The sequence below is a fragment of the Salvelinus fontinalis genome, chromosome 27, assembly GCF_029448725.1.
Source record: "Salvelinus fontinalis isolate EN_2023a chromosome 27, ASM2944872v1, whole genome shotgun sequence".
NCBI classification, from domain to species: domain Eukaryota; kingdom Metazoa; phylum Chordata; class Actinopteri; order Salmoniformes; family Salmonidae; genus Salvelinus; species Salvelinus fontinalis.
In genome coordinates this window covers 14,557,151-14,701,329 of record NC_074691.1, presented here as the reverse complement: position 1 = coordinate 14,701,329, position 144,179 = coordinate 14,557,151, and the positions used below count along the sequence as shown (strand labels likewise).

The 144,179-nt window shown below is 42.1% G+C and overlaps 6 protein-coding genes across 10 annotated transcripts; 3 read left to right on the top strand and 3 right to left on the bottom strand.

Annotated features, from left to right (window-relative positions):
* The first annotated feature begins 39,065 nt into the window (after positions 1 to 39,065).
* On the top strand, positions 39,066 to 41,878 carry LOC129825118 (cbp/p300-interacting transactivator 2-like). Its single transcript, XM_055884908.1, has 2 exons — positions 39,066 to 39,255; positions 39,599 to 41,878. The coding sequence occupies exon 2, from the start codon at positions 39,607 to 39,609 to the stop codon at positions 40,309 to 40,311; it is 705 nt and encodes a 234-aa protein (XP_055740883.1). The 5' UTR covers positions 39,066 to 39,255; positions 39,599 to 39,606; the 3' UTR covers positions 40,312 to 41,878.
* A 3,010-nt stretch (positions 41,879 to 44,888) lies between these two features.
* LOC129825117 (beta-taxilin-like) lies at positions 44,889 to 66,885 on the top strand. Of its 2 annotated transcripts, none has more exons than XM_055884907.1 (10): positions 44,889 to 45,039; positions 46,243 to 46,584; positions 47,357 to 47,448; positions 48,104 to 48,274; positions 59,930 to 60,124; positions 62,419 to 62,538; positions 62,847 to 62,921; positions 64,939 to 65,031; positions 65,249 to 65,344; positions 65,558 to 66,885. In XM_055884907.1, the coding sequence occupies exons 1-10, from the start codon at positions 44,904 to 44,906 to the stop codon at positions 66,524 to 66,526; spliced, it is 2,289 nt and encodes a 762-aa protein (XP_055740882.1). In that variant the 5' UTR covers positions 44,889 to 44,903; the 3' UTR covers positions 66,527 to 66,885. The 2 variants fall into 2 exon arrangements, with proteins under 2 accessions (XP_055740882.1, XP_055740880.1); XM_055884905.1 differs by lacking the exon at positions 62,847 to 62,921 and adding an exon at positions 62,734 to 62,808.
* A 6,275-nt stretch (positions 66,886 to 73,160) lies between these two features.
* Positions 73,161 to 78,095, bottom strand: heca (hdc homolog, cell cycle regulator). Its single transcript, XM_055884903.1, has 4 exons — positions 77,636 to 78,095; positions 75,241 to 76,335; positions 74,006 to 74,160; positions 73,161 to 73,736 (listed from the first exon to the last, which is right to left on the bottom strand). The coding sequence occupies exons 1-4, from the start codon at positions 77,796 to 77,798 to the stop codon at positions 73,572 to 73,574; spliced, it is 1,578 nt and encodes a 525-aa protein (XP_055740878.1). The 5' UTR covers positions 77,799 to 78,095; the 3' UTR covers positions 73,161 to 73,571.
* Positions 78,096 to 78,437: 342 nt separating this feature from the next.
* abracl (ABRA C-terminal like) lies at positions 78,438 to 84,975 on the bottom strand. The gene is made up of 3 exons (XM_055884904.1): positions 84,854 to 84,975; positions 83,796 to 83,861; positions 78,438 to 79,793 (listed from the first exon to the last, which is right to left on the bottom strand). Exons 2-3 carry the CDS (start codon positions 83,854 to 83,856, stop codon positions 79,609 to 79,611), a joined length of 246 nt encoding a protein of 81 aa, XP_055740879.1. The 5' UTR covers positions 83,857 to 83,861; positions 84,854 to 84,975; the 3' UTR covers positions 78,438 to 79,608.
* Positions 84,976 to 92,918: 7,943 nt separating this feature from the next.
* Positions 92,919 to 121,211, top strand: LOC129825113 (ralBP1-associated Eps domain-containing protein 1-like). Of its 3 annotated transcripts, none has more exons than XM_055884899.1 (19): positions 92,919 to 93,608; positions 95,240 to 95,363; positions 104,054 to 104,247; positions 104,424 to 104,580; positions 104,908 to 105,041; positions 106,749 to 106,914; positions 108,440 to 108,503; positions 108,755 to 108,909; positions 109,051 to 109,172; positions 109,594 to 109,674; positions 111,418 to 111,505; positions 111,687 to 111,785; positions 111,943 to 112,015; positions 112,113 to 112,311; positions 115,565 to 115,738; positions 115,851 to 115,937; positions 119,230 to 119,369; positions 119,496 to 119,601; positions 119,771 to 121,211. In XM_055884899.1, exons 1-19 carry the CDS (start codon positions 93,456 to 93,458, stop codon positions 119,837 to 119,839), a joined length of 2,385 nt encoding a protein of 794 aa, XP_055740874.1. In that variant the 5' UTR covers positions 92,919 to 93,455; the 3' UTR covers positions 119,840 to 121,211. The 3 variants fall into 3 exon arrangements, with proteins under 3 accessions (XP_055740874.1, XP_055740875.1, XP_055740873.1); XM_055884900.1 differs by having other exon boundaries at positions 92,920 to 93,608; positions 104,418 to 104,580; positions 104,908 to 104,972; XM_055884898.1 differs by having other exon boundaries at positions 92,920 to 93,608; positions 104,418 to 104,580.
* A 193-nt stretch (positions 121,212 to 121,404) lies between these two features.
* LOC129825114 (clusterin-like) lies at positions 121,405 to 143,879 on the bottom strand. 2 transcript variants are annotated; one of them, XM_055884901.1, is made up of 9 exons: positions 143,696 to 143,869; positions 135,679 to 135,809; positions 135,415 to 135,563; positions 135,086 to 135,256; positions 134,443 to 134,890; positions 134,220 to 134,351; positions 122,142 to 122,365; positions 121,879 to 122,054; positions 121,405 to 121,742 (listed from the first exon to the last, which is right to left on the bottom strand). In XM_055884901.1, the coding sequence occupies exons 2-9, from the start codon at positions 135,764 to 135,766 to the stop codon at positions 121,730 to 121,732; spliced, it is 1,401 nt and encodes a 466-aa protein (XP_055740876.1). In that variant the 5' UTR covers positions 135,767 to 135,809; positions 143,696 to 143,869; the 3' UTR covers positions 121,405 to 121,729. The 2 variants fall into 2 exon arrangements, with proteins under 2 accessions (XP_055740876.1, XP_055740877.1); XM_055884902.1 differs by lacking the exons at positions 121,405 to 121,742; positions 121,879 to 122,054; positions 122,142 to 122,365 and adding an exon at positions 124,501 to 124,733 and having other exon boundaries at positions 143,696 to 143,879.
* Positions 143,880 to 144,179: the final 300 nt, after the last annotated feature.

The following is a 144,179-nucleotide window of genomic DNA, read 5'->3' as shown; positions in this document are numbered from 1 at the left end:
ACCTGTCAGATGGATGGATTATCTTGGCAAAGGAGAAATGCTCACTAACAGGGATGTAAACAAATCTGTGCACAAAATTTAAGAGAAATAAACTTTTTGTGCGTATTGAATTTTTGGTGTCTTATATTTCTGCTTATGAAACATGGGGCCAACACTTTACATGTTGCGTTTATACTTTTGTTCAATGCATTTTTTTATCTATGGACTTCAGAAAACACGAAGAGAGCTTCAAAAGGGCCATATGTGAATTGTTTCAGGAAACTAGACATATGTCGCACATCCCTACTTCACAGGAGCCCCATTTGAACATAAACATTAATTTTTTATTAAAATACCTTTTTGGCCAGAAATTCCTTCTGGAACATGTAAACTTTCATGTGCCTTAATAACAAACTTGTTTTCCAACCATAAATATGAAAATAATTGTTAAATTACGAGCCTTGTTGGTTTAGCCACGAAAAAAATACAGGAACCTTCCCGCTAGCCATGATTGGGTGAGATAATGGATGGGCTGGACATGCCGGGAGATGAGTATGGATTGGTCTGCCATATAGCAGGCTTCTGTCCATTATGTGAGCTGTTCAGTATGTGTTGACAGTCCTTTCTATTGCGCTGTTTTTGAAACATATAACGTTAGCCATCGAGAACTACAAAGGTTTTGCTACTTTTCTCAAAAACATTGATGCCCTGAATTTAGCAGGTGCTATCGACTGAATAGTTGGAAAAAGTGCACACTTTCTGCACACGCCACGGTCAGTGTGAACCAGAGTGACTTGACACAACGTTAGCCAAACAAGATGTAGCTACAAAAAAAACAGAGTGTAACCATGGCACGGTAGCCTAGTGGTTAGAGCGTTGGACTAGTAACCGAAAGGTTGCAAGTTCAAATCCCCGAGCTGACAAGGTACAAATCTGTCGTTCTGCCCCTGAACAGGCAGTTAACCCACTGTTCCTAGGCCGTCATTGAAAATAAGAATTTGTTCTTAACTGACTTGCCTAGTAAAATAAATAAAAATTTAAGTCTGCCTTGAAGCATTCATCCATGTATACGGGTCTAGCTACATTTTCAGGTATAAGTTTCACATTTTGTCAAAGTCATTTTTATTGTAAGTTAAAGAGTACTAAGGATCGGCGTTCCGTCAACGGGACAATTGTAAATCATGCAGTGTGTTATGTCAAGATCGCAGATTTTAGAGAAACAAAAAATGTCGGTACATATAAGTGTGTTATATCGGCTAAAAGCGTAAATTCTTGTTAATATAACTGTACTGTCCAATTTACAGTAGCTATTACTGCAAAAACAATGCCATGCTATTGTTTGAGGAGAGCTCCTAACAACAAAACACTTTTTTCTTCATGATTGGTTTGATAAATTCACCTCTGAAGTTGAAATGTGTTCTTACATTCTGAAATCTTGCTCTGATTTATCATCCAAAGGGTCCCAGAGATAACATGAAGAGTTGTTTTGTTAGATAAAATCCTTTTTCATATCCTAGAAAGATCCATATTGCATGCACGATCGATTTTGTATTTCCACTCGTTCAATTTGCAAAGAAAGGAATCTGTGAAAATCTCACCCTAAACACTGTTTCAACGAGTCTAATCACATTTGTATCTATTCCTCAGAGATCCTAGAAGGTAACAAGACTTCACTATTTCATTAGGGGTGTAGTATATCCTATAGGACACCATATTTGTCAGAGAGCTTCATGGCACGCTGATGACGAGGGCGGCCATCCCTTGAACGACTGTATCTTTGTCAAATAAACACCTATCAGGGTCAAACAAAGCTAGCTGCCTTGTATGATAGCATGCCTTTTCATTTTGGACAAAAATTATAAGGATATTCAGAGTTATGATGTTATGAAAACTGGTTGTTTTGCAAATGTTGAACTTAAAATATGGCTACTAATACTTGTAAAGCTAAATCAAAGTCCAAGTACCCAGATTTGACGATATTCTTGCAGAAAAATGGAATATGAATGCGAATGTCTCCTTCACGATTTGCCCAAATGTAACTGGGGACTTCACACTAAAAATCTTGTTGTTCACACATTCTTCAAGTTATCCATCTGAAACTTTACACATATACTGCTGTCATCTTGTGGACACTATTGGAATTACAACCAGAGTGATGGCTATAACTATGACCTTTCTCTTGCATTTCAAAGATGGTGGTAGGAAAAGGCTGGTTGTTTTTTTCTTTGTATTTTCTTCTACCAAATCTATTGTGTTATATTCTCCTACATTCAATTCACATTTCCACAAACTTCAAAGTCTTTCCTTTCAAATGGCACCAATAATATGCAAATCCTTGCATCAGGGCCTGAGCTACAGGCAGTTAGATTTGGGTATGTCATTTAGGCGAAAATTGAAAAAAAGAGGGCTATCCCTATTAGCTACGTTAACTTGCTGGCTCACTAGCTGACATTACGTGTATGATCTGTGTAGTAATATTTTTCAAATCAGAAAACCATTTGCATTGCTAGTTATAGCCTAATGTTAGCTAGCTAACATTACACCTATTTTGTTAGCTTTAGCTACCTGCGGATTCATTCTACAGCTATGACAATGTTTGTATTGGTAGTACTATGAGTTGGTATTATGCCGGTTCATTGTTTAGCTAGCTACATGTCTAAACAAAAGCCTCCACTTTGGACGGATTATTACATGACCCATCAAATTAGCCAGATGTGTCTGGGGGTGATTACGACCATCTATTGTATTTCATGAACATGTGTACATGTCTAGACAATAGTGACCCATAGTGACTTAGCTAGATGTGGCTGGGGGGTGGTTATAGCATTTCCTTCACATGAACCATCAATTTAGTGTCGAGTAAGCGGCACCTAATAATGCTAAAATATTTATACCATATTTTTATCTGGACACTTTCTGTTTATTATCTATGTGTCACGCCCTGATCTGTTTCACTTGTTCCTGTGATTGTCTCCTCCCCCTTCAGGTGTCGCTTATTTTCCCCAGTGTATTTATCCCTGTATTTCCTGTCTCTCTGTGCCAGTTCGTCTTGTATGTTTAGTCAAGTCAACCAGCGTGTTTTTCCCGTACTTCTTTTGTTATTCTCCTTTTTCTAGTCCTCCCGGTTTTGATGCTTGCCTGTTTCTGGACTCTGTACCCGCCTGCCTGACCATTCTGCCTGTCTTGACCACGAGCCTGCCACTCTGTACCTCCTGGACTCTGATCTGGTTTTGACCTTTTTGCCTGTCCATTACCATTTTCTTGCCTACCCCTTTGGATTATTAAACATTGTAAGATTCAAACCATCTGCCTCCTGTGTCTGCATCTGGGTCTCGCCTTGTGCTTGATACTATGCATAGCCACTTTACCCCTACTTACATGTACAAATTACCTTGACTAAATGGTACCCCCTGTATATAGCCTCGTTATTGTTATATACTTTTATTGTGTTACTTTTTATTCTATTTAGTAAATATTTTATTAACTATTTATTGAACTGCGTTGTTGGTTAAAGGATTGTAAGAAAGAGATTGGTGGGCTAAGGCTTAGAGGGTGTGAACGATGCTGAATGGGTGTGGACAAAAAAAGAGCTCTCCAGTAGGTGTACCAAAAGCATTCAAGGGCCATTTTCTCAATAGTGGTTTATCAACTTTCAAAGCAGAATTACTTTCCCATTCTTCTTCAACTGCAGTGTATGATATACCATTTTCTAGCTCTGAGTCTCTACTTTTACCCAATGTAAAAAACACAATTTCAAATTTTGCTAAATGACCGAATCGAGGCAGTTGGTCACATACAGTGCATTCGGAAAGTATTAAGACCGCTTGATTTTTTACACATTTTGTTACGTTACAGCCTTATACTAAAAGGGATTAAATCGTTTTTTCCATCAATCTTCACACCATACCCCATAATGACAAAGCAAAAACAGGTTATTTGAATTTTTTGCAAATGTATTAAAAATAGAAAATCTGAAATATCACATTTACATAAGTATTCAGACCCCAGTACTCAGTACTTTGTTGAAGCACCTTTGGCTGCGATTACAACCTTGAGTCTTCTTGGATATGACACTACAAGCTTGGCACACCTGTATTTGGGGAGTTTCTCCCAGTCTTCCCTGCAGATCCTCTCAAGCTCTGTCAGGTTGGATGGGGAGCGTCGCAGCACAGCTATTTTCAGATCTCTCCAGAGATGTTAGATTGGGTTTAAGCCCAAGCTCTGGCTGAGCCACTCAAGGACATTCAAAGACTTGTCCTGAAGCCAATTCTGCGTTGTCTTGTGTACTTAGGGTCGCTGTCCTATTGGAAGGTATACTTTCACCCGAGTTTGAGGTCCTGAGTGCTTTGGAGCAGGTTTCCATCAATGATCTCTCTGTACTTTGCTCTGTTCATCTTTCCCTCGATCTTGACTAATCTCCCAGTCCCTGCCTTCTGGAAGCTTCTTCCATCTCCACAGAGGAACTCTGGAGCTCTGTCAGAGTGACCATCGGGCACTTGGTCACCTCCCTGACCAAAGCCGTTCTCACCTGAATGCTCAGATTGGCCGGGCGGCCAGCTCTAGGAAGAGTCTTGGTGGTTCCAAACTCCTTCCATTTAAGAATGATGGAGGCCACTATGTTCTTCGGGATCTTCAATAATGCAGACATTTTTTGGGAACCTTCCCCAGATCTCTGCCTTGACACAAAGTCCTGTCTCGGAGCTCTACGGACAATTCCTTTAACCTCTTGGCTTGGTTTTTGGTCTGACATGCACTGTCAACTGTGTGTGCCTTTCCAAATCATGTTCAATCAATTTAATTGACCACATGTGGACTCCAATCAAGTTGAAGACACATCTCAAGGATAATCAATGGAAACAGGATGCACCTGAGCTCAAATTCGAGTCTTACAGCAAACGGTCTGAATACTTATGTAAATAAAGTATTTCTGTGTGCAAACATTTCTAAAACCCTGTTTTTATCTTTTGTCATTATGGGGAATTGTGTGTAGATTGATGAGGATATTTATTTAATCAATTTTAGAATAAGGCTATACCGTAACAAAATGTGGAGAAAGGGAAGGGGCCTGAATACTATCTGAATGTACTGTATATCCTTGATGGATTTTCAGGGAGGTAAGAAATTGCTGGCTCTAAGCATTACTCACTTGCTATGGCTTTACATCACCTGTCATCACATGGTTGGAGAGTTATTTATCCAATAGAACCCAGACAGTGTTCTTCAATGGAAGCTTCTCTTACATCAGGTATGTACAGTGTGATGTCCCTCAAGGCAGTTGCCTTGGGCCGTTACTCTTCTCTATTTTTACAAATGATTTGCCACTGGTTTTACACAACACTAGGTTGACTTCGTATGTGGATGATTCCCTACTCTAAATGTCAGTACCCAAAGCAAATGAGCTCACTGACATTCTAAACAAGGAGTTACAGTTGGTTTCAGAATGGGTGATTAATAATAAACTGGTCTTAAATACATCTAAAACTAAACACATTGTATTTAGTTCAAAACATTCTCTAAGACCTAAACCTCAACTGGAGTTGTGTGTAAAGGGTGTGACCATTGAGAAAGTTGACAAAGTTAAACTCCTAGGTATAACATTGGAAGGTCAACTATCATGGTCAAGTCATATTGACAAAGTTGTTGTGAAGATGGGGAGGGGTATGTCTGTTATATATATATATATATTTTAAACAATGTTTTTTACACAAGAATTAACTGTACTAGTTGATCAGGCGCTGGTCTCATCTTGATTACTGTCAGGTAGTATGGTCAAGTGCAGCAAAGAATGACATAGCAAAGCTGCAGCTGGCTCAAAACAGAGCAGCACACCTTGCCCTTAACTGCACATACAGAACTAACATCAACAACGTGCATGCCAGTCTTTCCTGGTTGAGAGTTGACAAGAAGCATTACTGTAATGAAAATTACAGATTGTCTGCATAATCAAAAAACATTCAGCTCAGACACCCATACACACCCCACTCTTCACAGTCCCCAAGTCCAAACGAATTCACGCCATGCACAGTATTATACAGACCATGATCACATGGAACTCCCTTCCATCTCCTATTACTCAAGCAAACAGCAAAACTACGTTTAAAAAAAAGATAAAACATCTCATGGAATGGCGGTGACTGTGAGGGGACTCACACAAACACACGCACACACAGACACACACATACTTTTTTGTTGTTGTATTGTTTGTATTGTATTGTTTTGTTACTTGTCATGTTCTGTGTTTTTTTGTGTACCCCAGGAATAATAGCTGCTGCCTCTGCAAATGCTAGTGGGGATCCAAATAAACAAACAAATACTGACCACGCGTAGCGGGTGATGTTAGTTCATATATGAAACTACAGGTGTCATACAGCCCAATACAGCCCATTGACATTCAACTGAGGGGACTGTAGGAATTACAGTGATCTTTCCTAAGTTCTCTCTCTCTATATCTGCCTATGATTAATCATCAGGCAAATTCCATGACTGTTCATGACAAGCCTCATCAGTTACACTGACATGGAAGCTCATATTTGCAATGCTGTAAATCCTTCCTAATGTAGATTATCATAGATTGTGTGCATGAAATTACATATCCCACACACAAACAAACACATACTAAAAATAGCCTACATTTTTTAAACAGACCACTTGCTGTGGTTCATATCATTCACAGATCCTGTGGCCTTTACACTGATGACATGTAGACACTGCTACCCTGAATGTACTTTCTTTTATCCTGCATTTTGAGTGCATCGTTGGACATATTTCAGGGGTCTTTGTGGATCTGAGAACCCGTACAAATAAGAAGTGTTGACCACAGAGGATGTGAGTGTGTGCTGTGTAACAACTTTGCATATAGCTTATAATCCAGTCCCCACTGATTCATTCCTACCTTGCCCCCTCTTTTCACTGCTGCCTCTTGCCCTCAGGAAACAGGATATTTTACCACATATTCACTTTTGAGAATGAATACCATCTGGTTGTGGTTTTTAGGGGTCATAGGAAGGTTCGTCAAAGCTTAGTGTTCCAGTGCATTCCGTCTGCATTCTGTCTCACTCCACATTCTATTTACTAACAATACACTCTGCCTGCTCGTATTCACCTGTCACAGTCAATAGCACGCTGGATGCATTGTGCACCCCTGACATTTAATCGAGAGGTATCTTTTAGAAAACCCAAAGGTCGATTTTGTGTCAAGAATGAAAGGGAGGCCAATGCCAACAAAGACTAAAGCACTAATAAAAAAACAGAACAAAAACAATGTGGGAAAATGTGAATAGTTTAAATATGATGAATTCACCATCCACGAGTAAAATGCATTACATTAGCTCCCTGCTGTTTATACAAGTCTGGAGATACGTGTGTGTTGCAATATCATTTTCTTTAATACATTTCCATTTCTGCTCGGGTGAGTTTCTTCAAAATTCCAATGTTGTTGGCTCCTCTGACCTTCAAGCCACGATTTATTGACTCTCTGTTCCAAGCACAAGTAGGTTCTATTGATACAGCCCCCTCCTGCCCTTGTTAACTCCAGCGCCTCATTTTTGGCATGTTATTTGGGACCAGGTGTCACTGGGAACCTTGAGTGTGTCCTCACTTCAGATTAAGTCAACATTACGAGGAGCTCTTCAATATGCAAAGAGGTTTAATGAAGCTCAATAAAGTAGATTTGACTTTTGCCCAGATTATACAGAATACATTACTGTTCTTTATGTGAGTGAGTGAGTGAGTGAGTGAGTGAGTGAGTGAGTGAGTGAGTGAGTGAGTGAGTGAGTGAGTGAGTGAGAAAACAAATTGCCTTATAGCCTTTTTGTTTTATCACCCCTTCTGATATGATGAGCAGTCTGCTAACAGAACAACAAAGCAACAAACTGCTGTGCTATATCCAACCGGTTTGAACTCTCCACATCCTTTTGGTTGCTGAATAATACATAAAGGTGCAAAATCCACACAGTCTACCTATTGAAACTGCTGTATACGTCTACAGATAACTTGCCTGAAAATATTTAGAAATGTGTGTCCATACAAAGCCATTCACAAAATCACATATTTAGATGGCTGTGATTTATATACTGTTTACACAACACTGGCGTGAATTGCATTAGCTCTGTGACAGCTCTTGTCTTGTCAAAAGATGGACACAATATAAACAGTGTGTACAAAATATTTGGAACACCTGCTCTTTCCATGACAGACTGACCAGGTGGGGGCCTCCCGAGTGGGGCAGCAGTCTAAGTCACTGCATCGCAGTGCTAGAGGCATCACTACATATCTGGGTTCGATCCCGGGCTGTGTTGCAGCCGTCCGCGACCGGGAGACCCATGAGGCGGCGCACAATTGGCCCAGCGTCGTTTGGGTTAGGGGAGGGGATGTCCTTGTCCCATCGTGCTCTAGCGACTCCTTGTGGCGGCCGGACGCATGCACGCTGACTTCAGTCGCCAGCTGTGTCAAGCAGTGCGGCTTGGCGGGGTCGGGTTTCGGAGGACGCTTGGCGCTCGACCTTTGCCTCTCCCGAGTCCGTAGTGGAGTTGCAGTGATGGGACAAGACTGTAACTACCAATTGGATATCATGAAAATGTGGAGAAAAAGGGGCAAAAAGTACACAAAAAATTTACCGATCAGATGAATCCAGGTGAAATATTCACTATATTCACTTATTGATGTCACTTGTTAAATCCACTTCAATCAGTGTAGATGAAGGGGAGGAGACAGGGTGAAGAAGGATTTTTAAGCCTTGAGAAAAGTGACACATGGATTGTGTCTGTGTGCCATTCAGAGGGTGAATGAGCAAGAAAATTATTTACGTGCCTTTGAACGGTTACGGTAGTAGGTGCAAGGGCGCACCGGTTTGAATGTGTCAAGAACTACAACGCTGCTGGGGTTTTCATGCTCAATAGTTTCCTGTGTGTATCAAGAATGATCCACCACCCAAAGGACATCCAGCCAACTTGACAGAACTGTGGGAAGCATTGGAGTCAACATGTGCCAGCATCCCTGTGGAACGCTTTCGACACCTTGTAGAGTCCATACCCTGACGGATTGAGTCTGTTCTGAGGGCAAAAGGGGAGGTGCATCTCAATATTAGGTGCTCTTAATGTTTTGTACACTCGGTGTATATCCACAAGTGTCTGGGGCCATTGAGGGGAGCTGCTCATCATGACACAGGCAGGCAGCATTTACCGGTCCAAAGGTGACAAACACGTTACATCACATACCCCTCACACATTGACTCTGTACTGGTAACTTGTGCATATTGCCAAGTTATCTTTCCTCATTGTGTATTTATTCCTTGTGTTATTATTTTTCTATTTTTCTCTCTGTATTGTTGGGAAGGGCCTGTAAGTAAGCCTTTCACTGTTAGTCCACACATGTTGTTTACGAAGCATGTGACAAATACAATTTGATTTGATTTATTTGATGTGACATAGGCTGGCTGCGAAACATGGTCTGTGTTTGTTTATACCAGAATGTTCCTCCTTAATTAGCTCCAGTGTTGGGCAGTTGGGAAGGGTGGGTGGAGGGGGGGTTGTTTCAGTGCGTGGGACCACATAGAGCTCTACAGGGAAAGAAAACAACCCCCTTTCTCTAATTGAAAGCAAGTTTGCAATGAAAACAAGATGGTGTTAATAGTGCAAGAGGATCCAACCGGTTCCACCTCAGACACTGGCATGCAATTGACACATGGACAGCGACAGGCCAGCAAAATAAAAAAATAATTGAGTAGGAAAACAGTCAGTATAGCAGCCATGGTAGTATAGTGTGTCTCTGCTCTCTCCCTTCCCCCTTCTTTCTCTACTGGCCCTGCCTGCACACGAATCAGACAGCTGGCAGAGGCTTTTTAAAGACACAGTGCCTCAACTCGACTAGGACTTCATCTGGGAGCTGAGGTGATAGTCCACACTCCCTCCCCAGCAAATAAACACACATCCAAATATGGTGTCACGCAGCATGACCACAGGGCAGTGAAAAAATGAGAAAATGGCTCCTTTTGAGGACTATGTTTCAAGATGGAGAGAATGTCAGAGAATCATGCTGTGATGTCAGAAAGGCTGAGCTGTGAAATGAATAAAGAGTGCTCCCTGCGTGGTGCCAGGGGAAACACTAGCTCTGAGGGAAGCCTGATTAGGAGGTGTTTTTCTTCACTGACCTTGGTGCTTACAAGGTCTTGATCCCCGGGCCAACTCTGTGGCTCATTAAGCGCTAGGCCTCTCTCGTGATCTGCTAAACCAGACAACTTTGTATTCCACTTACACGGTCATAAATCAAATCAGTAGTTCACATTAGTTGAAGTTACTACAAGGACAGCTGATGGGATCTGATTGGGTTCCAAAAGGTACATGGACTTTTTCTTATAATTGACAGAACTTTTAGTCTATTATTCAATACCATGGGTGAAATATTCCTCATACAAAACAGCACTGAACTGTGCAAACAACAACAGGTTTACTTAACAGTATGAAAATGTGTTGCACGCAATGCAATTGTTACAAGTATTCAGAACTCATCTTGGATGACATGTCTTCCGCATCTATTCAAAATGTTGTTATTTTTCTCACTCTGTTTCTTTTTTCCCTGTGAGGAACCTCATTCATAACAACAACGGAAACAGTATTTCTGAAGTGTTAGAGAAAAGCCTCCCAGCTGAGAAACTGTGGTCTAACAGTGAGTTGAACTTTGACTTTCAATAAATACCGAGCTTAACATGAAATTGACTCACATTGGAGTTAGCCACGATGCTTCAAAGGAAGTCCTGACATGACCATGTATATTCCGTCTTATGCAACAGCATGCCTGAGGTCACAATGGAAGTTAGATACAGGACATGGACTCTCAAGGTTTTAACAGGGAGCCTTAGGAATCCTCTCTCTAACTTGTAGTAAGTCCATTTTATTCCAATATTAAAAGTTACTGCCCTGATCATGACAACCTCATAAAATGAAATACTACAGAACAATTCATTTAGTATACTGGATATATTGTTCATGGCTGCACTACAACCAATACAGTGCCTTCTAACCAATAAAGCAGACAATGATTTAGAAATATTCTGGAGTCTGTGGTATCACATGTGAATGTTATTTGTTATTTATTATATATATATATTTTAAGACACTCAAATAAATCTGTGCTTTTCACAATAACAAGAGCCTCTCAGCTTTGACCGACAAAATACAAATGAAAAATGTTTACAAGTAAAAAGCCCAATTGTCTCCAAACAATACCTTTCACCTGCTATTTGATGAGTAAAAGAGAAGTGAGTCATCCTGCAAGTTTTGTTGCAGTAAACATTTGACATGATGTTCTGCTGCAGTTGCCTGGCAACGTTTGAGAGAGAAAGAGAGGAGAGGCGACAGGCAGGCAGCGAGGGCTAAGTATGGGAAAGCAGCCCACACTGCTCCAATCAAGCTGCTGAGATGAAGCTAATTATTACTCTGGTAAAATTAAGGACAAAAAACTCCTTAATCTCATTAACTCAAACTGGGCCTCAAGCTGAGTTACAATGCCACTCTGGAATCTTCCAAGGCGAATCAAACAACCATTTAACAATAGCATTTTCTGTCTGCTTGGTATTAGATAGGAAGAAGTTTGTGAAATGTCAAATGTCTTATGTTAAACAGGGAACGCAATAAGCTATGCAGTCAGTTTGTCATTGTGTACATTATCTTTTCCTATACAACTCTCTGTTGTCCAATAGCTTCTTAAAGGGGGATTGGGTAAGCAGAACAAACTCACGGGGGTTGTTACATTTGATTTCTGTCACTTTCTGACTACACCCCTTTTGATTTGAATGAAACCTTCCATACAATGTTTGCCCATGGTTGAAGTGGTCAGAAATTCAGGAGATAGAGGTGCTTAAAGTTGACCTATTTTGCATACCCCACCCATTCATGTCGTCATCACTGACAAGATAAACGGTTGAGGTTAATATCATTGGAAAGCTTGCAAACAGTGTTGTCAAACTGTTTTATCATTTAGAACAAATAAACAAAACATACTTTTAACTTGAATTATTTAAAAAATTTGTTAACTCAGATTTTTGTCATATTCAGGTAACAAAATAAAGGAAACACCAACCAAAAGTACCTTAATAGGGCTTCAATGCACCTTGGCATAGATTCTACAAATGTCTGGAACGAAACCATTCTTCCACGAGAAATTCCATCTGATGGTGGTGGAAAACGCTGTCTCAGGGGGCATCAGAATCGCTCATGAGACACACACACACACAAACCCCCTTTAAACCCCCTATGCTCCTTTGAGACCCTTCTTTTAAAGTCACTGAGATATCTTCTTCTAGACATTGTAGTCAAAATAATGGGCAACTGGGCATTTTTATACATGACCCTAAGTATGATGGGATCTTAATTGCTTAATTAACTCAGGAACCACACCTGTGTGGAAGCACCTGCATTCATTATACTTTGTATCCCTCATTTACTCAAGTGTTTCCTTTCTTTTGGCAGTTACCTGTATGTTTTAGCTTACACCCTATTTTACACCATCGGAGGTTTTTGTGTTGTTTTGAGACACTACATACTCTAAAATACAGTGTGTGTGTCATGTTTTGGCTGATAAATGTACTACAATGTGAATACAAATTAAATTTCAACTTTCAAATGGTACCACAGACATGGTTGGAGGTCCACACATCAGAGAATGTTGACTTGTGTGGTAATATCCATTGTTTTAAATTAAACATAGGGAACCTATTGAAGTCATATAAATACACATAATAGAATAGACATTCAAGTCAACATTTGACAGTGGGTGGACAGGCAGCCATCTTTCTGTAGTAGTTGGAAGTTAAAGTTTTAATTACATTTAAATGTCAATGCTGTACCTGCTAAATTATCTGTTTCACCTGTCTTTGTGCTTGTCTCCACCCCCCTCCAGGTGTCGCCCTTTTGACCCATTATCCCCTGTGTATTTATACCTGTGTTCTCTGTTTGTCTGTTGCCAGTTCGCCTTGTCTCGTCAACCGTACCAGCGGTTTTTCCCGTACTCCTGTTTTTGTTCTTGTCCCTGTCTTCTTGTTTTCCTGGTTTTGACCATTCTGCCTACCCATTCTGCCTACCGTTCTGTACCTTGTGACATTGCTCTGGACCTGTCATTTGCCTGCCCTCTGTTTTTGAAATAAACTTTTGTTACTTCGAACTGTCTGGGTCTTATCCTGAGGTCTGATAAACTGTGATTGTTTTCAATTAAAATTGTTTTAAAAAATTGTCACTTTATTAGCTAAATAATTTGTTCAAAACTGTTCAACTATTGTCTTTCTCTCTCCTTGAGTCAACTACTCACCACATTTTATGCACTGCAGTGCTAGCTAGCTGTAGCTTATGCTTTCAATACTAGATTCATTCTATGATCCTTTGATTAGGTGGACAACATGTCAGTTTATGCTGCAAGAGCTCTGATAGGTTGGAGGACGTCCTTCAGAAGTTGTCATAATTACTGTGTAAGTCTATGGAAGGGGGTGAGAACTATGAGCTTCCTAGATTTTGTATTACAATCCATGTACCCAAAGGAGGATGGAAACTAGCTGTCCTCCAGCTACACCATGGTGCTACCCTACAGAGTTCTGTTGAGACTACTGTAGACCTTCATTGCAAGACATTGTGCTTTACTTATTTATTTGGGGATGTGAATATTTAGTATCTAAAAAGAATAACTTATTTAATGTTTCACTATTTTTATTTTTATTAAATTCACTGAGGACAATGGCCCTTATCTCATGTGTGTATATCAATGGGTTTCTAAAGTGGTGGCTCATGACATGTTACTGCTGCATATTGACACACCATATGGCCACCAAAACACAGTCAACATCCATGTACTTTGTGTGGATTCCTAAGTGTGCTGGAGTGTTAATGGCTCTGTATTTACAGTAGCCTAAGAGGATAGTTAATCATTCTATTATTAGATGCCATAAAATGTGCATATGTGTAGGATACTGTGTGAAATGCCTGAGTGCTTGATGTCTGGGAAAGTTAAGTAATATCACCAACATTTCAGTTAGAGCCACACAGCTTAATTTAATACCTTGAAGTTGGCAATTACATTCACGATAGCTACCAGTACACTGTCAATTCCAGAGTGTCGGATAGAGTATTAATTTCCAATGGCTCTTGTTGCTTGGAGACCAGGGGAAAGTTGCTCTCACTCTCTCTTTTATCTGTGGATTACCTCAATGTTTACTTATCATGTTGCTCTCAGCCAAGTGATGGGGAAAATATTCTGTATGTACTTGGGATGAGAAAAACGCTCATGGCTTAGTGGGAGAAAAACAAAGTGGTCAGTCCTTATCTTGCTGTCTTTTGTTCGAGATGTGCGGTAGATTGTAGACAGTGAAATAAATGCAGCCAATTAGAAGTAAGTTTTGTTCTAAGCATTGTGTCTTTGTGAGATATACACTGTGTACAAAACATTAGGAACACCTTAAGGGATCATAGCCTTCATCTGCATTCACCTGGTCAGTCTATGTCATGGAAAGAGCAGGTGTTCATAATATTTTATACACTCAGTATAAGTCATACAGACTTTGCTTTACTGTTTGTCCAACGCATAACGTCAGTCCATAAATCTATATACAGTGAGGTCAGAAATTACTGCCACCCTTGATAAAGATGAACAATAATGACTGTATAAAATACATAGTTCCAATACTGAGCTAAATTGTATGCTCAAATAAATTGGGAAATTACATTTTATACTAATACAGTTGCTCAGAGAAAGAGATTTTGTTTAACAAGTAATAATTTAGACATGCTAACCTCTCACCATTACCAATAACAGGGGATGTTAGCATGTCTTGGGGTTATGATATTTGACCCTGTGTAATTTTCTCACTCGTCATTATTCACGATTCATTCAGGACAATCTGTAATCATGGGAGCATCTGCATGAATGTTGAAGTGTTTAGAAACATATTATATTCTTATTTACAATAAAAGTGTCTCCAAAATTACACAATACATAATTTAGCATTAATTTCTATTGGGCACAAAATAATCTGAAACTCAACCAAAACGAACTGCAAATGCATCCAACAAGTTTGTAGATTCACAAGCTTGATGAAGTCATTATGTGCTAGAAATATGGGACCAAATATTACACTTTTGACTACTTCATTTATAAGACTCTTTAGTGGTGTCAACAAATTTTGACCCCTACCTTTTTGAGAGAAAAAATAATACTTGTTAAACAACATCTCTTTCTATGAACAATTGTATTAGTATAAAATAATATATTTTCCCTCCAAAAATGTGAGCTTACCATATAGCTCAGGATTTGAATTATGTATTTTACACAGTCATTATTGCTCATCTTTATCAAGGCTGTCAATAATTTCGGACCCCACTGTGTATGTTAGTATAACGTATTAACCACATTCCCTAAACGAAAGCTCAGCACTTTGGAGGTGGGCGGTTTTCACAGTGTGTTCATAGGTTACACTACTGTAAACAGAAAACAGAGAAGGGAAAACAAACCAAGCTATTACTGCACTGTCATGACGACTGTGGGTTATACCAGGACACAACTTCAAATCTTCTATTCAACCTAATGTCACCTCACTCAATTCCTCCCTTTTCTTTCGGGGATCTCCTCCCATGCATGAGCTGGATTGATTGATTGATTTTATTTGTCAGTTAAAAAACACCCATATACACACGCAGTAAACACGTTTTAAAAAAGTGACAGGGTATCACAAAAAAAGTAATAAACTTATTTCCATTTTGGTTCATAAATTCCATGGTGCAAAAAACATTACCACGTTCGGTAGCACTTTATAATAACTCCACCTAATAAATCATTTAGAATGGATTATTAAATAGTTTACTCCTCATTTAGTAATTATTACTCCCACATTTGTAAATCACATTTACATTTGAGTAATTTAGCAGATGCTCTTATCCAGGTTGACTTACAGCAGCATCTTAGTAACCTAGTTATTCACACATTTATAAACAACTAATAATGTGATTTGTAACTTCAGACACACTCTATGCTGAGTAAAATAAAGCTTTTAGTCAAAAAATGCTAACATTTCTTGGCAGTGGCTTTTCTACCAAAACCGAAATAAGGGTTTGCAGTCACTCCTTAGAGCAGTCTAATCTTGTTAACCCAGAACTAAAATCTTGAATCATTTGGTCAGCTGTGTAATTAAGTCCAAACCAGCGGCAGCGGCGGCTCGCCCATTAAGGGCATTAGGGGCGGCACCCCACTTGTGATTGGTAAAACATGTATATTATATAATTCATGGATTATGTTTTAAATGCTCAAAAAAGTGTGGAAATGTGTACACTTTCCTGTTTCAAAAATATGTTGTTTAAAACAAGCTGTTCAGTTATTTACTACTCTGCCCCTCGGTGACTGGCAGCAGCGGCAGATCCGTCTGGGTGCACAGGCCATGCAAACATTGCCTGGATTGTGTTGCCAGCTATTTGCTGTGAGGGGGAATGATCACAATGAAATGGCAGGAGGATTTCATAGCTTCATTATAACAGCAGAAAGCAAATGGACCGTCCTGCTCAAATGTCCGTTCAGTCACAACTTCTGGGTCGGCTCTAGTCTCCTTTTCCCAATGAGTCGGCTTACCTCCACACCTGAGACTATAGTAGATCTGCTTTATCAGGTACTGATGTCACTAAAGCGAAAAGCTAATATTAATTATCTTGTCAATAAATAATCATAACCGTCATAGGATCCTGGGACCTGATAAACCGGACAACTACATCCAACAAGAGTCGAAGGACAGTCTTTCTAAACTCTTATCTGACTAACTCAGAAATATTACATTATTTCAGAATAAACGGTAACTGGCTAGTGCATCATGCTTTGTGACATTATGTTAACTAGCTATCCCCAGTTAGATAATGTGTTTTCACTTATTGCATCTGTATGCTTGTTGCGTTCTCCCTGGTGCACTCGTTCATTTGTGAGCTGGCTGCTTGTTCTAAATAGTATAATCTAATCTGTTCAAAACAGTGGCAACATGTGCAACAGTGGTCATTCAGTGTTTGACATGCAAAAAATAAACAGGTATATTTATGCTGTTGTTCAAATGCACAGATCGCTTTTGTATCTTCTCAAAGAAACTTCTGGTAGTTTAAGAACTTGGCATCACATTTCTGTCATACTGCTTTGTTGATAACTCCAACCATCTTGCACACTGGGTATTCAGCCAATCAGCGGCCACCGCTCATCCATATGTGTTGGAAATTGGGGGTTCCGGTCTGTGACGTCTCCACCTTGCAAAAAGAAACTCTCAGCCAAAATTTTAACATTACAACTTTCCCTCAATTCCTTGCAAAAGTTGATTCACAACAGCTTTTGTGAATATAACCTCCTGTGTTGTGTGCTTATTCTTTTACCATTGATATGTTCTAGGCTATTTAGAAACCTTAAGGAGCATCATGGACTGCTGGAATGTCTACCAATGGCATGTCCGTCTTTTTGTGAGAAATTTCACTGGTCAGGCAAAACATTTATGGGTGTGCAAATACGAGCCTTTTTGAGTCTCCAGGTTAGATTTTTAAGATAAAATGTTCATTTAGATGTTTTGCTTTTCACATCCATTAATTAGAGACAAAAATTTAGTTTTTGGATTTTATTTTCTAAAGCACTCACACCCAAACTTTTGACATTCTGCTATGTATTAAACATACAAAAGTATTTATAATAAGGAAATATTTAATACACCTGTTTAAATATGACTTGGGAAGATAATATTTTTATTATACGTCATTACCAAATAGGCTATAATAGATTTTTTTTTAAATATGTTTTAATTATGTGTATTTAGGATAAATTGTATGCTGACTGGAGTTAGCATGCTAGTATCCCTGATATTTATGACCAAATACTGTAAAAATGTCATTCCCACCACACGTCATGACCACCACATAATGAAATGTGATGGAAAGGACAGAATGTGATGGTAATGACAAAATGTATACATTTTTACATACCTTAAGACCTGAAAAGACACACGAATTACATATATGATCATGGCTAAGTGAAATGTAACACTTATTTACTAATGAAGGCCATTATGTTTTGTACTATGTTAGGATGATTGAGTGATATTGATGTCTATTTATGTGACTTACTATGGGTTTTACTGACTTAAATGATTTATTTTAGATTTTTCTATAAGATGCCCCCTAAATCAACCAAGTAGAGGACAAGCAAATACAGTATATAAACAAAAGTATGTGGACACCCCAAATTAGTGGATTATGCTATTTCAGCTACACCCATTGAAGAAAGGTGTATAAAATCAAGCACACAGTCATGCAATCTCCATAGACAAACATTGGCAGTAGAATAGCCCGTACTGAAGAGCTCAGTGATGTTCAACATGGCACCGTCATAGGATCCCACCTTTCCAACAAGTCAGTCCATCACATTTATGCCCTACTGGAGCTGCCCCGGTCAACTGTAAGTGCTGTTATTGTGAAGTGGAAACGTCAAGAAGCAACAACGGCTCAGCCGCGAAGTGGTACACCACACAGCTCACAGAACGGGACCGCTGAGTGCTGACGCGTGTTGCGTGTAAAACTTGTCTGTCCTTGGTTAAGACACTCACTACAGAGTTCCAAACTGCATCTGGAAGCAACAACAGCAAAATAACTGTTACAGCATACAATGACATTGTAGATTCTCTGCTTCCAACTTTGTGGCAAAAGTTTGGGGGAAGGTGCTTGCCCTCATACAAAAAGCGAGTTCCACACATAAATGGTTTGTTGAGAACAATGTGGAAAAACTTGACTGGTCTGCACAGAGCTCTGACCTCACCCCCATCGAACACTTTTGGGATGAATTGGAACAAATGGTCTGTCCTATATCTACAATAAAATTAAACATGTACAACTGTGACATTAAAATGTTTAATGGTATTTTTCATCAATTGTTTTATACTGTACCAGTCAAAAGTTTGGACACACCTACTCATTCAAGGGTTTTTCTTTATTTTTACTATTTTCTACATTGTAGAATAATAGCGAAGAAGTGAAAACTATGAAATAACACATATGGAATCATGTAGTAGCCAAAGAAAAGTGATAAATAAATCTAAATATATTTTAAATGTGAGATTCTTCAAAGTAGCCACCCTTTGCCTTGATGACAGCTTTGCACACTCTTGGCATTCTCTCAACCAACTTCATGAGGTAGTCACCTGGAATGCAATTCAATTAACAGCTGTGCCTTGTTAAACGTTAATTTGTGGAATTTCTTTCCTTCTCAATGCATTTTAGCCAATCAGTTGTGTTGTGACAAGGTAAGAATGGTATAAAATACCAGGTCCATATTATGGCAAGAACTGCTCAAATAAGCAATGAAAAATTACAGTCCACCACAGTCACATAAACCATCAAGTGCTATGAGGAAACTGGCTCTCATGAGGACCGCCACAGGAAAGGAAGGCCCAGAGTTACCTCTGATGTAGAGGATAAGCTCATTAGAGTTACCAGCCTCAGAAATTGTAGCCCAAATAAATGCTTCACAGAGTTCAAGCAACAGACACATCTCAACATCAACTGTTCAGAAGACACTGTGTCAATCAGGCCTTCATGGTCGAATTGCTGCAAAGAAACCACTAGTAAAGGACACCAATAAGAAGAGACTTGCTTGGGCCAAGAAACACAACCAATGGATATTAGACTGGTGGAAATCTGTCCTTTGGTCTGATAACTCCAAATTTGAGATTTTTGGTTCCAACCACAGTGTCTTTGTGAGACGCAGAGTAGGTGAACAGGTGATCTCCGCATGTGTGGTTCCCACCGTGAAGCATGGAGGAGGTGGTGTGATGGTGACACTGTATGTGATTTATTTAGAATTCAAGGCACACTTAACCAGCATGGCTACCATAGCATTCTGCAGTGATACACCATTCCATCTTGTTTGCACTTAGTGGGACTATCATTTGTTTTTAAAGAGGACAATGACCCAACACACCTTCAGGCTGTGTAAGGGCTATTTGAGGAGTGTCACTTCCTCTTGAATTTGCAGACGTGTTGCTGTGTGCGTTTTGTTGCTGTGCGTTTTGTTGCCAACCTTACTTTGCTAGCTGACAACTTTACGTTTTTTTCTTTTTACTTTTTAATTACCGTTTATACTTTTTAGTTTTTCCATCACAACTTTTTTCCCTCATTCAACTTTTTCACTCCGGACGCTTTATCTGGACATGGTTCGTCAGTACTTTCAACAGCCGAAGCTAAGTAGTAACATTAACATGATGTCTTTTAATTGCAGTCGCTGTACTCATAATATACAGGAGAACGATCGCCTTATGGCGAGGATAGCTGTGCTACAAGCCCAGCTTCAGACGCAATCGTTAGGCAAGGGTAATTTCAGTGTAGGAAAGGAAGAAACAGCGTCTGTGCCACCAGTAAGTACAGATACTAACGTTAGTATAAATCCCCCGGCACAGTCCCCGCAGCCGGACAACTTTCTCATGGCTTCTGGAGGGAAATGCTGTAGGAATGGAAAACTGGAAAACTGGTGTCGCTCATTCAGCCGACAGAAACTTTCAACCAGTTTTCCCCATTAAGTAGCGAGTCGGAGTCTGAGGCCGAGTTTTCTCTTGTCTCTACTCCTCCCGTTACGGGGTCTGAGACGCCGAAGGCTCCCACCATTAGCTCTGACAAATTGAAAACCCTAGTCATTGGCGACTCCATTACCCGCAGTATTAGACTTAAAACGAATCATCCAGCGATCATACACTGTTTACCAGGGGGCAGGGCTACCGACGTTAAGGCTAATCTGAAGATGGTGCTGAAACTAAAGCTTTGTTATCCACGTCGGCACCAACGATGTTAGGATGAAACAGTCAGAGGTCACCAAGCTTAACATAGCTTCAGCGTGTAAATCAGCTAGAAAGATGTGTCGGCATCGAGTAATTGTCTCTGGCCCCCTCCCAGTTAGGGAGAGTGACGAGCTCTACAGCAGAGTCTCACAACTCAATCGCTGGTTGAAAACTGTTTTCTGCCCCTCCCAAAAGATAGAATTTGTAGATAATTGGCCCTCTTTCTGGGACTCACCCACAAACAGGACCAAGCCTGACCTGCTGAGGAGTAACGGACTCCATCCTAGCTGGAGGGGTGCTCTCATCTTATCTACCAACATAGACAGGGCTCTAACTCCACAATGAAATAGGGTGCAGGCCAGGCAGCAGGCTGTTAGCCAACCTGCCAGCTTAGTGGAGTCTGCCACTAGCATAGTCAGTGTAGTCAGCTCAGCCATCCCCATTGAGACTGTGTCTGTGCCTCGACCTAGGTTGGGCAAAACTAAACATGGCGGTGTTCGCTTTAGCAATCTCATTAGGATAAAGACCTCCTCCATTCCTGGCATTATTGAAAGAAATCGTGATACCTCACATCTCAAAATAGGGTTACTTAATGTTAGATCCCTCACTTCAAAAGCAGTTATAGTCAATGAACTAATCACTGATCACAATCTTGATGTGATTGGCCTGACTGAAACATGGCTTAAGCCTGATGAATTTACTTTGTTAAATGAGGCCTCACCTCCTGGTTACACTAGTGACCATATCCCCCGTGCATCCCGCAAAGGCGGAGGTGTTGCTAACATTTACGATAGCAAATTTCAATTTACAAAAAAGAAAATTACGTTTTCGTCTTTTGAGCTTCTATTCATGAAATCTATGCAGCCTACTCAATCACTTTTTATAGCTACTGTTTACAGGCCTCCTGGGCCATATACAGCGTTCCTCTCTGAGTTCCCTGAATTCTGGACCTTGTAGTCATAGCAGATAATATTCTAATTTCTGGTGATTTTAATATTCATATGGAAAAGTCCACAGACCCACTCCAAAAGGCTTTCGGAACCATCATCGACCCAGTGGATTTTGTCCAACATGTCTCTGGACCTACTCACTGCCACAGTCAGTTTTGTCCCATGGAATAAATGTTGTAGATCTTAGTGTTTTTCCTCATAATCCTGGACTATCGGACCACCATTTTATTACGTTTGAAATCGCAACAAATAATCTGCTCAGACTCCAACCAAGGAGCATCAAAAGTCGTGCTATAAATCCTCAGACAACACAAATTCCTTGATGCCCTTCCAGACTCCTTCTGCCTACCCAAGGACGTCAGAGGACAAAAATCAGTTAACCACCTAACTGAGGAACTCAATTTAACCTTGCGCAATACCCTAGATGCAGTTGCACCCCTAAAAACGAAAAACAATTGTCATAAGAAACTAGCTCCCTGGTATACAGGAAATACCCGAGCTCTGAAGCAAGCTTCCAGAAAATTGGAACGGAAATGGCGCCACACCAAACTGGAAGTCTTCCGACTAGCTTGGAAAGACAGTACCGTGCAGTATCGAAGAGCCCTCACTGCTACTCGATCATCCTACTTTTCCAACTTAATTGAGGAAAATAAGAACAATCCAAAATTAATTTTTGATACTGTTGCAAAGCTAACTAAAAAGCAGCATTCCCCAAGAGAGGATGGCTTTCACTTCAGCAGTAATAAATTCATGAACTTCTTTGAGGAAAAGATCATGATCATTAGAAAGCAAATTACGGACTCCTCTTTAAATCTGCGTATTCCTCCAAGGCTTAGCTGTCCTGGATCTGCACAGCTCTGCAAGGGCCTGTCACGTTCCTGACCTGTTTTCCTTTGTTATGTATTTGTTTTAGTTGGTCAGGGCGTGAGTTGGGTGGGTTGGTCTAGGTTTCTATTTCTATGTTGGGTTTTTGTGTTCGGTCTGGTATGATTCTCAATCAGAGACAGGTGTGTATCGTTTGTCTCTGATTGGGAGTCATACTAAGGCAGCCAGGGTTTCACTTGTGTTTTGTGGGTGTTTGTTCCTGTGTCAGCGTTTGGGCCACACAGGACTGTTGCAGGTTAGTCACGTTTGTTGTTTTGTTAATTTGTAGTGTTTGTTGGTTTGCCATTAAAACATGAATACCTACTACTCCGCAGCTTGGTCCGATCCATGCCCCTCCTCGTCTGAGGAGGAGAACGACTACGACAACTGTAACAGAAACACCCACCAAAACAGGATCAAGCGGAGTGGAGAAGGAAGACAGCGACAGCAGCAGAGACAGAAGGAGGAATGGAAATGGGAAGACCCGTGGTGGTCCCGTGTGGCTCAGTTGGTAGAGCATGGCGCTTGCAACGCCAGGGTTGTGGGTTCAATTCCCACGGGGGGACCAGGGTTCAATTCCCACGGGGGGACCAGGATGAATATGTATGAACTTTCCAATTTGTAAGTCGCTCTGGATAAGAGCGTCTGCTAAATGACTTAAATGTAAATGTAAGACGTTTTGGACGGCAAGGGTTGCTACACATGGGAGGAGATCCTGGCTGGAAGGGATCGCCTCCCATGGGAGCAGCTGGAGGCAGTTAGGAGAGCAGAGGCATCCGGAGAGAGGAACCGGAGTTATGAAGGTACGCGGCTAGCACGGAAACCCGAGAGGCTCACTGTCACGTAGAGTAGGCCAGAAGGCTAAACTGGATAACCTAACCTCTATCAAAATAAAAAGATGGCGGAGCCGCAAAAGTTCTTCTGTGCAAAGGTGTTTATTTACAAGTGATTCCGGAACAAAAAAAACAACAGTACTGCTATCAACGTCTACCTGATGGGACAGCTTAAAAACAATGCTGCCCCATCCACAGCTCGATCCAAAATGCCTCTCAACATGCCTCTCAACATGCCTCTCAAAATGCCTCCCAATGAACTGAAAGAGAGGCTCCTTTTGTAGGGCTAGCCCCTCCCCTCAGAACAATTAACCCTAATTAATGAAGCAATTAACAATACAAACCTACATTTTCCATTAACTAAACATACTAAAGGATATACATTGCAACACGGTTTTAAACAATATTACAACATAACATTTACAACATTACATCACTACTGACAATATCTTTCAATATGCCCATATGCATTAATGAGCCATTTGGGACAGGCACTATAAAGCCAGCCCAATTCCCTTAGCTCGGGTCCTTTTCCAGCCTACCCAGAAGCTACAGAGATGGAGAGAGAGAGGAACAGAACAAACAAACAATGCGCTCATCCACAACATTGATAAGTATAATTTATATTGTATATCTCAAATATGAACATTGACATAAGTGTGAAATGTATGCACTAAGACAGAAGTTAATTTGTGTGTCGACCCACATTGTTAACTTATCTTATAATGGCACAGGGAGGAGTGATGAATGCGTGTGTGCGTTGAAGAACCAATTGCTGCCCGCGGCCAGTGACGGACTTCTACGTCACACTCACCCAAAAATGTATTGGGGGGAGGGGGCTAAAGGGGAGTGTGGCGAAGCCGGGTTGGATACCTGAGCCAACTCCCCGGGCTACCGTGGAGTGAGAGGGCGTCGTACTGGTCAGACACCGTGTTATGCGGTAAAGCGCACGGTGTCCCCAGTACGCGTGCTTAGCCCAGTGCGGGCTATTCCACCTTGCCGCACTGGGAGGGCTAGGTTGGGCATCGAGCCGGATGTCATGAAGCCGGCCCAACGTATCTGGCCTCCAGTACGTCTCCTCGGTACGGCGTACATGGCACCAGCCTTACAGGTGGTGTCCCCGGTTCGCCTGCATAGCCCAGTGCGGGCTATTCCACCTCGCCGCACTGGCAGGGCTACGGGGACCATTCAACCTGGTAGGGTTGGGGAGGCTCGGTGCTCAAGAGCACGTGTCCTCCTTCACGGTCCGGTATATCCGGCGCCACCTTCCCACCCCAGCTCAGTACCACCAGTGCCTACTCCACGCACCAGGCTTCCAGTGCGTTTCCAGAGCCCTGTTCCTCCTCCACGCACTCTCCCTGTGGTGCATGTCTCCAGCCCAGTGCCTCCAGTTCCGGCACCACGCACCAGGCCTACTGTGCGCCTCAGCAGGTCAGAGTCGGCCGGCTGCCCAACGCCGCCTGCGCTGCTTGCCTGCTCAGCGCTGCCCGAACTGTCTGCCTTCCCAGCGTTGTCTGAACTGCCTGCCTGCCCAGCGTGGTCTGAACTGTCTGCCTGCCCAGCGCTGCCCGTCTGTCCCGAGCCTTCAGAGCCGTCCAGCCAGGACCAGCCAGAGCCGTCCAGCCAGGACCTGCCAGAGCCGTCCAGCCAGGACCAGCCAGAGCCGTCCAGCCAGGACCTGCCAGAGCCGACCAGCCAGAGCCGTCCAGCCAGGACCAGCCAGAGCCGTCCAGCCAGGACCAGCCAGAGCCGTTCAGCCAGGATCAGTCAGAGCCGTCCAGCCAGGACCAGCCAGAGCCGTCCAGCCAGGACCTGCCAGAGCCGTCCAGCCAGGACCAGCCAGAGCCGTCCAGCTAGGATCAGCCAGAGCCGTCCAGCCAGGACCTGCCAGAGCCGTCCAGCCAGGACCAGCCAGAGTCCGTCCAGCCAGGACCTGCCAGAGTCCGTCCAGCCAGGACCTGCCAGAGTCCCTCAGCCAGGACCTGCCAGAGTCCCTCAGCCAGGACCTGCCAGAGTCCCTCAGCCAGGACCTGCCAGAGTCCCTCAGCCAGGACCTGCCAGAGTCCCTCAGCCAGGACCTGCCAGAGTCCCTCAGCCAGGACCTGCCAGAGTCCCTCAGCCAGGAGCAGCCATCCCTCAGCCCGGAGCTGCTGGCCCTTATCCCGGTGCTGCCCCTTATCCCGATGCTTCCCCTTCATTTAGGTGGGTTTAGTTGGAGGGTGGTCATTGGGAGGGGGATACGGAAGCGGGGAGTGACTATGGTGGGGTGGGGACCTCGCCCAGAGCCGCCACCGTGGACAGACGCCCACCCAGACCCTCCCCTAGACTTTGTGCTGGTGCGCCCGGAGTTTGCACCTTATTAAGGGGGGGGGGGGGGGGGGGGGTTCTGTCACGTTCCTGACCTGTTTTCCTTTGTTATGTATTTGTTTTAGTTGGTCAGGGCGTGAGTTGGGTGGGTTGGTCTAGGTTTCTATTTCTATGTTGGGTTTTTGTGTTCGGCCTGGTATGATTCTCAATCAGAGACAGGTGTGTATCGTTTGTCTCTGATTGGGAGTCATACTAAGGCAGCCAGGGTTTCACTGGTGTTTTGTGGGTGTTTGTTCCTGTGTCAGCGTTTGGGCCACACAGGACTGTTGCAGGTTAGTCACGTTTGTTGTTTTGTTAATTTGTAGTGTTTGTTGGTTTGCCATTAAAACATGAATACCTACTACTCCGCATCTTGGTCCGATCCATGCTCCTCCTCGTCTGAGGAGGAGAACGACTACGACAACCGTAACAGGGCCTGGGATCGGGAGAGACACTTAAGTGTTTTAGTACTATATCTCTTGACACAATGATGAAAATAATCATGGCCTCTAAACCTTCAAGCTGCATACTGGATCCTATTCCTACTAAACTACTGAAAGAGCTGCTTCCTGTGCTTGGCCCTCCTATGTTGAACATAATAAACGTCTCTCTATCCACCGGATGTGTACCAAACTCACTAAAAGTGGCAGTAATAAAGCCTCTGTTGAAAAAGCCAAACCTTGACCCGGATAATATAAAAAACTATCGGCCTATATCGAATCGTCCATTCCTCTCAAAAATTGTAGAAAAAGCTGTTGCGCAGCAACTCACTGCCTTCCTGAAGACAAACAATGTACACGAAATGCTTCAGTCTGGTTTTAGACCCCATCATAGCACTGAGACTGCACTTGTGAAGGTGGTAAATGACCTTTTAATGGCGTCAGACCGAGGCTCTGCATCTGACCTCGTGCTAATAGACATGAGTGCTGCCTTTGACACCATCGATCACCACATTCTTTTGGAGAGACTGGAAACCCAAATTGGTCTACACGGACAAGTTCTGGCCTGGTTTAGATCTTATCTGTCGGAAAGATATCAGTTTGTCTCTGTGAATGGTTTGTCCTCTGACAAATCAACTGTACATTTCGGTGTTCTTCAAGGTTCCGTTTTAGGACCACTATTGTTTTCACTATATATTTTACCTCTTGGGGATGTTATTCGAAAACATAATGTTAACTTTCACTGCTATGCGGATGACACACAGCTGTACATTTCAATGAAACATGGTGAAGCCCCAAAATTGCCCTCGCTAGAAGCCTGTGTTTCAGACATAAGGAAGTGGATGGCTGAAAACTTTCTACTTTTAAACTCGGACAAAACAGAGATGCTTGTTCTAGGTCCCAAGAAACAAAGAGATCTTCTGTTAAATCTGACAATTAATCTTGATGGTTGTAAAGTCGTCTCAAATAAAACTGTGAAGGACCTCGGCGTTACTCTTGACCCTGATCTCTCTTTTGACGAACATATCAAGACTGTTTCAAGGACAGCTTTTTTCCATCTACGTAACATTGCAAAAATCTGAAATTTTCTGTCCAAAAATGATGCAGAAAAATGAATCCATGCATTTGTTACTTCTAGGCTAGACTACTGCAATGCTCTACTTTCCCGGCTACCCGGATAAAGCACTAAATAAACTTCAGTTAGTGCTAATTACGGCTGCTAGAATCCTGACTAGAACCAAGAAATTTGATCATAATACTCCAGTGCTAGCTTCCCTACACTGGCTTCCTGTTACTTCTACTTGGTCACAATCCCGGGTCCGGGAGCACCCTCATCAGTAAAAAAGCTGACTAGCATAGCCTAGCATAGCGCCACAAGTAAATACTAGCATCTAAATATCATTAAATCACAAGTCCAAGACACCAGATGAAAGATACACATCTTGTGAATTCAGCCATCATTTCTGATTTTTAAAATGTTTTACAGGGAAGACACAATATGTATTTCTATTAGCTAACCACGATAGCAAAAGACACAACTTTTTTTCCACCATTTTTTCCCTGCATAGGTAGCTATCACAAATTCGACCAAATAAAGATATAAATAGTCACTAACCAAGAAACAACTTCATCAGATGACAGTCTGATAACATATTTATTGTATAGCACATGTTTTGTTAGAAAAATGTGCATATTTCAGGTATAAATCATAGTTTTACATTGCAGCCACCATCACAACTCTCACAAAAGCAACTAGAATAACTACAGAGACCAACGTGAATTACCTAAATACTCATCATAAACATTTATGAAAAATACACAGCGTACCGCAAATGAAAGACAAAGATCTTGTGAATCCAGCCAATATTTCAGATTTTTTAAGTGTTTTACAGCGAAAACACAATATAGCATTATATTAGCTTACTACAAAAGCCAACCACACAACAGCATTGATTCAAGCCAACAATAGCGATAACGAATAAACCAGCAAAAGATATAAATGTTTTCACTAACCTTCTCAAACTTCTTCAGATGACAGTCCTATAACATCATATTACACAATACATATAGAGTTTGTTCAGAAATGTGCATATTTAGCGGCACAAATCGTGGTTATGCAATGAGAATAGTAGCCAAGCTGCCAATAAAATGTCGGGAGAAATCTTGGGAGAGGCACCTAATCTAATCAGTAACTACTCATAAACTTGACTAAAAAATACAGGTTGGACAGCAAATGAAAGATACATTAGTTCTTAATGCTGTGTTCGCTGTGTTAGATTTTTAAAATTAACGTTACTACAACATACAGCGTGCGTTAAAGCGAGACCGCACCGAAATTAATGGCGGAATATTAGTTTCACATTTTTCAACAGAACAACGAATTAACATCATAAATAGTTCTTACTTTTTGATGAGCTTCCATCAGAATCTTGGGCAAGTTGTCCTTTGTCCAGAAGAATCGTTGCTCGGTTGTAGATTGTCGCCCTAAACTTTGGAATTAGCAGTAAACATTAGCCATGTGGCGAAGACGTGCCCAACTCACTATAACGCAGCACAAAGAAATATCCGAAAATCGCAATATACTGATATGAACTGATATAACTCGGTTTAAAATAACTACATTATGATGTCTTTAACACCTATATCGAATAAAATCAGAGCCGGAAATATCTAAGGCCTATAACGGGAGCTTTCCAGAACGCCATCCTGAGGTCTGTCTTGCGTCATGGCGAATGTTGAAAAGAGTGTACCCCACGTACCCAGACCCTTTATATGGCCTCAGATCTGCCTAGCAACTCTATTCCAATTCTCACTATTTGCTGACATCTAGGGGAAGGCGTATGCAGTGCATGTCGACCAATAGAAGACATGCAAATTAATAAACTGACCCTAGAACAGACTGCCTGATTTCAAATTTCTCACTTCCTCACAGGAAGTTTGCTCCAACTTGAGTTCTGTTTTACTCACAGATATAATTCAAACGGTTTTAGAAACTAGAGAGTGTTTTCTATCCAATATTAATAATAATATGCATATTGTATGAGCAAGAATTGAGTACGAGGTAGTTTAATTTGGGAACGAAACTTTTAGAGAGTGAAAACAGCACCCCCTATTGAGAAAAGGCAAGGGCTGATTTCAAGGTTTTACTGTTAACCTATAAAGCGTTACATGGGCTTGCTCTTACCTATCTTTCCGAGTTGGTCCTGCCGTACATACCTACACGTACGCTACGGTCACAAGACGCAGGCCTCCTAATTGTCCCTAGAATTTCTAAGCAAACAGCTGGAGGCAGGGCTTTCTCCTATAGATCTTCATTTTTATGGAATGGTCTGCCTACCCATGTGAGAGACGCAGACTCGGTCTCAACCTTTAAGTCTTTACTGAAGACTTATCTCTTCAGTAGGTCATATGATTGAGTGTAGTCTGGCCCAGGAGTGTGAAGGTGAACGGAAAGGCTCTGGAGCAATGAACTGCCCTTGCTGTCTCTGCCTGGCCCGTTCCCCTCCACTGGGATTCTCTACCTCTAACCCTATTACAGGGGCTGAGTCACTGGCTTATTGGTGCTTTTCATGCCGTCCCTGGAGGGGTGCGTCACTTGAGTGGGTTGAGTTACTGACGTGATCTTCCTGTCTGGGTTGGCGCCCCCCCTTGGTTTGTGCTGTGGTGGAGATCTTTGTGGGCTATACTCGGCCTTGTCTCAGGATTGTAAGTTGGTGGCTGAAGATATCCCTCTAGTGGTGCGGGGGCTGTGCTTTGGCAAAGTGGGTGGGGTTATATCCTTCCTGTTTGGCCCTGTCCGGGTGTATCATCGGATGGGGCCACAGTGTCTCCTGACCCCTCCTGTCTCAGCCTCCAGTATTTATGCTGCAGTAGTTTGTGTCGGGGGGCTAGGGCCAGTTGGTTATATCTGGAGTACTTCTCCTGTCTTATCCAGTGTCCTGTGTGAATTTAAGTATGCTCTCTCTAATTCTCTCCTTCTCTCTTTCTTTTTCTCTCTCGGAGGACCTGAGCCCTAGGACCATACGTCAGGACTACTGGGCATGATGGCTCCTTGCTGTCCCCAGTCCACCTGGCCTTGCTGCTGTTCCAGTTTCAACTGTTCTGCCTGCGGTTATGGAACCCCTACCTGTCCCAGACCTGCTGTTTTCAACTCTTAATGATCAGCTATGAAAAGCCAGCTGACATTTATTCCTGATTATTATTTGACCATGCTTGTCATTTATGAACATTTTGAACATATTGGCTCTCTCTAATTCTCTCCTTCTCTCTTTCTTTTTCTCTCTCGGAGGAACTGAGCCCTAGGACCATACGTCAGGACTACTGGGCATGATGACTCCTTGCTGTCCCCAGTCCACATGGCCTTGCTGCTGTCCCAGTTTCAACTGTTCTGCCTGCAGTTATGGAACCCCTACCTGTCCCAGACCTGCTGTTTTCAACTCTTAATTATCGGCTATGAAAAGCCAACTGACATTTATTCCTGATTATTATTTGACCATGCTTGTCATTTATGAACATTTTGAACACCTTGGCCATGTTCTGTTATAATCTCCACCCGGCACAGCCAGAAGAGGACTGGCCACCCCTCATAGCCTGGTTCCTCTCTAGGTTTCTTCCTAGGTTTTGGCCTTTCTAGGGAGTTTTTCCTAGCCACCGTGCTTCTACACCTGCATTGCTTGCTGTTTGGGGTTTTAGGCTGGGTTTCTGTACAGCACTTCGAGATATTAGCTGATGTACGAAGGGCTATATAAAATAAACTTGATTGATTGATATTTGACCAATATGGAGAGTGATGGAGTGCTGCATCAGATGACCTGGCCTCCACAATCACCCGACACCAACCCAATTGAGATGATTTGGGATGAGTTGGACCACAGAGTGAAGGAAAAGCAGCCAACAAGTGCTCAGCATATGTGGGAACTCCTTCAAGACTGTTGGAAAAGCATTCCAGGTGAATGTGGTTGGGAGAATGCCAAGAGTGTGCAGAGCTGTCATCAAGGCAAAGGGTGGCTACTTTGAAGAATATACCATTTTAACACTTTTTTGGTTACTACATGATTCCATGTGTCATTTCATAGTTTTGATGTCTTCACTATTATTCTACAATGTAGAAAATTATACAAATAAAGAAAAACCCTTGAATGAGTATGTGTGTCCAAACATTGACTGGTACTTTATGAAATATAATTTCCACCACAGTCATTATCACCACTGTGCATATTTTTGAGGCCAAGTTGTATTGAATTCCCGTGCTTTTCCCTAATATGCTTGTTCTTAAGATAATTCCTAAAATAATGCAAAATATTACGATTTTGATGTTTTTGAGTATCATCAAGGCATATATGGACATTTAGACATCACAATGACGAATACATATAATTAATATTAAAAACTTTCAAACAGTAAAAAACAAACCATGAACAAATGTGAAGTGTTATATGAAATACCTTAGGCACAATTAGCACATTTTATGACGTGGTGGTAATGACATTTCCCCCTCGGGTAATTGGGGTAACTGATCAAAATCTTTATATTCTTCAATAGTACGGTCTCAACCACTATTAAATGTTGGTTCCAGACAGAGTGAAGAAAATATTCAGGTAGATACAAAGCTGTTTCAAGAGGTTTCATTTAACATCCAAAAGTGCCCGTATTTGCAAAATCAACCTTATTAAGTATTTATAAAGTATAAATAGCCCACACTTTAGATGAGGCCACGCAAAAAGACTTAACTAATGATTAGTAAATGGTTTATAAGGACCAATATTCAACATCTTATGAACGGAGTAATGATTCATAAATTATTAATAAACGATGTACATTATAAATCCTTTATCACGTGGAGTTATCATAAAGTGCTACCCAACATTACATACATACATAGATCAAAAATAAATCTAGTGCTTGAGCTCAGTGAGTTTTCTGAAATAGCACTAGTAATGTGAGGTAACAACTGCACAATATAGGTTGTGCCACAATCTCATAGACCGGAGTGCAATTTGTCAAGCCATGTGGAATTTTGGTGTTGACCCTGCAGTTCTGTTATGCCAGTGTGAATCGAGCACAGGACTGGTCTTGCCAGTCTGTTGGAATTCCACGATCGTTTGGCTACGCTGAGTTACACAGCCATCAGACAGCATCACAGTCATGTAGTAACACGAAGACATGATCCAAACACATTTTGTTTATTTGCCACAGATTTTTTTCTTTACTTTTATAGATGCTGCAAGTGTTAATCTTACATTCATGTGAGACCAAAATGTGAGAATAACCCCAAATATATTTACATATGGTAGTCAGTAGGTTACATATTCTGTCTTGAATGCTGTATCTGAAGTGCAATAAGCTATTTCAAAATGGGGAAAGAGGGAGAAGAGGACATTGAAAAGGAACTAATGCTTCAGCACAAAGGGAGAGTGATGGCAGCATGCTGATCATTAGAGAAGTAGCTGACTACGAGTAATTGTTATAATAAGTGATCCAATCCAGGGCGGTAGGAATCATATAACGTTGTTAATCCACAATAAACTCCCAGTTTTCTATCTCCACAGGTTCTTTGTAGTTTTTCCCTGTATGGATATAAAATCACATGCAAGTATAAGAGCTCTCTCCCTCAGAGCCTCCTTTGACAGCCCAACACAGCAAGGACGAGCACAGGAGGGGAACCGCCATAATGATGCCATCAACAAACAACATAAACCCATTAATAATAAAAAGCTCTGGAGCAATCCGGAGCAGAGGTGTTGCAAAACTCCTCCTCAAGCCTTCCCTCTGCTCATCCATGATCAGAGGCCAGCTCGAACCCAAAGTGAATTGATTTATGGTAACATTGGGGGTGAATTGGCTCTAGAGTGTGTAAACATCCTGTCTTTGCATAATGAGACAAATGAAAGTCCACAGCCAGCAGCCGCATCTCACTGAGAGAGAGAGAGAGAGAGAGAGAGAGAGAGAGAGAGAGAGAGAGAGAGAGAGAGAGAGAGAGAGAGAGAGAGAGAGAGAGAGCCGAACATAGCGCAGCGTGGTGGTCACATGCACACATTCCTGGTGCGCCTGACCTCCCTGACCCCGCAGGCTGTTTTAGAGCACGGAGCTCATATCACAGGGGTGGGACTGGGACCTCATGGGAAGGAGTGCAAAGCCTTGCTGCAAAACCCCAACAGAGAAACACCTTCTGGCCTAACAGCATGCACACCGTAATGTGGAATAGCATGAAAGGACATTAATACACAGTGAACCAGTCAGCTGAGGGATACAATTAACTTAGAGACAGGACAGATAGGAACAAGTTCTGTTTGATTGATGCATGTTGACTTGAAGTATGTAAGTTTCTTTACAAATGAGGGGTGAGGGGAGCCGTATGAGGTGGAGCACCAACAAGGTTAAAAAAAAAGTGATGGCATTGATTGTACAGTATGTTTATGAGAGTAAGAAGACCATGTGTTTACTTTACGCTCCTATATGTGAATACAATCATTTGATGAATGACGGACGCAGTGATATATATATATATATATATATCTATATATATATTTTTTTTTTTTTTCCAGTAGACAACAATCAATGCTTTTAAAGTATTGTGTGGTTGTGAGCTTTATAAAAACTAAAGCCCTTTCAGCCACAGCACCAGATACAGATCCATCTAACATTCAAGCTCACTCTTTAATTAGAGCTGACAGAAAATGACTCAAAGCAGCTTCTTCTCTCTCATTATGACCATATACAAATGGGCATGTTAATCCACAACACAACTAAAGATGACTGAAAGCGTGTTGTGTTTACTTTCAAATGCTAACATTTTATATCTAGGCTAAATGACTGACTGTTTTTTCCCCGCTTCAGCCATTTCTGGTGACACACAAGGGTGAGGTAGTAAACAAAAAACACGTTGCATTGAAAGCAGTCCAAGGTTTAAAGAAATATAGGCTTCTGTAGGTTGAAGTTCTTCAACAATAATGTAAAGTCTCAGTCTTGAACAATAAATATAAGTCAAAAATCACAAGTAGAGTATACCAATACCAACAAGGTGCTGTAAATACAGTACAAGCAAATATGTCATCTGAACATGTACAATATTTCTCCACATAAAGTTTCATAAGAACTTGAGACAGCCAGCTAATAAAGAAATAAAGATAATATATAATTCATGGATGTACAATATATACCACACCCATGAGGCTCAATAAAAAATGCATAGTGTTATTTCTGTGGCCGACAGACAGTTTTCCTGATGTTGAGAGACAGAGAGAGAGAGGGAGAGAGAGAGAGAGGGAGAGACATGGTTTATCCATGTGCTGCTGTCTTGGCTCTGCCCCTTCGCCGTGGCAACTTTCACTTTCAATTTACTATTTAACCTCAGATTATGGCAGGTGCATCTGGCCGTTTATTTGTTTATGCCACTCCAGCCAGAGAATAAAACCTCTCTGCAGAGGGAGAAGTGGCCAGCCAGCCCACATAGCACAAACACAGAGCTGTCACGCCCTGGCCTTAGTATTCTTTGTTTTCTTTATTATTTTAGTTAGGTCAGGGTGTGACATGGGGAATGTTTGTGTTTTGTTGGTTTTGGGTGTTTCTATGGTAAAGGGGTTATTGGGTGTAGTATATGGGTTTGTGTTGAGTTCAGATGTCTAGCGGTGTCTATGTATGTTTAGCTGTCTAGGAGAGTCTATGGTTACCTGAATGAGTTCCCAATTAGAGACAGCTGATTTCGGTTGTCTCTGATTGGGAGCCTTATTTAGGGTAGCCATAGGCTTTCATTCTAGGTGAGTAGTTGTCTATGTGATACGTTTGTAGCCAGTGTGTGCACATCGTTGTTTAGCTTCACGATCGTTTTCTTGTTTTGTTTAGTGTTTAAGTGTTTTTGTTTCGTTTGCCTTCTTCGTTAATAAAAAGGAGATGGCTTATTTTCCTAAAGCTGCGTTTTGGTCCGTCAATCCTCCACACGATCGTGACAAGAGCAGGCTCTTTTACAGCCTGTAGCAAGTAGCAACGGTAATGTGAAATTTGAGCGAAGCCCTGCCACCCAATCGTTGAAAGCGTTGCAGCATCACAGGCCAATTGAGAGAGATTATTTTATAAAAGTTGTTTCTTCACATGTTTGCAGTCTGGTGTCCACGCACTCATATTGCTACAGCAGAGTTGCTGATCACATACTGTAGCTTGGCTAATATTTGAACTTTTTTGCTTAGTGCAAGGGAGTGAAGCTAACGGGTTGTGAACAAGAGCAAATAAGCTGGTTATGCTGCTTGTAAGCATATCATGTAAAGAGGTTAGAGAGTTGTAACTGTTTAGTGACTGTTTAATATTGTTCACTATATAATAATGAGAACCCACTGGGCACAGGCGTCAGTTCAACATTTTGTTTTCATTTACATTTGGTTGAGTTGTCAACTAATGTCAATTCAAAATGAAATAAAAAAAGAAAATGGCATTAAAAGTAGGGTGAAAAAAGGCCAACGTTTCCTTATATTAATTACTTTTTTCAAATCCAATCGGTTTTCCACGTTGATTCAATGTAGCCACATTGAATTTTTGTGTTGAATTGATGTGGAAAGAACTTTGATTCAAGCAGTTTTTGCCCAATGGGAAGTCTCCCTCGTGTACCATTATTTCAAGGGAAATAAAATAGAATGGAATTTTCTGCCAGCCTGTGATCATACGATTACAAATAAGCCCTTTAAAACGGCATCTCTTCATGATCTTTGACATTTATCATCATTTACATCCCTTGTTGAAGAGATTATCTAGTGAGAATATATTTATAACACACATTAACATGGTTTGAAAAAAAACTATCTTTTGTTCAACAAAATCATTCTAAAAGTGTTCTAATCTGTACTTAAAGACACATGCATGCACACACAGACACACGGAGAGACACAGTTTCCCCCTCTAACACACACACATTAAACCCAACCAAATCAATGATTCGGTCTACTCCTGGTTGCCTTCAGACTGATCAAGTGCCTTGGAGGGCCGTATCCTCAGGCGGGTTTAATATAGCTGGATATGGGCAGTCAGAACAGACCACAACAGTAGAGCTTAATACCTGTAAGACTGAGGTTTAACACCTGGATGTGCAGGCCTAGCTAAAACCACACAGCGCTTGGCTGTATGGAAACCGTATCCAGAGGGCTCAGCTGGATACTAGTTTACTGTGCTTAATGATGGACTTGTGCTATTGGAGACTATTGCAGCCTTCTTTCTCTGGTTTATTAAGAGGCATAAAGCAGTACTTTCTGATTCATTGACATCATAATGGCCCCAGTGGGTTTACTGGTTGGTTGGTTGCACTGCACAGCAGGAAATAAAACACAGGGGCTTCTAAAGAGATGAGTATAATGTCACACTACAGTGGATTTAGGGGGGATGGTGTGGATTTTGAGTCTAATATTTTTTTGCAATGGATGAAGAGGAAGGGAAATAAAATATGCCCAATGAATTAAACAGTGAACAGCCTATTAAAACATTAATAAAGCAGGTCGCATTTCCTTTCAAACAAAGAGAGCCATCCAGAGCACCCGAGTGATTTGCAGTGGCACAAATGTGCAGTAGGTTTCCAACATACTGTATGGTTTAGTGGGTGTAGGCTCATTAGTTCTATTCCCCAATGGGGTTGAGTGAGGCATGACGTTGGGATTAAACCACTGAGGAATGCTATTGTCCCTCCACATTCAACAGTTGGAAAGGGGAAGAAAACTGTACATTTGAAAAGGATAGACCAATTAGTAAAAGGGTAGAAGCATGGGTATACAAGACACAGGCTGGCTGGGGGAAAAGCCAGGCATTAAGAGTCTCTTTTACCATTATGTACAGAACTGCACTACAGGTATTATGTATTAGTCTACGGTGACTGAGAGGCAATAGTTCACCATTGTGGGTTCTACTTTATAACAATATCAGTCATATCACCTAAGGTGGTAAAATGCATGTGGTTTGTTTGCCAAACAGAATATGCAACATTCCTTGGAGGAATGTGGTGAGAGACTGGAAATACAACAAATGCCTTTTAAGTTGTAGCCAGAGACAATACAGTATCATAACTATTAGGGTACACTTTTAAAAGAAAAGTGGCAATGGAGACCTGGGTGCTTCTATAGAGGAAACAACATTGATTCAACCCTAAATGTGTAAACGGGTTTTCTATTTTCCCTCAGCCACTTTCCAGATCTGTGACTCAAATGGCATTTCACATAGACGCCGCCTGCCGAGGTCTCCGAATCCCCAGCTCTCACTTTTCACACGATGGTTAAAGAGTTTCCCTCCAGCTAGGAGCCATGCTTTCTAACCAAGCATGGCTAACTGCGACAGAATCCACCCATTCCACACTGTGTGCTCCACTCGCTAGCCCCTTTCATTTTCACACAGTCAGCTGAGTGCACTCACATACCGAGCTCCTCTCCCCTCACTCTCTGTCAACACTGGTTTCCAAACACACTCAATTGAAGTCAAGAGAACAGTTAGTCACTCGGTCATGACGAGGTGATAAAAATGTCCTATGGTAGATACAAAAGCATTGGAGATGGTGACTCAGAGTAACAGTTTTATATTCTAGGTATGAATTACATTTATATTACTACATTATCACCAGGCTAAAATTATGCTGCACCCAAGCAAATTCCAAGATTAATTTAAATTCACACATATCATGCCATCATCACATGCATGAGCCACCATCACTTTAGTATTTACATACTATTCTGCAAATAAAATGCTGTGTACAATCATGCATTGCTAATTTTCCTCCAGTGTGACACTGGTAATTGGCAGGCAGATCCCTGCAAGGTCACTTTAAGAGCCTTGTGTAATATGGAGTTGGCTTTGTACTCTCAGGAGAAGCCATGGTAGATGTGTTTGTGTACAGCAGTGGGCATCCTCAGTGTTGAGGTGATCAGGTTTGTTTACAGAGCATGGAGAAGTTTGGCTGTTCAAGACACTGGTGGCAACTGCTACAAGCAGAGTGCAAGTCCACAGAGGCGTTTGGATATGAGTAAAACATGGAATGTGCAAGAACTTAAGGGGCAGCGGACAGATTTCCATTGTTCAATATGGATTCATGTGTCACTTCACATGTCATTTGTAAATACTGAAAACACTAAGTCATGCAAATGAACTAGTAGACTGTTAAAGGGCTGTATGAAGTGTATCCTCAGAATAGCCAAATTTTCCAGGACAGATTATATAGGGTATTTTCATCCATAGTGAGAGATAGATGCACAATTATCATACCCCCCAAAATGCATCGTGTGCGGGGAATATGGGACCAAATACTAAACGTTTGACTACTTTAATACAAATATAAATTAATTTGTCCCAAGAATGTTGGTCCCCTAAAATGGGGGGGAATATGTCATTTCTAAACGGTTCACCTGGTATTGTATCTTTTCAGATGCAAAGTGCTGGAGTACAGAGCCAAAAACAACACATGTCACTCTCCCAATACCTTTTGAAATTCACTGCATCTAATTTGTATTTAGGTTGATCAACTGTGGATACACCTGTGCATATCCTAATTATATTGTTTCATGAGTTGATACATGTTAAGGTCTGGACCTCTGCCACAAGAGTAAATAGATTATACTCTGTCCATTAGGTAATGTTTTACCTCTATGCTCAAAAGTGAGGGACAGCTTCTATGCATGTTGATCTTTCCAAAGCTGTGAAACATGAATCCACGTTTTGCCACTCTTGCCTTGAACAGAAATAGCTGCAATGAGGTAATGTGTGCCTCGGTGTTGCTGCTGTGAACGCGGGAGACGTTTGGTGCGAAGACTCTCCTCCACCTTTTGCGCGATCCTGAATCCAGACTTTTGTCTCGTCAGAGTCAAGACTCGGTTGCTCCGCCCCTGACTGCTTGTATATCAGCACTGGATGAGAGCGGTTGAAACAGTTTTGTATTTTTTTGAGCTGAGTTTGAAAGTACACCATCTTGATTTTCAGAATGCACAGCATTTACTGAGTTGGGATTGCAAAAGTGGACTGATACAGTCACTCGCCTTGTGCTGACAGCGGAGCCACATCCAAGGGATCCCGTCAAAGAGGTAAAGAACGAGTTTTGTGTTTGGAGTAGTGGAGTGAGTTGCGGAAATTGATTCACTGAAAAAAGGAAAGTAATTACAATGTCACGGAGACATTTGATACAACCTTGCAGCTCTGTTTATTGTGATTCAGTCTGCAGTTACATTGTATACATACATAGTGTCTAAAATTAATGTTTTGCATGGGATTTGTTTCTAAGTAGTTTTTAATATAATAATTTGGAAGCTTTAACTGCAAAACTATTTACTGGGTGATAATCGTTTTCATTGTGCGTAAATTATTGGATAGCCTGTTTTTCTTATCCAGTCGATACATATTGAATGTTTGTATTTTAATTTGTGACAGCTTGGGGAATGGTAGACCGCATGATGGCAATGAACCATGGACGATTCCCTGAAGCTGTGAATGGTCTCCACCATCACCACCCAGCGCGCAGAATGGGCATGGGGCAGTTCTCGAACCCACTACACCATCAGCAACAACAGCAGCAGCATGGCTACACTACTGGTATAATGGGAGATCATTTGCACTACGGAGGGGGCAATGTAACAGCTAACCACGGAATTCGGCATTCGGTGGGGAATGTAAACGCTGGACACCCAAACGGCAATATGCCTCCCGGAGCGCGCTACAGCTCTCAATTTGTGGCACCCGCCGCTGCCGTCCCCACTCAAGGACAGCTCGCGGCAAGTATGCAGTTGCAAAAGCTCAACACGCAGTACTACAGCCACCATACTCACCCCTCTCACCATCATTATATGCATGATTTGCATCCTGCGAATCATCAAGTTAACGGGACAGGACAACAGTTCAGAGACGGCAACGCGAAACACAGCACGTCCAGTTTGCCTCCACAAGCGCATCATGTGCCTGCAGCAATACTGCCCCCCAACGTCATTGACACGGATTTTATTGATGAGGAGGTCTTGATGTCTCTGGTCATTGAGATGGGGCTGGACCGAATAAAGGAGCTACCTGAGCTGTGGTTAGGACAGAACGAGTTTGATTTCATGACAGACTTTGTATGTAAGCAACAGCCAAGCCGAGTGAGTTGTTAAATCTCACTAAGTGGACTTATACAGTCATCTACTCAAACAGACTTTTAAAGCATTCCTTGTTGTCCCCTAAACTCGAACATTGAGAGAGATCTGCAATACACCAATGGAGAACCATTGAAACATGTACTATACCAGATTATATATTCCTCAAATATTTTGGGGTAATAGACATATACTGCAGACATAATGGAAATTAGTTTGTTTGATGTAGGAATGCACTACAATCTCAATTGAATCTTTGTCAGAAAGACACATTTTTACATCCATGCTATGCATCGTTACTTCAAGCTAGAATCCTTAGTTGCTACATCCATTTTTGGACTTAGAAATTAATTATATATATATATATACCCATTGATTCTTGAAGAATATAACTTATAAATGCCTCATGAGCTTAGTTCAACTGTGATACCCCATCACCCAAAGGAAAAATATGAGCCCCTTTTTTGTAAACAATGTTAGTATAAACAAACACTGTATGGCCTCAACATGATTAACTATAATTTTGATACAATCGGTGGTCAGTCCTTGCACCAATGTCTATGTCTATGAATTTGAGAGTGGTTACATTTCTATTGGCCCATTCCTCAGCTTTTTTTTTTTACCAAAACAGAGTGGGGGTGGCCACTTTTATTGTTTCAATTAAGGATTCTAGCTTTAATTGGACAACAGAACATGTGAAATCAAGAAAACCTTTAGATGAGTAGAGTTGTCTGCTTATTTGAATAGGCCTAGTTCTGGAGGAAAATAGAGCCGTACAATAGTGTGCTTGGTATATTTATTTTCCTGCCTCATTCAAACATTTTGGATGACAGAAAATGTTGAATAATTATGAATTGCAAATGAACCATATTCAAAATGTTCGAAGTGGTTAAGAAACATGCTTGTAGACAAGTACTGTGTAATTGTTCCCTACAATACTATACTGTACAATGTTGTGGCCATATACTTACCTATCTGTGCTTTAAAATGATTTGTCTATCATGGAGGAAAACTGAAACTTGTGCTTGTTTTTTTATTTCCTCATCTGCTGCAAATGTCTTTTTACCATTGCTTGTATCACAGCCAGGATGCACTGTGAGTTAACATGGTTTTCTTTGATATTGTAAAGGTTAATGGTAGGAATGGAAATGTCTTTACAGAGATGTGAATCCTTCAATAACAGAGGGGTGATGTGTGGGTATTTTCCACATGCTCAAATGGGAACAATGTCTGTTTAGAAAGAGAGAAAAAATGAGTCTTTGGAAAAGGGATACTCCTCGCTTATATATCCGACCCCTCCCCCCTACTCTTTCATGTGTGGACAATAAACAATGTGGAATGTTGTCAAGGTAGAGAGTATCATTTCACAGGACGTCTTGTTCCTCATCAGTCCTCAGAATTGACACCACTGTGCTTATTTAGTGTATGCGATACAAGGCAATACTACTGTGTTGAAGCTTTCCAGGAAAGTTTGACAGTATTTTTGTACATTTCTTTTTTTTTTAGAAGAAGAAGAAAATTGTTAATTTATTCTATTTTAATTTGCAAACATGAATAAAGCAGCTGAAGTGCATTACTGAAGTGATCATGGTGTCATTGTGGGTGTTGGCATCTGTTCCATGTGTTTTCAATTTGTGGGGTTTGTTGTTGCACACTTTTGCCACTTGCACAGTTGCAGGCCAAAGAATGAGGGCAATTTCACTGTAACAAAATGATGCTGAGACTTTGATTTTTCACTTTTAAAATGTATGTCAAACAGAAACCAATGATAGCAAAGATAAATAAACTATACAACTATACGCACAAGGACTACTTTTAACAATTTCCACTGGCATCTTTACAAAAACACATTTTACTTGAACAGTGCAGATGCAAAGTTTGGTAACAGTATGACATAACAGTCACCAATGTACTGTTCTTCAAGTAAATGTGCATCATTCTGTTACAGTGGAATTGCCCATGACTATCCTTTTACATTCAGACAACAGTTTGGCTCACATGGATCCAAAGTTAGGGTTGTTGTGAGGAAATACTACTGGTGAGACTTATCACTGGTGATGCATAAAGCCTCAAAATACCCGACAACGTAACACTTCTAGTAGATATAGGATAGTAGTTAATACGATTTAATTTAGCCAAACTGTAATAAATATGACAAACGTAACACTTTGACATAAGAACTATGAAATTACATTTGGACTATTCCGCCCATAATACCTGTTTTTATGGATCCTTAATGGTGATATTTGCAGCCAGCTGTCTCTCTTTGAGAGGGAGAGTGAGGAACCAAACACTTAACTAAAAGGAAGTGCTCAATGAGATAATGGCGTGAACCCTGAGGTGTAACGCTGTAAGCGTCTAACCTTTACCATGCTAATGTTCAGCAGCTTCATGTGCTGAGCTCTTTCTCATCGTCTGATGAGACCTGAACCGTTTCTCAGCGACGGAAGTTATAATAGTGAAGATTCACTCCTAATTTATGTATCTGTTACAGGGAGTAAATTTGAAGCGAATTTTAAACACATCTTAAATCAAAACTTGAGATTAATGAAAAGTGTGGAAGATGAGTCCCATGTGAGATTTTCACTGAATATTAAGGTAGAGAGATTCATTTATCCCAGAGGCATACTACCCTGTATTGTCCTTGAGTTTCTTATTTTTATCTCCGATTCAGTCATCCCTTTTATATGGGAAAAGGGATTAGATTCTCAGAAAAAGAGACACTTTAAAAGAAGCTTGAATTGTTAGCAAGAAAATGTTCTGAAGACTTGAAGGGTTATCAGTAAATTACAATGAATCCTGAAATTGGTGTTGGCCAAATTGACACACCAATACAGCAGCTTAGCAATAGAGACACTTGTCTTTGGGAAGTGTGCTGTGCAAACCCTTGAAAATATTAATTTCACTCAGACAAAATGATATGCTCTCTTGGCTCCCAAATAAATAGAATATACAGTGAATGACAGAGAAGGACATTAAAAATAGTATTTCCATAAACATTAAATATTTACTTTAATATACCTCGGCTTCAGCCCGATCATAGACACAGAACTGTCTTAGGGACAGTTGGCAGGGACGTATAACAGTGACGAGGAGTATCCTTGTGCCAAAAAACATAGATGCTGCTCTGCTGGTCAGTCTGTGTGCCATTAACGCCTTGTCAAGTGTGCAAACAAACCCTGATGTGTATGTTTACAGTGTCTAGAAGAAGGAATAAAATTACCTGTCCTTAAAAAAGCTAAATGCTTTCAGTGATTAACTTAGCTAACAGGTGTGCATGGATTTTTGTTGAAGACTTGATCCTAACCATTTAAAGGCCCAATCTGTAATTTTAAAACCTGACCCTAACACTGTTTGGAAATTGACAGACGAGGCTGTGACAATGTAACCACTGTCAAATTTACAGACAAACTTATGAAGGCAAGGAGTGACACCCCAACAGTTTTTACTCAAATGTGTATACGTATGTGTGGGCATAATCTTAGTGTGTATCTATGGTGTTGTGTGTTAAAGGATCCCCAACTAAGAAAAAGTACGAGATCAGTAATGCTGCATGAATTATCTCCCATTTAGAAAGTACATGTGAATGAATGTCTAGGTTGAGTCGCTGATGCTCTCTCCTGATAGCTACGTTAGTGCAGTGGGATACTTTACAACAGACAAACCATGGCTTTCACTATCAACCCCCAATTTACAGCGGCTGAAACGGAGGCAGCACCCCATCCCCCACACCCACCTCAGTCACGTCCTGAATTACTAGATTTAGGATTATAATCCCAGTCCAGCAGTGGGATTCAACATATTCTCCTGCTCAATCCACACCAATCAGATATGTTTAGCCAGTCATTTAATGTTGACCATATAGAGGGTTTGGTGTCAGTAGCTACATACAATTAATTTTAAATAAACAGTTCAGTGTTGACCTATGAAATAGATGGGGCAGAGGAAAAGCTTCCACATGAAATCCATGAAGTTAAATAATTAACATTTATGACTTGGCAAGAAGTTGAAGTAGTACTGCAGCTGGTGGTAAATCAGGGAGCCAACGCAGTAACAAAATGCACTCTGGAGCAGTTAAATGCTCATCATAGCGAGTCATTCAATAAAGTTTTAATTAAAAAGAGGTCATTTAAATGGCCAAGTGCCATTTTGGCTGCCTCCTGTAAGTTTTGATAGCTAACATTCACATATTCCATGGAATTAAATGTGTACAGATTTTATGAGTCCTACAAACAGCTCTATAAAATACTTCAACATAACATGATGAGACATTACCGTTTTTACAGCTGTCACAACACAACATGAGCTTTAACTAGGGTCAGGGAGTTATCCTGGCCACATGACATGACCAGAAAAAAACTGGGTGCTACTTATAAGCTATCTAGGGCCCAGAGTATTTTGTAGCCAGGTGATATGGTCAGGAAAAACTCTGTGCCCTAAACAAGAGGTATAATAACCAGACAATCTAAACGTGTACTGTAGACCTACACCAAACCTTTATTTAAAAACAGCCCCTGGAGATTCCAGAAAGGACAGTCAAGGGTGGGCCTCGGCGTTGCCCTCCTGGAAAGCCTGATCAGAAATGCTATTATTGTACCCTCCACCCCTCGATGGGCCAACATCCTCTTGGTGTGAGCCGAGTTGACTTGCAGGAAGTTATTTTAAGGGGCTTGCCTGTCACAGTTGTTGTCTCAGTCACCAGAGTCCTGTTGGACCCATTTCACTTCTCTCTCCCCGCTGGACCTGGTAAGTGGCTGTCCCATACTATTTTACATACTTTTCAGGTACAGAAATGACATGTTAAGTTTGAGTTTCTTTTGGTCTTAGTGCTAAGTGTTCCTGGACTGTTTAGAGAAAAAAAAAACCTGCTTCATGATATGTGGTGACAAAGTTTCTTGGCGTTACTGTCAAGCCATAGTGACAAATGTGTTGTGCTAGTGCGACATGTGTAAAGATAAATGTTCTGTACCATGGTGGTGTATTGAGTTGGTGGGGCAGTTTTCTGCCTAGTTGATTTGGCCTGAAGTCACACTAAATTATTCAAACACTAATGACAAGTGTTTTTTGATGTGCGTTCTTAATTCAACATTATCGGAGGAGGTGATTAGCTGTTCCAAATAATCAACTGAAACACACGGTGGTCGTTTAGAAAATATGTGTAATCTCATCAGGTGTTATAACAGCTAACAAAGAATGAATGCAGACATTCAGAACAAAATGTCAACTCTGTTTTTCTCACTTCTACGTAAAAGCACCGTCATTGACATCAGTAGATACGTGTCTAGAATACGAAATAGCTTGACCATATTTAGAGGCTCCTAAAATAGAGTGAAGCCTCATAACAGGTGCCATGTGCCTGCCCGCTGGAAGCAGGGAGGGGGAGGAGGGCTGCAGAGGGGGACTAGGGATAATTTTATCCTGATAAGCAGGGGGCAATCATGTTGCAATAGAGCTGGGGGATAAACAACCTCTGGATACTTTAAGTTCATTCCATATGAAATGAAATGGAGAAGTGGGAAGGGAGTCTGCTGGGTCTGATGTCTATTTGTGACAGGGCAGATTTAAATCCTCACAGTGGTATTGTGTCCTGACTCCTGACAGGCTACTGGGTTTTGTGCTATTTTTCACCACCCCTAGTGATTTGTACCACATACATTAGACTGAAAGTTACTTTGCTAGGAAGTAATACACTAACTAGTATGAGGATGAACAGGAGCTTGAACATCAGATTAAACATTAGACATTTAAATATATGAGATTTCTTTCAAATATTTTTGACCTTTTAGTCTAACAAAAATGTATTGCAGTTTGGAAATTTTGTTATAGATGTAGGTGGCAGGTGGTACACAGGTACCATTGATTAGTATACTTTTCAGTTTGTTTGTTTTACACTGTTTCTCTGTATCTGCCACATGGGTACAAGTATCTAACATCTCTGTCTCCTCTCAGCCACATCTGTGAAAATGGAGACCAATGTCCAGTCTGCTGCAGAGGTCATTCCAGCCCAGACCAGGGTGACTCCACCACAGTCCCCAGTCACCACAGAGACCCAGGTCCCTCCACCGCAGGCCCAGGAGGCCCAGCACATGGACCCCATGGAGGAGTTTGGTCGTCAGCTGGAGGAGATCATCAACACCTATGGCTCCGCAGCCAGCCTGATAGAGAAACAGTGCATCGTCCTGGAAACGGAGGAGGTGGACGAGGAGGCCAGCAGAGAGGAAGGTGATGAAGTCACAGCCACCAAGGATGCCAGCACGGACAAGGACACAAAGAAGTTGCTGAAAGCCTTAGGTGAGTGGTTTAAGTGTCACTGTTTTGTTTTGTTTCTCTCATGCATTATTTGTATTGTGCAGTTTTGCTTTTAAAGACAACATCCACAGTGATTTATATTGAAAACATACAGTCAAGTCTTCACTTAGCCTTGCATTCAGCAGGAGAATGGCTTTGTTTTTCGACACAGCTGTGCTGTAATCTGTTGTTTGACAGCAGTTGCTGTGAGGGCAAAGACAGAGCAGTGTGCTGATGAGATAGTCCAGAGGAAATATTCTAGTCACAATTTAACAACTTTCCCTTCCAATCTAAGACAAAGTGCATGTCAGTTTACACTTAATCCCATTCATCATCACATTTTCACACAGGGAAGAGTAGACTAAATAGCAGAGTCATGCTGTTACTGTATCTTAACATGACAGCAAGGTTGTGCCCCATGGTCAGATTATGTTTTGAGGACAGGTTACACAAGTCCTGGGCAGAAGCAACACAAACATGTATTTTCTAACCAATAGCAGACAGTTGGTTTCTTTGCCACAACATGAAACCGGGCCAGCAATGGAGGATTATAAACATCTTCCTTGCACATTTTCAGCAATTTGATTTGATTTGCTTTTCCAAAGCCATAGTCGTCAAGAAGCAATGGCTTTCATGCTGAGGAAATGGCTTCAGAAGATTATTTATTTTTGAAGAAATGTATAGAATGATCCATGGTGGGCTTCTTCCATCCTTCTTTTTTTAATATCAGTCCTACTGGAAACAAACATTACATGATTTATCTCTATCCACACAGGAAAGGAGGGCACGCTACTAATGCAAAGTTTGAACAAGCTGCACACACCACAGGAGAAATTGGATGCTCTCCTCAAGAAGTATGCCGAACTGGTGAGTGTTCTCTTCTCCCCTCTATCAGCACACCAGAGAGTAGAGTCCTTCAGCACAGCAGTAACCAGCGGCAATAAAAACAGACCAGGGAAAGTTAAAAGGAAACAAATAAAAACACACAAATGAATCAACGGGGAAAACAGAGAGTGCCTGGTGAGATCTTGGAAGGGGTTCAGCCTCATACCGTGATGACCTAAATATTCTTTGACCTCCGGCAGCAAAAGCGAATCCGAACACAAGGTCATATGCCATGTGATACAGCTAGCTATAACATGGCTCTCTAATTCCTCCACAGAGATATCAACAACACTATGCATTATGAATAATATTATCAAAGACATTGGCTCTCGCAGTCAATTTCATGTTTGATAAATGGATAGTTCCTTAGGCCATCCTAATATACAGTTCATAGTATCACCAGGAAAGGAAACAGAACGTATAAATAGATGTTGGGTGTCGAGATTTAACAAATATATACTCATCCATATCCACCCACCCACCCAGCCATACCAAATCCTCTTCGGGCATTTCTTCTGCTTTTAGTCACCTAGTCGGTTGTTAGCCAAAAGCAGCTTAAAGAGCCCAAGTCTGTACAGAGGGCAGAGGCTGTGATCCAGTGTAATGTATATAGCACATCTGTCTGCATGGTCCACAGCTGGAGGAGCGTCGGGGGGAACAGAAGCAGCTGAGGTTCCTGCAGAAGAAGCAGGGCCATGTGGGGAAGGAGAGGGACCAGCTCCAGTGCGAGCACAGCAGAGCCATCCTGGCCCGCAGCAAACTGGAGGGGCTCTGCAGGGAGCTCCAGAGGCACAACAAGACCCTCAAGGTTTGTGATCACTGCTCACTGCTCAGCTCAGCTTCAATTAACACTACACTAATCTAATCAACATAATGGGCTCAAGACCCTTGAGGTGGGTTCTCACAGCCCAGTCTAACTCCACTTTACACTTATCTACTCAACATTATGGGTTCAACACCTTCGGGGTGGGTGTTCATAAGACCAACTAGGTTTTGGACCCAGGTTATCCACATGACGTAAGACTATGTTAGAACATTGAGCTAAACCCTATAGGCATTAGCTCTGAAAGAAAGCATGAATCAGGTCTCAAGCAAGATTACGTACCACAATTCAATTTAATTTAATTCAAAGTGCTTTATTCGAAAGGGAAACAGGTTTACGTTGCCAAATCAAGTGAAATAGATAATAAACAAAAGTGAAATAAACAATAAAAAATTAACAGTAAACATTACACTCACAAAAGTTTCAAAGTAATAGAGACATTTCAAAAGTCATATTATAACAAGGTAACTATGTGCAAATAGTTGTGCAAATAGTTAAAATACAAAGGGGAAAATAAATAAATATAAATATGGGTTGTGTCACATTGGAATGCGCAGGAATGCGTAATAAGGTTTTTTATTACACCCAAATTACGGCGTGCCATGTAAAGGCACGAGGACGAAGACCAAACAAACAAGTACACAAAACACAGGGTAGAAACCCAAACAAAAGAGTGAGGAGTACCTCAAATAAATAACACAAGCGCACAATGATTAACACATGGGACGAGACCCGTTATCTTCTGCGCAATCCACAATGGCACGAAAGCCAAAACACACAGCACAGGTACTCACAGCACCAACGGACATAATAACAATAATCGACAGGACACTGGTAAACCAAGGACACACTTATATAATTACTAATCACTGGGAATAGGGGCCAGGTGTGCGTAATGAAAGTTCCGGAGGGATCCATGACAGGTTGCCCTTTTCTTGTGGCAACAGGTCACAAATCTTGCTGCTGTGATGGCACACTGTTAAATGTAAAAATTTAATTGGTTTTCAAATTCTTTGTGGGTCTGTGTAATCTTAGGGAAATATGTGTCTCTAATATGGTCATATATTTGGCAGGAGGTTAGGAAGTGCAGCTCAGTTTTCACCTCATGTTGTGGACAGTGTGCACATAGCCTGTCTTCTCTTGAGAGCCATGTCTGCCTACAGCGGCCTCTCAATAGAAAGGCTATGCTCACTAAGTCTGTACATAGTCAAAGCTTTCCTTAAGTCAAAGCTTTCAGTCACTGTGGTCATGTATTCTGCCACTGTGTACTCTGCTTAGAGCCAAATAGCATTCCAGTTTGCTCAGTTTTTTGGTAAATTCTTTCCAATGTGTCAAGTAATTATCTTTCTGTTTTCTCATGATTAGGTTATGTCTAGTTGTGTTATTGTTGCTATCCTGGGGCTCTGTGAGGTCTGTTTGTGAATAGAGCCCCAGGAACAGCTTGCTTAGGGAGCTCTTCTCTAGGTTAATCTCTCTGTAGGGGATGGCTTTGTTATGAAAGGTGTAAAAATCGCTTCCTTTTAGGTGGTTGTAGAATTTAACAGCTCTTTCCTGGATTTTGATGTTGAATTTTATGTTCCTTTTGATGGCGTAGAAGGCCCTTCTTGTCTAGTCTCTCAAATCGTTCACAGCTTTGTGGAAGTTACCTGTGGTGCTGATGTTTATGGCGAGGTAGATATTGTTTATGTGCTCTTGGGCAACAGTGTCTAGATTGAATTTGTGTTCCTGGCAAGTTGACCTTTTTTGGAACACTATTATTTTTGTCTTGCTGAGATTTACTGTCAGGGCCCAGGTCTGACAGAATTTGTGCAGAAGATCTAGGTGCTCCTGTAGGTCCTCCCTGGTTGGGGACAGAAGTACCAGATCAGCAAACAGTAGACATTTGACTTCAGATTCTAGCAGGGTGAGGCCGGGTGCTGCAAACTGTTCTAGTGCCCTCGCCAATTCGTTGATATATAAGTTGAAGATGGTGGGGCTCATGCTGCATCCCTGTCTCACCCCACAGCCTTGTGGAAATTAATGTGTGTTTCTTTTGTTAATTTTAACTGCACACACCCACTCTGCTACAGCTCCACCTCAGCCAACCCAAGATTGTTGAATGTCACAGTTAACACCTTCTCACAAATAACTGTCCTGATGATGCAGAGGTTGTTAAATCTGCTCTTCAAAACTCCCTAGTGTCAACCCTTGTCACATGTGCTCCCTCTCTGGCCTCTAGGTCACCAGGCTGCTCATTACGGCACACACCTGTCACCATCGTTACGCGCACCTGCGTGTCATCAGACTCACCTGGACTCCATCACTTCCCCGATTACCTTCCCTATATATGTCACTCCCTTTGGTTCCTTCCCCATGTTAAGCGGAGCAGCACAGAGGAACCCAAGAGCAGACTCAGACCAGAAAACAGGGATGAATGAACCAATATATTTATTGTAACAGGGAGAGATGAAGTGCAGATCCAGGGAAGTTCGGATGAGTTGTGGGAAACCAGATGTGGAGGCTGAGTTTGGAGTGAGCTAGGCTGGGACAGGGTAAACAGGTCCGGAGGGGAATCCAAGGGAGTGATGGTGAGTTGAGTCCAGAACAGAGTAGCAGGGTGGTGAGATGTGGAACAGGAGACAGAATCAGGGCGGCAAAACTGCAGTGAGAGGATAAACAGCGTCAAGCAGGGAAGCAGGTACAGCAGGGTAACAGGATCTTGAATAATAATAATGGCTAGAAGCATAAACTGACTGAGCATAGATTACGATCTGGCAGAGTGGAAGTGGCAGAACTCAGTATTTGTAGAGGTCTCGATAATGGAACGAGTTGCAGCTGGTAGGGATCTGCTCTGACTCCAGCACACCTATCTCCAACCACACAAACAGAAAGGGAGGGGGGAGAGAGAGAGAGTGTACTGGGGGAATGGCTGCAGGTCAAGCAGACACCGGATGACCACTAGGGGGTGTGGCAGGAGCAGATGTGACACCCCAGGCGTCATTGTTTCTGTTTCTGTGTCATGTCTGCGTTGTTTGTGTTTTCTTGTTTTGTATGATGTTACGTTTATTTATTAAAACACTCACTCCCTGAACTTGCTTCCCGACTCTCAGCGCAGTCGTTACAGCCCTAGCTATATGGAAACACAGTTCCCAAAAAATAACACTAGAGCTCACATTAACATAATCACTGGCGACACACTGGTGCATTAATGGAAAAAGCCCATTACCCATCAAGTTTCTATTAATGTCTTGCTGGTGGTAGCTGTGAGTATTGAAACTCAAATAGACTTGATGAGGGAAATAAGACATCAAATGCAGGAGAGAGAAAATGTTACTGTCAATGCCTGTCAACTATGCTCGTTGGATAAATCCATTTGAATTCAATTACTTTTTGACAGCATCCCTTTTGATTTAAACAAAACTTTTCGGACATGTTTGCCAATGGAAGAAGAGGTCAGAAAGTGACTTTTTGGACCTGAATGGAAAAACATTCAGGAGATAAAGGTGTTCAAAGTTGACCCATTTTGCATACCCCACCATACCATGAGACATCCGTGTCTTCATCACTGGAAAAGATAAATGGTTGAGTTTGATATCACTTAAACACTTACAAACAGGGTTGTCAAACTATTTTATAATTTCTTTAAAAATAAAATTGTTCTAATCATATATGTTGTTGCTTTGACCATACTTTACGTCATCTGAGGTTTTTGTGTTGTGCCCGCCATCGGTTGAGACACAACATGCTCTTGGGTGTCATTTCATTCATAGAAATATAATTAATAGAATGGATATATCCCTTCAGACCACTGTAATTTAGCTGGTACACCATTGAAATTGAATTGAAATTGTAACTTCTAATTACAACCACAAAGATAGCCACCAGTCCACCCAACGTCCAATTTCAACTTAAATCTATATTTCTATGATTTCAATAGGTTTCCTATGTAGGATTAACAGTATAATTTTAAACAACACATATTTGCATTCAAGGCTACATTATCTGATGTGTAGACATCCACCCATCTTTGTGGTACCATTTGAAAGTTGTAATTTCGAATTTATTCCAATTTTAGTACATTTATCAGCTACCCTGTATTCAAAAGCATGTTGTGTTTCAACCGATGGCAGACACAACACAAAAACCTCAGATTATGTGAAATAGGGTCTAAGCTACAACATCTGTAAATATGAAAAATCGGAGTTTCCAATAAAAAATTACAAAAATTGACGTTAAAGGTAAAAATATGAAATGTATAGTAAAAAAAATAGTTTTTTCAATCAATCTATTTTCCAATGAGGAAGACATGGATGTCTCATTGTATGGTGGGATATGCAAAATAGGTGAACTTTGAGCAGCTTTATCTCTTGAATGGTTTGGCATGGGCAAATACGTATGGAAGGTTTCATTCAAATTATAAGGGATGCTGTCAAAAAGTGATTGAATTCAAATGTCTTTACCCCACTGTAGAAATGTGCTTAAAAAATACATTCTACTGGTATTGTCATTCGAAAAGTCGATGCTTAAAGGCGCCACTTCCAAAACGCCTTGACTCTCTACCCTGAGTCAGAGGGATCTCAATGTGAGGGGGTCATAGCTCAATTAGGCCTTACATGGGTGAGTGTCCTGTTACATCTATAAATAATAGATTGACATACGGTATGTTTAGTCATCCCATTATATGTGGCTCGTGTGTAACATTTCAAAGAAAGAGCATGACCAATGGCACTACCTAATTTTAGCAAAGGTCACAGGTTTAGCACAATGAAAGCTTTCTATTGTGAGTTGACACATTGCCACTGCTGTTCTTCCTCTCAAAAGGTGAAACCTCTTCAGCTAAACTCTAGGTATTGATCAAGTTTATGCCTTAATCAACATAATAGAAACCGCTGTTCACTTATCCTTTGATTCACAGCCAATAATTATGTACACAGTTTGGCCATTTGATTTGTTAATGAATCATAAATCACCCTATAAGTCAATGGCATAATGCTCAATGATCTGTAAACAAATAGTCCCTTTTTACTGAATCAGTGTCCTATCTATTGTGCAACCCTTACACAATCTCTGGGACGTATTGAATCTCCTGTTCTGCTCCCCTCGGGAGGTAATTGGACTCCATGTCGCTCTCCCTCTCTCGTCTCTCACCGCCACAAGGCACTGTGTGTGTGTGTGTGTGTGTGTGTGTGTGCGTGCGTGCGTGCGTGCGTGCGTGCGTGCGTGCGTGCGTGCGTGCGTGATTCCCACTCAGAGAGGAGACCCCTCAGACACAGGGCACCGGTGACGTGGCTGTCTGACAAGAGGGATGGTTTCATTGGGCTTTTGTGGCATCTGCTCTTCGACTATAAATCAAAGTCGAGAGAAAGAGGCTCTAATGCCTTGACCCATCTCTTTCTGCTCCTTCTAGCATCTTCACATTTCAAGATATAGAGGAAATCAGGGTTAGAGCAGAGTTAGGATGATCATTTGACTGTTGGGTATAATCGATTAATATGCAGATTTGTGTAAATAGCCAGCTCTTTATACATCCTAAATCAATCAAACAAACAATATACGAAAATCTGAACAAGAATCCTACATGCTAACAAAAGTAAATCAAAATGTGCTCATCTGAATTGGAATGTGACAGCTGTTGAAAGTGGAAGATCATGTCTTGTCATCTGGTAGCTCATTATGTAAGATAGAGTCTGAGGAGGCTTGGCATTAATGTGCTTTGCTCCTTTAGTTGTAAGAGCTCTGTATTTGTGCACTTATCGGTGGGTGTAATTGCGTTACAGTACATTTCCCATGTTGGAGCTTATGCCTGTGTCATTTGTAAACACAGTCAAATAAACAGCCATGTCTTAAGATAGAAACTCTGGCAATGCTTGGTTCGCTTCTCAGTAAGCTAAGTCTGGAAACTGGCATTTCACAATCCTGACCCCAGCAACTGAATGTTTTTTGTGACACATTTTTTATTTCGTTTATTTTTTATCGAGTGGGGTTTACAGGTACCAAAATACAATCAAAGAAACATCTACATATAAAACCCCAACGCATTATATTGTCCTTTACAGAGTCAAGTAAATTTGTCCAGGCCTCAATTGTTCCTTGACTAGCACCATTCATTTTCGCTGGTGATAATTCTGATGTTATAACATCTAATAGTAACTGTATCCACTGGTTAAATGGGAGAGAGTGAGTGCTGTCTGCCAGCAGTAATCTTCTTTGATTGATTGAGAAGTTAAAGGGGCTACCATCGTTAAGTAACGTAATAGAAGCAAAGCATTGAATATTTCAATTCATGCACTTCGAAATTAATTCTGTAACTTTGCCCCAGAAGCATTCAACTGCAGGGCACTCCCACATCATATGAAGGAATGTGCCTACCTGATTTAGGGGACACAGTGAAACAGATAGGGAGTTGGTGCCAATTTAATCGTAAAATGTTTCCTTGGTGTTAAATACAGTCTGTGAACAAACTTAAAATGTATAAATTGATGGTTCAGATTACGGGATGCCAAGTTCATATTTTTCCATATTCTGTTCCAGTTAAAAGGTGGTTGAGATTCAATGAGATTTGTGCACTATGGTTTTTTAATGGCTAGCTCAGAATAATAATAATACATAATAATACATATTATAGAGATCAGTCCTTTCGGGAGCCCAGATACTTTATATATAAATCCCATCATTGGATGGTAGTTGGGTTTCCAAGGGACTCCATAGTTGTAAATATAGAAAAAAAGCAGTTGCCTGGTAATGTGTGTGTCTTTCAAATCTTAGAATCATCTCAAACCATTACCGTCCATGATATCGGTAAGGTTACGGATTCCACATTTGGACCATTGGGGGGATGCAAAAGGCCACCCTCCAGATCGCAAGGCATTATTGTAACATATTAGAGAATGGGCATGCCATTTTGATTCCAGTTACATTTTTTTTCTCCAATTTTGCAGATGGGGCGAAATGCTATTACCTGGAAATACAATTTACAGTTTGGTACGGGTAGTCCTCCTACGTATTTCCCTCTTTGTAAATGTGTTAATTGTATCCGAGACCATTTACCTTCCCATATACATTTTGAAACAGCACTGTGAATTTTATCCCAATAGCCAGAAGGAGAAGCCATGGGAAGCATTGAACTACAGAAATTCAGCCTTGATATTCTGTCAGTTAAAGAAACTGGGATTCCATCTACTGAGGTTGGATTGAATTGATTTGAGCATTCTGTTAAAGTTCTGGTATTGGTTTTATCTAAGGAAGGAAATTTATATTTTCCCAAATATTTAAAATGGGAAACAATTGGTATTCCATAAGTAGAGATGGAGTCCATTGGAGTCTTGAGAGGTAGTAGGGATGATTTGGGTAGAGACATTTTATAGCTTGAGATTAAGCTGAATTTATCCATGAGTTTCAATTTGCTTTGGAACAATTGAGATACATTGGCTGGATAAAGTAAAATATTATCAGCGTATAATGAGATAAAGTGATCAGATTTTAAGGAAATTTGTGTTATTTCTGTTGATAGACAAATTGCCTGTGCCAGGGGTTCCATGGATAATAAGAATAGCAGAGGCAAAATTGGATCGCCTTGTCTGCTGCTTCTAGTGATTCTGAACGAAGCAGAACAGATATTGTCTGTTATAACTATGGATGAGGGATTGGCATATAGTATTTCAAACATATGAATGAAATTGGAGCCAATTCCCATATGTTCCAAGACAGACCAGAGATATGACCATACTAGAGTATTAAAACTTCTTCTGCATCGAGAGATAATACAGCCCAAGGAGCTGTTGTTTCTGATGAAGCATCTAAGATATAATAGACGACGAGGTTATCTGAGGATAAACACTTAACAAACTCGCTTTGAGACAATTTGGATAGGTAAGTCTCGAGATGGGACAACAACATTTTAGAAAACTGTTTAATATATGTGTTTATCAAAGAAAGGGAGCAATAGTGAGAACACTGGGTGGCATCCTGACCTTTTTTTAATAAAAGCTAAATTAGTCCTGTATACACATCTCTCCCAAATGAACCTTTGTGAATGGCTGTATAAATAATTTCTAGCAATAGTGGACCTAATTGATTACAACATTTTAAATAGACCTCAGGAGGAATACTGTGCCATCCAGGTGATTAGCCTGTATTAATGATATCCAATGCCCCTTTGAGTTCATTGAGAGAGATTTGTGGTCCCAGTTAGGTGGTTTCCTCTGATGAGAGAAGAGGAGTTCTTAATTATTTTATAAATGACTTAGTCTTCCTTGGTGTGGATTTAAAATCGGGTGTACAGTTCTTTATAGAAGCGGGAATATCTGTGATGGATTAATCTGAGTTCTGATCATAATTCCCCTGCTTTAGATGCAATAGTTGCTATATCAGCTAATTGATCATGACTGCATAGCTTGTTGGCCAGTAAACGACTGGGATGATTACCATGGAAGTAATGGTTGAGTCTTACTTGATGGATGGCAAATTCTGCTGTCTATCGTATCAATAAATTAAGTTTTGTCTTGACTTTGGAAAGCGTAATAGCTACCTGGTCTGAAAAGAGTGTTTGTTGAAAACGTTCTAACACAGTTAACAACATTTGCAAATATATTTCCTTTAATTGTGATTTATTTAACCCAGATACAAATGCGGTTGCATTCTTTTTAATAAAACCTTTGGTGGCATCCCATAGAATCCAGGGGTCATCAACTGAATTTTTATAGATCGTTATGAATTTTGTTCAATTTCAAATTGATCACAGAATGTAGGATTTTGTAGTACTGAAATGTTGAAACACCATCTTGTGGCTCTTTTAGGAGATTCAGAAATTTGGCAGTAGTAAGCGTGGTGGTCAGACAAGCGCATATGTCTAATGTCCATTTTCTTAATTAAAGAAAATACAGTTGCAGATAATAGTATGAAATCGATTTGTGAGAATGATTTATGCATGTTTGAGTAGAAAGGAAAGGAAAAAGGAAAGGACGCCTAGTCAGTCGTACAACTGAAATGTGTCATTCGCATTTAACCCAACCCCTCTGACTTGTACTCTTTTGTTTTAAAATGATGTGCTCACCAGACATCAATGAGATTCTAATCAGAGAGTATATGCTGGAGAGCCTTGGTTGCATATGGATTGTATTTGGTCTTATTAAAATTGTCCCACATGTCCAGAATGGCATTATTGTCTGTCCCAATAACCAGATGAAATTAAGTTAATTCTAACAATATGCTGTTCAGAGAATCAAAAATCATAGGATCATATGAATTTGGAGCGTACACATTAATAATTTCTATCCAGCGTACACAATTTTCTATCCATTATGGACACCTTTAAGTAAAGTGAAAATGGGTCTCTGCCTTTAACCAAGATGGTAATTTTTAGTTTCTTATGTATCATAATGATTACACCTTTAGTTATGTTTGGTGCTTATGAAAAAGAAGTCAGTTTGCACATATGGTTCTCTATTCTATGTACGTCCTTTTGGATCAAGTGTGTTTTATTGCTGTATCAACCAGATTTCTTGCTAGGATTTCAAGAAAACTGGAATGTTTAATAGGACAGTTTAGGCCTTTCAAATTCCAATATAGAATAGCTAGCGTTGCCATTGTTAAAACAAAAATAATGTTTTATTAATAATGTAATTGTTTTCTTTAATGTTAATAAGCCCATGGATGTGAAAAAAAGCGGGTTTTGGTGGCACACAACATTTTTCTGGAGGCAAGCCGAAGTTTGGAACCGAAGTCTACGCCCCTTCGTCGGTGATTGGTCAACAGTAGGGATTCCTCAATAAAGTCTTTGTTATCATTCAATGAGAGATGACTTGTTTTCATGCACATTTTTTCATTGAAAGATACTGCACCAAACGCGAAGATTAATGACATATTTCTTGAGTTATGTTAGATTAATTCAAACTATTTTCAGGAAGCATATACTGGCTATGGCGTCTCAAAATGGACAAACAGTACTATTGCCGCTTTTTTCTTATTTTTCAAGCGAGGGTTTTTTAAGGGAGTATGCAAGCACACTTGTTCGGTTTGGCTAGCCGAGTTTGGCTAGGCACCAGCCGAATTGAAGCATGCTGATGCCTTTACAGTATTGCAGCATACCTATGAAGTCTCTTAAGCAACATATTTTTTTGGTCTTAAAACTTCTTCAGGCTAGGATCTATTTTTCTCCACTTCCTGTCTGACTGACATGCCCAAAGTAAACTACCTGTTACTCAGGCCCAGAAGCCAGGATGTGCATATAATTGGTACCATTGGATAGAAAACCCTCTAAAGTTTGTAGAAATGTTAAAATAATGTATGAGACTATAACATGATATGGTAGGAGATAATCCAAAGAGAGCCCATGCTCTTTCAATGGAAAGCTATGAGTCCTATGCAATTCCAGCTCCCAGATTGCAATTCTTATGGCTTCCACTAGATGTCAACAGTCTTTGTTCAAGGTTTCAGGCTTGTTTCTTCCCAAACGAGGAAGAATTTAGAGTTTTGGTACTGGGAGTCAGAGTTGGAAATCAGTCTGGTGGCGAGCGATGAAGAGGACGGTCACTTGCTAATTTTGCTTTTTTATTGAACATACCTCTTTCCGTATGAAATATTATAGTTTAATTACATTTTAGGGTACCTGAGGATTAAATAAAAACATAGTTTGACTTGTTTGATTCCTTTCTCTGCATGATGAATGAGTGGATTACTCAAATTGATGGTGCCAACTAAACTGACTTTTTCGGATATAAAGAAGGATTAATATTGAATAGAAGTGAATATTTAATCGCTATTTGTGATTTTACGAAGCCTGTGCTGGTTGAAACATATTTTGATGTGGGACACCGTCCACAAACAATGGCATGGCATGCTTTCTCTGTAAAGCTTATTGTAAATCGGACAATGCGGTTAGATTAGCAATAATTTAAGCTTTTAACTGATATAAGACACTTGTATGTACCTAGATGTTTAATATCCATAATTTTTATGATTATTTATTTGAATTGCGCGCCCTCCAATTTCACCGGAAGCTGTCGACAGGTGTCCCGCTGACGGGACGCATAGCCCTAGAAGTTTTAAGGTATTGAGAAATAAATAAATAACCATTTACCCCCTCAGACCTTTACATTTAAGTTTGCAGACTTGATTAATTAGGGTGGCTAATGAAGAAAAAAAGGAGAGATAAGGAAAAATAGTAGGCAAAACAGAAATACAAGCCTAAACAGTCAAACAGGATGTCTGTGGGAGCAATAGCTCCTGATCCATTATCATTAGCAATATGGTCTAAGTTACCCTAAACATGACGTACCCTCAATTTGTATTAAAGGAATTCTTTGGGTGGTTTTTCTGTAAGCATGTATGTGCTCTATACTATGCGCAGTATGGGACCAAAAATTGGCCATGGCATTTCTAACACACCAGCCCATTCTTTTGCCTGAGGCACCCAAACTGGCCCATTATTTTCCTTGAGGCCGCCATTATTAGCCAGATAATTATCATTTTAAGCAAAAACAACAACAAGTTAGACAGGCCCACTGGGATAGAAATGGACCAGTCCATCTGGCATTTGCCCGAAATGCCAGATGTCTCTCTCTCTCCCTGCTTCTGAATGTCTCTCTCTCTCCCGCTCTCTCCCCCCCTCTCCCGCCTTCTCTCTCCCTTCCTTGTCCCTCTCTACCTCCCTTAATCTCTCAGGAGGAGACCCTAGCTCGTTGTCGTGAGGACGAGGAGAAGCGCAGGGAGATCACCACTCACTTCCAGAGCACACTGACAGACATCCAGGCTCAGATCGAGCAGCACAGTAACCGCAACAACAAGCTGTGTTTGGAGAATGCCAACCTGGCAGACAAACTCAAACACATCATCAGCCAGTACGAGCAGAGAGAGGAGGTACACAGGAATACATAACCTTAACCTCACTGTTATATGTCTGTATGTCTGTACACCCTCATTGGGGTGGCAGGTAGCCTAGTGGTTAGAGTGTTGGGCCAGTAACCAAAAGGTTGCTGGATCGAATCCCTGAGCACACAAGGCAGTTAACCCACTGTTCCTAGGCCGTCAATGTAAATAAGAATTTGTTCTTAACTGTCTTGCCTAGTTAAATAAAGGTTAAACAAAATCCCTGGCCTACTAAGACCATGCATGCAGGCTCTAGTCATGGAGACATTTGATAACCAAAGCTGTTATTGATCATAATTCATATGTCCCCAAAAGGAACAAAAGTCTATACAGGAAATAGACACTTGTACGTCATGTCATGCTGTGACAAAAGAATTGAGTCAGATCTTTGAATAAAGACACTCAGAGACACTTAGAGGTATTATTGCTCCCTACGCACATCAACAGTCAGAGATATAGCCAGCAAAGGGTGCTCATTGAATAACACTATAGCATGTCATATGTAATCACACAACAATACACCAGGAAAATGACAAGCCTAAAGTGACGCAGGAAAAACAGGATCTGTCATGCAGTTGGTTGCCACTGAGGCTGTTGCACCACTTCTGCTGCCCACACACAGCTGCAGCTGGTGTGGTAAAACATAACAAGATTTCAATTTCTTATTTGTTTGTTTTTTTACTTGTGGAGTTTCTAATAATTTGTCTTGAGTGCCATCTGCTGGTTGTAGTCAGTATAAACACTTCAAATCAAATTGTATTGGTTACATACACATGCTTAGCAGATGTTAATACAAGTGTAGCGAAATGCTTGTGCTTCTAGTTCCAATGGTGCAGTGATATCTAACAAGTAATCTAACAATTCCCCAACAACTACCTAATACACACAAATCTAAAGGGGTGAATGAGAATATGTACATATAGTATATAGATGAGCGATGGCCGAGTGGCAAAGTGCAATACTGCAAAAGTGCAATAGATGGTATAAAATACATGTGATATGAGTAATGTAAGATATGTAAACATTATTAAAGTGGCATTATTTAAAGTGGAATTGTTTAAAGTGACTAGTGATCCATTTATTAAAGTGTCCAGTGACTGGGTCTCAATGCAGGCAGCAGCCTCTCTGAGTTAGCGATTGCTGTTTTTCAATCTCTCAGTCCCAGCTTTGATGCACCTGTACTGACCTATCCTTCTGGATGATAGCGGTGTGAACAGGCAATGGCTCGGGTGGTTGTTGTCCTTGTTGATGTTTTTGACCTTCCTGTGACATCAGGTGCTGTAGGTGTCATGGAGGACAAATTTCTTCAGCCTTTTGAGGTTGAAGAGGCGCTCTGGCGCCATCTTCACCACACTGTCTGTGTGGGTGGACCATTTCAGTTTGTCTGTGATGTGTATGCTCAGGAACTTTCCACCTTCTCCACTGCTGTCCCTTCGATGTGGATAGGGGGCTGCTCCCTCTGCTATTTCCTGAAGTCCACGATCATCTCCTTTGTTTTGTTGACGTTGAGTGAGAGGTTGTTTTCCTGACACCACACTTAAGTGTCAGAAAGACATGATTATTTGATATCCAAATAACATCTAAAGTGTCTTATGTGATTAGATATACACATTGCAATGATGAACAAGCAATTATGACATAAAATGGATACAAGTTGACCTTTGATAGTTGGCTAAATGCTGATGGACATAAATTAACTCTGCTCTTTTCGGCAGAAAACTTGTGGATTATGCCACACTGTTTATGCATATGGCTATTTCCCATAGTAAAGAAAATAGATTAGTCTTACGCGCAAAATAAACAATATGTATAGAAACAATTATTTTCCCCAATTGAACTAATCTTGGGTCAGTATTCTCATCAGAATGTGTGCCCTGATGATAATAATAATAAAAATCCCGATAAAGACAATACTTTAAACCATTTAATGAGGCTTTTGCACCCCCCCCCCCCCCCCCTCCCCCCCCGATAAATGTGAAATAGTAATTCAGTAAGTCCCAGGTTTTAATTGGTTCTCCACCCACTATTTTGTCTGTTCTCACAGGCATCATAAAAAGTGTCTGAACTTTCCAATGAAATGCTGTAGGCAAACAACAATGGTCTTAATTACTTATCAAGGCACATGTTTATGACCATTTCTCATAGACAGACATAGGTTAGCGGTGGTGGTTTTAGCTAGATAAAAAGTGTTAAATGTATCCTAATTGATGGAGTCATAACCTGTACAGAATGTCAGAGGCCCTTCTCAAACCAAAGTGTCTAATCTCACCTTGTCTATCACTCAGAGCTTGGAGAAGATCTTCAAGCACCACGACATGCAGCAGAAACTGTCTGATGCCAAACTGGAGCAAGCCAACGCACAGCTGCAGGAGGCTGATGAGAAGCACAAGAGAGAGAAGGAATACGTGAGTTACTATACTTTAACCAACTTTTACTGACCTTACCCACAAAGTACTGTAAAGCAATGTCAATATAGTTGAGAATCATTTGCCTTACATTTTAATTCTGGTTTACTTTCAAGTATACAACCAATAAGTCTTACTGTGCATATGATGCTCACACAAATCAATATTGTAACCATTCACTGTCTCTGTTGTTAGCTGCTTAGGGAGGCAATTGACAAAACAAAGAAATGCTACACATTGAAGGAGCAAGAGTTGCAGTTGAAGAAAAAGGTACATTTGTGCTTTGCGTGTGTTTTGTTTTTAACCAGTTACTGGTACACGCAGCTGAGTGGAAACTACAAGCTAAACTTCTGAGAGAGCAGGAGACAGTCATGCAGGCTCAGGTGAATATATCCAATATGGTGTCAAGCACTCTTATTCAAACCATTTCTTTCAGGTCCAAGCCTACCAAAGGCAAGCACAGTCCCATTAATGTCCTCTGGATTGCTCAATGTGTTTTAAAGGCCCAGTGCAGACATTTTTATCTCAATATCAAATCATTTCTCGGTTACAATTAAGCACCTTACTGTAAAACTTTTCAATTAAAATTGTAAAATCTCAAGCAAGAATTTTGCTAAGACTGTTTGGGAGCGATCTGAGTGGGGCGTGGGAGGCATATGTAATCTGAAAACTAGCTGTTTTTGGCGGAGAGTTTTGGAACTCTCTTTGTTATTGGTCTATATTAACTTAAACCACGTGGTGATGTCACCAGGCAAGCCAAAACTTCACCTATGCAAAACCTGCTGATTAGAAGGTCCTGTGTAGATTGTATTTTCAACCAGCAACTATTAGGAAATAACGCTGATAACATATTTTCACACTTTTACAGTGTTAGTTTCATCAGCTGTTGTACAATATGATACAAAACACAGGGAAACAGATTTTCGACCGCACTGGGCTTTTAAAAGATAACTAATCTATTTCTGTGTATTTGTCCATTGGGATCTAAAGCCCTTCAATATCACCCCAAACATTGGCAAAGTGACCCCCTCATTTGAGAGTAATCCCAAATCGTATTTCCCCTCTCTTATAACTATATGGCTTAATGTACATAGCACTTAATATGAAAGGAAGGAACACCTGTTAGCTGAGCTACTGTACACATTTTTTTGTTGTACACGGTTAAGCCAGCAAAGAGAGCAGTCATAATTCCCATGATAGCAGCAGGCAAGACAAGAGCAACTTCCTCTCCCTGAACCAGCAGGATGACCCACTGCATCATGGGAATACAAACAAAAAAACTCTTGCTTTGCAAGTAATGTGACATGGAGTCGATAAAAGTGATGATTGCATCAATGCAATGTAGCACTGTTTTTCTGTTGGAACATTGCATGCATACTCCACTACCATTGATTATTCCATTTGAAAATTATGATAAAATTACAATTGCTATGTTTATTGGATGTGGTACAATCATTGTATGGGTGCAAGCAAATTGTACAATGAAATTAGTTGGGCTGACACACACTATGTTAAATGATAAATCATACAAAAATAATTTATGAATCCAGCGGAAAAGCATTTATCGCTGACAGTTCATATGGTTATAATTAATTGCAGAGAAACCTTACCATTATGTAAAGCCTTGGGTTTTCTCAATAGAAACCTTAGCCTGGCTCCCAACTAAATCAAATGACAAAGTAATATGAAAACATAAATTAAGTCAATATTGCATTTCAGTACCCATATGATTCATTACATATTTGTACCAAGCCATGTCACATTTCCAATCTAATTGACGGGGAATGTCAAACTTAATTTCTCTGTCCAGTAACAGACATAGATTTAGATCACACAAAGAAATGGCCGAATCAGCCTTCAGACAGAAACTGATCTGTATTAAGTGAGCTTTTCTGAAATACAAAACATATTCAATCAAAAGCCTTTCCTCTTTTATAAAGTGTGTCAAGTCATTTGTTTTGATTTTGTGCCAAACCAGTAGCTTCCAAATAAAGACAGTTGATCTCAACAGGGTGGCTAGCAGAGACATGTTTGAATATTGGAGACTGGCTGTGTCTGCAATACTGCTTTCCCCTGAGGGCCTCCAGAGATTAGCCTGTTAACGCTAGCTGGACAGACATACCAACAATATGTGGCCTTATTGGAAGTGCTTATTTGTCAGGGAAAATATACACAGAGGAAAAAAATTGTCAGCCCCCTCATGAATGACCAAATGTTTGCTGAACCCCCCTGGCTCTTTCTCTCTCTCATCTCCCTCTAAAGTTTAGAACATTTGTTTCTGGTGTGAAATAATGTTAAAATCATAGATCTGATTGTTCCCGGGGTGAATAGATGCATATTATTGCTACATGTGAAGTCAACATGCAATCTCCTGAAATCAATTTCTCTGTTTCTCTGCAGCTTGTTCTGTACTCCCAGAAGTTTGAAGAGTTCCAGACTACGTTGTCTAAGAGCAACGATGTGTATGCCAGCTTCAAAAATGAAATGGAGAAGGTATCTGGCATCCTTAAAATAAAATCATTGTTCCTTAAAATATACCGTGTATTTTTAGGGCCAAGTGCTCGGAGGAGATATAAGGTCAGCATAATCCTGAAATGAGAAAACAACTATTTTCTGGAGGGATAGAAGCTTCTATCAAACATGTTCAACATTATGAAGGTTACATTTATTTTCAGATACGTTTTAACCCAACAAACATTTTGCTTCATAGATGACAAAGAAGATGAAGAAACTAGACAAAGAGTCAAATGTTTGGAAGACCAGATTTGAGAGCACAAACAAGGCTCTCTCTGAGATGATTGAAGAGGTAACTACTTATCTGAAACACATCAAAAAGAGTCAGCCTTTATTCAAATGAGCTACAACAAGTTTATTTAATTTAATTTGTAAAAATGTATTTAACCTTTATTTAACTAGGCAAGTCAGTTAAAAACAAATTCTTATTTACAATGACGGCCACCAGTTTAACTGCATGAACAACAGTGTCCTTGACTCTCTGTTCCACTCTCTTTTCCCACAGAGGACTCTGAAGGAGAATGAATATGAGATGTTCGTTGTGAAGATTGACAAGCTGGAGAGGCTCTGCCGAGCACTCCAGGACGAGAGGAAGATCCTGTACTCCAAGATCAAAGGCATCCGTCAAACCCCTAACGTCCCCGAGGGGACACCCAAGGACGAGACACAGGAGCAGGCCACTGAACCAGCCCACAGCCTTATGGACATAGTTGAGGAGCCAGAGATGACAGAGGAGATGTCCCGTCTGAGAGCTGAGCAGAACAGGCTGGCGGAGTTCGCCGCCTCTCTACTGGCCCCGTCAACAGGAGACAATGATGACGATGACTCTGACAGCGAGGAAGAGCCAGAGTCTACAGAACCGGCTGAGGCCCAGAACATCTCTGAACCAACACAGGCCCCAGCACAAGTACAGGTAGAGGCACCAGCAAAGGCAGAGGAACCAGCACATGCAAAGGCACCAGCACAGGCTCCCTCACAGATAATAGCACCAGCACAGGCTCCATCACAGGTAGAAGAACCAGGACAGGCTCCCTCACAGGTAGAAGCACCAGCACAGGCACCCTCACAGGTAGAAGCACCAGCACAGGCTCCCTCACAGGTAGAAGCAGTAGAAGCACCAGCACAGGCTCCCTCACAGGTAGAAGCACCAGCACAGGCTCCAGCTCAAGTAGAGGCACTAGCACAGGCTCCCTCACAGGTAGAAGCACTAGCACAGGCTCTCTCACAGGTAGAAGCACCAGCACAGGTTCCCTCACAGGTAGAAGCACCAGCACAGGCTCCCTCACAGGTAGAAGAACCAGTACCTGCTCCCTCACAGGTAGAAGAACCAGTACAGGCTCCCTCACAGGTAGAAGCACCAGCACAGGTTCCAGCTCAAGTAGAAGCACCAGTCCAGCCAGAGCCCCCAAAACAGCCAGAGCCCACTGCCAAGAAGCAGACACCAAAGAAGAAGAATGCAAGGAAGACCAGCTGAACCGATAAATGTGTCATTGTGTGATCGTTAGTGCTGTAGTCCCTGTGCCTGGTGTTATGGTTGAGATATCTAATCCAGCTTGGTTTGTCTATATACTGGTGTATCTAAAGTCATGGCGTGCAGTAGAAGTATGTTTAAGTTGTATAGCAGATGACGACAGACAGAGATTTACTGTTTTCTACCATTTAGAAATACACTGGCATAACCAAAGAATGGGCAGCAAGGTTATTCAGGACATTGCAGCCTAAAAACCTTTCAATGCCAAATGTGGTTTGCAAAACAGCATCATAAAAGCCACTGTCTTTTTTTCCCATCTGAACCCTATAATGTAACTTCAATAAATATCTGATTGAAAATGATGTAAACATGTCGGTGCTCTTTGGAATGTTTTTATAGGCCCTCTGGTTTACACAATAAAAACTAATTCTCTATTATGACCAAATATTGGAAGATGCAATGTAGCTAGATAAATGCCCTACAATGCTTACATGTCCCTTTATTTGGTCTCTCTCTCTCTGTATGAATTGTTAACTGGACATCACAAACGTCTCAGAAGACACTCTTTCACAATAATTTAGGGATGGATCCTTACAGTAGTTTCCATGGCAACCCAACCAAAAAAGCCAAGCAGACAGTGCACATTTAAAAATATATATATAATCTGTATCACACAGTCTCTATCCCCAGAGTGGGTTGTTTTGGCCAGGCCGTGGTCTGTCTGTGTTCTGGGAAAATAACGAAGTTACACAAACTCTCCTCCACCAAGGACACAACATTAGAATGACAGGCACCAAGTCGCCATGGCAACTCCATCTGCTTATCCGTTGAGGAGGACATTAATGTGTGCATGATAATAATAGTGCAGAGGACGCTGGGTTTTTAATAAATACAGATCAGTGTTGAGTGCCCCAGGGAAAACAAATTAGACCTGCCACTGATCACTATGAATATCATGTTTATGTTCTGGATTCTATTACTGGTTCAGCAGATTGCACACTGCACAAAAATTGTATACAATATCTTCCGTCAGGACAAAAGCACCTAGTTGTCATTCAATAAAGAAACTGACAAAAGTAGGACAAACTCGAGTCCTATCCAATGCCCCACTTTATGATCATATCTACACCAACCTATGGAAGTCATCCTGACGCCTGAAATAGCCTCTGCAAACATACACGTGACGTAAGTAAATACAGTTTCACCAAGAGGATGACAAAGCTTCAAGGCTTTTACTTCATGGTTGTGACCACCAGATGAGGCCTTTGAAACCATTCACAATTTCACCAAAACCTCCACACTGACTTCCCTCTCATTTGTAATCCCATGCACATTACTGTGGATTTATACAGTATATCATGTAATCAGCCTTTTGAGGGCCCTAAACTAAATGTTGTTGCGGGCAAAACATTTTAGCAGTCCCCCTCTTGACAGCGGAGAGAAAACATGTACGTTTTAGAGTTAATTTAATTCTACATATTTTGACATGTGGCGTAGAGAAAATGTTTGTTTTAAAGAAAGTTTGCTGCAATTCTACTAATTTTGCCATGGGGCAGAGAGAAAAATGTGCAGTTTTGAATATGATATCTGAGTGAGATTTACGAATAAAATAGTAGTAGATGGATCATTTGTCCAGACCTGCAATAGGCTAACTAGTAATCATACCTCACAAAAAAATATTCAAATCTGCCTCAATTTTTCATATGAATCTCAAGAACAAATAGCTGATAGGCAGCAGAGAGGCCAGGTGCATCATTGCACATGAAAGAACAGTGAAGATATGAGACACACAGCTCAAAAATCTCCCTTATTGATTGTGTTTAGGGACAATACAATTATCCTACATAGACTAGCCTACAACACCACAATGCAATGAATAATTGCAATGAATAATGAGTACAAAATTCTGCAGTGAAAATGTCATTTGAATAACGGCGCAAAAGCCCTGTGATTTCAATGTTTCATTCGATTTGGATCAGTTGTGGGTCTACTCTCGACAGTTTATAAGGTCTAGAAAGGCACAGTAGCACTCCAGTCTAGCTGTATTTTTACTTCTGATACTGAATGCGCTGTCTGTTGCAGATCATCACTCTCCCAAGTCATCCTATAATAATGTGACCACATACTCCCCGCAGGCCCAGTTATTCAGGAAAGCTTAACACATGCTCTGCCTCCTCTCCAATCTGAGCGGCTATTCCTTTGACACCTAGAACCTAACGCTTCAATACAGTCAAAATATTTATCATTTAACTTTTTTAAAGGAATTACCATAATATGTGGCATAAACACAACCAGTCACACTGTTTTAATCTGATTAGGCTACTTCAGAAGTCTCCTGTAGGCATGCGCGCATTCCTCCAAAATATAATTCCAGCATCCTCAAAATTGTTTGACAATAACCAGATTTCTGCATCGCAGTGCTTGAAGCGTCACTACAGACCCAGGCTGTGTCACAACTGTCCGTAACCGGGAGTCCCATAGGGCGGCGCACAATTGGCCCAGCGTCGTCCGGGTTAGGGGAGGGTTTGGCCGGGGGGCTTTACTTGGCTCATCGCGCTCTAGCGACTCCTTGTGGCAGGCCGGGCGCCTGCAGGTTGACTTCGGTTGTCAGTTGAATGGTGTTGTGTTGGCTGGCTTCAGGGTTAAGCGGGCGGGTGTTAAGGAGCGTGGATTGTGGGGTCATGTTTAGAAGAATGCATGACCCGACCTTCGCCTCTCCTGAGCCCGTTCGGGAATTGCAGAGATGAGACAAGATCATAATTGGATATGGCAAAATTGGGGAGAAAAAGGGGATAAAATAAAATAATGTCACCCCATCATAGGAAACCATGCAGTTTATTAGGCTACAGATGAAATAAGTTATGATGAGCTTCACAGGGTGGTGAAAGTGCAGGGTGATGAACCTCATCACTGTGTACTTTCACCACCCTGTGAAAGTCATCATAACTTATTTCATCATAACTTATTTCATGCTCCTTTCAATAAATATCAAGGGATTTATTCTGGTGACATGATGATCGATGCTTGGCTGCTATTTGACAAATAAAAATAATCTTGCACTTTTGTCCATAATAATCTCATCATGTAGTAGGCTACAATATACCTGCACTGTATCTACAAGCTGTTGGCTAGAGCGCGCGTGCCAATACCAGAGTGGGCATATTCGCTATAGCTATGCAAGATTTTCTGTGACAAAACCATCAGTATGCTTAGAGTTGAAAATGCGATGGAAATGCATTTAACTTGTATTTTTTATTCAGTACATGGGAAATTAACCTCAAAAGGTATTTTTTATGTGCACTACATATTTACCACACAAACTTTTGAATTTGATTGAAACACAACTCGGATGAGAAAATGGTCCAGGGTTTACCTCAGCTGGTAATTGCAGGCATTTGGCTGATAAAAAAAATAAAAAGCCAATAAAATAAAATTGCAGCAAGCCAGATTATCCAGGAGACGCTGTTCTGACCCATTCTCTCACACCTTGTGTGCAAATGCGCCTGCTGCTGAGGAGAGAGAGCAACCAAAGAGCCTTGGCCTAGGCTACTGTTGATTGCAAAGATTGAGTCCTTTTTCATTGAAGTAAAACAAAAGTTAGATGAAAAAGAGTATGCCTATAGTGAAATTTAATATACACTACCGTTCAAAAGTTTGGGATCTTGGGGTTTGGGATCTGTTTTTGAAAGAAAAGCACATTTTTTTACCCATAAAATGTTTTATCAGAAATACAGTGTAGACATTGTTAATGTTGTAAATTACTATTGTAGCTGGAAATGGCAGATTTTTATAGAATATCTATATATTCTAGGCGTACAGAGGCCCATTATCAGCAACCATCACCCCTGTGTTCCAATGGCATGTTGTGTTAGCTAATCCAAGTTTATCATTTTAAAATGCTAATTGATCATTAGAAAACCCTATTTAGCACAGCTGTTAGCACAGCTGAATGTGTTAGCATTCAGTTAGCACAGATTCAGATTATGTTAGCACAGCTGAAAACTATTGTTCTGATTAAAGAAGCAATAAAACTGGCCTTCTTTTGACTAGTTGAGTGTCTGGAACATCAGCATTTGTGGGTTCGATTACAGGCTCAAATTGGTCAGAAACAAATAACTTTCTTCTGCTCGTCAGTCGATTCTTCTTCTGAGAAATGAAGGCTATTCCATGTGAGAAAATGCCAAGAAACTGAAGATCTCGTACAGCGCTGTGTACTACTCCCTTCACAGAACAGCGTAAACTGGCTCTAACCAGAATAGAAAGAGGACTGGGAGGCCTCGGTGCACAACTGAGCAAGAGGACAAGTACATTCGAGTGTCTAGTTTGAGAAACAGACACCTCACAGGTCCTCAACTGGCAGCTTCATTAAATAGTATCCACAAAACACCAGTCTCAACGTCAACAGTGAAGAGGCAACTCCGGGATGCTGGCCTTCTAGGCAGAGTTGCAAAGAAAAAGCCATATCTCAGACTGGCCAATAAAAATAAAAGATTAAGATGGGCAAAAGAACACAGACATTGGACAGAGGAACTCTGCCTAAAAGGCCAGCATCCCGGAGTCGGAACAGTCCTCTTGCTCAGTTGTTTAACGGGGCCTCCCACTCCTCTTTCTATTGTGGTTAGAGACAGTTTGCGCTGTTCTGTGAAGGGAGTAGTACACAGCGTTTAAAAACATTGCAATACATTCTTTACAGAATTCACAACACACTAAGTGTGTGCCCTCAGGCCCATATTCCACTACCACATATCTACAACATAAAATCCATGTGTACATGTGTGTATAGTGCGTATGTTTGTGTTATTTCACAGTCCTCGCTGTTTCATAAGGTGTATTTTTACCTGCTTTTTAAATCTGATTGTGATGTGGAATAGAGTTCCATGTAGTCATGGCTCTATGTAGTACTGTGCACGTCCCATAGTCTGTTCTGGAGTTGGGGACTGTAAAGAGACCTCTGGTGGCATGTCTTGTGGGGTATACATGGGTGCCTGAGTACCTTCAGCTTGTACCTTCAGCTTGTCAACACCTCTTACAAAAGCAAGTAATGAGAAAGTCAATCTCTCTTCCACTTTGATCCATGAGAGACAGATGCAAAACCAGTTCTTTAAACATGCAAAACCTGTTTTGTTTAACTCTTGAGATATTTTCATTGGCTAAATTAACTTTGATCTGTCTTTTTAATTGTGTGCTCTGTATTTAGTTTAAGATAGGTTATAGGTAGGTCTGTTGTAAAATAAAGATAATTAGCCTTTATCCTATTTCTGTAATTTGTTGGGTATGGTAGGCACCTGCCTTTGTTGGAAATTGCTGCAATATAGCCTGTTCAAAAGGTTTAAACCAGTTTGGAAGTGTTTTGTCTCATTCTGTTGAGCCATTTTCTCTCGCCAAATTAAATTAGCTCCTGAGTGGTGCAGCATTCAAAGGCACTGCATCTCAGTGCTAGAGGAGTCACTACAGATGCTGGTTCGATTCCAGGCTGTATCACAACTGACCGTGATTGGGATGTCCATAGGGCGGCGCACAATTAGTCCAGTGTCGTCCGGGTAAGTGTTTGGCCGGGGTAGGTCATCATTGTAAATATGAATTTGTTCTTAACTGACTTGCCTAGTTAAATGAAGGCAGTGTACACTGGCGCTCCAAACAACTCCAACAGTTGAACTTGAGATGAGCAAGAATGTTTCAGGCCTATTAGAGTTACTCATATAATCTTACACTATAACGCTCATCTTTATACAAAATATTCTGATCGAAAATGAATGAATTAGCCTCCTTCTGTACGTCTATATCTCTATAGCCATCACTCAAAGAAATGCATGTTGGTGTCCTAGCATCCTGCTGGGCATATCTCTATCTTTCTGGGGCTAGGCCTAACCTTCTCTTCCATTATATAGGCTATATTTTTTATATTAATACCATACAGTGGACACCTAAGCCTATAGGCCTATGCATGCAATGCCCTGATGCATTTAGTGCTCACATCTCCGACAGCTGAATCGTGAGGTGGACAATTATTATTTTAGGAAAGCAGCACCAAAAAAATAAAAATTAATTGGCTATAAAGTTTTGACCAATATTCCTCATTTAGACCGATGTGAATGGATATGGACGGTCAGTACATTTCTGAAATGTCTGGTCAATTAAAATCTTCCTGGTCACGTTGTCCGGCACCCTAAAAAGGTTTAAAGCATCCCACTGCTGGCCTGCTTTTAAGCTAAGCAGGGTTAGTACTGGTCAGTCCCTGGATAGGAGACCAGATGCTTCTGGAAGTGGTGTTGGAGGAGGGCCAGTAGGAGGCACCCTTTCCTCTGGTCTAAAGAAATATCCCAATGCCCCAGGGCAGTGATTGGGGACATTGCCCTGTGTAGGGTGCTGTCTATCAGATGGGATGTTATATGGGTGTCCTGACTCTCTGTGGTCACTAAAGATCCCATGGCACTCATCGTAAGAGCAGGGGTGTTAACCCTGGTGTCCTGGCTAAATTCCCTATCTGGCCTTCATATCATCATGGCCACCTAATCATCCCCAGTTTACAATTGGCTTATTTATCCCCCTTCCTTTCCCCTGTAACTATTCCCTAGGTTGTTGCTGAAAATGAGAATGTGTTCTCAGTCAACTTAACTGGTGAAATAAAAAAAAACAATGAGATTCATAGTGTAATTTATATTGACGAATTTCTGCCTACTCTTTGCTGTTTGGCAATTATGATGAACAAGAGCATGCAACATTTATTTGTCTCCTTTATTATATATTTGTCATCCTTTTGTAAAAAAGCAAATTTGGCATACAGATACATTCACTTGTTGTCACAGTATATGTGTTTCATCTTTTTAAGTGCCAGACAGTTCCGACCGTTGTAGGTCTTATGAATATAACTTTTTCTGAAATCATATAGATGCTGTCTTGGACATTTTTAATCGAGTCATATTCTTTCTATACATAAAAAATAAAACAATAACTAAAGCCCAGAAAAAAGTATTTAAGGGCCAAAAATAAAGTTGCCTAGATAAAAAACAGAAACAAGAGAAACAGCACTAGCATGCATGCACATTTGTCAATAAGCTTCCAAGACTTTGAAGGAGGAGAACGGCTTGACAAAGTGGTAGTCGAGGTTCCCACAGTGGGGGCACTGCTGCACGTTGCTGTACTCTGAGAAGTACTGCATCCCCACCCTGACATCTATGACCGGCTTGCCACAGTGCTTGCAGTTCAGACGGGCCTAAGGGTACAAATAGAGGAAATGGCTATGGATCTGCAGTAGTCGACTTTGCCATGCATAATGTCAATGAGACGATTTGATAGGAAGAGATCTAGCCCCAACACAGAACCTGATGTTTTTAACTGACTTTGGCCCATGAAGCTACCTTATGGCAGCCTGCCATATATAAATGACACCCCTGGACCATCTGGATGCTAACTCAAATGTGACTTTCAAACTCATCATGAGAAAAAAATATATATATTGATAAATACTAATAGCCTACTTACCTGACAACATGGTGTGGCGGCCAGTATATCGTAGGTGTACATCGTCCCCAACTGGTGCCAGCTCCCATCCCACCTGGACTTGCACTTGATACAGACAATTTTGTGGACTCCCTCCAGACAGTCGACACATATTGCATACAGATGCATCAGCCTCCCTTTACAAGAGACAATAGGGTTGTTTAATAGATTCCATAAATAATCCCTAAAGCGTGAAAAATAATCATGCATTACAAAGCCTGAAGATCAAAGCAACAGCATTCATCCACTGATTTAATTCTTATCCATGTGGTGAATAGCTACTAAGAACCTGTTTGTGGGAAACAGTATAGATTGACTTGATTGATATGCATGTCATGCTTGATCACATTCATGTGCCATAATAATTTTGTTTAGTTCTCAATGAAAGTAATGAATTCTATTGTGCCAGGTTTATTATGGTGTGTTCTTATCTCAAATATATGCAAGGGATAACACCCTTGCCGACCAAAATAACAATTATGAAAATTCACAACCAAACAAGTTATTCTGAAATACACTACAACATGCATATCTGGAAACAGCTGTGGTCCAAATCATTTGCTTTCAGCAACATACTGTAACTCCTGGGGCCTGATCAGCTGTCAACAGTAAGCCTGAACATTTCACTGTCCACATTTCTTCTACCACAACAGGAACCAGCATATCGGTGTCAGGTAGACTAGAGGTTAAAGAGGCGAGCTAGCAACCGGAGGGTTGTCAGTTTGAATCCCAGGTCAAAAGGGGGAAAATCTGTTGGGAAGTGAGCTGGGAACCAGAGGGTTGCTGTCAATACCAAATTCTAGATGACATTGCCTGCCGTTGCACCCTTGAGCAAGGCAACAACAACAGCTCTTGGGGGCCCAGTGTGGAAGCACCTCTACAAAACCTGTATGTATGTGTGTTTTTCTACAGGGTTGGGCTCAAATTCAAACTTCAGATAGAACATGTGCAATTTACCGATAAAGTGATCTTTTTCTTAAACTCGGGTTCAAGACAATAATTTTCAAATTTTTTATTACAGGTCAACTGAGATTGTTTGTGGGAAAATATATCCATAGAATATTAAAAAAGAATGATGTAATTTCCAGTTTGCAATATTTAAGTTTGTACCCAATACAGATGATGCATGCGTAATGGTTGCTGCAGTCTGCTGGTTTTGATAGCCTAAGTGTTTCAAATTCTGTTTCTCAGAGATGGACATTGTTCCAAAGACCTACCTTGCAGATGGCACGGCACATCGTACTCAATCTCATCGTGTCTGGAGGGGCTCAGGAACAGGGTCCCGTCCACCAGGGGGAACTGCTCAAAGACAGGCAGGGTGCGGTGGCACAGGGCACAGTTGACCATGTTCCTGTGGCTGGCGCTCAGAGCCGACAGGATGAACCTCCTCAGGTCCTCTCCCTGGCCCGCCTGGGCGTCATCCTCCATACGGACATGGTAGGTGTTCAGCTTGTGTCTGGGTATGTGGGTCAGCAGCTCTGTGAGGTCCAGCCTCCGCAAGAACTGCACTGGGTTGTCCCCTGGGGTGAGTCTGGGCAGGGGCAGGATGGTGTGATCGAGGTGGCCACCGCGACCCAGCATGCCGCTTGCCAGCATGTGCTTCCGGTGACTCTCCATGTGCACCGCATTCTTCAGGAACTCCCCCAGGTGCCGGGAGCTGCGGGGCCCTGTGAATGCAGGCGGGGAGAAGAAGGAGAAGCCTGATGGAGGGGACTGACCTGGGGAGTCACAGGGTGAGCGGGGCCCCAGGCTGCTACCACAGAATAGGCCTCCGTGACCCCTCTCCTGAGAGTTCTGCCGATCCACTGACTGTCGGCGAGGAAGCTCCTGACTGGATGCTCTGTGAGCCAGCTTACTGCCCCCAGGCAGCTTGCCCTTTTTAGGATCATCAGGGGGATCCAGCCCACCTCCACATGCACCCCCTCCAGCTGCAGCTGAGCTGCTCAACTTCCCTAGACTCTTCTCCAGAGGCACCTTCTTCTTCACCTCTGTCATGCGCTTCACCTGGTACCAGTCCGTGTCTTTCTTAAGGTGGCCCTGGCCGCAGCGGCAGGAGCAGAAGCGGAAGGCCAGGTCGTATCCCTTCTTAGTCCACATGTTCTGCCGGCACTGCTTCTCGTTCCAGCTGCGGGCCCTTCCAATGCAGTTGAATTGGACCAGGATACTACTCTCCCACTCGTAGAAGCATTGCAAGTGCATCCAGTTACCATAAGGGCAGCTATCACTGTTACACACCACACGTTGATAGTCATCCTTGTCAAGGTCAATGTCTCTGGCCAGACTGCACACAAGAGGGGTAGCACAGGGGGCCTCTGCAGCACACAAAACAAAACAGAGTTACTACATCACTCATAAACATATTATAACATCTCCATACAAAATATGACTTGAAAATAAAAACAAGCATGCTTTGAGGCACAACATTCACTTTGGACATATTACAGAGCAACAAAACAATATTAAACAGAATAGATTTTTGTTCATGCTATCAGGACTAGCTCCTTGGACTGCAATGTTGACAATATTCTATGCTGTTACTGAACGATTCAGGACTCAAACATCAATGCACAGCCTGTCTGGAATTTAACTTTAAAACGGTATGGGACTGTGTGAACATTCAATAATAAGAAGAAGGCTATGGGATCTGTGTTATCTTGCAACATAAGAGCCATCATTATTGAGTATGGATCACTGAGAAGTGGTGCCTGAATACATGTCAGACAGGGAAACCCTCAGTGTCTGTGTGTCTGTGTGTGTGTCTGTCTGTGTGTGTATGCGGGTATGGTAGATCAGTTTCCTCCTTTCATTTCCTGTACTTCGTTGTCATCTCTCAGCCCTCATGGTTTCTAGACAGTGTCTCAGAAACAATCCCATGCATGCACTGTAATGTGCCTAACTATACCTGCATCAAAACTCAGTTCAGTTAAGAAGAAAATGAAATATGAAGAACAGGACTAGTCTATGCCTCTGCAACATGATTATGAGTCACCAACTTCAGGCTGCCAGGGTGATTCAAACATAAACCTGAGGCTCTGTACAATGAATTCCATCATTGTTCAGCTATGTGCCTACCCCATCACATTTTATTAATTGGTAATATTTTGTTTATAAAAAGCTCACCGGAATATGTTTTACATGACAAAATCCATGTATTTCATGTTTCATTCAGATAGTAAGTTAGGCCTGGTATAACTTTGATGCCAACTATAATGTATATGCAGCCTATATGCACAGCCTACTAATATCGTTTTTGTGTTACTTTATCTGACTCAGGACACAGACGTTACAATACCGACAATGTATCAAATTAAGTTGAACTTGAGCAGGCAAGCGGTGAGGTGCCAGCACTACCCATGAACAAGGCCACAACTGAAACTACATGTGTGCGTCGTGATATGACAGTGCATAGAGCTCCATGTCGACGCATCATTAAATGATCAATGCATAATGCTCGTTGGCAATTACACTATAACGCGTGAGTTATGAAGCCTACAGTCGATAACAACAAAATGTGAAGCACCGTAAAGCGTACGTTGTCTCATAGGCAATAATAAAATAAAATCCATTGCAATAACTTCGGTCACGCATGTTTTGACACAATTCCACTCTTACCACTTCTATGCTCGTTGAACGGTGCAGCTGTAGCCCCTAATAATGTTGTTGTTACCCCTGATGCTCCTCCTGTTGCGGCAGCACTGGCTCCATTTTCTTGTTCATCTCCACTACTATTAGTCCTTTTATTTCTCTTCCCCTTGTTGCTTTTCTGGTTGGGCATTTTACTGATCCAGATATGAATACTTTCAACCCATCAACGGCTGGCTGACATTTCTGCGGATTCCATTTGAATCCTACTTGAGAGATGCAATGATTCTCTTCTTGATTGCAGGTGGTACTGTTTACAGCTATATTATCTCCATCCAGGTTTATGCAGTTGTGACAGCAAAGGTAACCTACGAAGAAGGCGTGTCCGTTTATTGTTTTGATTCCTGCTCTGAATGTAGATCCGTCAGGCGCTGTTCTGTTTTCCTCCTGCCGCCATGACGAAACACGGCTCCGCCCCCCGAACCTTGCTGTAAATTATTATTCGAATTAACAAGGGAGTCCCACGTAAAGGGTCCTGTGGCAACAATTGACGTCATACTCTTCTATGGCATTGTCAGCTATCTAATAATTACGTCTAAAAGTGCAGTCATCAGTGTATACTTAATAGGCTGGTAGTAGTATAGCCTACTATCCTTTTCACAACATAGACATTCACATTTTCTTCTATAATACAATATAGTTAGAATGCGATGTTTAAATAGCACAGCATAAGGTTACAAAAAAATATATATACACACACATGACCATTCAGTATGCAATACATCTGTTATATGGAGCCAATATATCTTTTTTTAATAATCAGGCTGCAAAGTGAAGGTTTGTTCTTTATTAACTGAGTATTTCATCCTCAGAACGCTTTCTTTGGAATATATTATTGTCAATATCAGTCCTTTTGGAAATTGGACTTCGGAAAGGAACTGCACTTTGATGATCATACATGCATTGTGCTCAATTTGTCATCTGCTAACTTTTTCTTGTTAAACCATTTTTTTTGAAGAGTTACTATTGCTTCCCATGTCAAGTTTCAAATGTATTTCCTACCAGGACACAATACTAAGCATTGTGTATCTTCTTTGAACATTAACACCATGCATGATAAGCCTATATTCACAGTTCATGGTGACCCACACATAATTAGATGAAAGAATCGTATTCATGATATGGGGCACATTAAGTAAGCCACAACATACATGTTGCAGATATAGAAATGTGATCACCAACTCCCTAGCCTGTAAAACAGAGAACATCTTATACATAATTTCTATCCATCTACAACATTGAGTACTTTATCAATATGTCTCTTATTAAAGAATATTCTATGCTTGCATAATATACAACACTGTATCTGGAATGAGGCAAACTTATATTCTAAATAACGAGTCTAATTTCAAAAGTCAGTTTAACACATTTGGTCCTGAGGAACATTACAAAACCTAATTTTTATTTGGCACAAATCACCCTGTAATTAAATACTAAGAATCACACAGGAAATCCATTGGCTTAATCCCCCTTGGTTATAGCAAAGGCAAAAGGTTTGTGAGTGGTCGATAGAGAAAAGACAGTCTTGCAAACATATAAAAGCTTGAATATTACATACTCAAATGCTTAACATTAGCATGAATAAAATAAAATAAATCTATATGTGCAAAAGCCTCTCTTGAAGCACTGCCATCTTAGTTGTTCTAAGGAGGTCCACAAGAGGTACCAAAATAACCATGTAAACAATAAATGAAGTTGCCATTTGGTGATTCCTGTAAGGTAATTTGTTTCCTAAAACATCTAAGTGTATTTCATCCCCTAGAATATACTCCTTATGAACAATATTCTCCTAATGTGGTATACAAAATGTTACATTCTCAGCCTGTACATTTGTAGTCCTAGAAATGTATCAAAATGTTGATTTGTGATCCCTGGTTGGTAGATGTAATAGTAACGCCTCAAAGAAACTTGACTTTTCATCTGAATAACGATAGCCATCAGCTTCATTCTTGTAGGAGTGTGATGTCAACATTGTCATGGACACCTTGCAGGAGCAGCTCCCCTTCAAATGCGATGATCTTCTTCCTCTTGGCAGCCCTCAGAGTCCCAACCAAAGCCTCAAAGATATTTGCGCACCTATCGTCATTGAACAGGACACCAAATTTTACACAAGTTTGTCCATCTGCATCTGTAAAACAAGGCAAGGTAGTATTAAAAAGAATCCTGTATTCCTTCAATATTTTTTACATAAACAATACCTGTCAAATGTTTGGACACACCTACTCCTTCAAGGGTTTCTTTATATTCTACATTGCAGAATAATATTGGCAAAAACATCAAAACTATGAAATAACATATGGGATCATGTAGTAACCCTTCCCCCCAAAAAAACTGTTAAAATCTAAATATTTTATATTTGAGATTCTTCAAAGTAGCCACCCTTTGCACACTCTCAACCAGCTTCATGAGGTAGTCACCTGGAATACATTTCACTTAAAAAGGTGGGCCTTGTTAAAAGTTAATTTGTGGAATGTATATCCTTCTTAATGCGTTTCAACCAATCAGTTGTGTTGTGACAAGGTGGGGTTGGTATACAGAAGATAGCCCTATTTGGTTAAATACCAAGTCCATATTATGGGAAGAGCAGCTCAAATAAGCAAAGAGAAACGACAGTCCTATCATTATGTGAAGACATGAAGGTCAGTCAATCCGGAAAGAGTTACCTCTGCTGCAGAGGATGAGTTAATTAGAATTAACTGCACCTCAGAAATTGAAGCCCAAATAAATGCGTCAGAGTTCAAGTAACAGACATATCAACATCAACTGTTCAGAGACCGCATGAAATCAGGCCTTCATGGTCGAATTGCTGCAAAGAAACCACAAAAGGACACCAATAAGAAGAAACTTGCTTGGACCAAGAAACACAAGCAATGGACATTAGAACAGTGGAAATCTTGTCTTTTGGTCTGATGAGTTCAAATTTGAGATTTTGTCTTTGTGAGACACATAGTAGGTGAACGGATGACCTCCGCATGTGTGGTTCCCACCGTGAAACATGGAGGAAGTGTGATGGTGTGGGGGCGCTTTGCTGGTGACTGTCTGATTTATTTAAAATTCATCTCACCAATTGAGATGGTTTGGGATGAGTTGGACCGCAGCGTGAAAGAAAAGCAGCCAACAAGTGCTCAGCATTTGTGGGAACTCCTTCAAGGCTGTTGGAAAAGCATTCCAGGTGAATCTGGTTGAGAGAATGCCAAGTGTGCAGAGCTGTCATCAAGGCAAAGGGTGGCTACTTTGAAGAATCTGAAATATATTTTGATTTAACACTTTTTTGGTTACTACATGATTCCAGGTTATTTAATAGTTTTGATGGCGTCACTATTATTCTGCAATGTAGATAAGTCAAAATAAAGAAAAACCCTTGAATGAGGTGTCCAAACTTTTGACTGGTACCATATGTTTAGTGTTTCCTCTAGCACTGCACAGTATTGGCAGGGGATGACACTGAAACTAGCCATTCCCAAATAGGCTGCGGCAGCTGAGGAGCAAATAAGGGGGATGCATGGCTCTGTAAACAAGGAATTAAAGCCAGGGGATTTTCAACAGCAGGAGAGAGCATGAGGTAGTGGAGCTAATATGGGGTGGTTATTTGGAAAAGTCTGAGATGAGTTCACAAACTGGATGCTCCACTGCCAGAGGATAAAGTTGGTGTCCAAATGAAGACAAAATAGGCTTACTTTCAGTGCACCAATTAATTATGGATCTCATTTATTGCATGATGGTGCTGGGGATCCACATGGTATGCAGACTTTGGTTCCACCCCAGTGCTAATGAACTCAACTATCCACCAAGCCCTTGAACCAGGGGAGCATTCAAAAGGACAACATTTTGGATAGAAATGTTATATAGAACAAACATGCCTCTACGCAACGTTTTAATTGATGGCTTTATAATTTCTCTTCACTTAAAGTCGTCATCTCATCTCAGGCAGCCAGACAATTCTGTTCTTCCCATACTGTAGGCTACTGTCTTTAGTCACCCCATTAAGCTAGGCAAGCCTGCCGAAGTATGCTGCTCTCTGAAGAAATCATTTGACTAGTTCTTCAAAGTAGATCAGGCATACTTTCAAGAACTCTATCCCTCTCGTCTTTGGGTTGTCTCTCTCTCATATGGTGGCGTATGGGGTCTGTGTGCATCTAAACAAACAGGCATAAAAGCAGTGGTGTAAAGTATTTAAGTAAAAATACTACTTAAGTCATTTTTGGGGTATCTATACTTTACGATTTATATTTGACAACTTTTACTTTACCACGTTCCTAAAGAAAATAATGTACTTTTTACTCCTGACACCCAAAAGTGCTCTTTACATTTTGACAGGAAAATGGTCCAACTCACACACTTATCAAAAGAACATCCCTGGTCATCCCTACTGCCTCTGATCTGGTGGACTCACTAAACATACATGCTTCATTTGTGAATTTTGTCTGAGGTTTGGCTTACAAATTTGAAATTATTTATACTTTTTCCTTTTGATACTTAAGTATATTTAAACCAAATACTTTGATACTAGTATTTTACTGAGTCATTTTCTATTAAAAAGGTATCTTTACTTTTACTCAAGTATGACAATTGGGTAGTTTATCAACAACTGCATCTGTCTCTGAGCCGGCAAAGAACAGGTGCAATGGATTATGGTCATTGCAGTTAATTACCACTTTCGGCACTAAACTATACTGAACAAAAATATAAAACGCGACATGTAAAGTGTTGGTCCCATGTTTCATGAGCTGAAATAAAATATCAGAAATTCTCCATATGCACAAGCTTATTTCTCAAATGTTGTGCACACAATTTGTTTACTACTCTGTTAATGAGCATTTCTCCTTTGCCAAGGTAATCCAGCCACCTGACAGGTGTGGTATATCAAGAAGCTGTGTTAAACAGCATAATCATTACACAGGTGCATCTTGTGCTGGGGACAAGAAAAGGCCACTAAAATGTTCAGTTGTATCACACAATGCCACAGATGTCTGAAGTGAAGGGAGCATGCAATTGGCATGCTTACTGCGGGAATATCCACCAGACCTGTTTCCAGATAATTTCATTGTTAATTTCTGTAAGCCAATAAGCCAATGTCATTTTAGAGAATTTGGCACTACATCCAAACGACCTCACAGCCACAGACCACCTGTACCCACGCCAGCCCTGGACCTCCACATCCAGATTCTTCAACTGCGAGATTGTCTGAGACAAGCCACCCAGACAGCTGATGAAACTGAGGAGTATTTGTGTCTGTAATAATGCCCATTTGTGAAAAAAAGAAAATAATTCTGATTGGCTGGGCCTGGCCTATCCCCCCCCCATACCCAACCCTGGCTCCACCCCTGCCCAGTCATCTGAAATCCATAGATTAGGGCCTCGAATTTATTTCCATTGACTGATTTCCGTATATGAACTGTAACTCAGAAATCTTTTAAATTGTTGCATTTATATTTTTGTTCAGTATAGGTTGAAATGTTGCTTAATGAAAACTACAACTCCCTTTGGACCAGCATCCCATACATTGTAATTCTTGACTTAATTTCTCATGATTTGATTTCTCTCTAGAGAAACTAAATGGAATTCAAGTAATTGAACCAACGTTGGAAATTTGTTGTTCAATAACCAAAACCCCCCTGAAAATGTGGTTAATGGCTCAGCACTAGTTAGAATTTAGCTGGGGGGAAAGAAGAAAAAAAGTCCACACACCCTATTTGGAGAGAATTGTAGAAGTTTCAGATTACAGCCCAACTCTATTACAGGAATCCCGCCACCTATCCCTGCTGATTTGATTATTATAAAACAGATTGTCTTGCAAAGTACATTGATTAAGCATTTCATCCGGTTGGTTTCATCCTTGGGATTGATATTAAGGTCTGAAAGGACGCCTGAAGATTATGATCACTTGCCTGAATTAAGTATCTATTTTCATCTTCACATATGGAACTAGAAGGACCAGACTACTGGAATTATTAGCATTTTGGTTATCTGTAAAAAAAAAAAAAAATCTGAATAATAGTCACCTGCCTAATGGAGCAACCTCAGAGCAGGCTCAACTTGTGACAACTCGGGTCACTTGCCCCGGTCAATAGGGCAACCCCTATTGCATTGGTTATAAGCAAAGTGCACTGTAATACAAGACTATACTTACTTTTACTGCCAAGCCGTTGGATCTCTCCAACAAGCAGAGATACTTCATGTTGGACGTTCATTGCCACTAGAAGTGTAACAAAATGTAAGTGTCACATGCCAATATTATATGGGCATTCCCAGAAACAACAGCAAAGGAGAGGGGGTGTCATAATGTAGACATTTGTGTCATAACATCCATTGTAATGTATTATAGGATAAAAGGGCACCTGATTAAGACAGGATACACCATCACAGTATTATAAAGATGTGCCTTTTCGCAAAAATGTAGCCTACGCAGCAGCAGAAACAAGTCAGTTTCACATTGTAACAAGCTGCAACAAAATTGCCTTCCATATAAAAAGTGGGGCGGCAAGTAGCCTAGTGGTTAGAGCACTGGGCCAAGTAAATGAAAGGTTGCTAGATCTAATCCCCAAGCTGAAAAGGTAAAAATCTATTGTTCTGCCCCTGAACAAGGCAGTTAACCCACTGTTCCTAGGCCGTCATTGTAAATAAGAATTTGTTCTTAACTGACTTGCCTAGTTAAATAAAGGTTACAAAAGGACTATCAATGCGGAAGTAGGCTAGCTGGGATCAGTAGGGTTTAACCCATTTACCACAGCCGCAAAGTCAAAATGGGCTGTATCGTAACAATTCATGAAGACAAAAAACGCCCTTTGTCTAAATGTAAGGTTAAGCAAAAATTAGCAGTGTGGCTTGGGTTAAAGTCACATTTTAAGAAGATAAATTGTAGAAATAGGCGAGGTTTATGACTTTGTTGCTGTGGTAACTAGTGACGACCGATCACTACCTAAGGGAATTTAGAATCAATCACGTTGAAATAGACGGTGTAATCCGTTTCGAGACCCATTACTTGACCCCTGTCTAACTTGATCATTTACATTTTTTAATAAAAAATCAATTGATTATAGACTACATAAACACGGCTATTGCAGACAATGGAAGGAAATGCGGGACGCTGCCGGCTAAAGTGATGAGAGTTTAAATGTAGGCTAATAACCAACAGACTATGCGCATGTTCTATTTCACATTGAATTGTTATTATGTTGCGGTATTTACCTGAGTAAGAGCGATATCCCGATATAACACGATGCCTGAGTAGAATTCAACAGGAAGAGAAAAGGTACGAAGCAAATTAAAACTGTACCATAAAAGGCAGTATTACTGACGTCATGACCCCTCCTTCTTTGGCTACAGGGAGGGGGAGTTTAAACTCATTTCAGCTTTGGTGATGATCACAGAGTTTATACAGAGCTCAGTTTGGAAGGTATAGGCTTACTTGAAAAATCGTGTTGTAATACGTTCATAAAGCAAATGTTCCGGAACCAATTTTACGCCTAGAGGAATTTTTTTTTCTGGAACATGCTTACTCCTGACATTGTCTGGAAAAAAAGCTTGGTTGATACATTACAAATATTGTATAGCAAACAAATATAAGGAAGTGCACTTTAATATTGTACATAAGATATATCCATGTAATTCTGTGTTGTCCAAATTTGTGGCTATTGATGACATCTGCGAAAAAGTGAACGTTTGACTCACTTGTTCTATGAATGTGAATCTATGATATATTTTTGGGAAAAATCTTGCAGAATACTTGTTTACCTTTTTGAACACCACCCATGTTGTTGACAAATGATATATGTGACTATTGCAATTATAACAAGACCATCTAAATGATTGTGATTTATTTTCATTCTTGTTGCTTTAAACAAGACAAATTCCAGAATTCTATACCAAAATTGCAAATATTTTTGATTGAATCATCTTTAAGACATAATCCCTAGTGAATAACAAAAATAATATCTTCCTTAAATCAGAGATTTTTCTGAGTGAATACAAATTGCACTAGAATTGTATTTTGTAAAAAAAAAATTTTTTAAAACTCAGCAATAAAAGAAAAACCTCCCTTTCAGGACCCTGTCTTTCAAAGATCATTTGTAAAAATCCAAATAACTTCACAGATCTTCATTGTAAAGAGTTTAAAACACTGTTTCCCATGCGTTTTCAATGAACCAAACAATTAATGAACGTGCACCTGTGGAACGGTCGTTATGACACTGACAGACGGTAGGCAATTAAGGTCACAGTTATAAAAACTTAGGACACTAAAAGAGGCCTTTCTACAGACTCTGAAAAACACCAAAAGAAAGATGCCCAGGGTCCCTGCTCATCTGCGTGAACATGCCTTAGGAATGCTGCAAGGAGGCATGAGGACTGCAGATGTGGCCAGGGCAATAAATTGCAATGTCCGTACTGTGAGATGACTAAGACAGCGCTACAGGGAGACAGGACGGAAAGCTAATCTTCCCCACATGTAACAACACCTGCACAGGATCGGTACATCCGAACATCACACCTGCCGGACAGGTACAGGATGGCAACAACTGCCCGAGTTACACCAGGAACGCACAATCTCCCCATCGGTGCTCAGACTGTACGCAATAGGCTGAGGGCTTGTAGGCCTGTTGTAAGGCAGGTCCTCACCAGACATCACCGGCAACAACGTCACCTATGGGCACAAACCCACCGTCACTGGACCAGACAGGACTGGCAAAAAGTGCTCTTCACAGACGTGTCGCAGTTTTGTCTCACCGGGGGTGATAGTCAGATTCGTGTTTATCATCGAAGGAATGAGCGTTACACCGAGGCCTGTACTCTGGAACGGGATCGATTTGGAGGGGGAGGGTCCGTTATGGTCTGGGGCGATGTGTCACAGCATCATCGGACTGAGCTTGCTGTCATTGCAGGCAATCTCAATGCTGTGCGTTACAGGGAAGACATCCTCCTCCCTCATGTGGTACCCTTCCTGCAGGCTCATCCTGACATGACCCTCCAGCATGACAATGCCACCAGCCATACCGCTTGTTCTGTGCGGGATTTCCTGAAAGACAGGAATGTCAGTGTTCTGCCATGGCCATCGAAGAACCCGGATCTCAATCCCATTGAGCACGTCTGGAACCTGTTGGATCGGAGGGTGAGGGCTAGGGCCATTCCCCCAGAAATGTCTGGGAACATGCAGGTGCCTTGGTGGAAGAGTGGGGTAACATCTCACAGCAAGAACTGGCAAATCTGGTTTAGTCCATGAGGAGGAGATGCACTGCAGTACTTAATGCAGCTGGTGGCCACACCAGATACTGACTGTTATTTTTGACCTCCCCTTTGTTCAGGGACACATTCAATTTCTGTTAGTTGTCTGTGGAATTTTTTCAGTTTATGTCTCAGTTGTTGAATCTTATGTTCATACAAATATTTACACATGTTAAGTTTGCCGAAAATAAACGCAATTGACAGTGAGAGGACTTTCTTTTTCTGCGTGTACACTACCAGTCAAAAGTTGGGGTCACTTAAATGGTAGTTTTTTTTAAAGAAAATTCCAAATACTTGTCCATGAAAATAACATGAAATCGATCAGAAATACAGTGTAGACATTGTTAATGTTGTAAATGACTATTGTAGCTGAAAGCAGCTTTTTTTATGGAATATCTACATATGTCCATTATCAGCAACCGTCACTCCAGTGTTCCAATGGAATGTTGTGTTAGCTAATCCAAGTTTATCATTTTAAAAGGCTAACTGATCATTAGAAAACCCTTTTGCAATTATGTTAGCACAGCTGAAAACTTGGGCTAATTTTAAAAAAACTGTCCTTCTTTAGACTAGTTGAGTATCAGCATTTGTGGGTTCAATTACAGGCTCAAAATGGCCAGAAACAAAGAACTTCATTCTGAAACATCAGTCTATTCTTGTTCTGAGAAATGAAGGCTATTCCATGCAAGAAAATGCCAAACTTACTTAAGATCTCGTAACTGGTGTTTTGCAGGTACTATTTAATGAAGCTGCCAGTTGAGGACTTGTGAGGCGTCTGTTTCTCAAACTACACACTAATGTACTTGTCTTCCAGGGCCTCCCAGTCCTCTTTCTATTCTGGTTAGGGCCAGTTTGCACTGTTCTGTAAGAGAGTAGTACACAGCGTTGTACGAGACCTTCCATTTCTTGGCATTTTCTCACATGGAATAGCCTTTCTTTTCTCAGAACAACAATAGACTAATGAGTTTCAGATGAAGGTTCTTTATCTTTGGACATTTTGATCCTGTAATTGAACGCACAAATACTGATGCTCCAGATTCAATCAGCACAACAGCTCTCACCTGTGCTAACAATTGCAAAAGGGTTTTCTAATGATCAATTAGCCTTTTAAAATTATAAACTTGGATTAGCTAACACAACGTGCCATTGGAACACAGTAGGAATGGTTGCTGACAAAGGGCCTCTGTACGCCCCTGTAGGTATTCCATTTTTTTAAAGATAAGCCTTTCCAGCTACAATAGTAATTTACACCATTTAACAAAGTCTACACTATAAAAATGCTTTCCTTTCAAAAACAAGGACATTTCTAAGTGACCCCAAACTTTTGAATGGTGGTGTATGTATTTAGTATTTCTTGTTTGTATCTGTGTTTTGTTGGACATGTTTGATGTAGGCATGTAAGTTGATGATTTGGTATTATGAAAAAAAAAAAAGAGGTTGAGCTTCGCTGTTGGACATGATTAGCATATCTACAATTTACCATTTCCACTGCACTAATATGCACTGTGGCTCTATCTTCTATGTTGATGCATGTGCTTGGTTTAGCCATTGACTACTGCAAACAAAGCCATTCATAAAAAAAAACAGAAAAAAAAGCTTTTAAAAAGGCTACTGGCATCTAGGTGTTTGAACCCATCTTTTTTTTTATTGGCAAACTCATTTTTTGGGGTCACGTTACTACCTCGAGGATAACTACAGAACAGGGTACTGGTTATGAGTCTTCCTTCCAATCATGCCAAAGGGTTTTTAAAATACTCGATACTCAGCCTGACAACCCTGAGGGCCAGAGGGCTCTGCCCAAACTGTCTCTTAAGAACAGGTGGTCATGCAGATTGACCAAAATGTTAAGATGGTCAGGTAGGTTAGGCTTATGAAATATTCTCTGACCAGTGTCCCCTGTTTCTCTTTTGGTCACTGTAGTCTACCTGACAATCACAAACCTAGCCCAGTTGGCAGAATTAGCAGAACTCAAAATTCCCACTTCCTGTCCTTGGTTAGTCTCTTGAACCAGAATCTGGCCCTGCAGGATATGTGGATAATGTGAATCTCCTTTAAGCCCAGGAAGCATCCATTCAACTTGCCATTGGCCAGCTTAAAACGTAAAATGTTAAAATACGTTTGTTACTCACCAAATATGGAGTTTTGAATAGCAACTATCGCCATTTACTACCATCAGGGCCAGTATGTACTTCCAAAAAAGGTCTAAATAAAACGTTTTTTATTTTTTTTAAATGCCTCATTGGCATCTCCAATGTATTGAGCTGTTGTAGACTTCCAGCAATGACGGCAGTAAATGACAATAGTATATCCCTTCCAGTCTCGCAGTCCCTGCTGCTGAAAAGCATCCCCAGTTGCATGATGCTGCCACCACTATGCTTCACAGTAGGGATGGTGTCAGACGGGTGATGAGCTGTGCCCGGTTCTCCAGACATAGTGCTCAGGCCAAAGAGATACATTTTTCTCATTAGACCACTGAATCTTTTGCCTTATGCTTGAAGTCTTTCATGTGTGCCTTTTTGCAAACTCCAGGCATGTGGTCATGTGCCTTTTTTTCAGGAGTGGCTTCATCTGGCCATCCTCCCATATTGGCCAGATTGGTAAAGTGCTGTAGAAACCATTGTCCTTCCAGCAGGTTCTCCCATCTTAGCCAAGGAACTCTATCGTTCTGTCAGAGTGGTCATTGGGTTCTTGGTCTCCTCCCCGACCAAGGGTCTTCTTGCCCAGTTAGGTCAGCTCGAGGCAGAGTCTGGGTAGTTCCATATTTCTTCAATTTCTCAAAAGATGGAGACCACTGTGCTATTGGAAACATTTAACACTATAAATTGTATTATACAATTATATATCTCGGAGATCTACGGACAATTCCTTGGACTTTATTGTTTCTGCTCTGACATGCACTGTTGGACCTAGGTGGTTCTTCAAGGTTTTATTGAGAGACTATATCCAAAAAGGTGTATTGCCACCACTTGGTGGGATGAAAACATTTAAAAAAAAAGGAAAAGAAATTAAAAGAAGCAAGGTTATTCGTTTATAACACTCATACTAACCGCCCTAATCATACTATGTGTGATGTAAATTGAGTATGTAGTAAGCTTAGTGGTCAGAGTATGGATATAGTTAGTGAAATGGACACCATTTCAGTGCTTTTGGGGCCCATAATGCAATTCTTCAGAAATAGGCGTGGCTTCACAACATTTTCAGATTTGAAGAAAATGGCGGAAAATATGCAGCAGAAGTCTGACGAGCGGATTCAAATGCATTGCTTTAACTAATTATGACAAATGTTAAGAAAATGTTGAGCAATGTAATAAAGTAATGACTTTTCAAATATGTTACACATTGTGTTGGCAGACAATTTGTTAGCTACGCTATCCTTACGAACCGCATAGCATTACAGCAGTATGTACCAGGTATGTTAGCTACCTACTAATACATCGAACTTACCAGTATATTTACTTCATGCAATCTACCCAACATTTATTGACTCGATTATTCACGTCATTCATAGCTTAGCTAAGTGGTATAGTGGTTCAGGTGTGTTCGTAAATTCACTGGCTATCTCGTCCGATTTCAGAGCACTCTCCTCTGACGGTGCCAGAGCTCAGAATAACTGATGAATTTACGAATGCTCACTCGTTGAATGTGGCAATTGTCAGTAAACCTTGGCAAAAAAGCCTAATGAAATTTTTGCCAGCAGCACAGTTAGTCACCAACGCTCTGTATAACATGAAAACAGCCTAACCAGCTCTGCTAGGGCGAGTAAAATAGTCACGAGTGAGGTTCTCATTTGTTTCTGGAAGTAGCTAGCAAGTTAGCTTGGGTGCTTGAATTTACCTTTATTTTAGTTGGCAAGTCAGTTAAGAACAAATTCTTATTTACAGTGCCGTTGAGAGTCAGAAAGCCTGACTCACTCGGATCAAAGCACTAAGAATTTATGAACGGACAATCTGGCAACACCATGAATTTACGAACGCCCAGAGCGCACTCTGTAAATTCAATATGGAGTGCCAAACACAAGTCTAGCTAGTAATTTGTTATGCTAACAAGAGATTGCATAGCAACAGCATCAACTTCCAGTACACAGGCAAACGCTAGTACACGCAACTGAAAAGACACCATTCATCTACAGTATACTAAAATGAACTGATTGTATACAGTATAGGTATTCGAACAGAGCGCTAGTATTCTCACAAAACAAAAATGTACTCCTTCACTTGGTCAAATGTACTCAGCTCCCACACAGGCTGTGGGGCCTGAGAGGGGGAGCATCTTCAGACAGTATTCACTGCAATGTTTCAGCTGCAAAATCCAATTATATAATGTCAGTCTGCAAATAAATATTAAAAGGTGCATGCCACCACCTACTGTGCTGGACTGTGTCATTCCCAGCTTATAACATTATCTCCGCATTTCTAAGTCCTTCTACCTAACTCAGTACATCTGAGAAAATAAAGAACCCTACTAACAGACCCTCCCCCAAATCCCTTCCAACCCCCCCCCCTACACTTAAATCTTTCCCTCTCTTCAACAATATAACATGCACCACCGTTTCAACAACCATACACATGCTTGCCAACCAGTTGTAATGACGAGTTCAATGTACAAGGTCCTAGGTACAATCAAGCAAACACCACCTCTTTATTCTGACCTTTGAATCTTGGTCCACCAACCTTTTCTTTTGAGGACATATAAATGCCAGCCCTTGGACTCAGTCCCATCTCTTCTGCCACACATCTATCAAAACGGCTCTGATGTTACATTTGGCCTCACCTCTACCCAGTGGAAAATGATCAAGTCATTTTAAAGCCTGTTTAAAAGTTGTAGAACCGATGGCTATTCCCTTCCACACCCAAATGGGCTGGGACCCAACATAATCTCACTACTACAGTACACCCAGTCCCTCAATTCACCCTAATAACATTAATGCCTCCAATAGTAAGTCACTCCTATTAGATTTGCCAGATGATAAACTATTCAATACAGACAGGGAATCTGAGCATACTATAATTCTGACAGGTTGAATGTCCCCCACCCACTGGAGCGCAACTGCTATCGCCAACAGTTCAATTGAGTATACTGACTGAAGTCCTGGAGATCCAAGAACCTTTTAATCGCTTTCTCAAGGATTTCCAGTTTCTTTGATTTTTGGTTAGTTTGTCCTGTACAATTAATTACTTACACAATAAACGAAGCAAACTCAACCTTCTTTACGATTAGTGTTCCAAGACCTCTCAACTGACTGACATTGTGGGACAGGTGGGTTTCTTTCTAAATCATGTCCTAACAATTGAATTGGCCACAGGTGGACTCTAATCAAGTTGTATCGACCTTGACTAACCTGTTCCTCCACACATTGACTCTGCACCGGTACCCCCTGTATTTAGCCTCACGTCTGTTATTTTATTGTTGCTCTTTAATTATTTGTTATTTTTCTATTTTTTTTACATTTTAATTTCAGTTTATCTTAATACTTATTTTTCTTAACTGCATTGTTGGTTAAGGGCTTGTAAGTACGCAATTCACTGTAAGGTCTACTACACCTGTTATATTCGGCACATGTTACAAATAACATTTGATTTGATCAACGTCTCAATGATGATCAAAGGAAATTGGATGTACCTGAGCTCAATTTGGAGTGTGTATTTAATTTCCAATACATTTGCAAACATTTCTAAAAATATGTTTTCACTTTGTCATTATGGGGTATTGTGTGTAGATGGATGAGAGAGAAAAAAATTTATCCATTTTGAATTCAGGCTGTAACACAATAAAATGTGGAATAAATCAAGGGGTATGAATACTTTCTGTGAAGTCCCTGTATCAATGTCTCCTGTAAGGCCAGGTTCTGGTTGTCTCCTCTCATACGCGAGGGAAACCACAGCAGTTTATAAAGGCAAAACCTTCCGCAATGAACCTCCCATGCCTGGTCAATCACAGCCATGGCATCCTACTGGTGATAGTGCATTAGATATTACAAATAAACAAATATTATACATTAACTATGGCATTTTTTTGTGATCCGGGCGCCGTTCACTCGCAACGTCTGTACGATGACATCACGGGGCATAGGACTGGTGGCTCTGACTGATGGGGAAAAGAGCCAGAAGACTCTAAAACTTTACGTCTAACATCATTTTGAATTATTCAGACTTGATTGAAACGTACGGAATAGAACCGGAAGAACTCAGTTACATTTACCTTTGAATACCGACACCCAGTCTCGGAAGTCGACTATTGCTGACTTGAGGCTGGTTTTCTACCTGGCTAGCCAGCTACGTTAGCTAGCTGCTAACATCTTGTAACGTTAGTAGCGAGGCCAGATAGTCTAACTTTATACACTGATAAATAGCAAAGTAATTATCCGAAATAGTCAATTGTTCTAAACAGTCGGCACGTAATATTGCGACTGGGCTAGTTTCTGGGGACATCCAAGACCCCTTCTTGCCATAACCAGCATTTAGCTAAGCTATTTAGCAAAGCTAACCAGCAACTTCGCACTTTTTGGGTCCAGTTCAGGCAAGTAAGGATAACGAAACAGCTAGTTCGCTAAACGGGTACTTTTTATGCCATAATGGAAAGTTTAACATTAACTGATGGAGAGCAGAAGTATTACTCTGATTTGTTCGTTTATTGCGATACGGACAACACAAAGAAAGTGGCTTCCAATGGCAGAGTTCTTGACCTTTTCCGGGCGGCCCAGCTACCCAGCGAGGTTGTCCTGCAGGTGGGCTACCTAAATTAACTAGCCAGCTAAACGTATCAATCTGTCTAATGTGATAGAGGTGTGTTTGTCACGTATGTGGCGTTCATGTTGACAGTGGTTAACGTGACGAGACACACCTTATACTTGCCAGTTAGCAAAGTAAAAAAGGTATTTCCTGCATCAGGCTAACTAGCAAAGCATGCTACCAATAATATAGTTAAGTTGCTAGCATTACATTTTATACATAGCCACATGTTCTCTCAACACCACAGCTATTTATTTTCAATGTTTTTGTAGCTGTCTTTCTGCTTGATATTCTTGCAACTTGAATCATAAACTAGCTTAATTATCCCAACTTGTTTTTGTAGCTAACCAGTTTAAGTCGACAGCCCACTTCCTCTCGTGTATTTAATACTTTGTTGCTTGCTGGACTGGATACAAAATGTACAGTATAGACACTCTTATTTGTATCGCCTTGATACTATTCGAAGGTCATAGTGCTCATTTGACTGATTAACATTAATCCAATCCAAGATGTGAAGCCAGTAGAATGTGCATTGTAGTAACGACTGTGTTACTTGAACATAGTCATGTTCAGCTATGTCTTTGTATATACGTGCTGTTATCAATTTGTGGGCTGACGCCAGCATTTCTGTTACGGTTGAAGATTTGCTGGGCTTTCTTTCAAAGTGGCATTTATTGACCTGCTCCGTCTAATTCATATGCCACTTGTCCTGGTGTAGGCTATAGAATTCATGTGAAGGAAGGGGTGTGACTCAGACTTTTGTTTCAACAGTTACTGTGCTCTTTTGTGGGACATTATGTATGCTTTTATTTCCTCCCTAATGCAAAAACACAGGACTAAAGGTTTCTGTTTTGGTTGTTCATTATACTGAATAATAGGCCTGGTCCATGATCCATAAATCTGAGATGTGAAATGTTACCTGGGTCTGTCTGTGGCCTATTTCCCATTGAAATGATGCAGACTCACTAGGCCTTGGCAGGTAGTTATATTTCTTACCAACGTTGGTCCAACCTTACAGCACCGCAATGGCAAAGTCTCAGGGAATAGTTCTTCAACTTGCCGTATACATCTAATTCAGATACATCCTTGTAGAAATGTCAGACCATTTTCTTTTATGACGACACAAGTCACATTGCTCAGTGAGCACACGAAACAACATCTGTCTTCCTGTGTTAGTTAGGAAGCAATGTCCTTGTTAGGAAGCAATGTCCTTGGAACTTTCTCTGTGAGAGACTGCAACATCCCTTCCCATGATCAACTATATGGCACATCACGCATTACTGTTAACACAATAGTGAGTTTATATCACTCTACAGATGTACAGTATGTTGATAATAAGATGAACTGCCCCTCCCTACCTTCAGGCTATGCTCAAACCCTACACCCCAACCCGAGCACTCCGTTCTGCCACCTCTGGTCTCTTGGCCCTTACGAGACGGCAGCACCTGCTCAATCCAGTCCAAGCGCTTTTCTGTCCTTGTATCCCAAGGATGGAACCAGCTTCCCCCTGAAGCTAGGACAGCAGAGTCCCTGCCCATCTTCTGAAAGCACCTGAAACCCTACCTCTTCAAAGAGTGTCTTAAATAATCCCCCTCAAAAAGACTGAAATGTAAATTTGTTGTCTCAGATCACAGAGCTCTGTGGAGCCACTCGCCTGGGCCATTTTGGAAGGAGCCAGTTTTACATTGCACTGAAACTCATCGCTGTAGCCCAGTCCGGACTGCCTCTCCGAGTAGAGAGCCTCAATTCTGGTTAGTAAACATGTCTCGAATACTCCATCTATTAGGAATTAACCACTAATGTATGAGAGAGGGTATTAGCACCTGGGGGCACACCGGACAATGTTTACATCTTTTTATGTTTGCCTTTGGTGCGGTTTCAGTTAAATTCAGTCGGCTATATTGAAGGGAGAGTAGCATAGTCATGTGTTTTTCACAATGGCACTCATTTGACTTCAAAACTGGATACAGTGCATTCGGAAAGTATTTAGACCCCTTGACTTTTTCCACATTTTGTTACGTTACAGCCGTATTCTAAAATAAATTCAATTGTGGTTTTCCCTCATCAATCTATGCACAACCATAATGACAAAGCAAAAACCGTTTTTTTAAGAATAATAAAAAAAGAACTGATTACATTTACTTATGTATTCATTTAGACCCTTTAGTCAGTACATTGTTGAAGCACCTTTGGCAGCGATTACAGCCACGGGTCTTCTTGGGTATGATGTTACAAGCTTGGCACACTTGTATTTGGGGAGTTTCTCCCATTCTTCTTTGCAGATCCTCTCAAGCTCTGTCAGGTTGGATGGGGAGTGTCGCTGCACATCTATTTAAAGGTCTTTCCAGAGATGTTCGATCGGGTTCAAGTCCAGGCTCTGGCTGGGCCAATCAAGGACATTAAGAGACTTGTCCCGAAGCCACTCCTGCGTTGTCTTGGCTGTGTGCTTAGAGTCGTTGTCCTGTTGGAAGGTGAACCTTCTCCCCAGTCTAAGGTCCTGAGCGCTCTGTAACAAGTTTTCATCAAGGACCTCTCTGTACTTTGCTCCGTTCATCTTTGCCTCGACCCTGACTAGTCTCCCAGTCCCTGCCACTGGAAAAACATCCCCACAGCATGATGGTGCCGCTACCATGCTTCACCGTAGGGATGGTGCCAGGTTTCCTCCAGACGTGAAGCTTGGAATTCAGGCCTAAGAGTTCAATCTTGGTTTCATCAGACCAGAGAATCTTGTTTCTCATGGTCTGAGAGTCCTTTAGGTGCCTTTTGGAAAACTCCTAGCGGGCTGTCATGCCTTTTACTGAGTGGCTTCCGTCTGGCCACTCTACCATAAAGGCCTGCTTGCTAGAGTCCTGCAGAGATGGTTGTCCTTCTGGAAGGTTCCCCCATCTCCACAGAGGAAGTCTAGAGATCTGTCAGAGTGACCATTGGGTTCTTGGTCACCTCCCTGACCAAGGCCCGCTCTAGGAAGAGTTAATGGTTCCAAACTTTTTCCATTTAAGAATAATAGAGGCCACAGTGTTTTTGGGGATTTTCAATGCTGCAGAAATTTGTTGGTACCCTTCCCCAGATCTGTGCCTCGACACAATTCTGTCTTGGAGCTCTACGGACAATTCCTTTAACCTCTTGGCTTGCTCTTACATGCACTGTCAACTGTGGGACCTTTTTTATATAGACAGGTGTGTGCCTTTCCAAATCATGTCCAATCAATTGAATTTACTGCGGGTGGACTCCAATCAAGATGTATAAACTTCTCAAGGATGATCATTGGAAACAGGATGCACCTGAGCTCAATTTTGAGTCACAGAGCAAAGGGTCTGAATACTTATGTCAAGGTATTTCTGTTTTTGATACATTTCCCAAAATGTCTAAAAACCTGGAAAAAGGGAAGGAGTCTGAATACTTTCCAAATGCCCTGTGTGCTCCCTAGAGATGAGCTGTTTTTAAATGCATATACTGTCAACATAGAGGATACGTCACCCAAGTTTCATATCTGAGTCCATTAATAAGTAGCAGGATGCAGAGATATGGATGGATCAGAGATGGAGTGTGATTTTGCAGGAAATGAAGACCACTATAAAGTACCAGTCAAAAGTTTTGAAACACCTACTCATTCAAGGGTGTTTTTTTATTTTTACTATTTTCTACATCGTAGAATAATAGTGAAAACACAAACTATTAAATATCACATATGGAATCATGTAGTAACCAAAAAAGTGTTAAACAAATCAAATTTAAATATATATATTTGAGATTCTTCAAAGTAGCCACACTTTGCCTTGATGACAGCTTTGCACACACTTGGCATTCTCTCAACCAGCTTCATGAGGTAGTCACCTGGAATGCTTTTCCAATGGTCTTGAAGGAGTTCCCACATATGCTGAGCACTTGTTGGCTGCTTTTCCTTCACTCTGCGATCCAACTCATCCCAAACCATCTCAATTGGGTTGAGGTCGGGTGATTGTGGAGGTCAGGTCATCTGATGCAGCCCTCCATCACTCTCCTTCTTGGTCAAATAGCCTATACACAGCCTAGAGGTGTTTTTGAGGTCATTGTCCTGTTGAAAAGGAAAATGATAGTCCTACTAAGCGCAAACCAGATGGGAAGGCGTATTGCTGCAGAATGCTGTGGTAGCCATGCTGGTTAAGTGTGCCTTGAATTCTAATTTTTTTTTTCTTAGCTAGCTAAGTTGTTTACCTGTTGCTAGGCAGTTGCTAGGGACATTCCTGGAAGAAGCTAGCTAGCTAACAAGGAGTGTCTAGCTGGCAGAAGAGAAGAAGGGACAAAGAAGGGACAAAGTGGGACAAAATAAGGACAGAAGAAAAGGGAAAGGGGGGAAAGGGGACATTAAGGTGAAGCAGTCCTCTAAAGACACAAAAGACAATAATACAAGAAACAACACTTCTATTGCCTCTCTCTCTACGATACGCACTTCCGGGTTGGAGCGAGTAGTTGCATTCCGCTTTGCTCCACAGGTAGTATTACATTTCATTTCATTACAGTACAACAGTTTGATTTGTTTGATCTTAGCTGGCTACATAGCCGTCTTTGTATCCAAGATAATTGTGTAGTCTAGAGTAATTGTCGAGGTTACCTAGCCAGTTAGAGGTTACCTAGCCAGCTACACTTTCAAACAAAGTCAACAACGCAGCCACTGCTAGCTAGCCTATTTCACCAGCCAGCAGTACTATATCATTTTAGTCAATAAGATTTTTTGCAACGTAAGCTTAACTTTCTGAACATTCGAGACGTGTAGTCCACTTGTCATTCCAATCTCCTTTGCATTAGCGTAGCCTCTTCTGTAGCCTGTCAACTATGTGTCTGTCTATCCCTGTTCTCTCCTCTCTGCACAGACCATACAAACGCTTCACACCGCGTGGCCGCTGCTACTCTAACCTGGTGGTCCCAGCGCGCACGACCCACGTGGAGTTCCAGGTCTCAGGCAGCCTCTGGAACTGCCGATCTGCGGCCAACAAGGCAGAGTTCATCTCAGCCTATGCTTCCCTCCAGTCCCTCGACTTCTTGGCACTAACGGAAACATGGATTACCACTGATAACACTGCTACTCCTACTGCTCTCTCCTCGTCTGCCCACGTGTTCTCGCACACCCCGAGAGCTTCTGGTCAGCGGGGTGGTGGCACTGGGATCCTCATCTCTCCCAAGTGGACATTCTCTCTTTCTCCCCTGACCCATCTGTCTATCGCCTCCTTTGAATTCCATGCTGTCACAGTTACCAGCCCTTTCAAGCTTAACATCCTTATCATTTATCGCCCTCCAGGTTCCCTTGGAGAGTTCATCAATGAGCTTGACGCCCTGATAAGTTCCTTTCCTGAGGATGGCTCACCTCTCACAGTTCTGGGTGACTTTAACCTCCCCACGTCTACCTTTGACTCATTCCTCTCTGCCTCCTTCTTTCCACTCCTCTCCTCTTTTGACCTCACCCTCTCACCTTCCCCCCCTACTCACAAGGCAGGCAATACGCTTGACCTCATCTTTACTAGATGCTGTTCTTCCACTAATCTCATTGCAACTCCCCTCCAAGTCTCCGACCACTACCTTGTATCCTTTTCCCTCTCGCTCTCATCCAACACTTCCCACACTGCCCCTACTCGGATGGTATCGCGCCGTCCCAACCTTCGCTCTCTCTCCCCCGCTACTCTCTCCTCTTCCATCCTATCATCTCTTCCCTCTGCTCAAACCTTCTCCAACCTATCTCCTGATTCTGCCTCCTCAACCCTCCTCTCCTCCCTTTCTGCATCCTTTGACTCTCTATGTCCCCTATCCTCCAGGCCGGCTCGGTCCTCCCCTCCTGCTCCGTGGCTCGACGACTCATTGCGAGCTCACAGAACAGGGCTCCGGGCAGCCGAGCGGAAATGGAGGAAAACTCGCCTCCCTGCGGACCTGGCATCTTTTCACTCCCTCCTCTCTACATTCTCCTCTTCTGTCTCTGCTGCTAAAGCCAATTTCTACCACTCTAAATTCCAAGCATCTGCCTCTAACCCTAGGAAGCTCTTTGCCACCTTCTCCTCCCTCCTGAATCCTCCTCCCCCTCCTCCCCCCTCCTCCCTCTCTGCTGATGACTTCGTCAACCATTTTGAAAAGAAGGTCGACGACATCCGATCCTCATTTGCTAAGTCAAACGACACCGCTGGTTCTGCTCACACTGCCCTACCCTGTGCTTTGACCTCTTTCTCCCCTCTCTCTCCAGATGAAATCTCGCGTCTTGTGACGGCCGGCCGCCCAACAACCTGCCCGCTTGACCCTATCCCCTCCTCTCTTCTCCAGACCATTTCCGGAGACCTTCTCCCTTACCTCACCTCGCTCATCAACTCATCCTTGACCGCTGGCTACGTCCCTTCCGTCTTCAAGAGAGCGAGAGTTGCACCCCTTCTGAAAAAACCTACACTCGATCCCTCCGATGTCAACAACTACAGACCAGTATCCCTTCTTTCTTTTCTCTCCAAAACTCTTGAACGTGCCGTCCTTGGCCAGCTCTCCTGCTATCTCTCTCAGAATGACCTTCTTGATCCAAATCAGTCAGGTTTCAAGACTAGTCATTCAACTGAGACTGCTCTTCTCTGTGTCACGGAGGCGCTCCGCACTGCTAAAGCTAACTCTCTCTCCTCTGCTCTCATCCTTCTAGACCTATCGGCTGCCTTTGATACTGTGAACCATCAGATCCTCCTCTCCACCCTCTCCGAGCTGGGCATCTCCGGCGCGGCCCACGCTTGGATTGCGTCCTACCTGACAGGTCGCTCCTACCAGGTGGCGTGGCGAGAATCTGTCTCCGCACCACGTGCTCTCACCACTGGTGTCCCCCAGGGCTCTGTTCTAGGCCCTCTCCTATTCTCGCTATACACCAAGTCACTTGGCTCTGTCATATCCTCACATGGTTTCTCCTATCATTGCTATGCAGACGACACACAATTAATCTTCTCCTTTCCCCCCTCTGATAACCAGGTGGTGAATCGCATCTCTGCATGTCTGGCAGACATATCAGTGTGGATGACGGATCACCACCTCAAGCTGAACCTCGGCAAGACGGAGCTGCTCTTCCTCCCGGGGAAGGACTGCCCGTTCCATGATCTCGCCATCACGGTTGACAACTCCATTGTGTCCTCCTCCCAGAGTGCTAAGAACCTTGGCGTGATCCTGGACAACACCCTGTCGTTCTCAACTAACATCAAGGCGGTGACCCGTTCCTGTAGGTTCATGCTCTACAACATTCGCAGAGTACGACCCTGCCTCACGCAGGAAGCGGCGCAGGTCCTAATCCAGGCACTTGTCATCTCCCGTCTGGATTACTGCAACTCGCTGTTGGCTGGGCTCCCTGCCTGTGCCATTAAACCCCTACAACTCATCCAGAACGCCGCAGCCCGTCTGGTGTTCAACTTTCCCAAGTTCTCTCACGTCACCCCGCTCCTCCGCTCTCTCCACTGGCTTCCAGTTGAAGCTCGCATCCGCTACAAGACCATGGTGCTTGCCTACGGAGCTGTGAGGGGAACGGCACCTCCGTACCTTCAGGCTCTGATCAGGCCCTACACCCAAACAAGGGCACTGCGTTCATCCACCTCTGGCCTGCTCGCCTCCCTACCTCTGAGGAAGTACAGTTCCCGCTCAGCCCAGTCAAAACTGTTCGCTGCTCTGGCACCCCAATGGTGGAACAAACTCCCTCACGACGCCAGGTCAGCGGAGTCAATCACCACCTTCCGGAGACACCTGAAACCCCACCTCTTTAAGGAATACCTAGGATAGGATAAAGTAATCCTTCTAACCCCCCCCCCCCCCCCCCCCTTAAAAGAGTTAGATGCACTATTGTAAAGTGGTTGTTCCACTGGATATCATAAGGTGAATGCACCAATTTGTAAGTCGCTCTGGATAAGAGCGTCTGCTAAATGACTTAAATGTAATGTAAATGTAAATAAATCACAGGCAGTGTCACCAGCAAAGCACCATCACACCACCTCGCATGCTTCACGGTGGGAACCACACATGTGGAGATCATCCGTTCACCTACTCTGCGTCTCACAAAGACACGGCAGATTTCCACCGGTCTAATGTGCATTGCTTGTGTTTCTTGGCCTAAGCAAGTTTCTTCTTCTTATTGGTGTCCTTTTAGTAGTGGTTTCTTTGCAGCATTTCAACCATGAAGGCCTGGTTGACGCAGTCTTCTCTGAACAGTTGATGTTGATGTGTCTTACTCTGGGAAGCATTTGAGGGGAAGCTGAGGCTGGTAACTCTAATGAACTTATCCTCTGCAGCAGAGGTAACTCTGGGTCTTCTTTTCCTGTGGCGGTCCTCATGAGAGCCAGTTTCATCATTGCACTTGATGGGTTTTTGCGACTCCACGTGAAGAAACCTTTCAAAGTTCTTTACCTTTTGCATATTGACTTACCCTTACCTTCATGTCTTAAAGTAATGATGGACTGTCGTTTCTCTTTGCGTATTTGAGCTGTTTTTGCCAAAATATGAAGTTAGTGCTATTTCGTAAAAGACCATCTTCTGTATACCAACCCTACCTTGTCACAACAACTGAAATTCCACAAATTAACTTTTAACAAGGCACACCTGTTAATTGAAATGCATTCCAGATGACTACCTCCATGAAGCTGGTTGAGAGAATGCCAAGAGTGCAAAGCTGTCATCAAGGCAAAGGGTGGCTACTTTGAAGAATCTCACATTTAAAATATATTTAGATTTATTTATCACTTTTCTTTGGCTACTACATGATTCCATGTGTTATTTCATAGTTTTGATGTCTTCACTGTTATTCTACAATGTAGAAAACAGTACAAATGAAGAAAAACCCTTGAATGAGTAGGTGTGTCTAGACGTTTGACTGGTACTGTATATACAAAAGCATGTGGACACCTCTTCAAATCAGTGGATTCGGCTGCTTCAGCCACACTCGTTGCTGACAGATGTATAAAATTGAGCACACAGCCATACAATTTCCGTAGACAAACATTGGTAGTAGAATGGCCATACTGAAGAGCTCAGTGACTTTCAACGTGGCACTGTCATAGGATGCTACCTTTTCAAGAAGTCTTTAAAAAAAAAAAATGTTTTTTACATTTCTGCCCTGCTAAACCTGCCCCGGTCAACTAAGTGTTATTGTGAAGTGGAAACGTCTAGGAGCAACAACGGCTCAGCCGCGAAGTGGCAGGCCACACAAGCTCTCAGAACGGGACAGCCAAGTGCTGAAGCACGCAGCGTGTAAAAAAAATTCTGTCCTTGGTTGCAACACTCATTATCGAGTTCCAAACTGCTTCTGAAAGCAACGTCCGCACAATAATTGTTAGTCGGGAGCTTCATGAAATGGGCTTCCTTGGCAGAGCAGCCGCACACCAGCCTAAGATCGCAATGTGCTATGCCAAACGCCAGCTGGAGTGGTGTAAAGCTTGCCGCCTTTGGACTCTGGAGCAGTGGAAACTGGAGTGTTGAATCACGCTTTACCATCTTGCAGTACGACGGACGGATCTGGGTTTGGCGGATTCCGGGAGAAAGCTACCTGCCCCAATGCATAATGCCAATTGGGAAGTTTGATGGAGGTGGAATAATGGAATAATGGTCTGGGGCTGTATTCATGGTTCGGGCGAGGCCCCTTAATTCCAGTGAAGGGGAAATCTTAAAGCTACAGCATACAATGACATTCTAGACAATTCTGTGCTTCCAACTTTGTGGCAACAGTTTGGGGAAGGCCCTTTCCTGTTTCAGCGTGACTGTGCCCCTGTGCAGAAGTTGAGGTCCATACATAAATGGGTTGTCGAGATCAGTGTGGAAGAACTTGACTGCCTGCACAAAGCTCTGACCTCAACCCCATCGAAAACCTTTGGAATGAATTGGACCGCTGACTGCGAATCCAAGCCTAATCGCTCAACATCGCTAATAATCTTGTGGCTGATGGAAGCAAGTCCCTGCAGCAATGTTACAACATCTAGTGGAAAGCCTTCCCAGAAGAGTGGAGGCTCTTATAGTAGCAAATGGGGGACCAACTCCATATTAATGACCATGATTTTTGAATGAGATGTTTGATGAGCAGGTGTCCACATACTTTTGGTAATGTAGTGTACAAGCGAAGAATAGAGAACAAATTCAACAGGAAATTGCACAGGAAATTGCACAGTCTAAACAGGAAGCTGGGCCAGAGATATTGGAGGGAAAGACTCAAAGTACCTCTTGAAAACCTGAACATTAGGCTTTGTAAAGCACCTTTTGATACATCACTTGAGTAAATTGGGTAACACTTAACTAGATGTGGTTAATAATGCAGCTGCAAACAAATGTTGTGGTTATCATTTTCAACACTTTTGTAGGCCATATTGTAATAGGCCATACTAGACGACAACAACTGACTAGTCAAATCCTGCTAGTTGAAACAACTAACTAGCTAGCTAGAAGGGATTTGAGGCAGTGCTGTAATCTAACAGTTTCTCATCTACAGTCAAGGACTTGCCTTTGCCTCGCTTTGTTGTGGCCAAGAATGAACAGGAGGCCAGACACACAGCCATGTACCCAGACTCTGAGAACCAGGGGTCTTACCAGGGCGTAATCCCACGACCCCCAGGCCGAGGGCAGGTCAAGAAGTTGTCTGCCCATGAGGTCATCCAGCCCTGCGTGCCCACAGTAGAACCACAGGTCATTGCCCCTCTGAGCGTTTCTCTTATTAAGAGATCTCTAGTGGAGAAGTATATTGGATAAACTATTTGAATTATCTAGTTTCTTGACAGATTGATCTGTCAGAATTACAATTCAAACTTTGATAGACATTTAGGTTTTAATCTGATGTTATTTGCCACTCTTTGAAGCTGCAGCCCGACACCACGTCCCCTGTGGTGTCTCCTCACCAGTCCCCTCCCACCTCGCCCCACTGGAGAAAGCACAAACGTCAGGCCAGCGGGGGGAACGTAGAGCGACAACCTGTGGTTGTGGCAGGTGCTGTCTGGACACCTTTCAGAGAAGCACAAGCAGGTACACACTCCACACAACAACCTGTATCCTCTGTGAATGTTAGTCTGACAAGGTTTACAGTTTCAGTTGTAGATGTGTATTAACATCTGTACTCAGTTGTCATGCATCGTTTTGGCTTTCGCCAGTCATACAACTATTACATAGCTTGCTAGATAAGTGAGGTTCAGCCAATAAACAGAACATGATTATTGATAATAGGAATATTGATGGCATAAGTGTCTCTAGTCCACTCACTCAATGCTTGAGTATGCTCACTGCATCAGCTAGAAGGAGCTCTGTGTAATCTAATTGCCTTGTCCTGAGGCTGTGTAACTACTCTCTCTGCAGGGCCTGTGGTGTCAGGTGATGGGATGTGGTCTGCCAACTCTCCTCCCCCTGTTCAGGAAAGCTGGGTCAGTTTGAAAGATGCTCATCCCCCTTCCTCCAGCACACTCCCAGCAATACATTGCTCACCGGTCCAGGTAGTGCAGCAAATGCTTCCATGGACCTGTCATATTTCTTGTAATGGCTTAAAGGCATAGAAATGGAGATGGCCTATTTCACTAGATGCACTATTTCATTGGCTAATGTTTCCCCCTCATAAAACTACATACAGTGCATTCGGGAAAGTATTCAGACCCTTTGACATTTTCTACATTTTGTTACGTTACAGCCTTATTCTAAAATGTATTAAATTGTGTTTTTCCCCCTAAATCTACACACATTACCCCATAATGACAAAACGAAAACAGGTTTTTAGACTATCACATTTACATAAGTATTCAGACCCTTTACTCGGTACATTGTTGAAGCACCTTTGGCAGCTATTACAGCCGCATCTTCTTAGGTATGACGCTAAAAGCTTGCCACACCTGTATTTGGGGAGTTTCTCCATTCTTTGCAGATCCTCTCGAGCTCTGTCAGGTTGGATGGGGAGCATCGCTGCACAGCTATTTTCAAGTCTCTCCAGAGATGTTTGATCAGGTTCAAGTCCAGGCTCTGGCTGGGCCACTCAAGGACATTCAGAGACTTGTCCCGAAGCCATTCCTGCGTTGACTTGGCTGTGTGCTTAGGGTCGTTGTCCTGTTGGAAGGTGAACCTTCTCCCCAGTCTAAGGTCCTGAGCGCTCTGTAGCAAGTTTTCATCAAGGACCTCTTTATACTTTGCTCCGTTCATCTCTCCCTCGACCCTCACTAGTCTCACAGAGACTGCTGCTGAAAAACATCCCCACAGCATGATGCTGCCACCACCATGCTTCACCGTAGGGATGGTGCCATGTTTCCTCCTGATGAGACCCTAGGCATTCAAGCCAAAGAGTTCAATCTTGGTTTCATCAGACCAGAGACTCTTGTTTCTGATGATCTGAGAGTCCTTTAGGTGCCTTTTGGAAAACTCCAAGAGGGCTGTCGTGCGTTTTACTGAGTGGCTTCCGTCTGCACACTCTACGATAAAGGCCTGATTGGTGGAGTGATGCAGAGATGGTTGTCCTTCTGGGAGGTTCTCCCATCTCCACAGAGGAACTCTGGAGCTCTTTCAGAGTGACCATCGGGTTCTTGGTCACCTCCCCAACCAAGGCCCTTCTCCACCGATTGCTCAGTATGGCTGAGCGGCCAGCTCTAGGAAGAGTTCATGGTGGTTCTGAACTTCTTCCATTTAAGAATGATGAAGGCCACTCTGTTCTTGGGGACCTTCAGTGCTGCAGAAATGTTTTGGTAACCTTCCCCAGATCTGTACCTCAACACAATCTTATCTCGTAGCTCGACAATTCCTTCAACCTAATGGCTTGGTTTTTACTCTGACATGCACTGTCAACTGTGGGACCTTATATAGACAGGTGTGTGCCTTTCCAAATCAAGTCCAATCAATAGAATTTACCACAGGTACAAACATCTCAAGGATGATCAATGCAAACATCATGCATCTGAGCTCAATTTCGTGTCTCATATCAAAGGGTCTGAATACTTTTTATTTTTAATACATTTAAAAAAATGTGTATACCTGTTTTCGCTTTGTCATTATGGGTTTTGTGTGTAGATTGATAAACTATTTAATCCTTTTTAGAATAAAGCTGTAACGTAACAAAATGTTGAAAGTCAAGGGGTCTGAATACTTTCTGAATGCACTGTAGCTACTGCGATAAGTCAGGAACTGTTCTTTTCTCTCTAAATGTTTCACATGACTGGCTTTAGGAGAACTCTTCGATACGAACGGTTGCATCTGCGACAACAACCAATGAAACCCAAAGACAGTCCAGTGGTGGTTATGACGACCCCTGGAAAATCACAGACGAGCAGAGACAGTATTACATAAATCAGTTCAAGACCATCCAACCAGACCTCAACGGTTTCATTCCTGGTGAGTAGTGAGCTTTGTGTGAAACCACCTTTTACACATTCACCTTCAATCTGCAGTTGCTTCATGCATTTTTGGACTAATAAATTCATGTTATTCAAGAATCAAAGGGTATATACATTTAGAAATGCCTAATGAGCTTAGTTTAACTGTCATACTCCATCAGAACCCAAAATATGTTTGTTTTACACCAATGGTTGTAAACATTGTAAATGTTAACAAACATTTTATAGCCTCTCAACATGTTAAAAACTATCTTTAATACACTGCTCAAAAAAATAAAGGGAACACTTAAACAACACAATGTAACTCCAAGTCAATCACACTTCTGTGAAATCAAACTGTCCACTTAGGAAGCAACACTGATTGACAATAAATTTCACATGCTGTTGTGCAAATGGAATAGACAAAAGGTGGAAATTATAGGCAATTAGCAAGACACCCCCAATAAAGGAGTGGTTCTGCAGGTGGTGACCACAGACCACTTCTCAGTTCCTATGCTTCCTGGCTGATGTTTTGGTCACTTTTGAATGCTGGCGGTGCTCTCACCCTAGTGGTAGCATGAGACGGAGTCTACAACCCACACAAGTGGCTCAGGTAGTGCAGCTCATCCAGGATGGCACATCAATGCGAGCTGTGGCAAGAAGGTTTGCTGTGTCTGTCAGCGTAGTGTCCAGAGCATGGAGGCGCTACCAGGAGACAGGCCAGTACACCAGGAGACGTGGAGGAGGCCGTAGGAGGGCAACAACCCCGCAGCAGGACCGCTACCTCCGCCTTTGTGCAAGGAGGAGCACTGCCAGGGCCCTGCAAAATGACCTCCAGCAGGCCACAAATGTGCATGTGTCATTTTGCAGGGCTCTGGCAGTGCTCCTTGCACAAAGGCGGATGTAGCGGTCCTGCTGCTGGGTTGTTGCCCTCCTACGGCCTCCTCCACGTCTCCTGATGTACTGGCCTGTCTCCCGGTAGAGCTGCACTACCTGAGCCACTTGTGTGGGTTGTAGACTCCGTCTCATGCTACCACTAGGGTGAGAGCACCGCCAGCATTCAAAAGTGACCAAAACATCAGCCAGGAAGCATAGGAACTGAGAAGTGGTCTGTGGTCACCACCTGCAGAACCACTCCTTTATTGGGGGTGTCTTGCTAATTGCCTATAATTTCCACCTTTTGTCTATTCCATTTGCACAACAGCATGTGAAATTTATTGTCAATCAGTGTTGCTTCCTAAGTGGACAGTTTGATTTCACAGAAGTGTGATTGACTTGGAGTTACATTGTGTTGTTTAAGTGTTCCCTTTATTTTTTTGAGCAGTGTATATTAGCTGGTCACTCCTTGTATCCATAGCTCTGCCCATTCAATTTTAGTGGTTACATTTCTTCAGGTCTATCCCTCAGCTTTTTACCAAAACAGAGGCAGGGAACCACTTTATTGTTTCAATTAAGGATTGGACCTTTAAAGGTTACAGGGACGGGCTGTTATGCTACAGTGATTGATCCAGCACAAACAGTTTTTCCCTTCGTCTATATTTCAGGTTCTGCCGCAAAAGAGTTTTTCACAAAATCAAAGCTACCTATTCTTGAACTGTCCCACATTTGGTAAGTGATTAGAAAGAGGGCTATTGGCTTCAGTTCAGATGCTCCCCATATGTAATGATGGAATTATATTATGAACCACCTGCTTTATTCTTAATCCAGGAAGTAATACCAAAGAATGGAATACATAACTCTTCAGTTAATGAATTTGGATACTTCTTGTCCAGGGATTGAATTCACAAGGGATTCGAGCAGTTTAAAATTCATGAGTGTGTTTAGTCTTTTTCGCTGACTCACATTTTTTTGTATTACAGGGAGCTGTCAGATTTCGATAAAGACGGGGCGTTGACACTGGATGAGTTCTGTGCTGCATTTCATCTGGTTGTTGCTAGGAAAAACAGCTATGATCTTCCTGAAAAGCTGCCAGAGAGTCTTATGCCAAAGCTTATTGACTTGGATGACTCAGCAGGTAAAAGCTGGTGTTCTCCTGCTATATAATTAGAATCTGTCCAAACCTGGCCTTGGGACTGTCTGCTGCAGACAGTTGATTTATGAAACACAGAGAGAAATGGAACCATCATCCTGATGATATAAATGTTCCATGTTCCAGAGGTTCCAGACCAGGCCCCTGACGTGGGCTACTCGGGATCCCCCGTGGAAGTGACACCCAACAAGTCCCCCTCCATGCCCTCACTCAACCAGACCTGGCCTGATCTCAACCAGGGCAATGAGGTTGGACACCGAACCACCACATGTTGTCACTGTAAAATAGGACATCGTTGAACTTTTGCCATTCCAGTATTTTGCAAATTACTTCTCAATTAAGTGATCGATAAGTATCTTTCCATTGCTCGGTTTTAGTAGCTCTCCTCTTGCAGTAATTTCCTAATTCAGTATCTTTCTTATCCATTTTTGAGAAACACAGATTACACAGTACTTACAGAAAGCTACAATTGTTGATATTCTGTCAGTTTGCTCCATTTCTATTAAGCTAGTTATCATGGTTCCAGTCAATATCCATCCCTTCGTCACTATAATGAATGGATAAGGGATAGTAAATGCAGTTCCTCACCCCTCCTGTGTGAGCCGTGGGGTTTGTAACTGGGTGGGGAATCATCCTGTGTGCTGATGTGTTTCTGCTCTGTCTCTTTAGCAGTGGGAGACTTTTAGTGAACGCTCCTCCAGCTCACAAACTCTGACCCAATTTGATTCTAACATTGCACCAGCTGATCCTGTAAGTCCATCACTTAGTATGCCTGTTTCAGTATAAATTATGAAATTAACCCAAGGGCTAATTGAGATCTCGCTCTGAGTGCATGTACTTAGTGCTACTGAATCCACCGCAACAGCAGTGCCCATGTGATTTTTGCTTGCTTAGCTTTTTTTTGTCCCATACTATGATTTAAGAATATGACATTGTGGGCCCTACAAGGTCCTGGGATATTTTAAGTGTTTTGAATGTCTTTCTTAATTTTTTTTGCTCTTTTCTACATTGTAGAATAATAGTGAAGACATTGAAACTATGAAATAACACATGGAATCATGTAGTAACCAAAAAAGTGGTAAACAAATCAAAGTAACCACCCTTTGCCTTGATGACCGCTTTGCACACGCTTGGCATTTTCTCAACCAGCATCAGGAGGTAGTCACCTGGAATGCATTTCAATTAACAGGTTTGCCTTGTTAAAAGTAATATGTGGAATTTCTTTCCTTCTTAATGCGTTTGAGCCAATCAATTGTGTTGTGACGAAGTAGGGGTGGTAAACAGAAGATAGCCCTATTTGGTAAAGACCAAGTCCATATTATGGAAAGAACAGCTCAAATAAGCAAAGAGAAATGACAGTCCATTACTTTAAGACATGAAGGTCAGTCAATCCATAACATTTCAAGAACTTTAAACGTTTTTAAGTGCAGTCGCAAAAACCATCAAGCGCTATGATGAAACTGGCTCTCATTAGGACTGCCACAGGAAAGGAAGACCCAGAGTTACCTCTGCTGCAGAGGATACGTTTGTTAGAGTTAACTGCACCTTAGATTGCAGCCCAAATAAATTCTTCAGAGTTCAAGTAAGACACATCTCAACATCAACTGTTCAGATGATGAATCAGGCCTTCATGGTCGAATTGCTGCAAAGAAACCACTACTAAAGGACACCAATAAGAAGAGACTTGCTTGGGGCAAGAAACACAAGCAATGCACATTAGACTTGTGGAAATCTGCCATGTCTTTTTGAGACTCAGAGTAGGTGAACAGAGGATCTCTGCGTGTGTGGTTCCAACCATGAAGCATGGAGGAGGATGTGTGGGGGTGCTTTGCTGGTGACATTGTCCATGATTTATTTAGAATTCAAGGCACACTTAACCAGCATGGCTACCACAGCATTCTGCAGTGATACGCCGTCCCATCTGGTTTGCGCTTAGTGGGACTATCATTTGTTTTTCAAAAGGACAATGACCCAACAAACCTCCAGGCTGTGTATGGGCTATTTGACTAAGATGGAGAGTGATGGAGTGCTGCATCAGATGACCTGGCCTCCACAATCACCTGACCTCAACCCAACTGAGATGGTTTGGGATGAGTTGGACCGCAGCGTGACGGAAAAGCAGCCAACAAGTGCTCAGCATTTGTGGGAACTTCTAGACTGTTGGAAAAGCATTCCAAGTGAAGCTGGTTGCGAGAATGCCAAGCGTGTGCAAAGCTGTCATCAAGGCAAAGGGTGGCTACTTTGAAGAATCTCAAATATTCAATATATTTTGACTTGTTTAACACTTTTTGAAATTAAACAAAACCCCTTGAATGAGTAGGGGTACACACTTTTGACTGGTACTGTAGATCTTCAGTTTTCTCAAGCTGCATAATTGCCATGAATGGAAGCCTTTTCTAGCCTTTTGCAAACTGTTCTGACACTAGGAAAGATTTCAATCCTAATGGCAGTATATGGACTTATGGTCAAACTAAGACACCTCTGTTTTTACAGGATACAGCCATTGTCCACCCTGTCCCCATCCGCATGACCCCAAGCAAGATCCATATGCAAGAGATGGAGCTGAAGAGAACCGGAAGTGGTAAGATACTTTCCCCATATGATAAGAGCACGTAAACATATCAGAAGACCGAGCTCTGTCTTCTAAAGCAGTGGAGACTGGAGAGACTAGCAACTCTCAAGAATTTTACTGAGAAGTAGTATGCGCTGTACCTCTTTCTAAATACTGTTAAGGGAATTGACCGTCTTTCTCATTCTTGAAGACCACACACACCCTACGAGTCCCCTGATGGCTAACCCACCTGACCTCTCTGAAGAAACCAAGCTTGCCACCTCTATGAAGTTTGTAACTGTTAACTCTGGTAAGTGTCTCAAGGGATGTGCCATTATCATAAAGAACTTAGGACAGTTGCAATTTTTAGGTAGGCCATATTTCCTACAATAGATCTGTGACCATAATTATATTGCATTTCCTTGAGGCATGGTTAAAGATACAATACTCATATTTCTCTCCTAAAGGGGATGGTTATAGCAGTTCAGATTCCTATACTTCAGATCAAGACCCAATTACAAGTGTTGTAACAAGACAAAGGTAAGTTGGTCTCAATATCTAGAGATATTCAATGTCAAAACACATGCTTTGTTTATTGAATAGTTTTTGAATGGTAAGCTCACTATCTGTGTTGTAGGTCTCATTCTGGGACGTCTCCTGAAGGACTGAAGGTGGTGGCTGCCCCCCCACCGCCACCCCCCAGACCACACGCCTCCCACTCCCGCTCCTCCTCTCTAGACATGAACAGAAGCTTTGCGGCTGTCCCCACCGGGCCACAGTTGGCTGGAGTTGTGGCCTACCCTCCAGCCGTGCCTCCTAGACCACTACCCACACAGGTAGAACTATCAGCACAGACCTGAAGACTTATCAAAATGTAGCTGCCTCTGTGTAGTCTTTAATAGGAAATGTACATATTTAAATGCTGAAATCTCCTTTGTTCTATTCACTACACAGACTATTATTACTACTACTACTACTGCTACTACTAAGGGAGTAGTAATAAGGGTTACATGGAGAAAATCGAACCTCTATGAAATGAAAATGGATAGCCTTCCCTTGGGAAAAAAAAAGTGATATACACACCCAAAATAATAATTAAAACAAATTGGATAGCAGAGAACACGTCTACTGTCTACCCTCACTTCTTGGACAGACCATAGCCTTAGATATGCAGTTTTAGAAACTGTTCTTTCTTCTGTAAGCATTACATGGCAACGCAGGATTTATTTATTTTTTGGCACAGGGCTGCAGGCCAAAAGGTTGGGAGTTCAGAGACTACTGTGGACAGATCTCTTTTATAGTAAAATCTATCATATTTGCAGGTCAGAGAGAAATTGCCTTTTTAGAAACATTTCATGCAATTCTACGTAATTTTACATATTAGCAGAATCTTTTTTAATACTACATAAATTATTGAAATTACAGGCTAAGAATGGACAGATGTGTGTTCATCTTGTCACAATTCTCAATGCCAAATCAGTGTGTTTTGTTTGCAACAAAACTGTTCATGTTTGCAAATAATCATTAGGAATCTGAGCATGGTACTTTCAAAAGTTAAGCCTACCTTGCCACCCGAAACAGAGTAGCCCTACCGATGCGAAATGTAAGCTTTAACTACTGTCTACTCTTCTTCTGTGGCTTAACCCAACGAGAGAAGGTCACAAGTGTTTCCCTAAAAGCTGTTTGGCTTTAAATATCTTCTACTGTACAGAAAGTGAATAGCTTAATCAATTGATAGTGACAGATTTGATTACTTCCCAAGCAAAGTAAATTTGTGTCTCTGCTGTAGAAACTAAATGATATCCCGGGTATTTTACCGCTTGTTTCTATCATAAAACTTCATGGACCAAAGCACTGTTATAGTTAACTTTATATAATGGGATCTGTCATTTTTTCCCCCCCCTCTAAATCTTAAGATAACAATGTGTAGGCCTGTGCTTTTTGCCATTTTCTTTAATAAAAGGTAGGCCTATGGCAAATCTATGGATATAGCACCCTAACTTTGCCTAATAGCCTAATTTTGTCTGTCAAACAGGTAGGCCTACCTCTTTCTTAAATTGGAAGAAATAGGCTCCAACACAAAGTCCTCTTATTGTTACTAAAGTCGAATTAAAACTTTATATTAATGATGCCTACTGTCCATTGGTTGTGCTGCTGCTTCAAGTTTCAGCACCACATTGTTACTCGAATCAATAACTGAATACATCATGGGCAAGAAAAAAAAAACTGAACGGAACATAGGTTATAGGCTAGTCCGCGCACAAGATATTGCATTTTTGGACTAGGCCTAATCAGAAATAATTTTTGGAAGAAGCCTTTGACTCACCACCTGAACTGCTGCCACTGTAGGCCTGCACAGCATTGGTGAGACGGCACACAAAAAAGGTTTTGATCAGCAAGAGCAGAGCAGCCCGGGGCACAGGGTTGGAATATCCATTGCGGTGTGTAATGCAGCCTAGTTTTATTTATACCGTCCCAGCAGCTATCTTTGTAATATAACTTTGATCTGTGCTTCTCTGACCATGCACTTCGTAGCCTATAAGCTATGGATAATTTGATTGAGACTACACTAAATAGCCTGTAGGCGCACTTGATATTGCATGCCAGGCGGAGAATCAGCGATGAGGGGTGGCATCAGACGCGCATATATATATATATACACACACACACACACACACACACACACACACACACACACACACACACACACACACACACACACACACACACACACACACACACACACACCCCGTACCAGTCGAAAGTTTGGACAGATCTACTCATTCAAGGGGTTTTCTTTATTTTTACTATTTTCTACATTGTAGAATAGTATTGAAGACCTCAAAACTATGAAATAACAAATATGGAATCATTTAGTAATGAGAAAAGTGTTAGACAAAATATATTTTATTCTTCAAAGTAGCCACAGTTTGCCTTGACAGCTTTGCACACTCTTGGCATTCTCTCAACCAGCTTCACGAGGAATGCTTTTCCAACAGTCTTGAAGGAGTTCCCACATGCTGAGTACTTGTTGGCTGCTTTTCCTTCACACTGCGGTCCAACTCATCCCAAACCATCTCAATTGGGTTGAGGTCGGGTGATTGTGGAGGCCTGGTTATCTGATGCAGCACTCCATCACTCTCTTCCTTGGCCAAATAACACTTACACAGCCTGGAGGTGTGTTTTGGGTCATTGTCTTGTTGAAAAAGAAATGATAGCCTCACTAAGCGCAAACCAGATGGGATGGTGAATTGCTGCAGAATGATGTGGTAGCCATGCTGGTTAAGTGTGCCTTGAATTCTAAATAAATCCCGGACATTGTCACCAGCAAATCACCATCACACCACCACCTCAATCCTTCACGGTGGGAACCACACATGCGGTGATCATCCGTTAACCTACTCTGTGTCTCACAAAGATGTGGTGGTTGGAACCAAAAATCTCAAATTTGGACATCAGACCAAAGGACAAATTTCTACCGGTCTAATGTCCATTGCTCGTGTTTCTTGGCCCAAGCAAGTTTCTTCTTATTATTGGTGTCCTTTTAGTAGTGGTTTCTTTGCAGCAATTCCACCATGAATGCCTGATTCACACAGTCTCTTCTGAACAGTTGATGGTAACTCTGGGTCTTCCTCATGAGACAGTTTCATCATAGTGCTTGATGTTTTTTGCAACTGCGCTTGAAATGTTCAAAGTTCTTGATTTTGCGTATTGACTGACCTTCATGTCAAAGTAATGATGGACTGCCGTTTCTCTTTGCTTATTTGAGCTATTCTTGCCATAATATGGACTTGGTTTTTTACCAAATAGGGCTGTCTTCTGTGTACCACCCCTACCCTGTCACAACACAACTGATTGGCTCAAACACACTAAGAAGGAAAGAAATTCCACAAATTAACTTTAAAAAATACTAAACACTCCCCTTGACTGAAATTGAAAAACCATGACCCTCCCCCATTTTTCTCCAGGTACCTATTCAGTAAATTTCAATCCACCTCTAAGTCATTGACTAAGTAATCTCCAATTCAAGGTTGTGTTCCGTTTTTTTCAATATGCAGTGTTAAGTCTGAACCCTGTGTCTGTCCCCAGACCTCGGGTCCCCATAGTGGGCATCGCTCAGATGAGGGCCTGGCAGCTCATTCCAGTACCTCGCCCCAGCAGATCCCAGAGCAGCCCAACTTTGCTGACTTCAGTCAGTTCCAGGCATTTGCTGCCTCAGATCAGCCCAGCGATGATGGGGAGAAGCACCCAGAGAGTCTGCCGGTAAGTCAAACACAATAAAATGCAGAACCACCTTGCAGTTGGTGAACCTAACCCGGTTATGTCATCTGTACTCCTGTTATAATAAGACAGACTGTTCGTTCTCTGTTCACAGGTAGAGAAGTCTTCAGAAGGTGCTGGGCCTTTGAGAACTGTGAAGAGTGACAACCAGGAAGAGCGAGCTGCAGCTACTGTGAACTCTGTAAGTAATTGACTTATTTAGACCATGATGCACCTCAATCAATCACCCCAACTACCTCGTACCTCAGTACACTGACTCGGTACCTGTACAATGGCTTGCGAAAATATTCACCCCCCTTGGCATTTTTCCTATTTTGTTGCCTTACAACCTGGAATTAAATAGATTTTTTTTGGGGGGGGGGGGGGTGTAGCATTTGATTTACACAACATGCCTACCACTTTGAAGATTTTAAAATATTTTTTGTGGAACAAATAAGACACAAACAGAACTTGAGTGTGCATAACTATTCACCCCCCCCCAAAGTCAATACTTTGTAGAGCCACCTTTTGCAGCAATTACAGCTGCAAATCTCTTCGGGTATGTCTCTGTAAGCTTGGCACATCTAGCCACTGGGATGTTTGCCCATTCTTCAAGGCAAAACTGCTCCAGCTCCTTCAAGTTGGATGGGTTCCGCTGGTATACAGCAATCTTTAAGTCATACCACAGATTTTCAATTGAATTGTGGTCTGGGCTTTGACGAAATCATTCTAAGACATTTAAATGTTTCCCTTTAAACCACTCGAGTGTTGCTTTAGCAGTATGCTTAGGGTCATTGTCCTGCTGGAAGGTGAACCTCTGTCCCAGTCTCAAATCTCTGTAAGATTAAAACAGAGAAGAATTTCCCTGTATTTAGCGCCATCCTTCAATTCTGACCAGTTTCTCAGTCTCTGCTGATGAAAAACATCCCCACAGCATGATGCTGCCACAACCATGCTTGGTGTTCTCGGGGTGATGAGAGGTGTTGGGTTTGCACCAGACAGCGTTTTCCTTGATGGTCAAAAAGCTCAATTTTATGTCATCTGACCAGAGTACCCTTTTTCCATATGTTTGGGGAGTCTCGCACATGCCTTTTGGTGAACACCGAACATGTTTGCTTCGTTAAGTTAAGCAATGGCTTTTTTCTGGCTACTCTTACGTAAAGCCCAGCTCTGTGGAGTGTTCGACTTAGTGGTCCTATGGACAGATACTCCATTCTCTGCTATGGAGCTTTGCAGGTTCTTCAGGGTTATCTTTGGTCTCTTTGTTGCCTCTCTGATTAATGCCCTCCTTGCCTGGTCCGTGAGCTTTGGTGGGCGGCCCTCTCTTGGCAGTTTTGTTGTGGTGCCATATTCTTTCCGTTTTTTTTATGGATTTAATGGTGCTCCGTGGGATGTTCAACGTTTCGGATATTTTTTATAACCCAACCCTGATCTGTTGGGTTATAAGAGCTCCATGGTCTTCATAGTGCCACTTGCTTGGTGGTGCCCCTTGCTTAGTGGTGTTGCAGACTCTGGGGCCTTTCTGAACGGCTAAATATTTATATATACTGAGATCATGTGACACTTAAATAAAGTCCACCTGTGTGCAATCTAACTATTTATTTGACTTCTGAATGTAATTGGTTGCACCAGATCTTATTTAGGGGCTTCATAGAAAAGGGGGTGAATACATACAGTTGAAGTCGGAAGTTTACATACACCTTAGAAAAATACATTTAAACTCAGTTTTTCACAATTCCTGACATTTAATCCTAGTAAAAAGTCCCTGTCTTATGCCAGTTAGGATCACCACTTTATTTTAAGAATGTGAAATGTCAGAATAATAGTAGAATGATTTATTTCAGCTTTTATTTCTTTCATCACATTCCCAGTGGGTCATTAGTTTACATACAGTCAATTAGTATTTGGTAGCATTGCTTTTAAATTGTTTAACTTGGGTCAAATGTTTTGTGTAGCCTTCCACAATAAGTTGGGTGAATTTTGGCCCATTCCTCCTGACAGAGCTGGTGTAACTGAGTCAGGTTTGTAGGCTTCCTTGCTCACACACGCTTTTTCAGTTCTGCCCACAAATCTTCTATGGGATTGAGGTCAAGGCTTTGTGATGGCCACTTTAATAGCTTGACTTTGTTGTCCTTAAGCCATTTGCCACAACTTTGGAAGTATGCTTGGTGTCATTGTCCATTTGGAAGACCCATTTGTGACCAAGCTTTAACTTCCTGACTGATGTCTTGAGATGTTGCTTCAATATATCCACATCATTTTCAATCCTCATGAAGCCATCTATTTTGTGAAGTGCACCAGTCCCTCCTGCAGCAAAGCACCCCCACAACATGATGCTGCCACCCCCGTGCTTCACGGTTGGGATGGTGTTCTTCGGCTTGCAAGCCTCCCCCTATAGGACTCGTTTTACTGTGGATATACTTTTGTACCTGTTTCCTCCAGCATCTTCACAAAGTCCCTTGCTGCTGTTCTGGGATTGATTTGCACTTTTCGCACCAAATTACATTCATCTCTAGGAGACAGAACAATAGTACAATAGTCTCCTTCCTGAGCGGTATGACGGCTGCGTGGTCCCATGGTGTTAATAATTGCGTACTATTGTTTGTACAGATGAACGTGGTACCTTCAGGCATTTGGAAATTGCTCTCAAAGATGAACCAGACTTGTGGAGGTCTACAATTTTTTTTTTTCTGAGGTCTTGGCTGATTTCTTTTGATTTTTTCCCATGATGTCAGGCAAAGAGGCACTGATTTTGAAGGTAGGCCTTGAAATACATCCACAGGTACACCTCCAATTGACTCAAATTATGTCAATTAGCCTATCAGAAGCTTCTAAAGCCATGACATCATTTTCTGGAATTTCCCAAGCTGTTAAAGGCACAGTCAACTTAGTGTATGTAAACTTCTGACCCACTGCAATTGTGATACAGTGAAGTAATCTGTCTGTAAACAATTTTTGGAAGAATGTATTGTGTCACGCACAAAGTAGATGTCCTAACCGACTTGACAAAATGTTGTTTAACAATACATTTGTGTAGTTGTTGAAAAACACGTTTTAATGACTCCAACCTAAGTGTATGTAAACTTCTGACTTCAACTGTATACACGCACCACTTTCCTGTTTTCTTTTTTTCTTCACTTCACCAATTTGGACTAGTTTGTATGTCCATTACATGAAATCCAAATAAAAATCAATTTAAATTACAGGTTGTAATGTAACAAAGTAGGGAAAATGCCAAGGGGGGAGTACTTTTGCTATGCACTTGTTATTTTGTTACTGTTTTAATTTGTATCTATTTGTTCATTTTCTTTTTAACTGTATTGTTGGAAAAGGGCTTGTAAGTAAGCATTTCATGTTAAAATCTGCACTTGTATTTGCCATGTTAGACAAATAACATTTTTGATTTGATGACTACTGGGGGCCTCAATGTCCTCCTTTCCTGCAAATGGTTAATTTCAATGATTTATACGGTGTTTTGTTTTTTTCCCTGTCAGGCCAAAGGGTCCATCATGGCCCCCCCACCTAAGCCTGTCCGCCGGAGACTGAAGTCTGAGGATGAACTCCAGGAAGAGGCCCTCCCCCTGAAGTCTAACGTCATAGCCACTGTTCTAGCTGCACAACCATCCATTCCCAGGTAGGAACAGGGGATCCATATGAATCTGAATAGTGACTGGTCTTTCATTGTTGATTTATATATCTTAGATCACTTAATTGGCATTGAAATTAAGAAATTTAAGTTTTGAATAAAAAAAAATTGCAGGTCGGTTGGGAAGGATAAAAAAGCAATTCAAGCCTCTATCAGAAGAAACAAGGAGACCAACACAGTCTTGGCCAGGCTCAACAGTGAATTACAGCAACAGCTAAAGGTAGGGGAGTGTTTAAACACAGTACATGCATACTAACCAATCTGTTAGTGAACTGAACCTGAGGCTTGATTTTGAAAATTTTGGCATAAAAAAAATCAAAGCCTTTAAAAAGGTTGAACTTCAATCCTAATTTTAGGTTGTTTATCTTGTTTTTTTTTTTCATTCATAGGACTTGCTAGAAGAGAGGATATCTTTGGAGGTTCAACTGGAACAGCTTAGACCATTTTCCCATTTGTAACCTGTTTGTGTGAGGAGGACAAGTCCATGAGAGCAGATAGGAGAGATGCACATGTTGTTCTCCCGATGTCCACTCCCTCTGTGTTCTGCTGTCTCTACTGTGGGAAACGGACTCTGTCACCGACTGACTGACTGCAACAACACACCCTGAGTCGCCCTCATCAGACAGAGTACAGTCTTACCATAGCTGCTGGGATGGGAATGTTACAAATATTGGCACTTTTATTTATCAAAGAAATAAAGATTATTGTAGACGTCAATCCCTTATAACAGGACAGGCCCTCGAGGCCAGCCAGGCAGGCATAGAACTGGAACTTGAGTCATGGGGTACTGAAGGCCAAGTTCCCTCCCCATTCTTCCCCATGATGACAAGTGCCCAGTTCACTGAATGAGAGGAGCAGACTGTGGTCTGTCTGTACTGTGTGTGGGCCTGGCCGCCCGGGCCCTGCAAGGACAGATAATCATACCAGCGAGGGCATTGGGTGAGGAGAGGGGAGGAGTCTATGGGAGATGATGCTCTATCCTGGAGCACCTTGGACTGATCATGTGACAGGAATTTATTAATGTTCCAGTTTATTACTGTGTGTGTGGATGTATGTGGGCAGGCAACGATTACAAACTGCACAATGCAACAAGTGTTTGTGTTCTTTTAGTTTTTTTCACTAGTCTTCTGCGATTTGATCCTTAACACAGTGAGCATTACCTTGTGAAGTGATCGACCCCCAGATGACGGAACACCTTTAAGTTTTCGCTCCTGGCTCTGTAGTTGCTCATGCTGCCGCTGCCTGTGAGAGAGGTCCTTGTGTGATATGATAACCAACTATGGAAGTGAGACCTGACTGAAAAGACTGCACCCCCAGTTCTTCTTTTTGTTTCCCCTCTGACACCATTTTTATTTTTACCTGCATGTTGTTCATGTTCTTATCTAGTATGAAGACTGCGCTTAAAAATAAACCACTTGATTTCTACCTGTATATCTTACCTAGTATGACATTGTGGTGGTACCTAAACATTGTATAACTGTCTTTGTTTTCCTGGAACTTCCTGTTTTCTTTCTTAACCTGTCCTCAAATGCCTTACTCCTGGCGTTCAGGTTTCCACTTTAATCTATTCTCCATGTATTGAACCTAGGTGAGCCTTCTTTTCCCTGCTGTTCAGGTTGATGTACTGTAAAAGGGTTATGTTGTATATTGTATATGATACACACCTTTTGATCTCATATGTACATTTGCATTAATTGCTGACTAACAGCAAATATTCTATTTAATTGCTTATTATGGCTGTGGGATGATGTTTAACTGCATGGATGTATCTCTGCAGAATGAACTAGCAGCTGTGTGATTTTTACACAAAATAAAATAACAATATTTTAACCACCTTTTTCCGGTTCAAATGTTATTGTTGATGCGACTCACTCAAGCAGTCCCAAGGAATACCTTGTATTGCTACATTTTGAACGCTTGATAGTAAAAAATTCTGCATGCCAATCTGATAAGATCCTTCATCAGCTGATGTAACATTTTTCATAGAACTTAGGCAAGTAAATAATCAGAGATACAGTGGTGGTGTTTTTGTCAGGTCTCATTTATTTATATTGCACGCTGCTGTGCAGAAGAGCACAAAACTACAAAAGGAACAGTAGCAATTAACATGAGGTGAGCAGGTTTTACTCAAGGGCAACAGCAGTACTATATTCTTTCTCAAGACAACAGGACTTGGTGTGTTTATTTATTTGGTTCTTACAGCAGGACGAGCTCTAGTTACACAGGAATATACAATTACTTGTAATAATATGATCAATGATGACAGGTTTCATTTCTAGTTGACCGTGTGAAGTCATCCTGAACATTCTGCTTCGTGTAGTGGTGCACAGTGGGGTGTCCTCCGATTTCTACTTCACCACTCTAGAAAGGAAAAGGTCAATTAAAAATCTAAACCCACTTCAGGACATTTGTCTCCTATCACTTTAAAATGTACTTGCTATAAAGCCTGGTGTGATTAGTAAGATTATTATTGGTCCAATGACAAAGAAGCACTCACACAGTGGTCTGTTTGTAGAGGTCTAGGGCCTGTTGTGCCACCACCTCAGAGAACTTGGGGTCATTCCAGGGGATGTCTCCAGGCACACTGAAGGTCATGGCAGGGTTGTCAAACAACTGGACAGACACATTGGTGTCCCCTGGCTTCTCAGGGTCCTCTGTGTCCTTGGACATGACCTTGGAGGAATTCAAGACGTAAGTCTATCCATAAGACCATGTTACAAAGAAGTAGGATACAACGCACTGCAGACTATGGAGTCTCACCGTTTCGATCTTGAAGATTCCATCCTTGTTGGTGTTGTTGGCCAGGGCAGACACCCAGCCAAACTGCTTGCTGAAAAGGTCCAGCAGGCTGGAAGTGTTGAACATCTGCTCCTCAAATTTCCTCAGCTGCTTGCTGTACTCCTGAGTGAACTTCTCTGCCATGGCCAGGGCCTGCTCCAGGTCCTTCTTCAGAGGACCAGCCAGAGGCTTCTTACCTGAGCAGTCTGGAGGAGAGAACCACATTTCATGTAATACACAACTCTATAGTCAACAGAGTCACTGGTGTCCCTTTAGCCCTATACCAGCAACTTTGTGTGATGTAGTAGCAACTTGTTATACCTATTCAGAAGGCCAAAGTTAGCTTAAGGAGCAGTTCTCTCTCTGTGGGTCTTACCCCAAGAAGTTCTGGAAAACTGTTGAAGACCTGAAGAATAAACCCTACTCACAGCTGCCCATGTCCCTTAATGTTGATGTGGTTGTTACTGACAAGGAGCACATGGCTGAGCTCTTTAATCACCACTTCATTAAGTCAGGATTCCTACTTGACTCAGCCATCCCTCATTGCCTGTACAACATTTCCTCATCTCCCACCACTTCTAATGCGACTAGACCCGATGCTCCTCTTTTTACCCTGCCCCGCTACAAAGTTTCTCCTTGCAAGCTGTCGCTGAGACTGAGGTGCTAAAGGAGCTCCTTATACTTGACCCCAAAAAAACATCTGAGTCAGATGGTTTAGATCCTTTCTTCTTTAAGGTTCCTGCCCCTATCATCGCCAAGCCTATCTCTGACCCTTTTAACCTGTCTCTCCTCTTTGGGGTGGTTCCCGATGCTTGGAAGGCAGCCACGGTGCGTCCTTTATTTAAAGGCGGAGATCGAGCTGATCCTAACTGTTATAGGCCAATTTCTATTTTTCCCTGTTTATCAAAAGTATTTTTGGTATTTTATTAGGATCCCCATTAGCTGTTGCAAAAGCAGCAGCTACTCTTCCTGGGGTCCACACAAAATATGAAACATGACATAATACAGAACATGAATAGACAGAACAGAGCAAAGACAGAACTACACAGATAGGCACACGTACCCTACATATCAATACATGCACACAAACTATCTAGATCAAATAGGGGAAGGCGTTGTGCAGTGAGGTGTTGCTTTATCTGTTTTTTAAAACCAGGTTTGCTGTTTATTTGAGCAATTTGAGATGGCATGGAGTTCCATGCAATAATGGCTCTATATAATACTGTACGCTTTCTTGAATTTGTTCTGGATTTGTGGACTGTGAAATGACCCCTGGTGGCGTGTCTGGTGTGGTAAGTGTGTGTGTCAGAGCTGTGTGTAAATTAACTATGCAAACAATTTGGGATTTTCAAAACATTAATGTTTCTTATAAAAAGAAGTGATGCAGTCAGTCTCTCAACTCTTAGCCAAGAGAGACTGGCATGTATCGTATTTATATCAGCCCTCTGATTACAATAAAGAGCAAGACATGCCGCTCTGTTCTGAGCCTGCTGCAGCTTAACTACAGTTCAAGTCGGAAGTTTACATACACCTTAGCGAAATACATTTAAACTCCTGACATTTAATCCTAGTAAAGATTCCCTGTTTTAGGTCAGTTAGGACCACCACTTTATTTTAAGAATGTGAAATGTCAGAATAATAGTAGAGAGTGATTTATTTCAGCTTTTATTTCTTTCATCACATTCCCAGTGCGTCATTAGTTTACATACACTCAATTAGTATTTGGTAGCATTGCCTTTAAATTGTTTAACTTGGGTCAAATGTTTCGGGTAGCCTTCCACAAGCTTCCCACAATAAGTTGGGTGAATTTTGGCCCATTCCTCCTGACAGAGCTGGTGTAACTGAGTCAGGTTTGTAGGCCTCCTTGCTCGCACACGCTTTTTCAGATCTGCCCACAAATTTTCTATAGGATTGAGATTATTGCTTTGTGATGGCCACTTCAATACCTTGACTTTGTTGTCCTTAAGCCATTTTGCCACAACTTTGGAAGTATGCTTGGGGTCATTGTCCATTTGGAAGACCCATTTGTGACCAAGCTTTAACTTCCTGACCGATGTCTTGAGATGTTGCTACAATGTATCCACATAATTTTCATTCCTCATGATGCCATCTATTTTGTAAAGTGCACCAGTCCCTCCTGCAGCAAAGCACCCCCACAACATGATGCTGCCACCCCCGTGCATCACGGTTGGGATGGTGTTCTTCGGCTTGCAAGCCTCCCCCTTTTACCTTCAAACATAACGATGGTCATTATGGCCAAACAGTTCTATTTTTGTTTCATCAGACCAGAGGACATTTCTCCAAAAAGTACGATCTTTGTCCCCATGTGCAGTTGCAAACCATAGTCTGGCTTTTTTTAATGGCGGTTTTGGAGCAGTGGCTTCTTCCTTGCTGAGCGGCCTTTCAGGTTATGTCGATATAGGACTCGTTTTACTGTGGATATAGATACTTTTGTACCTGTTTCCTCCAGCATCTTCACAAGGTCCTTTGCTGTTGTTCTGGAAATGATTTGCACTTTTCGCACCAAAGTACGTTCATCTCTAGGAGACCGAACGCGTCTCCTTCCTGAGCAGTATGATGGCTGCGTGGTACCATGGTGTTTATACTTGCGTACTATTTTTTGTACAGATGAACGTGGTACCTTCAGGCGTTTGGAAATTACTCCCAAGGATGAACCAGACTTGTGGAGGTCTACAAATTATTTTCTGAGGTCTTGGTTGATTTCTTTTGATTTTCACATGATGTCGAGATAAGAGGCACTGAGTTTGAAGGTAGGCCTTGAAATACATCCACAGGTACACCTCCAATTGACTCAAATTATGTCAATTAGCCTATCAGAAGCTTCTAAAGCCATGACAGAATTTTCCAAGCTGTTTAAAGGCACAGTGGACCCACTGGAATTGCGATACAGTAAGTTATAAGTGAAATAATCTGTCTGTAAACAATTGTTGGAAAAATTACTTGTGTCATGCACAAGGTAGATGTCCTAACCGACTTGCCAAAACTATAGTTTGTCAACAAGAAATTTGTGGAATGCTTGAAAAACTAGTTTTAATGACTCCAACCTAAGTGTATGTAAACTTCCAAATTCCACTGTACATATGAGATGAGTAATGCAAAACATGTAAACATTATTAAAGTGACTGGTGTTCCATTATTAAAGTGGCCAGTGATTTCAAGTCTATGTATATAGGCAGCAGACTCTAATGCACGAGTGATGGCTATTTAACAGTCTGATGGCCTTGAGATAGAAGCTGTTTTCAGTCTCATCTTTGATGAACCTGTACTGACCTTGCCTTCTGGATGATAGCGGTGTGAACAGGCAGTGGCTCGGGTGGTTGTTGTCCTTGATGATCTTTTTGGCCTTCCTGTGACATCAGGTGCTGTAGGTGTCCTGGAGGGCAGGTAGTTTGCCCCTGGTGATGCGTTGGGCAGACTGTACCACCCTCTGGAGAGCCCTGCGGTTGCGGGCGGTGCAGTTACTGTTCCAGGCGGTGATACAGCCCGACAGGATGCTCTCAATTGTGCATCTGTAAAAGTTTGTGAGGGTTTTAGGTGCCAAGCCAAATTTCTTCAGCCCACTGAGGTTGAAGAGGCACTGTTGCGCCTTCTTCACCACACTGTCTGTGTGGGTAGACCATTTCAGTTTGTCAGTGATGTGTACGCCGAGGAACTTGAAGCTGTCCACCTTCTCCACTGCAGTCCCGTCAATGTGGATAGAGGGGTGCTCCCTCTGCTGTTTCCTGAAGTCCACAATTCATCTCCTTGGTTTTGTTGACCTTGAGTGAGAATTTATTTTCCTGGCACCACACTCCCAGAGCCCTCACCTCCTCCCTGTAGGCTGCCACGTCATTGTTGGTAAGTAAGCCTACTACTGTTGTGTCGTCTGCAAACTTGATAATTGAGTTGGAGGTGTGCTTGGCCACACAGTCATGGGTGAACAGTAAGTACAGGAGGGGGCTGAGTATGCACTCGTGGGGCCCCAGTGTTGAGGATCAGCGAAGTGGAGGTGTTGTTTCCTACCTTCACCACTTGGGGGTGGCCCATCAGGAAGTCCAGGACCTAGTTGCACAGGGCGGGGTTCAGACCCAGGGCCATGAGCTTAATGATGTGCTTGGAGGTTACTATGGTGTTGAATGCTGAGCTATAGTCAATGAACAACATTCTTACATCGGTATTCCTCTTGTCCAGATGGGATAGGGCAGTGTGCAGTGCGATGGAGATTGCATCGTCTCTGGATCTGTTGGGGTGGTAAGCAAATTGAAGTGGGTCTAGGGTGACATGATATCAGTGGCGTGCCGTGGGCCTGGGGCCTGGGCCTTCAGTGAGGTCCTACACAGTCCCACCCGAATTAATCCACCTCTTATTACCATCATTATGATGCCATGGCTCTAGACACTATACATTTAGACAGAAACGCAGTATAACCAGGCGTTGCATCACCTTGAAATTGACAAAAATTGACATTTTGGGGTAAACAGTGTTTACCCAAAAACATGACACAATCAATGAGTCTTTTCAATATTTCCCTATTTTTCTTCACCTTTTCATTGTGCAGCTCCGTTGCCCTGCGCGCTTGTTCGTTGAGCTGTAGATCCACTCGGGTGTCCCCAAAAGTTTTCAAAAGCACCATTGCTTGTAAGTGCCCAGCCGTACTTTGGTGTCTCGTTGCTGCCTTGGTTAGACAACTCAAGTTTGCAAAGCCAGTGTGGCTCCAAACACCAAATCGATCACTTGCAAATAATAGGCATTCCCAGCAGTACAGTTTGCAGTGCTTCTCGGAGCCTGTGAGCCATTGATAGCGCTCGTAGTTGGAACTTTGAAAGTGGCGAACGAACCCCTTTCCCACCTGTGACAGGCTTTGTAGCGTCGGCGTCCTCTCCTTACAATGTCTAACTTTTCTTGAAAAGTTCGTCTTGAGAATGGCGTTATAATTATATCCTCGACCAAATCGATATCTTCTCCTCCTTCCGCCATTGTGGGTTGAAAAAACAGCTTAGTAGTACGCAAATTAATTTGTTTATCAAATTCAGTTTCCTAGTTCTGAGGTTCTGCATAGACCTGCCCATAGGACCTGCCTCTCAATATTGGTAATCCAATCAAAAGACGTGCACGCACTACGCCTGCTAGCTGGCTCCTGTGTAACACTGGAGCCAGCCAGCAGGTGTACAATAGCCAACTCTAAAGCTGATTGGTTGACACTAAATTTTCATTTCCATTCACTTTAAGCTACAAGCGCCCGCACTGTTGATTCTGATGGCCTGAGGGCAGATTTTAGGCCCCTGGCAACACATGATGGCTGAATATGATTGGATAAAAGATCTAACATAAAGACCAGCCCTCCAAATCTCAACCTGGGGCTGGAAGCAGTGCAACCAAGAGGAAAGCTATGAAATGAAGAGTATAACTCTTACTCTGGGGAATAATTTAATACATATTTGTGGGAAAATATATTTAAAAACAAAATTATATTCTGATGGTGTTTAGGCCAGCAGAGAAGGCCTTGCTGGCCCTGACGGCCCACCACTGCATGATATGATCCTTGACTAGTCTCTCAAAGCACTTCATGATGACAGAAGTGAGTGCTACGGGGTGATAGTCATGTAGTTCAGTTACCTTTTCTTTCTTGGGCACAGGAACAATGGTGGGCATCTTGAAGCATGTGGGGACGGCAGACTGGCATAGGGAGAGATTGAATATGTCCGTAAACACACCAGCCAGCTGGTCTGCACATGCTCTGATGACGTGGCTAGGGATACCGTCTGGGCCGGCAGCCTTGCAAGGGTTAACACTCTTAAATGTCTTACCACGGAGAAGGAGAGCCCACAGTCTTTGGTAGCAGACAGTGTCAGTGGCACTGTAATATCCTCAACGCGTGCGAAGAAGGTGGTTAGCTTGGCCAGAAGCAAGACGTCGGTGTCCTCACCATGGCTAGTTTTCCTTTTGTAGTCCGTGATTGTCTGTAGACCCTGCCACATACCTCTCGTGTCTGAGCTGTTGAATTGCAACTCCACTTTGTCTCTATACGTACGTTTTGCCTGTTTGATTGCCTTGCGGAGGGAATAGCTACATTGTTTGTGTTCTGCCATATTCCTAGTCACCTGCCATGGTTAAATGCGGTGGTTCGCACTTCAGTTTTGCGCGAATGCTGCCATCTATTCACGGTTTCTACTTAGGGTAGGTTTTAATAGTCACAGTGGGTACAACATCTCCTATACACTTCCTGATAAACTCAGTCACCGTATCAGTATATTCATCAATATTATTCTCGGAAGCTACCCGGAACATATCCCAGTCCGCGTGATCAAAACAATCTTGAAGCGTGGATTCCGATTGACCTGCATTGAATAGTCCTTAGCACGGCTACTTCCTGTTTGAGTTTCTGCCTATAGGAAGGGGGGAGCAAACTGGAGTCGTGGGCAGAATTGCCGAAAGGAGAGCGGGGGAGGGTCTTGTAGTCTTCCCGGAAGTTGGAGAAGCAGTGGTCGAGTGTTTTAGCAGCGCGAGTCAATGTGTTGATAGAACTTCGGCAGCCTTTTTCTCAAATTTGCTTTGTTAAAATCCCAAGTCACAATAAATGCAGCCTCAGGATATGTTTTTTCCAGTTTGCATAAAGTCCAGTAAAGTTCTTTGAGGGCCGTCGTGGTATCGGCTTGAGGGGGGATATACAGGGCTGTGACTATAACCGAAAATAATTATCTTAGGAGACAATATGGTCTGCATTTGATTGTGAGGCATTCTAGGTCGGGGGAACAAAAGGACTTGAGTTCCTGTATGTTATCACAATCATACCATGAGTCGTTAATCATGAAACGTACAACCCCGCCCTTCTTCTTCCCGGAGAGATATTTATTCCTGTCTGTGCGATGAACTGAGAACCAAACTGGCTGGACCGACTCAGACAGTATATCCCGAGAGAGCCATGTTTCCTTGAAACAGAGTATGTTACAATCCCTGATGTCTGTCTGGAAAAAAACCCTCGCCCTGAGCTCATCAACATTATCATTGAGAGATTGAACATTAGTGAGTAATATACTCCGAAGCGGTGGGTGGTGTGCAAGCCTACTAAGTCGGACTAGAAGACCACTCCGAGTACCTTTCCTCCGCCAACGGTGTTTTGGGTCGGCCTCTGGAATAAGTTCAATTGCCCTCGGGGGTGCGAACAAATTATCCGCTTCGGGAAAGTCGTATTCCTGGTCGAAATGCTAGATGTGCTGTAAAGTTACCGCTACTCTGATATCCAATAGTTCTTCCCGGGTGTATGTAATAACACAAAACATTTTCTGGGCTAATAATGTAAGAAATAATACTTAAAAAACGAAATACTGTGAAGTTTCCTAAGAGCTAGAAGCATGGCAGCCCTCTCTGTCGGCGCCATTTCAAATGAATAGGCTAGCTGCTATGCCAAATAGCTCCTCAGACCCGTCCTTGTTCGGCAGGATCACTGGACAGAGACTAGCAGTCCCAACCACTGCGTTGCGGGATCCAAACTAAAAGAGTTAGCTAGCTACTAATACACTTTCAAAACAACAAACTTTTAAAAACAACAAATCCGAGCTCTCCCTTGTTCCGCGTTTAAAAGTGTTGGAAAAAGTTGTCAATAATCAACTGACTGGCTTTCTTGATGTCTATAGTATTTTCTCTGATATGCAATCTGGTTTCCGCCCAGGATATGGATGTCACTGCAACCTTAAAGATCCTAAATGATGTCACCATTGCCCTTGATTCTAAGCAATGTTGTGTTGGTATTATTTTGACTTGTCCAAAGCTTTTGATATGGTAGACCATTCCATACTTGTGGGCCGGCTAAGGAGTATTGGTGTCTCTGAGGGGTCTTTGGCCTGGTTTGCTAACTACCTCTCTCAAAGAGTGCAGTGTATAAAGTCAGAACATCTGCTGTCTCAGCCACGGCCTGTCACCAAGGACTCGATCCTAGGCCCCACACTCTTCTCAATTTACATCAACAACATAGCTCGGCGGTAAGCTCTCTCATCCATTTATATGCAGATGATACAGATGATATATGCAGTCTTATACTCAGCTGGGCCCTCACCGGATTTTTTGTTAAACGCTGAACAACAAAGATTTCTTAGTGTACAACACACTTTCTCTGCCCTTAACCTTGTTCTGAACACCTCCAAAACAAAGGTAATGTGGTTTGGTAAGAAGAATGCCCCTCTCTCCACCGGTACGATTACAAGCTTTAGAGCTTGAGTTAGTCACCTCATACAAGTACTTGGAAGTATGGCTAGACGATACACTGTCCTTCTCTCAGAAAATATCAAAGCTGCAGGCTAAGGTGAAATCTAGACTTGGTTTCCTCTATCGTAATCATTCCTCTTTCACTCCAGCTGCCAAACGAACCCTGATTAAGATTACCATCCTACCCATGGTAGATTACGAACATTTATAGATTGGCAGGTAAGGGTGCTCTCGAGCGGCTAGATGTCCTTTACCATTCAGCCATCAGATTTGCCAGCAATGCTCCTTATATGACACATCACTGCACTTTATACTCCACCGTAAACTGGTGATCTCTGTATACCCATAGCAAGACCCACTGGTTGATGCTTATTTATGGGCCTCATTCCCCCCTATCTGAGATACTTACTGCAGCCCACGTCCTCCACATACAACACCTGTTCTGCCAGTCACATTCTGTTGAACGTTCCCAAAGCACACACATCCCTGGGTCGCTCCTCTTTTCAGTTCGCAACTGGAACGAGCTGCAAAAAACCCTCAAATTGGACAGTTTTCTCCCTTTATCTCGTCATTCAAAGACTCAATCATGGACACTCTTACTGACAGTTGTGGCTGCTTCACGTGTGTATTGTTGCCTCTACCTTCTTGCCTTTGTGCTGTTGTCTGTGCCCAATAATGTTTGTACCGTGTGTCATGACTGTCCTGTTCGGGTCAGGTTACCATGGACCACAGTCCTACAGAGATATCTCTCACACCCACTACAGGGGGGAGATAGGGAGATGAGGGGTTTTATGACACCTCACGCCCATTGTAAATCTTAAGGCAGCAGACAAAATCCTTTGTCCTCTCAGTGTGGAGGTTTGGAATGTGTGAGTGGGCCCTATGGAGAATCTAACTCAGAACGGTAACATGCAATAAATGGACTTTGGGGAAATATATTTCATCATCAGAAATGGTGGTAATAACGATAGATGGAATATGAAAATGAATGTCGTTTTTGTTATGTTATTAAAAGTTAAATGACGACATTATCACAAAAACATTGTAACTTGAAGAGTTTCCATAATATGCACATGATGTATACATATTGTATGCTGTGTGGAAAATGTACAGATCAAAAAGAATGTTTTGGAGAACTGTGAAATGAGTTGTCTAAGGTCTGAGTAGTCGCAACCCCAAAACGCAACATGAGGTTGAGGAAGACAAAAGAACCTCGTAACAATTTTTGCTACGGATGAGTAGCTGTGTCTAAGAGGATGAATTCAAGCAGGACCACCCGGTTATTCTATCCAAGGAATCGTGTGTCTACACTGCTTTCATTCCCACACTGGAACCATCTATACAGTCGTGTCCAAAAGTTTTGAGAATGACACAAATATTAATATTCACAAAGTTTGCTGCTTCAGTGTCTTTAGATATTTTTGTCAGATGTTACTATGGAATACTGAAGTATAATTACAAGCATTTCATAAGTATCAAAGGCTTTTATTGACAATTACATGAAGTTGATGCAAAGAGTCAATATTTTCAGTGTTGACCCTTCTTTTTCAAGACCTCTGCAATCCGCCCTGGGATGCTGTCAATTAACTTCTGGGCCACATCCTGACTGATGGCAGCCCATTCTTGCATAATCAATGCTTGGAGTTTGTCAGAATTTGTGGGTTTTTGTTTGTCCACCCGCCTCTTGAGGATTAACCACAAGTTCTCAATGGGATTAAGGTCTGGGGAGTTTCCTGGCCATCGACCCAAAATATTGATGTTTTAGTTATCACTTTTGCCTTATGGAAAGGTGCTCCATTATGCTGGAAAAGGCATTGTTCGTCACCAAACTGTTCCTGGATGGTTGGGAGAAATTGCTCTCGAAGGATGTGTTGGTACCATTCTTTATTCATGGCTGTGTTCTTGGGCAAAACTGTGAGTGAGCCCACTCCCTTGGCTGAGAAGCAACCTACATGAATGGTCTCAGGATGCTTTATTGTTGGCATGACACAGGACTGATGGTAGCGCTCACCTTGTCTTCTCCGGACAAGCTTTTTTCCGGATGCCCCAAACAATCGGAAAGGGGATTCATCAGAGAAAATGACTTTACCCCAGTCCTCAGCAGTCCAATCCCTGTACCTTTTGCAAAATATCAGTCTGTCCCTGATATTTTTCCTGGAGAGTGGCTTCTTTGCTGCCCTTCTTGACACCAGGCCATCCTCCAAAAGTCTTCGCCTCACTCTGCATGCAGATGCACTCATACCTGTTGCCATTCCTGAGCAGGCTCTGTACTGGTGGTGCCCAGATCCCGCAGCTGAATCAACTATAGGAGACGGTCCTGGCGCTTGCTGGACTTTCTTGGGCGCTCTGAAGCCTTCTTCACAACAATTGAACCGCTCTCCTTGAATTTCTTGATGCCTGTGAAGCCCTTTTTGTGCAAAGCAATGATGACGGCGCGTGTTTCCTTGCAGGTAACCATGGTTGACAGAGGAAGAACAATGATTCCAAGCACCACCCTCCTTTTGAAGCTTCCAGTCTGTTATTAGAACTAAATCAGCATGACAGAGTGATCTCCAGCCTTGTCCTCGTCAACACTCACACCTGTGTTAACGAGAGAATCACTGACATGATGTCAGCTGGTCCTTTTGTGGCAGGGCTGAAATGCAGTGGAAATGTTTTGGGGGGATTCAGTTCATTTGCATGGCAAATAGGGATTTTGCAATTAATTGCAATTAATCTGATCACTCTTCATAACATTCTGGAGTATATGCAAATTGCCATCATACAAACTGAGGCAGCAGACTTTGTGAAAATTAATATTTGTGTCATTCTCAAAACTTTTGGCCACGACTGTACACGGCTGATTAGTCGTCCGGAGAAGATTCCTTTTCAGAACGAGGGCAAGGAAACAGACCACTAAGAGAAAGGACACTGACATCGTATGGACAATCAGAGACTTACACCCAGTAACAAAATAAGTAACAAAACCGCCATCAGAGAAGAGACCTTCGACAAGTAATTACATCATTATATTCTGACCCATAAGAGCAGCAGTTCGGGGCAAGGTGTTAGGGCTAAACTAAGCATAGTTTACAAATGTATCCAAGTGTGCTTTTCTCTCGTGCACTCTCTCTTTCTAAATCCCCATTTTGTGTAACAGGTCAAATAGGAACATTTTTCATTGTACTAAGTTTTCATCAATAGCCTAGACTGCGTGTTTGTGTATGTGTATCTTATGTTATCATTTAGCATGTTAGTAAATAAATGATCAACTCAATTGGTGTGGTACGGAATTATTTAGTAAGACTCGGGTTTGTGCAGATTCAGGAATTATGAGACTGTCGAGGAAATTAATTAATTAGCGACTGCTGTAAAATCTATATTCTGATATTCTTTGAGTTAATTAGGGAAAGGACACTCAATAAAAAAAAAACTTTTCTCATGGTGCCCCAGGTTTCTGAGTTAATGATTACCTGACTAATTGAAACACGTAATTATAAACAGTTAATAATTAGATGAACAGCTGTCGTCACATAAATCAATACAACGTCACAACACATGTTTTGTGCTGCTACCATGCTGTGTTGTCATGTGTTTCTGCCATGCTATGTTGTTGTCTTAGGTCTCTCTTTATGTAGTGTTGTGGTGTCTCTACTGTAGTGATGTGTTTTTTGTCCTATATTTTTTTTTTTTAATCCCATCCCCGTCCTCGCAGGAGGCCTTTTGCCTTTTGTTAGGTCGTCATTGTAAATAAGAATTGGTTCTTAACTGACTTGCCTAGCTAAATAAAGGTTAAATAAAAAAAATAAAAAAAATACCTGACTCAGCCAAGGCATGACTTTGTGGTAAGAAAGAGAAAAAAAATCTGATGGGCTTTACCAATATCCTGGATCGCTACGCATTTTTCACACTCTCCTCGCAGTTTAATGCAGCCAGCAGAATTGCGACGTATCTCTCTGCAGGTCATACCGGAAGGCTTTGTCACAACAACATCCTCCTTCACACTCCCCTCTGTAGAAAAAAGAAGCCCAAGATCATTAGTGTAAACGTTAACACCATGTTTTTGTATAATAACAGTTGTTTAATTAGGACTGAGGTATACCCTCTGAGGGGTTGATGTCAAAGTTAGCGTCTGCGTCCATGACAGGCCCCATGGAGCCGAAGATATTCCGGGCCATGTCCATCATAGGAGCGAACATGTTGTGGAACCCATGGAAGTCTGGGTCCTGCAAAGCGGACCTGACCATACGGGAGCGCACCTCGCCCGTCTCTGCCATCTCTGCTCTCTCATTGGCCCTCTCACTATGACCCCAGATGCTGGGCATGTGGAAGGGGCTGGAGAACATAGGAGGGTTGAGGGAGCGCATGTGGTCAAACACCCTCAAGCTGTCCATGAAGATACTGTCCACCCCATCGGCCACGTCGGAGTAGCGCTCCTCCAGGTTCTGGAACCTCTGGCTCTGCTCCTGGTCCTCCCTCTCTAGAACATCCATGTTCTCCCCGTTGATCCAGATGGAGAATGGAGAGGTCCTGTTCAGAACCTCATCCAGCTGAGAGAGAAACAGGAGAAAGCAGCTAGTACAACAGTGACCTATTTTATTTGGAAGGATTGTATAATAGCTTAAACATTGATCAGCTGTCCTGCATGTCTCTGTGTAAGTCTAGCTTACACAACATACTTGAACTACAATTCCAAACCAATGTGGAGATTGATTGATGATAGTTCTGTGCAGTTGAGGCGGTACCTGTCTGCCGATCAGTCCGGCGCCACTGCTGCAGCTCCTGGAGTAGTATTTGATGCAGGTGTTCTTCAGACAGGGCTTGCACTCCTCCCACAGAGACTGCATGGTGCCGTTACACACCTCCTGCTCCTCACTCAGTTTAGACTCCATCTCCTGAGCTGCCTTCAGAGCATCCTGGGAAACAAACACAGCAACTGAGTCAGTGGTCTAAAAAGAACTAGGTGACTATAGCTGATGAATTGAACACAAAATGTAGTGTGATCTTTAACTTATTTTTGTCCAAAACAGTGATGAAAGCTCATGGTACAGTGCGTTGCTCAAATGCACTGTACCTCTTTTTGCTGTTTAGTTTTCTCCAGGGCACTCAAGAACTTATTGTGATCATCTCCAGACCTCTCCATCACTGTCTTCATCTCCTTCACCCCACTGATGGCATTCTCTATCTGCTTGTCCAGGTATTTCACCCCCTGGAGAGAAATCTCTGCAGAGAACAATCGCTCAAAATAAATCTCCACAGCGACTTAAAAATATCCTGCATTATACAGTATACCGCTATTCTGAACAATTTGAAGATATTTAGTTATATGATGGCTTACGGCTTAGATCCTCCTTGGATGGAGGCAGCAGACACTCAGTAGATACCAGAAGCAAAGCAAGGCCCACTAGTGACCCAAAGACTCTCATCTTTACTGTTTCTTAGATACCAAGCGACTGATGCAGTACACACCTGAAAAACAGTCATGATACAATATAACTGGCAAAACCGAGATTTAAAACATTTATGGGGGGAAACGTCTGTGGTAGCTACTTGGGGCTTAGGGTATTTCGGATGTAATCATAACGCCTCTTATGAAAAGCACTGCAAAATGACCTCATAGTCCAGTGGTTCCCAAACTTATTATAGTCCCATACCCTTTCAACCATTCGACCTTCAGCTGCGTACCCTCTCTATCACCAGGGTCAGCGCACTCTCAAATGTAGTTTTTTTGCCAACATTGTAAGCCTGCCACACACACACAATATACGATACATTTATTAAACATAAGAATGAGTGTCAATTATGGTCAGTAAAGAAAACTTTAAGCTCGTCTCTCAATAAAAAATAAAAAAACGTGTCAATACTTTGCCCCTTGATAACCAGCCGACTTCTGTATGTTGTAAAAGCGTTACATGGTCGCTGCCCATATCATTGCATAGTGCAGAAAATACGCAAGAGTTCAGGGGCATTGCTTTAACAAAGTTAACCATTTTCACTGTAGTGTCCAAAACGTCTTTCAAGTTGCCAGGCATTCCCTTGGCAGCAAGAGCCTCTCGGTGGATTCTGCAGTGTACCCACGTGGCGTTGAGAGCAACTGCTTGCACGTGCGTTACCTATCCACTATGTCTCCCTGTCATGGCTTTTACGCCATCAGTACAGATACCAACACATCTTGACCACCAAAGTCCATTTGATATCACAAAGCTGTCCAGTACATTAAAAATATCCTCTCCTGTTGTCCTGGTTTCCAGTGGTTTGCAGAAGAGGATGTATTCCTTAATTGACCCCCCATAAACATAATGGACATATAACAGGAGCTGTGCCAGGCCCTCCATGTCTGTTGACTCATCCAGCTGTAATGCATTTCCAAGATTTCCAAGATGGCGTAGCAGTGTAGACGTCTTTGTCCTGTCGTGTCCCGTGTCCCTTGCATATATCTTTTTACATATTTTTCTTCGCATATCTTTTTCAAAATATTTTCTTAAACCTCAACTTCTACTCTCCTGCAACCCGCCTCACCCAATGTGGCGTGGATCTGCTTTTTTCTAAAGTATTTCTATTTACTTCTGATCTGGAATCCATCAACTGAAGATAGCCAGCTAACTACCTACCAGCTATCAGTTAGCAAACCATTGCTAGCGGTCATCAGCTAACCTTTAGCTCGGAAAGCTCTCGCTAGTTCGAACAACGTGACTAAAACCAGAGCATAACGGACCTATTTCTCTCCATATCCCCGGATTCCTACCGCAAACTCTGAACATTTTCATCTGGATCTTCGCAACTAACTAACCACAATCCCGGGTGACCACTCCTGGCTAGCGTTTCCATCCCGGAGCAAGCACCAATTAGCCTGAAGCTAGCCCGGCTAGGGCTCCTGTGCTACCACTGAAGCCCACTCCTGGGCTACAATATCCGGACCCCTTTACTGCCGGTACGGAGCACGGAACCCCGCCGATCCTCTACGACTGGAATACCGACATAATCTGCCCGAGGACTCCAACAGGCCCCTCAGGCGTGACGCCCGCTGAAGGCCCATTCTGCTAACCTACTAGGCCTGCTAGCTACCTAGAGCTACCTGGAACCCTACTAATTCCACGACTGGTCTATCGACGTCACCGCACGAAGAGGCAAAAACAGACTTCCCCCCCATCGCGACGTCCCCCAAAGGCTAACTTGCTAGTCCCGGTCTGCTAACTGCTAGCTTGCCTGCCCCGGTCTGCTAACTGCTAGCTTATCTTGCAGCTAGCGCAGCCAGGAAACTAGCACCAGTTAGCAAACACAATTCTACAATTCACAACCTCTCTGGTCTGCACATTATGCCCAGAATCTATTCTACCACGCCCATAAATCTGCTCCTTTTATTCCTTGTCCCCAACGCTCTAGGCGACCAGTTTTGATAGCCTTTAGCCGCACCCTCATCCTACTACTCCTCTGTTCCTCGGGTGATGTGGAGGTAAACCCAGGCCCTGCATGTCCCCAGTCACCCTCATTTGTTGACTTCTGTGATCAAAAAAGCCTTGGCCTCATGCATGTCAACATCAGAAGCCTCCTCCCTAAGTTTGCCTTACTCACCGCTTTAGCACACTCTGCCAACCCTGATGTCCTTGCCGTGTCCGAATCCTGGCTTAGGAAGGCCACCAAAAACTCTGAGATTTCCATACCCAACTATAACACTTTCCGTCAAGATAGAACTGCCAAAGGGGGGGGGGGGTTGCAATCTACTGCAGAGATAGCCTGCAAAGTTCTGTCATACTTTCCAGGTCTATGCCCAAACAGATCGAACTTCTAATTTTAAAAATTAATCTCTCCAGAAATAAGTCTCTCACTGTTGCCGCCTGCTACCGACCCCCTTCAGCTCCCAGCTGTGCCCTGGACACCATCTGTGAATTGATCGCTCCCCATCTAGCTTCAGAGTTTGTCCTGTTAGGTGACCTAAACTGGGATATGCTTAACACCCCGGCAGTCCTACAATCTAAGCTTGATGCCCTCAATCTCACACAAATCATCAAGGAACCCACCAGGTACAACCCTAAATCCGTAAACATGGGCACCCTAATAGACATTATCCTGACCAACTTGCCCTCCAAATACACCTCTGCTGTCTTCAATCAAGATCTCAGCGATCACTGCCTCATTGCCTGTATCCGCCACGGGTCCGCGGTCAAACGACCACCCCTCATCACTGTCAAACGCTCCCTAAAACACTTCTGCGAGCAGGCCTTTCTAATCGACCTGGCCCGGGTACCCTGGAAGGATATTGACCTCATCCCATCAGTTGAGGATGCCTGGTCATTCTTTAAAAGTTACTTCCTCACCATATTAGACAAGCATGCTCCGTTCAAAAAATGCAGAACCAAGAACAGATATAGCCCTTGGTTCACTCCAGACCTGACTGCCCTCGACCAGCACAAAAACATCCTGTGGCGAACTGCAATAGCATCGAAGAGCCCCCGCGATATGCAACTGTTCAGGGAAGTCAGGAACCAATACACGCAGTCAGTCAGGAAAGCAAAGGCCAGCTTTTTCAAGCAGAAATTTGCATCCTGTAGCTCTAACTCCAAAAAGTTCTGGGATACTGTAAAGTCCATGGAAAACAAGAGCACCTCCTCCCAGCTGCCCACTGCACTGAGGCTAGGTAACACGGTCACCACTGATAAGTCCATGATAATCGAAAACTTCAACAAACATTTCTCAATGGCTGGCCATGCCTTCCTCCTGGCGACTCCAACCTTGGCAAACAGCCCCCCCCCCCCCCCCCCCCCCCCGCTGCTACTCTCCCAAGCCTCCCCAGCTTCTCCTTTACCCATATCCAGATAGCAGATGTTCTGAAAGAGCTGGAAAACCTGGACCCATACAAATCAGCTGGGCTTGACAATCTGGACCCCCTATTTCTGAAACTGTCCGCCGCCATTGTCGCACCCCCTATTACCAGCCTGTTCAACCTCTCCTTCGTATCATCTGAGATCCCCAAGGATTGGAAAGCTGCCGCGGTCATCCCCCTCTTCAAAGGGGGAGACACCCTGGACCCAAACTGTTACAGACCTATATCCATCCTGCCCTGACTATCTAAGGTCTTCGAAAGCCAAGTCAACAAACAGATCACTGACCATCTCGAATCCCACCGTACCTTCTCCGCTGTGCAATCCGGTTTCCGAGCCGGTCACAGGTGCACCTCAGCCACGCTCAAGGTACTAAACGATGTCATAACCGCCATCGATAAAAGACATTACTGTGCAGCCGTCTTCATCGACCTGGCCAAGGCTTTCGACTGTCAATCACCATATTCTTATCGGCAGACTCAGTAGCCTCGGTTTTTCTAATGACTGCCTTGCCTGGTTCACCAACTACTTTGCAGACAGAGTTCAGTGTGTCAAATCGGAGGGCATGTTGTCCGGTCCTCTGGCAGTCTCTATGGGGGTACCACAGGGTTCAATTCTCGGGCCGACTCTTTTCTCGTATACATCAATGATGTTGCTCTTGCTGCGGGCGATTCCCTGATCCACCTCTACGCAGACGACACCATTCTGTATACTTCCGGCCCTTCCTTGGACACTGTGCTATCTAACCTCCAAACGAGCTTCAATGCCATACAACACTCCTTCCGTGGCCTCCAACTGCTCTTAAACGCTAGTAAAACCAAATGCATGCTTTTCAACCGTCCGCTGCCTGCACCCGCACGCCCGACTAGCATCACCACCCTGGACGGTTCCGACCTAGAATATGTGGACATCTATAAGTACCTAGGTGTCTGGCTAGACTGCAAACTCTCCTTCCAGACTCATATCAAACATCTCCAATCCAAAATCAAATCTAGAGTCGGCTTTCTATTCCGCAACAAAGCCTCCTTCACTCACGCCGCCAAACTTACCCTAGTAAAACTGACTATCCTACCGATCCTCGACTTCGGCGATGTCATCTACAAAATAGCTTCCAATACTCTACTCAGCAAACTGGATGCAGTTTATCACAGTGCCATCCGTTTTGTTACTAAAGCACCTTATACGACGCACCACTGCGACCTGTATGCCCTAGTCGGCTGGCCCTCGCTACATGTTCGTCGTCAGACCCACTGGCTCCAGGTCATCTACAAGGCTATGCTAGGTAGAGTGCCGCCTTATCTCAGTTCACTGGTCACGATGGCTACACCCACCCGTAGCACGCGCTCCAGCAGGTGTATCTCACTGATCATCCCTAAAGCCAAAACCTCATTTGGACGCCTTTCCTTCCAGTTCTCTGCTGCCTGCGACTGGAACGAATTGCAAAAATCTCTGAAGTTGGAGACTTTTATCTCCCTCAACAACTTTAAAAATCTGCTATCCGAGCAGCTAACCGATCGCTGCAGCTGTACATAGTCCATCTGTAAACTACCCACCCAATTTACCTACCTCACCCCCATACTGCTTTTATTTATTTACTTTTCTGCTCTTTTGCACACCAGTATCTCTTCTTGCACATGATCATCTGATGATTTATCACTCCAGTGTTAATCTGCTAAATTGTAATTATTCGATTTATTGCCTACCTCATTCCTTTTGCACACATTGTATATAGATTCTCTTTTTTTTCTACCATGTTATTGACTTGTTTATTGTTTACTCCATGTGTAACTCTGTGTTGTTGTCTGTTCACACTGCTATGCTTTATCTTGGCCAGGTCGCAGTTGCAAATGAGAACTTGTTCTCAACTAGCCTACCTGGTTAAATAAAGGTGAAATAAAAAATAGAATTCACTGGCTTCTATGCAAAGCAGTATTTCTTTCAAAACATCTCCTGCCATGTCACTGATGCGTCGACGGTGTTGTTTGACAAAGGCATTGTCTGTATTGTTTTTTTTGGCCTTTCCCCCCAGCATTGTCCAAGCAATATCCGCGGCAGCAGGGAGAATTAAGTCCTCCACAATAGTATGGGGCTTGCCTGTCCTAGCCACTCCGTAGCTCACCATATAAGACTCCTCTAGCTCCTTTGTAATGGTATCTGTTGCTTTTATACATGTCTTACTACTCGAAAGTCGTCATAATTCTTGCTCAAAAAACTCCCATGGCTTATTTTTCAAATTGCATGTTTTGTTTCTAAATGTCTGCGCAAGAGTGAAGGTTTCATCGAGTTGTGAGATAGTACTTTTGCACATATAACACACTGTGGCTGGGCAATGGCACTACTCCCAATATAATTGAACCGCAAATCAATGTATTTCTCATCATATTTGCGCCTCTTCGATGGTCCAACGTCCCTGTCTGTTGTTCGGTGCTTTACTGGGGTAAGGGGGCAGTAGCTCTTCGGCTGCATCGGATTCACAACTATCAGTGTCCATGCTAGCTGGGCTAACAACAAATGTAGAATTACTGATGCTAGCATTGGATGTGCTCGTGGAAGCAGGTCGACAGGTGCTGGCCTTACTTTCTTTAACTATTTATCCTTTTTCGAGCAAACGGAATGAGCAGCAGCAGCTAAGTTTGGCTACATATGGACCGTTAGTGGAATTCCCCAGAGAGCGTAACGGTTAATGTGATTGGATGTTAAATATTTGAATAGGCTACCTTTATTTGACATTGTGTTGTTATTTCGCTTAACACTAGATGGTTTCATTTTATTTTTGGAAGTGAAACAAGGCTACTCAGGCGAGGAAAAAAACACCCAAATGTATAGCCCCGTTGGAAAATATAAATGGACTGTTTCAAAATGTGTAAAATAGATGTGAATCACATTTTTATTTGGCGCACCACCGACGGAATTGCGCGTTTGAGAATACCTGTATTACCCCAGTTTGGGAATACCTCTCTAGTCCACGTCTGACCTTGGTGTTGTTGTGACGTTGATATTACCCACTAGAGGGTAATGTTTCCTATATAACAAAGACAATACTGTGACACAGCATCATTTGAAACCTTTTCCTTTAATGCTGACATGTGCTGATTTGTTCCAAACGATAAAGTTTATACTGCATTACATCATAATTTCTCCTATTGTATACTTTTTAAATTTGATATAAGTATTGACATTAGGCTCAAGATAAACCCTGTGACATAGATACAATGCGGAGATTAGGGTCTGGTTTCATTCCTTAGCGCCGAAGAGCAGCGTTGAAGCGCGGTTGAAATGTAAAGGTAATTTTCGATTGAGTCGATTATATGCAGCGTTTACTGTGAATGCAGTCTCCTCAAACACAGAAACATTGCCTATAAAATTAAATCTCGCTACAACGCTGATCTTCGGCGCTAGAGATTGAATCCAGCCCCAGTGGGCGTTTATCTGATAGATCTCCCCGTTGTAATGGAACCGAAACAAACACAAATTCTTCTCCACTAATCTTTGTGATTAATCCAGTCAGCCCTATAATCCCTTGTGTATTCAACACGCTCACTGTGCAACTTCCCAGAAAACACTGAATTGTTGGAAGAAAAAAAAGCCCAATGTTTAGATTTGGAAAACATTACACATTCTTCCAATTGTGGTACCATATATTCAATTGAAACCATTGAAGGAAATATCTTGCCATTAGGGGAAATGGCAAGATACAGTCATAATGTTGACATTTTCAGACACAGGACTAGCCGTACATATTTTACAGGTCTGGGTGGATATAAGGGAAAATAATAATGGGAGAAAAAGACGTTAATTACAAGTTCAAACAATGTCCTACTCATAAATAAGGTCCATTAGCACTTGTATGACTTGCAGGAAAAAGTACAACACACCATTAATAGAACCCACAATTCTGCTCAATCAAGCAGATGGACTGAGCTCTGTATTAAAAGGGATTTGCACATTGTAGTATACTCCTACAAGGGGGGGGGGGGGGAATGCGGCTTGAGAACTGCAGCGTCCAGACTTAATTGCTCTCTGCTCTGTCCATCTCACTCAAACATGCCCTGTGCAGCTACAATATCAACACAATAACAGCACTCTAACTCAGAAAGACTTTGTGCCTTTGAGGATGTTGAATTTAATTATCCAATTGTGTAGTCTTTATAGCAAATGCATTGGATAAAGCTTGCAGCCTTAAAATGTTGCGATATACGCAGTACATATCTGGGTCATTCACAGGCAGAGGCAGCAGCAGTTTTGAACAGAGGTCACCCATGAGTAAGAATGAGGAATAACAGTAACATCACTGTGCAGAATTTCTGCAGAATCAAATAGAAACAATATTTATCATAATAAACAACATGGCAAAAAATAGTAGCATCAGCCCCAGGTACAATTCTAAAGACAAATCAAGCATTTCAAGGATACTCCTACTGCAGTTTTGTCTAGCGCAGCAGAAGGCAGCTGTGCACAGGGCTGATACCCTGAAGACACACAATATGCATTTTCCTCGCAGCCAGCCGGGCTGCCAGGCAGAAGAGGACCACTCACCTCCGTGTTGATCTTGCCTCTTCAGAGCGGATGAAGTGCAGTGAGGCCGTCTTCCGCTAGGTATTTATACAGGACCTAGCGGTGATGTTGACACTGTGATTCACGCCCTGTTGCTTTGGACTTTTCCAGAAGTTGTGTAATTCCCAGTCACAGCTCAGAAATGTGGAGCAGCCAGGAGTGGGCACTGTTGCACCGTGTGTCACTACGCTCCTTCTGGCTACTCTCTGGCTCTTGGGAGACAATGTAAATAGAGGGAGGATTGTGTAATCTTTGTGGGTCAGTGAACATGGTCTGGGCACATGGAGGAGGGGGCTTTCAAGATGATTGATCCTTATATTATCACACATCCCCATGATTCAGTGCATCTGCACATCATTACACACACACACATGGATCATCCAAAAGAAGTAAAATTCAAATTATAATGGTATCAGCCTAACAAATGCAAACATTTACTGTAACACCTTGTAGCTCTAATTCAAAA

Excerpts from the sequence above, each read along its gene's own strand:
- LOC129825118 (XM_055884908.1), top strand. The coding sequence starts at position 39,607 with ATGGTAGACCGCATGATGGCAATGAACCATGGACGATTCCCTGAAGCT.
- LOC129825117 (XM_055884907.1), top strand. The coding sequence starts at position 44,904 with ATGGGCCAACATCCTCTTGGTGTGAGCCGAGTTGACTTGCAGGAAGTT. Across the intron at positions 46,585-47,356 it reads GAAGTTGCTGAAAGCCTTAG|GAAAGGAGGGCACGCTACTA; the intron begins GTGAGTGGTTTA and ends CTATCCACACAG. Across the intron at positions 62,922-64,938 it reads AGACAGTCATGCAGGCTCAG|CTTGTTCTGTACTCCCAGAA; the intron begins GTGAATATATCC and ends GTTTCTCTGCAG.
- heca (XM_055884903.1), bottom strand. The coding sequence starts at position 77,798 with ATGCCCAACCAGAAAAGCAACAAGGGGAAGAGAAATAAAAGGACTAAT. Across the intron at positions 76,336-77,635 it reads GTTCAACGAGCATAGAAGTG|AGGCCCCCTGTGCTACCCCT; the intron begins GTAAGAGTGGAA and ends TGTGTGCTGCAG. Across the intron at positions 74,161-75,240 it reads TGTGCCGTGCCATCTGCAAG|GGAGGCTGATGCATCTGTAT; the intron begins GTAGGTCTTTGG and ends TCTCTTGTAAAG.
- abracl (XM_055884904.1), bottom strand. The coding sequence starts at position 83,856 with ATGAACGTCCAACATGAAGTATCTCTGCTTGTTGGAGAGATCCAACGG. Across the intron at positions 79,794-83,795 it reads CCAACGGCTTGGCAGTAAAA|ATGCAGATGGACAAACTTGT; the intron begins GTAAGTATAGTC and ends CTTGTTTTACAG.
- LOC129825113 (XM_055884898.1), top strand. The coding sequence starts at position 93,456 with ATGGAAAGTTTAACATTAACTGATGGAGAGCAGAAGTATTACTCTGAT. Across the intron at positions 105,042-106,748 it reads TACATTGCTCACCGGTCCAG|GAGAACTCTTCGATACGAAC; the intron begins GTAGTGCAGCAA and ends GACTGGCTTTAG. Across the intron at positions 112,016-112,112 it reads AGTGTTGTAACAAGACAAAG|GTCTCATTCTGGGACGTCTC; the intron begins GTAAGTTGGTCT and ends TCTGTGTTGTAG.
- LOC129825114 (XM_055884901.1), bottom strand. The coding sequence starts at position 135,766 with ATGAGAGTCTTTGGGTCACTAGTGGGCCTTGCTTTGCTTCTGGTATCT. Across the intron at positions 135,257-135,414 it reads AAACTAAACAGCAAAAAGAG|GATGCTCTGAAGGCAGCTCA; the intron begins GTACAGTGCATT and ends TTTGTTTCCCAG. Across the intron at positions 134,352-134,442 it reads TGACATCAACCCCTCAGAGG|AGGGGAGTGTGAAGGAGGAT; the intron begins GTATACCTCAGT and ends TTTTTTCTACAG.